Here is a 138151-nt window from a genome sequence, read left to right on the forward strand (position 1 = left end):
AGGAATTAGATCCCAGAACGCCTAGTCATCCTGGATCCAACCACAGACTATTTGCCTGGTGTCACGGTTAATAAGGACCCACAATTTCCACAGAAGTGATTTAATTTCTAACTTAAAGATTTCTTCACAAATCTTAAAAATGACAGCTAAAAACGTATTATGTTTTACTGAGTTCACAGATCACAGCCATTTACTCATCATTTTAAACTCAGTCCCTGTTGGTTCACCCGACAGCGCCCCTTAGTGCCCACAACTTCCCTCAGGGCTTCAGTCTTCTCTCCAAGTCAGATGGTGGGTCTGCTCCGAAAGGCTAGCAAGCAGAGAAGCTGTGGTCAGCCACACCCTAACCCACCCCAAACACCAGGGCCTTTATTTAACTCAGAATTCGGCAGCAAGAAGCATCTGTAAGGCCAGGATGGTCGGGGGCGCTGAAATAAAAAACACTGAAGGGAATTTCGTGACTGGTACTCCAGGTGCTCTGATACAACTGGCTAAATATGTATTTGATGTGCACAAGACACAGAATATTGTATGAAGGTGTTCAGGGCTTATTAAAACGTGCTTATATGCTGGGTATGGTGGCGCACACTTCTAATCTCAGCACATAAGAGGCTGAGGCTGGAGGATCGCGCAGGATCAAAGCCAGCCTCAGCTACTTAGTGAGGCTCTCAATAACTTAGTGAGGCCCTGTTTTCAAATAAATAATAATAATAAAACGTGCTTATATATATACAAGCTGAGGACAGCATCTTAGTTATTCTGTTTTTTTTTTTTTTTTTTTTTTTTTTGCCAGGCATCTATGGACATGAGCCATCCAGAACCATCTTAATTCCATTTCAGGGATCGAGATCTTTCGGACACAAAGATCAGGGCCTCTCATACTTTAACATGTCTACACATCACCTGCTGATCATGCTAAAGTGAAAATTCTGATTTAGCAGACCCAGAACAAGCCCCGAGACTCCTCATTTTTAACAAATGATGTCCAAGTTGTTCTGTATAAACAATCATGTTGTCTGAAAATAAAGACAGTTTCATTCCTCCTGACCTTATTGCACTAGCGTGGGCCTCTACTACAATATCAGAGATGGTCATAGTAAGCATCCATGCTTCCTGCCTGATTGTAAGAAGGCACCCAGTAAATTTCATGATGGTCATGTTCACCAGAAGATTCTGTGCACAAGATGATCCCCATTCTACAACGATTTGACTTACAATGTCTCAACCTTATGACGGAGCAAGAGCAATATGCATTTGGCAGAAAGAAAGCCGACTTCAAATTTTGAATGAACATTTTTAAAATTTTTATTGTGTACCATATATGTGGTACAATTCTCTCTTGAGATGCCAGACAGTCCCAATAAGCCACAGGTCCGGTTCAGCCACAATATCACCAGGAGAAGCAACCGCTACCCTACAGCGTACATACACAGGGCAATGTTTCTGGCATCATGTTTTGTGACATTATTTCTACAAAATGCCCATCTGTGTTTGTACATGAGATTTTCAACACTTTACTATAAAAAAGGCATTTTGTTAGAAGGTTTTGCCCAAGTGTCAGCCGATGTGTTTTGAGCACATTTAAGGTAGGTCAGGCTAAGCTGTGAAGTTCATTCGGTAGGTTAGGCATATTAATTACATTTGCAACTTGTATGATGGATTTATCAGGATCTACCCCGTTGTAAGCCAGGGACCCTTGTACACATTATCAGATTAAGAATGTTTCTTCTATTCTTAGCATGCTAAGAGGTTTGAGGCTTTTAAAATAGCGAATAGGTATTAAGATTTATCAAGTGCTTTTTACATTTATTTTTACATATTTTGTTGATGTAGAAAATTACATTGGTGGGTTTTCAACCATTAAACCAACTTTGTTTTTCTTGGAATAAACCAAAATTGGCCATCTACTACTATCTTTGTATGCAGTGCTGGATTTGGTTTGCTAATATTTTGCTTAGGATTTGTATTAAAGATTAGTCCATAATTTTCCTTATTTTAACATCCTTTTCATTTTGATATTACATTAGTCTGTGCTCTCTAGAGAAGCAGAATCAAGTGTGTGTGTGTGTGTGTGTGTGTGTGTGTGTGTGTGTGTGTAGAAAGAGAGAGAAAAAAATTTAACTAAGGAATTGACTTACATGGTTATGGATGCTGAGAGGTCCCATGATCTGCAGGCAGCAAGATAGAGACCTAAGGGAACCACTGATGGCATCACTCCAGTCGAAGCCTGAAGGCCTGACTAGGAAAGCCAAGGGTATAAGTTCTACTCCAAGTCCAAATTTTAAGGCAGAAAAAGACCAACTTTCCACCTCAAAGATAGTTGGGTAGAGTAAATTCCCCTGACCCTGCCTTCTGTTCCATTCAGGCGTCCAATGGCTTGGATGAGGCTCACCCACACTGGGGTGCACTCCGCTTTCTACTCAGTCTACCCACTCAAATATTAATCTCATCTGGGAACACCATCACAGACACACACAGGGAAATATTAAACCACATATCCAGGCACCCAATGGCCTAGTCAAGTTGACACAGGAAATTAACCATCACAGATACCAAAGTTATGCTGATTCATATGAGTTGAGAAGTAGTCTGCATTTTCTGTTCTCTGGAAGAATCTAAGATTGGTGTTATTTCTTTCTTAGTTTGTAAAACTCACTGGTGTATTATCTGAGCCTGGAATTCTCACTGTGAGAAGTCATATCAGGCCGGGCGTGGTGGCGCACGCTTGTAATCCCCGCGCTTGGGAGGCAGAGACAGGAGGATCGTGCAGGTTCGAAGCCAGCCACGCGCGCTGGCTTAGGAGACCCTGTTTCCAAATAAAAATGTAAAAATAGGTCTGGGAGTGTAGCCCGGAGGTAGAAGGGCTTCCAGGAACCCCAGTACCACCAAAAAAAAAAAAAAAAAAAAGAAGTCATATCAGTCAGAACTTAATCAGAGAATCAGAACTGCTAGAATATACAGGAGGGCGTATTACAGAGACTTGGCCTTACGCAATCGTATGCAGGTCAGGTAGTTTCTGTAAGGCCGTTGTCTTTAGGCTAATGCTGGAGCGTGAAGTCTGCAAGGTGGGCTGTGGAAAGAGGAAGGTGGGTGGAAAGTGAGGAGAGGGAGGACACGCGAGCGTACAGGGGTGAGTGGGGTGCATGAGAGGAGGCCGGAAGTCGTGTTAGATTTTCTTGCCCCGACTTTGATGGCATGGCTCATGAGTGTTGTTTTGTTTGTGTAACTATGAAGTCTATTCCTAGGTTTCCTATTTCTTCTTGCATCCATTGTGGTAAGTTATATTTTTGAGGCAAATTAGTTGTTATGAAATTGCTTATAAATTCTCTTATTTATAATGTTTGTAAGAACTACAGATCTCTCTACTTTTTATTCCTGTGCTGGTCATGTTTGCCTTCTTGGTTTCCATCTTTCTTGATAAGTCCTACCAAAGAGTTTTCAACTTTATTAGCTTACCAGCTTTGGGTTCTGTTGATTTTTATCCACTGTAATTGTGTTTCCTATTTCATTAAGTTCAGCTCTTATCTTTATTACTTTTAATGCACTCTCTTAAATTTTCTGCTACCTTTCATGCTTCTCCTGATGGGTGCTTAGGAAACTGACTTTCAGCCTTTCTTCTTTCCAGTCTTTGTGTTTAAGGCTATACATTTTCCTCAAAACACAAAACTGCATAACTTTTGATACATTATATTTTCATTACCATTTAGTTCCAAATATTTTCCATTATGATCTCTTCTTTTACTCATAGGTTACTGAGTTTATTGTTCTGTTTCTAATATTTAGGAATTTCTTGACATCTTTTTGTTATTTGTTTCTAGCTTGGTTTTATTGTTACCAGAAAATATTACCAACATTAATTCAGAATTTTGACACTTGTTGAGTCTTGGTTTAGGTCAGTTTGGGTAAGTGTTCTTCATACACTTGAATGAGTAATTCAAATTTACGTGGAGGCACTGTTCTATGTGTGTACTCAGGTTAAGTTTAATTGTATGGTTCAAACTTTTTTCTTGTGTTATCATTTACTGAGCAATATAATGAAATCTCTCATTTGAATGAGACATTTGACATAGATGAGGTCCCAAGGGCCTAATGAGTAAATAGGAGACAAAGAACAGGAGATAATTAATCTGATTTGCATTAGAATTTTAACAGAAAATTGGAGACGGTGTGAAAAACCACAGAAAAGGGAAATTAACAGAATTTGGAGGTGTGGAAAACCACTATATCATATGGAAGAGACAAAAGATTTGTAAAAAAGAGAATAATTATTCTATTTGGAAATGTGTTAAGTTTCTATAATGTGAACCCCTCTCTATCTTTTCCCAATACAAGCCTTCAGTAAAAGATGTGACTTTTTAAACCATACAGTGTTTTGTTTTACTTTGTTTTGAGGAAGTCAAGGGCTGAGTTCTGTTTGCTTGCCATTCCTCCTCCTCCTCCTCCTCCTCCTCCTCCTCCTCCTCCTCCTCCTCCTCCTCCTTCTCCTCCTCCTCCTCCTCCTCTTCTTCCTCCTCCTCCTTCTTCTGTATTAGGGATGGAACCCAGGAGCATTTGAAACAGGGTCTCTCTGAGTTGCAAAGGGCCTAAGTAGCTGAGGCTGCCCATGAACCAAGATCCTCCTGTTTCAGCCTCCCAAATTATGGGATTACAAGTGTGCGCCACCACATCCAGCTTGCTCTTCTTTTTATCTTACATACTTTGTTCCTTAGATTGACAGCCACCCAGTCAATGACTTCTCATTCTAAATAGTTCAAAATAAGTATATGGGAGTATTCATATGAAGATGATGATTGTTTTCATAATGTGCACTTCCTTGTAAGAGCCAAATCTAAAAAGGAAACAACTGACATTATTAATTGACTATATTAAAAAGCAGTTCTTACTGCCTGTCTGTAGATCTGCTTCCCAAGAACTTTGAGAAAGATGGACTATGTGTATTAAACACATTCTATTGTTGCATTTACCTTGAATGGCAACATAATTTAGGTGTCAAACATGCAAGGAGACCACGTCTGAACTGAAATCTGACAGTGGATGATCAGTGAGGGAAGTGGCTATTAGAACGTGAGTCTTATCCTTCACCTCCCTCAAGTCACAGGGGTCTTGGGGAAGACACTGCCTTTCAGAGGGAGTGGAATGGGAATTCTATCTTATCAAGAACTGAAAGGTAGAAAGAGCCCAGTTGCTCTCTGGGTTTATACCTTGCAATATTATTGTCAGGAGTCAATACTGGCAAAGCACATAACTCAACAGAAGGTCAATTACCAGTGGTTACTGTTCAAGCTGTCTTTGTGACTTTTGTCTCCCACACGTGGTGTTTAGAGGAATGTCCTTTTCAGGTAAGTGATGCCTCCCACCATGACCCCGTGCTTGGCACTGCACAATGAATGCAGTAGACATCAGGTCATGTATGCTTGTTGCTAGGTTCTCAAAGTTTCTCAAACATGAGTAGATACTTTATGTTAATGCTTTCCAAACAGCTCCAAATACTGACTATCTAGTTTTGGTTTTGGTTTTTGTGGGGAAGGGGTTGTTTTGTTTTTGTGTTTGTTTTGTTTTTGTTTTTGTTTCTGCTGGGGTTCTGGGCTACACTCCCAGACCTATTTTATACTTTTATTTGGAAACAGGGTCTCTTAAGCCAGCAAGGCTGGCTTCAAACCCTGAGCCATCCTCCTGTCTCCACCTTTCAAGCATAGGGATTACAAGTGTGCACCATCACGCCCGGCCCTCTTTTAAGACTTGGGAGTGGCTAAGCTAGAGAGCCACCAGATAGCCAGATGGTTGGCACTCAGGGTATTTCCTGAAATTGCAATCAAGATATCAGCTGAGACTTTTCACCAAAATGGCACCAAAAGCAACGAAGGAAGCTCTTGCCCTTCCCAAATCCAAAGTTAAAGCAAAGGCTTAGAAGGCTAAGAAGGCAGTGGTAAAAGATGTCCACAGCCACCAAAAGAAGATCTGCACATCACCCACCTTCCATCAGCCCAGGACACTGCAGCTTCAGCGCCAGCACCAATATCCTCAGAAGAGCAGCCCTCGGGAGAAACAAGCTTGACTGCACTCCATCACCAAGTCCCCCCGACCACTGAGCCAGCCAGGAAGAAGAGAAGACAACAACACACCTGTGCTCACTGTGAATGTCAAGGCCAACAGGCCCCAGCTCCAACAGGCTGTGAAGAAGCTCTGTGACCCTAATGTCACCAAGGTCAACACCCTGGTCAGGCCTGGTGCAGAGAAGGTGTGTGTTCCACTGGCTCCTGATGATGAGGCTTTGAAGTTGCCAAAAAAAAAAAAAAAACCTGGGATCATCCATGCAGAGTCCAGCTGGCTAATTCTAAATACATGGATTTTTTTTAATATATTTAGAAAATATATAGAAAATAAGAACAAGAAAATAGATACTAGCTGGGGTTGATCATCTATGATGTGCCCAGCTGGGGAGCAGCCCCTCACCACTGTTCCACAGAGTTGCTCACCTAACTAAGGCCAGCCGTCCTCTCACTTAAGACTTGGGAGTGGCTAAGCTAGATAGCCACCAGATAGCCAAATGGTTGGCACTCAGGGTATTCCATGAAATTGCAATCAAGACATCAGCTGAGACTTTTTACCAAGATGGCACCAAAAAGCAATGAAAGAAGCTCTTGCCCTTCCAAATCCAAAACCAAAGCTTTGGAAAGAAAGCTTCTCCCAAAAAGTGAGATAAGGACAGAACCCAGGCTGAGTCCCACACCTTCTCTTCCATTTTATTCTTTCCATTAGAAGGGAGTTTCTAAGTCTCTTCCACAATCAAAGACAAGTAAATCAGGCTCCACCTTGGATGGAAGTGCCCAGTCATTTGTAGGCCTCCACCCCTCCCGCGCACCTCCTGCCCTGTGATACTGGGAAATGAACCCAGGGGCTTTCTATATCTGAGCTACAGCACAGCCCTTTTTTATTTTTAAAACAAGATCTCACTAAGTTGCTGAAGCTGACCTCAAACCTGCGATCCTCCTGTCTCAGCCTCCCAAGTCCTGGGAATACAGGTGTGTGCCACTCTGCTTTACTCATTTGTGGACACATTTTAAAAGCTCCCACAGAGACAGCATTTGGCATACAGTGGTATGTAAATAGATCCAGAGTGATCTCTTAAAGGGTAATATGAAACCTTTGGAAATTCTCTTCTGATTTTCATCTCTTCCCCAAAAGATAAGACAAATTTGGGGTCCTTTGCAGTTCTAAGACCTTATAATTTTATGGCCAGCACTCAATTAAAAATGCCGCTGAAGGCGGGCATGGTGGCGCACTCTTGTAATCCCCGCACTTGGGAGGCGGAGACAGGAGGATCTCAGTGGTTCAGAGCCAGCCTCGCTGGCTTAAGAGACCCTGTTTCCAAATTAAAAAGTATAAAATAGGTCTGGGAGTGTAGCCCGGAGGTAGAAGGGCTTCCAGGAACCCCAGTACCACCAAAAAAAAATGCTGCTGAAAATAGGGTTATTGGGGCAACCCCCCCCCAATTACCTACCCGTTTTGTTCTTAAAAAAAAAGAAAGAAAGAAAATTGACTCTGTGGGAGCCTGCTGTGGATTAAAAAACCCTCCCTGAGAGCCTGGCAGCCTGACTAGTTGGAGACATCAACACAGTGTGTTCTGTCCAGTCAAGGAGTGGCATAGGCCTGGGAGGAAGACAGCTGGTTCCATCACAGCTCGGAAGGATGCTGGCAGGGCGCTGTGGAGGCTGGGCAGTAGCAGTCACTTGCACACACTATTCTTCTAACAGTTACACTTAGCCTGTAAACGCCTATTCCCTCCTTTGTCCCAAGAAGAACTTAAGACTGCTTGGTTTTTGTTTTGCTTTTTATTTTTGTTTTGATACTAGGGATTGAACCCAGGAGTGTTCTACCTCCAAGCTCTACCCCAGTCCCCGTTATCGTTTATTTTGCGACAAGGTCTCACTAAGTTGCTGAGAGTCTTGCTAAATTGCTGAGGCTGTCCTCAAGCCTGCAATACTCCTGTCTCAGTCTCCTAAGTATTGGGATTACAGGAGTGTTCCGAACATCGCACCTGGCCACTGCTTTGTTTTTTAAGTCCTCCTTCCAGTTAATGAATAATTCAATTTTCAATTTTGAAGTATTAAGAAGGTAAGCCAAGCTGGGGGTGATGGTGCACATTTGTAATTCCTGTACTGGGAGCCTGAGACAGGAGGACCACAGCTTCGAGGCCAACCTTAGCAACTTACTGAGGCCCTCAGCTACTTAGTGAGACTCTGTTTCAAAATAAAATAGAGTTGGGAGTATAGCTCAGAGATAGAGCGCTCCTTGGTTCAATTCTTAGTGCCAAAAAGAAAAAGGAGGAGGAGGAGGAGATGGGGAAATGGGGAAGGAGGAGGAGGAAATAGAAAAGGAGGTTTGTCACTTTTAAATTATTTTAGCTCAAATAATAAGAATTTTGCATTATTACCTCTATTCTCTTTTTTAAGATTTTAAGATGATAACATTAAAATGATTTGAAGAAATGCTTTTGTTTTTAACATTTATTTATTTATTTTGTGGTACTCGGGGTGGAACCAGGGGCATTCTACCTTTGAGCTACAGCCCCAGCCCTATTTTTTTTCTTTATTTTGAACCAGGGTCTCACTGAGTTGTAAAGGTTCTCACTAAGTAGCTGAGGCTGGCCATGAACAGTGATCCTCCTGTCTTAGCCTCCCAAATGCTGGGATTACAAGCATGCACCTCGGTTCAAGAAATGCTTTTATTAAATAACACGGTTACAAGTTGTAGAATTTTCCATTGCATAATTCCATGCTTTTAAAAAACAGCTTCTTCATGTGTTTTCTCACTTTCATTAAACTCTTCTCTTTATCTTATATCGTTTGTTCCTTAGACTTGCCCAGCCAATGACTCATTTTAAACAGTTCATAAAAAGTACTTAGGAGTATTCATATGAAAATGATGATTGTTTTCACGATTGTGTCCTTTTTTGTAGGATCCAAACCTAAAAAAGAAATAATTGACATATAAAAGCTGTTCAGAAAGGTATGTTCCTTTGTAAAATTTTAACCATAATTTATTGTAATTTTACTTATCTATCAGAACACCATGATTGATGTGATCAATTTATACACTAGCAAGTGAAGAAATAAAACAAAAAAGATTCATGGATATGGGAAAGGCAGACTAAAATTTTAACATCCAAAGTCCTCTTTCCATGGTTACATATCATTCCCAAAGTGACGCGTTTAATGATGATTGGCTGCCATCATTACCGAAGAATCAGTCTGGGTTCTCTCTCTGGTCCTGCGTGTGAATAACACTCACCTCACAGGCAAAGTGTCATGAAGCCTGAATGTTATTTGTGTCACATTAGTACATGTATAAAATCTGTCTGGGCACAACTTCTAAATCTCCTATGTGAGCTTGAAATGAGTCTCTACTTTGCTAAATAGCCACAGCTCCATTTGGTATGATGAAGCACAAGAGGCCCTGGGTAGGAAGCGAGGACCCTGCAAGGGAAGCCACTGCCTTTCTGATCTTCAGCAGAGCAGACAGGAACATTATTTACTCTGTCATCTCAAGGTGATAATGATGAGACCATTGACCTCTATTCCCCATCTAGAACCAGATCCTATGGAAGTAATGAAGAATATAATAATAGATATGAGATGATAAGAGTAATATAATAATAATAATAATAATAATAATAATAATAATAAGAAGAAGAAGAAGAAGAAGAAGAAGAAGAAGAAGAACAACAACAACAACAACAACAACAACAACAACAACAACAACAAATATATAATAAGGGTGCCCAGGAGACTTATAATAATGAAAGGATAAATGTACCAAAAAACCCCTAAATCAGTGAACTAACATTTAGAATTTTCATACAATGGAACATTATATAATCAGTTAAAATATTTTGAGTAGAATACTTTATTATAAAAAGAACTAGCCAGGCATGGTGGCGCACACTTGTAATCCCAGCATTTGGGAGTTGAGACAGAAGGATGGTGATTCGCAGACAGCCTCAGCTACTTAGTGAGGTCCTGCTTCAAAATAAAGAATAAAACAATTAGGACTAGAGGTGTAGCTCAGAGATAGAATGCCCCTGGGCTCCATTCCCAGTATCATAAAAAAAGAAAAGAAAAGAAAGATCTGCATAACATACAATTTGGATGAAAAAAATAGTTCACAAATAGAATGAATGTACACATACATACATACATATATGTGTCACACATCGATAAAGTTGGGATTACTATGAAATATAAAGACATAAGCAGGAGAGAAGTCAGAAAGACGGCAGAAAGGGACTTCTCAGCACTTGTTTCCTCACAAAAACATCGGCATAACAATTATCTATGCATGAAAACACCTTCATAAGAGCTAAGGGATTCAGGTGAGAGATTATAGCATCTGTGTGTAGCACAGCAAGAAGAGACTTTGTGGAGAGGAAAGGAAGGCAATCTCATTGACCTGCTCACCCTGCCTTAAGCCCCGACAGCACAGTAGGGGAGAGACACAAGCCTGTGGGGATTAAATAACATGGCCATGAGTGGCAAACAAGTCAAAGAATTCAAAAGGGGAAATCTTTTTAAATGTTGATACAAGCCGGACGTGGTGGTGCACACTTGTAATCACCGAGCTTGGGAGGCTGAGACAGGAGGATCGCACAGGTTTGAAGCCAGCCTCAGCTGCTTAGTGAGGCTCTCAGCAACTTAGTGAGACCCTGTTTCCAAATGAAATATAAAATGGGGCTGGGAGTATAGCCAGGAGGTAGAAAGCCTCTGGGTTCCACCCCCAGTACCACCAATAAATAAATAAATAAAATAAAATAAATGTTGATACAAATGAACATGGTAATATAATGGACCAACACTTATGGGATACAGAAAGAGCAGTTCAAAGAGGGAAATTTACAGCAACAAATGGCTGCATTGAGAAAAGAGAAAGATCTCAATCAACTCAACAGCTCAAGGATCTAGAAAAAGACCAAAATAAACCCAAAGTAAAAAGAAAAAAGGAAACAATGATTAGCTCAGAAATAGTAAGAGGATAGAAAAACAACAAAACAGATCAATGAAATTGAAATGGTTTTCTGAAAAGAAAACAATCAGCAAACCTTTAGCTATACTTTACCAAGAAAAGAAGAGAATCTGAAATAAATACGATTACATGAGCAATATGGATCTTATAAGCGATGGTACACCAACAAATTGGATAACCTAGAAGAAAGGGAAAAATGGTTCATCGAAGCATACACTCTACCAAGACTGAATCATGAAAACATAAAATCTCAACAACCCAGAAAAGAATGAGGAGATTGAATCAGTCATTAAAAACTTCCCAACAACAACAAAAACCCAAGATCTGAAGGCTTCACTGGTGAATTCCATTTCACATTCAAAGAAAAGGTAATGCCAGTCCTTCTCAGACTTTTCCAAAACACCAAAGAAGAGGGAACACATGAAAATTCATTTTACAAGGCCAGCATAAAGAAAGAACCTGAAGAGAAATTTCCCAAAAGAAGATATCCAAATGGCCAAGAGGTGTATTCAGCAATTGGAAAATGACTCAGGGAAATGCAAATTAAAATATGAGGTGAAATATCACCTCACACCTATTAGAATGACTGTTAGCAAAAACGCAAAAAGATAACGAGTATTGGCAAAGATGTAGAGAAAAAGGCACTCTTCTGCACTTTTTTTTCTAGCAGTCCTAGGGGTTTAACTCAGAACCTCAAGCACACTACGCAAATGCTCTACCATTGAACTACACCTCCAATCTCTCTCCCCCCTCTCTCTCTGTCTGTCTCTGTCTCCCTCTCTCTCTCTCTCTGTCTCTCTCTCTCTCTTTCGGTGTCTCTCTCTCTGTGTATCTCTCTCTCTGTCTCTCACTCTCTCTCTCCGCCTCTCTCTCCGCCTCTCTCTCTCTCTCTCTCTCTCTCTCTCTCTCTCTCTCTCTCTCTGGTGGTACTGGGGTTCCTGGAAACCCTTCTACCTTCGGGCTACACTCCCAGACCTATTTTATATTTTTTATTTTGAAACAGGGTCAAACCAGCATGATCCTCCTTTCTCCACCTCCCAAGCGCGGGGATTACAAGTGTGCGCCACCACGCCCAGCCCCAATCTCTCTCTTTTTTTTGCGGGTCTGAGGATGAAACCCAGGGGCATTCGACCTCCGAGCTACACCCCCTGTGCTCTATTTTTTATTTTTTATTTTGAAACCGGGTCTCACTGAGTTGCAGAGGGCCTCACTAAGTAGCTGAGGCTGTCCATGAACTGCGATCCTCATGTCTCAGCCTCCTGAATGCTGGGATTACAAGCGTGCTCCACCACCGGCTTCCCAATCTCTTTTTAAAGTGAATTTTGAGACAGGTCTCACTAAGTTGCCCGGGTTGGCTTTGAATTTGTAATCCTCTTGCCTCAGCCTCCTGGATCACTGGGATTACAGGTGTGTACCACTACTCCTGGCTAAAAAGAAACCCTTATACACTACTGTGAAAATATAAATTAGTATAGCCATTATGTAAAACACCATTATATGATCCAGCAAATGTGCTTCTTGGTATACATACAAAGTAAATGAAGTTACTGGGCATGGTGGCACACAGTTGTAATTCTAGTACCTGGGAGGAGGCTGACACAAGAGGATCACAGGTTTTAGGACAGCCTCAGCAAGACTCTGACAACTTAGAAAGACCCTATTTCAAAACAAGACAAAAAAAAATTTTTTTAATTGGCCGGAGGTGTATCTTGGAGGTAGAACACCACTGGGTTCAATTCCCAGTACCACACACATGCACAAAGTAAATGAAATGAATATTCAAGAAAAATTTGCACTGCCATGTTTACTGTAGGATTAGTCACAGTAGCCAAGATATGGGATCAACCTGTTTCCATCAGCAGATGAATAGATTTTTAAAAATTGTGTCATACACATAAATGTGTGCCCAGATACACACACAATAGAATACTATTCATCCTTTAGAAAGAAGGAAATTCCTGTCATTTGCAGCAACTGGGACGAACCCAGAGGACATGCTGAGTGAAATAACCCAGGCACAGAAAGTCAAATTCTGCATGAGCTTGCATGTGGGATCTAAAAAAGCTAGCTGGGCCAGGCGTGGGGGCGCACGCTTGTAATCCCCACGCTTGGAAGGTGGAAACACGAGGATCGTGCAGGTTCGAAGCCAGCCATGCTGGCTTAAGAGACCCTGTTTCCAAAATTTAAAAATAGGTCTGGGAGTGTAGCCTGGAGGTAGACGGGTTTCCAGGAACCCCAGTACCACACACACACACACACACACACACACACACACACACACACACACAAAACAGGTTAAAAAAAAAAAGCTAGTCGGGTATGGTGGCTCACGCTTGTAATTCCAGCATTCAAGAGGCTGAGACAGGAGGATTGGGGTTCACGGACAGCCTCAGCTACTTAGGCCCTTTGCAACTCAGTGAGACCCTGTTTCAAAATAAAGAATAAAAAATGGGGCTGGGGGTGTAGCTTGGAGGTAGAATGTCCCTGGGTTCCATCCCTAGTACCACAAAAAATTTTTTTTTAATTTTTAAATTCTTAAAATTAAAAAGGTAAACTCTTAGAAACAGAGTATAAGAGTATAAGAGTATAAGAGAAACAGAGTATAAGGGAGGTTGCCAGGGGCTATTTAAAAAGCCACTCTGGGAACCCTTCCCATTTGGGGAGCTTTTCTCTCTCTCGCAGGTTGCGTGAGCCTTGAGAGAAGGTGGAGTGCAACTGACGGTAGTGACCTGAAGGCCTCCACTGGACATCAAGGGCGACCAGGGCCCCTAGGGGTGACCTGCACTTCCTTTCTGGCAGATTGTGTGGACTCTGGGAGAAAACAGCCTGCAACTGAAGGGATTTGGCTTGGGTTACCCTCAAGTATTGTGCTGAAGGCAGCTGCTGGACTTTAGAGTTCCGATAGCCCCTTAAGGGGTGTTCGGCCACTTTTCCCTATTCCCTGCTGCTTCCAATAAACCTTTTACTCCCCCCGAAAAAATAAAAATAAAAATAAAAAAATAAAAATAAAAATAAAGTAAAAAGCCAACTAAACACTATATCGTAGACAGGGTAGAATATCTGCGGTGTAAATGAACTATCCACACTCGTAGTCTCACTCCTAACTGCACATTAGAATAATGTGGAAAGAAACATGAAAATCCCCAAACCCACAGGTACTGCCCCAGGAAGACCTGATGAGTTGGTCTGGGGTGGGGCGCAAGCGATGGCATTTTTAAGGCTCTCCAAGTGGATCTAATGTGTTACCAGAGCTGAGAACCACAGCAACCCCACGATGCTAACAGGCTTGCTTTCTTCCTAACAGCTCTGTCGCTGACTGGCCACATAATTCTTTATTTTGGGTACTAGGGTTTGAACACAGGGGCATTCTAACTCCTAGCTATACCCCAACCCTGTTTATTTTTTATTTTGAAACAAGGTCTCACTAAGGTGCTGAGGCTAGCCTCGAACCTGCAATCCTACTGTATCAGTCTCCCAAGTACTAGATTATAAGCCTGTACCACCACTCCTGGCTGACCACATAATTCTAATGAAGTTATTTCACATTCCTAGGCCTGAACTTCCTTATTAATAAAATGTGGATAACATCAGTACCAACCCAATGGAGGTAAATTGAGATAATTCCCAAAGAACCCGGGAAAGGATCTGAGACGCAGGAACACTCAAATATTCACTTTCATGATGGTGTTGATGGTGACAGGAGCTTTTTTACCTGAGGTTGGAACTATGACATGTTTCTGCATTCCAGAAAGCAGGGATCATAATTTTAACCCAAGCAGAATTTTATCTTTACCATGGATTCCCTTGCCTGGAACAAACCTCTAGAACTCAATACAATTTCTAGCTCATGTTGGGTTAGTATTTTAAGTTTTCTGGAGTGGATGTGCTAACTGCTACCTACAGCATAAAGGAATAGTCTACAACATAAAGGAATCCACTCACCTGGGATTGAAATGAATTTTCTTGGGAACGTCTCTGTGGTCTATGACCACTTTCTGATTGTCCCTATAATTAATGGGGTCATCAGGGATCCTAAATTTGGCCATCTGGATTTCAGAATCACTCAGTTCAGCATGAGAAATTCTTGCATAACCCAACCTGTAGTAGATATAGGAATGATATGTAAAGGTTCTATTATCATATTAATATTTGATGAATAAAGCACATATTTAGAATGCATGAGACTCTGGAGTCAGTCTTCAGCACCCTCCCCTCAAAAATTCTGGTAAGATCTAGTAGATAGCACCTTTTGTATTAAGCTAATTTCCCATTTCTAAGTTGACTGTATAAGAACTAGAATTAACTTGATGTACTAAACATTAACAAAAATATTTACTTTATGATACAGTTAGCGAATAAGGAATATGTACATAGGTTTAATTAGCTAAATATACTTAGCTACTTTACTTTTTTAAACTAATGAATATTCTGTCTAAACAAATTGCTTCCCCTATAATTATGTTTTGCGTTAATAACAGGATTTCTTCCGATGACAAGACTGTATACCTAGATTCTTTCTTACGTTTAAAATTCCAAATACCACATGCATATTTTCAGCCATATTTACAAGTCTCAAATGAGAGATTTTATATGTTACAAAAAAATTCCACATCCTGTTTTGGCTGAGTGCTTTCAGTTCTCCCGGAAATTCAGGGCACTTTATAAATGATATTCAAGTACTTCTTATTGAAGAGCTCAGATGGAAAAAATGGGAGAATCAAATAGCAAAGAATTCCTTTTATTTATTTGTATTTTGCCTCTTCCAAAAAAAAGGAAAAAAAAGTTGCATCCGTTTCGGTCATTCATATGCAATGAAGTAACTCCAGCTCTTGAGTCCCCATGGCAGGCAGCCCCATCTTAGGCACTGGGACATGCAATGAGCAAAATGAAGTCCTTGCTCTCCTGGATGTCTTATTCTTGTTGGGGAGAACAAAATAAACAAGTCTCTGTGTATACAATCTATCAAGTGGTGATTCGTAAACACCACTGGGGAGGGGGAGCAGGGCAAGGCATTGCTGGGGGCAGTGATTGCTATTTTATAGTGCACAGGTAGGACACACCTCCCCTATAAAGCAACAGTGGAACAAATAACAGAATGAACTGAGGGAGCAAGACATATGGATTGGGGAAGAAGGGTGCTTTAGGGAAAGGGACCCGTGAATGCACAGGTCCTGAGGTAGGAATGGGCTTGGTGTCTGGGGGAACCAACTCCACCGAATGGGGTGGACTGTGTAAGAGGGAATGTGGAAGCAGACAAGCTTGGGCCCGGGGTTGGGGCAGATGATGCGAGTCCTGTCCTGCAGCTCACTGTGAGGACTTCAGATTTCTGTTTGAAATGAGAATCCATGAGAGGGGTTTGGAGCAGAGATCTGTCGAGTGTAGCCTTCAGGGAAGCAGCCATTGCAATAATTTAGGCTGAAGACATTGGAAACTTTAGCCAGAGTGGTGGCCGGAGGAGCACTTAAACCACAGCCTGTAGCTACACACAAAAAAAGAAAGCAGAGCCGGGCGTGGTGGCGAACGCTTGTAATCCCCGCGCTTGGGAGGCAGAGACAGGAGGATCGCGTAGGTTCGAAGCCAGCCGCGCGCGTTGGCTTAGGAGACCCTGTTTCCAAATAAAAATGTAAAAAAATAGGTCTGGGAGTGTAGCCCGAAGATAGAAGTGCTTCCAGGAACCCCAGTACCACCAAAAAAAAAAAAAAAAAAAAAGAAAGCAGAGCCAGGCAGAGGCAGCAGGCCGACTGCCATGAGGGCAGAAGAGCTGCGCCTGCGTGACAAGTGCGGTGCTGAGCTGTCAGACGGTTAGTGTATCTCTCTACGCTTGGGAATTGAAGTTACTTATCATTCTAAGCCCCAGTCTCTGATAAATCTAGGTAATTTATATCCCAAATCCCTAAGATTCAAGTTCAAACCCGTTTCATAGGCATCGCCTGGATTGATACTCCAAAAGCCCTTGTACATGAGAAACCTGATGATACAAAACTTCACTAAGACTGGGAATCTCCCATTGTTGTCCAAGTGCAATACATTGGATTAGGAGATTGAAAGAGAGCTCTCTGCAGGCACAGGCCAAGGAACAGCCTTGTGACATGCAGCACCAAGGCGGCCCAAAGGGAGAGCACACCACACACCAGCCCTGCCGGCGCCTTAATCCCAGATGCACGGACCCCAGAACTTTAAAGAAAGAAATTTGTTTTAGCTATGCAGTCTATGATACTTTGTTTGACAGCCAGAATTGATGGATATACAATCTTTGACTATATATGTATATATATATATAGTGTGTATAATTAATATATATTTTTACATATTTGTATATATATTTACATATTTATATATATTTACATATTTGTATGCTAAATGCTCTCTCTTACACACACACACACACACACACACACACACACACACACATGCACTGTTTACTACACACACCAGCATTTCTTACCCCATCTACCATTTGTGACCTGCCACAGCCATGCCCAGCATTCCCTCTCCTTCTTGCCTGGCCTGATTCTTTTCTTTCCAGCATACTTGTCTCCACCTGTCATAGTCTATCATTCCATATTTGATGTCTCCTTCCAGCAGAATGTAAGTTCTATGATACTTAAAGATTGTGTCTTGTGCCTGTTATATCCCCACCACCTAGAACAATGCCTGACACAGAATATGTATTTAATAAGTACTTATAAATGAGTGGATGAATGACTAGCTTCTCTCTTTCTGGTATCAAACTGCCCTTTGTTTTATTTAAAGAAATACTGAAAGCTGGGCTTGGTGGTGCACACTTGTAATTCCAGCATTTGGTAGGCTGAGACAGAAGGACTGTAGTTTGCAGACAACCTCAGCTACGTAGTGAGGCCCTCTGCAACTCTGTGAGACCCTGTACCAAAATAAAGAATTAAAAAAATAGGGCTGCGGTATAGCTCAGAGGGAAAATGCCCATGAGTTCCATCCCCAGTACCTAAAAAAAAAAAAAAAAGATTTACGCCGGGCGTGGTGGCGCACACTTGTAATCCCCGCGCTTGGGAGGCAGAGACAGGAGGATCGCACTGGTTCAGAGCCAGCCTCGCTGGCTTAAGAGACCCTGTTTCCACATAAAGTTAAAAAATAGATCTGGGAGTGTAGCCCATGGGAGTGTAGCCCGGAGGTAGAAGGGCTTCCAGGAACCCCAGTACCACCAAAAAAGAAAGAAAGAAAGAAAGAAAGAAAGAAAGAAAGAAAGAAAGAAAGAAAGAAAGAAAGACTGATAGTGTGGCACATAGAATAAAATAGCAATAAAATTACCTAAGTAACTAGAAAATAAATACTGCTTTCAAAAATAATTTACACAGTTACACTTTTGAATTTTAAGACCTTTCATCTATGCTAATTTGAATCTCATACATCCAAATATATATTATCCAAGAAGTTGTATATGCATATAGACATACTATTTGTGCATATATGCATATATGCATATATATGCATGTACACACATATATCCTTGGATAGCATTTTTATATGGAATTATTTTTTTAAAATATATAATTTAGCTGGGCGTGGTGGTGCATGCTTGTAATCCCAGCATTTGGGAGGCTGAGACTGGTGGATCACGGTTTGCAGACAGCTTCAGTTACTAAGGCCCTCCGCAACTTAGTGAGACCCTGTTTCAAAATAAAGAATAAAAAACAGGGCAGGAGGTGTAGCTCGGAGGTCAAATGCCCCTGGGTTCCATCCCCAGACCCACCCACAATATATATATATATATATATATATATATATATATATATATATTTTTTTTTTTTTTTTTTTTTTTTTTACTGGAGATCCCACCATAGTATAGTGGTGGCTCCAAGTTACCTTACCCAAGAGTACATGATTAGAAGTTGGCAGAGCTGGAATTCAAGCCCCTGACAATCCATGCCATAGAGTTACAAATGGTGCCAGGTATTAACAGTTACATACTTATGTTGTTTATCAGTTTACACTGTATCCTCATTCTATCATTAAGCTTAATTTACTTAGCTATTTATTTCTTAAGTCATTAGGACGTGCCTTAAAAAATATCAGAGTAACTAAACAAATCAGGATTTGTAAAAAGCAACAAAAATTAACTGCTTCCATCAAGTTTTTCCTTCTAGGAGAGGCCCAAAACATGACAGTAATAATAGATTTTTTAAAAACAAAAATCAAACACCTGTGCTCACCTGATCAGCCCCCGATACATTATGTATTCACACCATCTGTCCTTATCTGTGCTGTCGATATCCTATTAAAGAACAGAAAGTAGAATGTTTAAAGCATAAAAAACAATGTTCTGGTCCAAATTGGCAAAAAAAAAAAAAAAAAGTGGAGTTATAGTGCTAAATATGCCTTTGTGCATGGTATTTTCTTTTCCTATTTCTCACTGGTTCCTTAAGGTTCAAATTATTTGTTCATTCTATAAATGTGTTTTGAGCATCTACAACATGCCCGTCTATCTCTGGACCAGATGCTGGGAATGCCGATGAAGGTGGTCTGGAGAGGGAGTTAGGTGGATCGGTGACTATGATATGGTCCCCAGCCTCCTGCGGCTGATCCAGGTCTCATTTCGAGCACAAGTGAATTCATCTTCACCTCTCATCCTCTGTGGTACTGCACAGGCACCAGCTACGCCTTGGTGCAGTTGTTTGAGCCTTTCCTGAACACAGATACTCTGAGTCACTTTTGGCTACCTGGTACTTAGCATGGGACCTGGCGTTTAGCAGGTGCTCAGCAGTGTTTGTTAAATTGAATCAGGGAGATAAACACATTTGGGGAGCAATCATGAGTCTTTTTGATGTTGAAAGCTTGAAACTCGGGTCATTTTTCACCAGCGAAAAACAGAAACACATTTTTCTATAATGTGTGGAGAAGACAATAAATATAGGGCTTTTATGCTGAAGGAAGAACTCTCCGTTTTTAAAAAATATCCTGTAAATAAAAGTAAGTCTGACTTTTTCACCACCTTTAGCTTTACTATTAATATTTAATTAAAATATATTTTTAACTCACTAAAAGAATAATCACAATTTATTGTCTACTTCTTAATTTTCTTTCTGTGATATTGAGAATTGAACCCAGGGACACTACCTCTGAGCTACACCCTCAGCCCTATTTTATTTTTCATTTTGAAATAGTGTCTCACTAAATTGCAGAGGATCTCACTAAGTTGCTGAGGCTGGCTTTGAACCTGCAATCTTTCTCAGCCTCCCCCGTACTGAGTTAAAAGTGTGTGCCACTATGCCCGGCTACTTCTTATATGCCCGGCTACTTATACTTATTAATTTTCTTTAACTTGCTGTTGGACACATGAATTCCTGCTACTTAATTCTTTCTCTCTCTCTCTCTCTCTCTCTCTCTCTCTCTCTCTCTCTCTCTCTTTACCTCCTGTAAACATAAAAAGATGTAATAACTCAAAAAATTTAAAATTTAACAATTAAAAATCAAATAAGTAGCCAGGCGTGGTGGCGCACGCTTGTAATCCCCGCACTTGGGAGGCTGAGACAGGAGGATCGCACGGGTTCGAAGCCAGCCTCGGCTACTTAGTGAGGCTCTCAGCAACCTAGTGAGAGCCTGTTTCCAAATAAAATATAAAAAAGGTCTGGGAGTATAGCCCAGAGGTAGAAAGCTTCTGGGTTCCACCCCAAGTACCACACACACCAAAAAAAAAATCAAATAAGTAAGCTGGGCATGGTGGCACATGCTTGTAATACCAGCATTTGGGAGGCTGAGACAGGAGGATCGCAGTTCACTTACAGCCTCAGCTACTTAGTGAGGCACTTTGCAATTCATTGAGACCCTGTTTCAAAGTAAAGAATTAAAAGTAGTGCTAGGAGTATAGGTTGGAGGTAGAATGCCCCTGGGTTCCATCCCCAGTACTGCAAAATCATCATCATCATCATCATCATCATCATCATCATCATCATCATTATCATCATCATCAAATAAATAAAAGCAGCACTGTTTTGGTTTGCCTTGAGAAAAGATAAAAGTTTAGTCATTCACCTATATATACTGGGAATAATAAACTTTGAATCTGTGCAACTATTATTTTGTTTTATTGGGGTTTAAAAAGATGCTATCAAATTTTAAGACTGCAGAATTTAAATACTCATTTCTTAAGGAGGAAAATCTGTTCATTCCATCATTTATGATTAAATTCCTCCCTACACTAATAAACTTCCTAATAGGAAAAAAGTGGTATCAGAATCCACTACCAATCTTGCCAGAGCTTTTGACCATGACAGTGGAAAACAACAGAGAATTAAATAAAAATCAAATAAAACTCTTCCCTAACACTATGCATATCCCTTTGCACACACACAGAGACACACACACACACACAGACACACACACACACACACACACACACACAGTAGAAATGTCCTTCCTCATTGCGAAGCAGTTTTTCCCAACATATTCTCTCTCTCTCTCTCTCTCTCTCTCTCTCTCTCTCTCTCTCTCTCTCTCTCTCTCTCTCTCTCTCACACACACACACACACACACACACACACACACATGGCTGAGAAGGTTTTACAAACATGATCTTATATTTCACCCTGTGATACAATGGATATCACTAACACCACTCTACCAAGGAGGAAAGTAAGACCCAGAAAGTTTGAGCAACTTGCTCCTGGGTCATGCAGCTGGTCAATGTAGCAAGAACAAGACCAGTAATAATGAGAGACCAGGGGTAGACAGCAGCCCAGAACCAAGGCCCCAGGCTCGAGTGGGGAGTCCTTGGCCCCTCCAGCCACAGCGGAGCCACCAGCTAGCGGCATGAGTGAGCCCAGGCAAGAACAGCAAGCCAACCATTCAGCCCACAGAATCACAAAGATGTCCACATATTTGAAGCTGCTGCAGTTTTGAGATGACTTGTTACACAGTGATTCCTGAGACAGCTTTGATTCTATGCTCTCTGCCTTTTCCTTTGACTCTTCTGGGCTCTCCTTAATTACTCCCTGTGCTATTCTGCTTCTCTTCCTCATCCTGCCACCCTGATGATAATCACATTCAATGTGGCTTTGCTGGTATACCATGGCTTGGATTTTGTTTGAGTGTGTTGCCCAGTGGTTCATGTGCTGGGAGCTTGGTCTCTGATGTGGTTATATCAAGGTAGTGGAGACCTTAGGAGATAGGGCCTAATGGAAATGATTAAATCATGGAGCCCCACCTCAGAAGGGATTAATGGTAGTCTTGCAGAGGGAATTACACCTTGCTGGGGCAGGTTGTAATAAAGGAAGGCCATCCTGTGCACTTGGCCCCTTCCCTTTCCTTCTCTTCCCTTCCCTTTCCTTTTCTTTCTTCTCCTTTCCTTTCTCACCTCTTCTCCATCATGTTGTAATGCAGCAAGGAGGGCCTTCACCAGAAGATGAACAGATAGGGCCACCCAATCTTAGACATTCAGCCTTTTAAACTGAGTTAAATAAACCTCTTTTCTTTACAAGGTACCCCAAAATCAAGTGTTTTGTTATAGCAACAGAAAACAGACTAATAGATGAGATTTTCTCTGATCTTCTTTTCACACTAACTCACTTCCATGGTTTCAGTGATCACTTATATGGGGGCAACCACTTGGTCCATAACTCTCGTCCTGATCATCCTCCTGAATTCCAGATCCATATATCCACCTGCCCATTGGACAATTCCATTAATGTCCCATAGATGCCTCAAACTCAGCCCAAAGCTGAACTCATCATCCTCTATGCAAAACTGTTTGTTCTTCCACATTCTCTACAATAAGTGTCACCATCATAAATGCTCTGACCAGAGCCAAAAATCATAAATTCATCATGACTCCACTTCTTACCTTGCCTATAAATGCAGACTAAACTCATCTTCCCAACATCTGCCCTTCTTCCAAAATTATGGTATTTTAACTGAGTATTATGGCCATCAAGTCTTCTGTAACTTTCAGCTGTCGGTACAACAAAGTGTGACCATCTGACAGAATTCTAGTCAATGAAATGTAAGCAGTAGTGCCAGCAGTGCATTTTACCTAATCACACTGAAACCCTATTCAGATTATGTTACCTTCACGTTGCCATGTTCAGTGAGTTGTAGGTAATCTCGGGAACCAGGTGCTGAAGTGATGTATCCCAGAAATACCACTTGATTAGAGCAATTCTTCAGTAGTTTTGAAACAGCAATAGCCTGCAGTTTCCTGTCCAGATCATCCCTACAATAATGCAAAAAAAAAAAAAAAATACCTGTTGCTTGTGCTTGAAGAAATGTTTTTAAAATGCTTAGGTAAATTAAGTTTCCAAAGAATGTGCTTAAACAGAGTACAAACCTAGAGCAATTCTCATTTGGGTAAATGCAAATAAACACAGGCAACAGTGCTTCGACTGGGTAGGCTGACAAACTTTTAACTAACAACAGCATGTTTTTTCTTCACAAGTAACTTGGATTCAAGTTGACTTAAGTACTATTCTATTATTTATTTATTTATTTATTTATTTAGCAGTACTGGGGATGAAACCCAGTGATATTCTACCATTGAGCTACACCCCAAGCCCTATTTTTTATTATTTATTTTGAAACAGGGTCTCAGTGAGTTGCAAAGGGCCTCACTAAGTAGCTAAGGCTGTTGGAGAACCACGATCCTCCTGTTTTAGCCTCCCAAATGTTGGGATTACAAGTGTGCACCACCATGCCCAGCCATTAAGTGCCCATTCTAAATACAACATTTGTAGCTGGGCACTGTGGCACATGCCCATAATCCCAGTATTTGGGAGGCTGATACAGAAGGATCACAGGTTCCAGGCTAGCCTTGGCAACTTATTGAGGTCCTGTTTCAAAATTAAAAATATAATATAGAGCTACGGGTGTAACTCAGATAATGCACCCCTGAGTTCAATCTCCAGTACCACAATAAATAAGTGCAGTATTTGTTCAACTTTTCATCAGATGACATAGCAGTCACTTGGGACCTGGCCATCAGTATTACAGCTAAAGAACTGGTAGTCAAATAAGAGAGACAGAAATACCAGAAAGAACTAGGCATGGTGGCGCATGCTTTTAATCTCCGCGCTTGGGAGGCGGAGACAGGAGGATCGTGCAGGTTCGAAGCCAGCCTCGCTGGCTTAAGAGGCCCTGTTTCCAAAACAAAAAAATATATAAAATAGGTCTAGGAGTATAGCCCGGAGGTAGAAGGGTTTCCAGGAACCCTAGTACCACCAAAAAAAAACCCCAAAAACAGTAAAAGAAATACCAGAAAGAAGGAAAATAATAACATTCACAGAGCACACCAGGCTTATGTAACCTGCAACAGCTCCTTCAACTGAACACTTTGTGAAAGCCACCTCAGCTCTCCTGCTTAAGTACTAGCTGGACATATTGCTTCTATTAGGCTAATCACTGTAGACATAAAATGGATAATTAGGCAGGTATATCAAGCTTTCAGAGGGTTTGTTGTCAGTCTGAGGAAAACCACCACATCATGCATGATCCAGTTGGAAAAACTGAAACACTCCAGGTGTCTCAACCAAAGTGAATTTAATTTAAGAAATTGGTTATCTAAGTAATAGGAAGCCAAACAGGGGTCAGAGAGGGAACCCAGGGTTAGCAACAATGAACAACCAGCACCACCCCTATAACTAGCAGAGGGGCAAGAGGAGGAGGTATTACAGCATACAGAAACCAGCACCGGCTGACGGGAGGACTATGGTGGAGGCTGCCCCACAGAACTGGAACCATCCACTGAGAAGTGTACCCAGAGAAGACATTTAGCTATCGCTGGAGAAAAAGGCAGCAGGAGAGGATGAGAAATATTCTGGCTTCTCTACTTCACTTACCCTCTGACCTTGCACTAATGCCATTGGATAACCCACCCAGAAGCCAGAAGGCAAGGAACTTTGGGAAACCTGGTTCCCTGCAATGGATAACCAAGAACAAGAAATGGATCCAAGAGCAAGTAGGTAGTAGGCTAACACAGGCATCTACGCTGGAAGATACCTAACAACTGAGTGTTAAGAAGAAAGTGGCAAAGGAAGATGGAGGGAGACCACCAAGGACTGAGAAGACTGCAGAAACCTCAGTGATGTAGGATATGAGGACAGGGTTGAGTTAGTACATGCAAACTGCTGAGTGCTATAACAAAAGGCCTGGAGAAATAGGATAATGAAAAGAATGACCATTTGTTAGGCACCTTTGAGAGCGTAGTCTCATAATCACTGGAGGCAGATGATTGTTCTATTTTTTTTTTTTTTTTTTTTTTTGGTGGTGGTACTGGGGTTCCAGGAAGACCTTCTACCTCCGGGCTACATTCCCAGACCTATTTTTACATTTTTATTTGGAAACAGGGTCTCCTCAGCCAGCGCACGTGGCTGGCTTCGAACCTGCGGGATCCTCCTGTCTCTGCCTCCCAAGCGTAGGGATTACAAGCGTGTGCCACCACGCCCGGCCCTGATTGTTCTATTCTTAAGTGAGGTTCAGTCATAGTCCATGGTTATTCTCCATCTCCCCTGCCCAGACCCATTCTCTGCCTTTCTCTATGTCCTAGATAGCCAACTTTTACAGGTTTCATCTTCTGGGCTCCTTTGTCTGCTGATTTTCAGTGGGTTTGGCAAAGTGGAGACATCAGCAGATAAAAGGTGGGAAGGAGAGGTGCCAGGCATGGTGGAGCACCCTTGTAATCCCAGTACTTGGGGGGGGGGGGCTGAGACAGGAGGATCGCAGGTTTGCAGCCAGCCTCAGCAGCTCAGTGAGGCCCTCCATAACTTAGCGAGACCCTCTTTCAAAATAAAACATAAGTCGGGCGTGGTGGCAAACACTTTTAATCCCAGCATTCGGGAGGCTGAGACAGGAGGTTCGCGGACAGCCTCAGCTAATACTTAGTGAGGCCCTTTGCAACTCAGTGAGACCCTGTTTCAAAATAAAGACTAAAAAATAGGGCTGGAGGTGTTGCTCAGAGGTAGAATGCCCCTGGGTTCAATCCCTAGTACTGAAAAATAAAAAGTGGGGAGGAGAGTGAAATTGGCTATTTTTTCCCCAGTCCTCTGGCTAGCTAACTCTTCATGCCAAGTGGCCCTCTTCCTGGTCCCAGATCTCACAGGGCTTGAAGAACACTATTTCTTCTGCCTGTCCCTTTGCTTAAGTCTGGGAATGATTCCCCACAGTGACCAGCATCTGAGGGCCTCAGCAGGTATCCCCATGGACCCTTCCATCATCTTGGAAAGCAGTCCTTCCATCAGACCTGCAGTGAATTCTGTTCCTTCGGATCCATACTAGGGAGCAAATCCAGGTTTAGAACATTCCAAATCCTCTGCACAGATAGTGTTCACATCCAAATAAATTTTAGAAATATATTACTAGAAAATAATCTGTGAATTTGGCTTCATATTATATTTTGTTATCTAGTGATAACAATAAAAAATTTAAAGTACATTATGTGTAAAAGGAAAGGAGACAGACACAGAGCGCATGTTTCATGTTTTCTATCTGTTGATATCTGATCTGCCCAACAGCCCCATAATGTAAGCTGGAAAAGAGAATTTTATCTGATTTTCAGAGACAGGAGACTGGAACTCACCAAGGAGACCCTTCAACAGAACCAAAGCTAGCACGCAAGTCTCCAGACTGTCGGTTCTGTGTTCTTTTCCCCTTGCACATGATGCGGGTCATAGATGTAGAAAAACACACACAGTGATGGTTAACTGGTGGCTCAGCTAATATGGTGTTTATCTAAATGACTTCTAAGAAAAGCTGTCCTTTCCTATGTATTTATTATAAGACAGATATGTGCATAGTCAATAAATTAAACACTCGAAATGTGCACAAGCATTCCATAATTCATTCCTAATAGGATTTTCACATTTGCATGCAGCAATCACTGGAAAGTGAAAGCTCCCAATATTTATTTGCAGTAAGACTTTTTGTACCTAGTGTTGTAGAAGACAGTGCAAATACAAGTCCAGCTTTGCAAACCATTCAAGTTGTTACGTTTCCTCTGTCACCTGTGAGAGGCCACAGTGTACATGGACAGAGCACCACGAAGTCACAAGAGCGGTGGCTCCTGAGAACAAAGGCTGCATCTAGCCCCATTCTTGGGACATGACAGGCCTTGATTCATGTCTGAGGGATATTTTTTAAGCCACCCGATACAGCTTCGTTTAGAGATGTCTGCTTTGACTTACTAGCAGCCAGGATAGACTGAGCGCTTACTACACTCGTGTACTTGATGTGAGATGATCTATCTCATTCACTTCTCACAGGAACCCCATGAGATAGGCAGCACTATCGCCCCTGACCTACAAACGAGGAAACTAAGGTTCAACAAAGTTAAATAACTCAGTAAAAGATGCCAGGTGTGGTAGTCCATGTCTGTAAACCCAGTACTCGCGAGGCTGAGATAGGAAGGTTGCGGGTTCAAGGCCAGCATCAGTAACTTACAGAGATCCTCAGCTACTTCGTGAGACCCTGTTTCAAAGTAAATAAAATAAAAGGAAAAGGGCTGAGGTTGTAATGTTGAGGTAGAATTTCTCTGGGTTCAACCTACAGCAAAAATAGGGGGGGGGGGAGTATAGTTTAGTGAAGGAACTCAGGAAGCTCAGGTAGTAAAGAAATTAGGATTCAACTCAGACTATCTGATATCCCAAGCGCCAGAATCCCATGCTCCTAAGCATTAAATACACTGCCCCCCTACCTGAAATTACATCTCCTATTCCTAAGAAAGCTGGGAATAGATCCACCATATGATCCAGCTCTACCACTCCTTGGTATTTTTCCAAAGGGGTTGAAATCAGAGAACTACAGTAACATATGCATACCTATGTTCATAGCAGCACAATTCGTAATAGCCAAAATATGGAACCAACCCAGGTCCCCATCAACAGATGAACGGATTGCAAAATTTTGGGAAATACACACAATGGAATTCTATTCAATCATAAAGAAGAATAAAATCATATCATTTGCAAGAAGATGAAAAGTCCTGGAGAACATTATGTTAAGTGAGATCAGCCAAGCACAGAAGGAGAAGGGACATATGTTTCCTCTAATATGCCCAAACTAGGAAACACAGAGGATACCAGTGGGACTCCAGATAATGGAGGGGAAATACCAGCAAAGTTTGAATGGAAAGATAGGAGAGGAGGAAGGCTGAACTTGATTAATGAGGGTCTACATCCAAATATGTGTAAAAGTATGAATATGGCATGGTTACCCTGGACAATCATTGGTGGGAGGGGGGAAGGGAAAATGAGGATGGGGGGGAGAGGGCACCAAGTATAGTTTAAATGTATACCATTTATGTTCAATAAAAATTTTGTTTTTTTAAAAAAAAGAAATTACATCTCCTCAAAAAATAATAGTCATTATTGTTACACTATCATTGTCATTATTATTAAATCAGATCTGTAAGACAGCAAGTAAATGAATGGTATAATCAGAGAGCTTTAAGCAGGGGTTAATGGAAAGTCAGCAAAGATGATCCTTCTCTTTTTTTTTTTTTTTTTTTTTTTTTGCGGTACTGAGGATTGAACCCAGGGGTATTCTACTTCTGAGCTACACCCCTTCCCTATTTTTAACTCTTTATTTTGAAACAGGGTCTCACCAAGTTGCAGAGGGCCTCACTAAGTAGGTGAGGGAGGCTGAGAAACCGCGATCCTCACGTCTCAGCCTCCCATGTACTGGGACTACAAGCGTGTGCCACCACACCCAGCTTCCTTCCCTCTTCTATTCCAGCTACATTCCCAGGGATATCTTTGAGGTTTTTTCTTTCTTTTCAAATCTATTCTTTACATTTACAAGAAATCCAGGGCTGTTAAAGAGGACAGAGGGAAAAAGCAAAGGGAAAAAATATAAAAGGAAAGAAGCAAACTGGCCTGGACTGTTTCTTGGATTGGTGTCTTGTAACTTTCAAACATGAAAGTGGATGGGTGTGGTGGTGCATGCTTGTCACCTCAGTACTTAGGAGACTGAGACAGGAGGATCACAGGTTGTCGGCCAGCCTCAGTTACTCCCCAACTTAGAGAGACTCTGTTTCAAAATAAAGATTAAAAAAATTGGGCTAGGGGTGTAGCTCAGAGATAGAATGCCCCTGGATTCAATCCGAGGATTAAAAAATATGAAAATTTTTAAAAATTAAAAAAAAATTTAAAGAAAAACCCAATTCAAGTTCAATGAAAGGTCAGGAAAATGGTTCTGAGAATCTACACTTGCTATGTGAAAATTACTGAGAGGAAAAGATGTATTTCTTCAAACAGCTGTTTAAAGACAGAAGGACGACCTATAGCATCTGCCTTCCAAACACCCTTATTTTGAAGAAAGCAAGAGTCTGATAGTAAACGGTTCATATTTAAACGCTGCATTTACAGTTCTAGTGTTCTGACTTATTTCAGAAAATATTCAAATGTGCTTTTACAGATCCACATATTAATGCGAGCAAAAATCTAGGTAATAAAAAATAAGAAGAGCAAGCACATTGGTTTTATCTAGGTGAAACTTAGAACAACGATGTTGTTCATCTAATGTTCGGTATATAACCTTACAGTTCTGGGGCCTCCTGTATCTCACCATCCTTGCATGCTTATATCATAGAACGGGTACTTTACATTTGTGTTTTAAGTAATTATGTTTTACTGTGTGAGTGTATAAACTCTATGCCTTTTGCTTTTACAGCATGTTGTTGGCATTCTTCATGACTTACCCAGTACTAAGTTCCTGCCTGTGAATGTTATTCTTTGAGGCTAAAACTCATTCTCCACTCATACTTCCTTGAGGAAGGACTGACTTAGAAAACCATCACTGGCCTCGCTCCTCCCAGCCCTTCACTTTTGGAGAGGCCATTTTTATTTAAGTTGGAAAAGTTAACTGGGCGTGCTTGCTTCAAACCTTTTCTCCTGGAATCTGTCTGTTTGTCAAAGGGTGCTTTCTCTCCTATTGTTTCCACCAAAGGGAGAGCTTGACAGGAAAGGCCCTGACCCTACTGGGTAAGCTTACTGTTTGGGGGAAGTCTGCTCCACCTATTAGCTAAGCTATATGGGCACTTAAGCCATGTTATCCAAATAGACTAATCAGTTTTTGTTTGTTTGTTTGTTTGTTTTGATTTGTTTTGTGGTACTGGGGATTGAACCCAGAGGCATTCTACCTCTGACTACACCCCCAGCCCTATTTTATTTCTTATTTGGAAAGAAGGTCTCACTAAGTTGCTAAGGGTCTAAGTTGATGAGGCTGGCCATGAACCTGCAATCCTCCTGTCTCAGCCTCTTAAGTACTGGGATTACAAGCATGCACCAGCATGCCTGACTGGCTAATTTGTATTAAAAAGTAGTGTTTTATCTCCATCAGCCAGATTCCTCTGCCTACCTATCAGCTGTTTGTGAATACATGGAAGAAGAAGGAACGTCATGAAGTACCCTTGGATTGCAACAGTCCTGCTATTTGTACCAATAATCCTGTGGGCGAGGGGGAGTATATTTTCTCTAGTCTGGGTTACTTTGTGGTTCCACAAACTGTGGGCTCTGAGTTTTGGTCTGTCCACTTCCTAGCTGTGTTACCCTGGCTGGACAAGTCAGCTAACCTCTCTTTGCCTGGTGTCTTTGTAACACAGGCTATAATGCTACTTAGCTCACAGGAAGTAGAGATTAAATATGACAACACACTTACTACCCCACCAGCACAGTTACTGCATATTTCAGTAATTACGGGCTGACATGGCCCATCACTCTACCATCTCAAAGGACTCCTGAGATCTCAAATGCTTCTATGAATGACTGTTACAGCCAGCAACACTGGGAAAAATACTCTGAGGGGTGAAAAAAAGAAGGAAGCAAAGAAGGCAGTTTTATAGAAATCAAAGCAATATGTTAATAATATTTCCCTGCATTTGTATAATATTAAGCACACCCACTCGTGGTTCCCAAAGTGTGTCACAACGAAGTCCACCAGTTTGTCTGAGATATTCACAGTCAGGCTTATGGCTGGTGCAATCTCGCCCTCTGGTGACGGAAGCAGGTGATGCTCCGATCTCACAATTGGGTACCTTGACAACACCATAATCCTGGATTGCAATGAAAAGAAACAGGTGCATCAACATCGATCCCCCATAGCATGCAGACAAGACAAAAAAAATGCATTAAAAAGGGAAATGTCACACTACAAGCAACCCAGTGGGGGGGCATTCAGAGCAATCATGTGATGGGCTTATGCGGCAGTGCACTGTGGGCTCACCAAAGCTCACTGTTTAGTATCCCTGGCTGTGCACAGGGATAAAAAGCACAGCCCCAAGTCTGTTTTAGTAAGTGGGACAGAGTCACAAAAAGGGTAACCACCTTCTCTGCATTGTTACTCTGACAATACATTTGCATAAACAATTTTAATATTAATCAATCCATGTGAGGATGTATCTTTCCAGCAAGGACACAGAGGAACAACTTATAAAACTACAAATTTAAACCTGTTTTTATGAAGAGATATTCTATCTCACTCAAAATCAAAGCACTACACATAAAAAGGGGAGCTGAGCTCAGACCTCAGCCCCCTTCCCTTCCCTGGATGCACACACAACCTTTGTGGATCCCGAGCGGCATCCATTAGACGGGTCCATCTCTGTGGTGATCTCTCAAGGGCCATCTCCAGCCCCACCCATCTCGCCCAGCCCTCCAGGCTACACACAAGGCATCTCTTTCTTTTTGACACAGGGGATTGAACCTAGGGGCATTCTACCTTTAAGCTATACCCCCAGCCCTTTTTGTATTTTATTTTTTATTTTGAAACGGCCTTGCTAAGTCGCTGAGGCTGGACTCAAACCTATTAATCTGTCTCAGCCTGCTAAATACTGGGATTCTTGGCATGTGCCATCACACCCAACTCACACTGGACATCTCTTGATAGGGCATTTCAAGCTTAGCACATCTCAAGCTTGCTCTTCTTGATTAAAGAGCATCAACTCCGATCGGGTGTTCAGGTCACAAACTTGAGACTGTCACCGATTCCTCACCCACTAGCATAGATGTCAGTTCTCCTCTAAACCATTGCTTGGCTCCGCCATCTTCTCCTGTCTCCACGGCTCTCACTATCCCCTCTCACCTGTGCCGCCCCACCTACATCCTCCCTGCCTCTCAGCTCCCACTCCTATCCTTCCCAGAATGGCCAGAGTGAGCTTTTAGAATGTAAATCAAACCAGATCGCCGCCCTGTTTAAAAACCCTTCGATGGCATCATCAGAACTGGGTGAAAGGGGCCCCCTCTGGTCAGGCGCCCTCCCTCAGCTTCCTATCTTGCCAGTTCCCCCCAAGATCTCCCCTACTGCAGGCTTTCAAGCTCTTCCCTCAGCCTTTCCTAACTGGTTGTGAGTGTTCAGAGAGACCTTCCTGACCATCCCCATGGCCACTGCCCACCTGGTCCCCTCTCTCTCTCTCTCTCTCTCTCTCTCTCTCTCTCTCTCTCTCTCTCTCTCTCTCTGAGTTGCAGAGGGTCTCACCAAGTAGTAGCTGAGGCTGTCTTAAAACCACGATCCTCCTGTCTCAGCCTCCCAAATGCTGGGATTACAAGCATGCGCCACCATGCCCGGCATCTTATTTATTTTTTTATGTGTCAGTTTACAGTTATTCCTCAGTATCTGTGGAAGACTGATTCCAGAGTACCCCACCATGAATCCATGAATGCTCAAGTGCCTTATATAAAATGACATATTTGCATATAACCTATATACATCCTTCTGAGCACTTTTTATCATCTCTAGATTCCTTATAATGCCTAGTACAATACCTACACATCACTGTATTCACATGTCCTCCATGCGGTACTTGGTACATGGCAAATGCAAGTTTCGCTTTGGGGAATTTTTCAAGTATTTTCAATCTAAGGTCAATTGAACCTGACAATGAAATAAATCTGCAGATACAGAGAGCCAACTGTCTTGCCTTTTTCCACTTAAACATAAGCTTCCTAAAAATGTATCCAGGTCAGACAGACCAGGTCCTGTAATATCAACCCGACTGAAAATAGCCAACAACAGGGAAAACGATGTAAAAACTAAGCGGTATGCATATCTTCAGCACCTCCCACCCCTAACGAAGCACTGGGTCATGTTCACAGGACAGAGTTGATCATCTCAACCCTTCGCTCTAAGCCCAAGCTGACTAGTCTTTCAGCGCTGTGGTCATTCCTGAGGAGTACTCACCCCCAGGTGTGATCCCTTGTGCTTGGACCAAAATCTGTATAGAAACCTAACTTCTCTCCCAGCCACATGGTTAAGTCATTGTTCCCCATATAGGGTTTAGAAGCATCGCTCTCCAAAATCGTTATGAAATCTGCACCTATGTCAAAAGAGAAAAGGCACTCATAAGGAGTCACAGTGATGCGGAAAGCGAGCAGCAGATCCAGTCTGGACCTGTGCCCTTGCCTTGGCTTTACTCATAACCTCCCTCCCCGAACAACAACGCAATCCTTAGGACTCACCAAAGGGAAGTGGCTCAAATCTCAACTACAATAGGAAAGTTGCCCGTGTTCGGGACATAATAAAAACGTGGAACACCTTGGGGAAATACTGGGAAAGGTAAAAAACATAACTTTTCTACACTTTCAAATATTCTTAACACCTTTCTCCAAATCCCAAATAATCTTAAAGCCTTTCACCAATACCCAGTTTACATGCAGAAACAACAGAAGGTGTGCGAAAGCGCGTGGCTCCAGGGCACACTCTCCTGCCACACAGAAGTGCATTGGCGGATTTCGACGTTAGCCAGGTGTGCTTCAGAGGCCTGCAAACGAGACTAAATACGGACTAAGAGCCGGAGAGATTTTCTGCGGTACTGCAGTCATACAGACGCTCACAAGTCTCTCAGGAGGCATGCCCGCCATTAAGAACAACCTGCTTAGCTCTTATTTTGCACATATTCTATGCCACCAATCTAAGGAGCAAATTCCCACATATTTTACAGGGTGCCTGTAAAATACAAAGATCATCACTCTAGGACACTGAAACAAAGTTGGCCCTGGGGTCCTTGAAAGCAAGCTTCTTCATAACTGAACCTTACTCTTGATTCAGTCTCATTTTTTGTTTTGGTTTGGTTTTGGTTTTGGTTTTGGTACTGGGGATTGAACCCAGGGGTGTTTTGCCTCTGAGATACCTTCCCTGCCCTATTTTATTTTGAAACAGGGTCTCACTAGATTACAGAGGGCCTTGCTAGTTGCTGAGGCTGGCCTCAAGCCTGCGATCCTCCTGTCTCAGTCTCCCAAATACTGGGATTATAGGAATGATCCAGCGTGCTCTGCTCCATTCTGCCTTTCTTGTTTTTATTTTTATTTGTATGTTTTATTTTTATTTATTTATATATATTGTGTGTATGTGTGTGTGTGTATTGAACCCAGAGGCATTCTACCCCTGAGCTACACCTCCAGCCCTTTTTCATTTTTTTATTTTGAAATAGGGTCTTGCTAAGTTGCTGAGGGCCTGCTAAATTGCTGAGGCTGGCCTTGATCCATTCTGCTTTTTAATCCAACAGTTTTCTGGTCCCCAGTGGTGAGTCCCCAGATGATAAAAGCTCCCAGTAGGGGCATCTCTAACAATAAGGACATTGCAAGAATCTCCTGTAGAGACCCGGCCTCAGGTATTGATCAGAACCCTTGTATTGCTCTCAAAGACAGATGTGATCTCAAAAGCTTAAATCCTGCAGCTGCCCATCAAAGCAATGCCTTTTTAAGAGATTAGTGTATGACCCAGAAAGCCTTCCTTCTGTGACTTATGGTCTTGCTGAAGATAAAAGTGACAGCAGTAGTTTCTCCCAACCTGGAACGAAGTCCAGGAAGTCTTACCTGTCTGGTTGAGCAATTGAGCTGCTCTTTCTAGACTGGACCATCCTTGATTGTCGTATCCAAACCTGAAAGGCCAGATGGCGGCAGAGAAGTCTTTGGCTGGTGCCTGAGGAATTGTTTTAATGGTATTTAGGATAATGGAACAATAGCGGTTTCAGCAAACCTATTTTTCTCCCCCCACCCAATTCGTATTTCCGCAAAGGAATTTCCTTACACATGTGCCCACATTTAACTCATAAAAATAAGGAGATATTTGATATTCTCATAATAAGTCTTCTGTGAACTTGTAGCTTAAGCTTAGAAGTCAGAAGGAATGTCTGGAAAACATTTTCAATAAGCCTTACTTATAAATTCTGAAATATTAGAAACAGGCTGGCTGAAGCCGGGCGTGGTGGCGCACGCTTGTAATCCCAGCATTCGGGAGGCTGAGACCAGAAGATCGCAGTTCACGGACAGCCTCGGCTACTTAGTGAGGCCCTGAGCAACTTAGTGAGACCCTGTTTCAAAATAAAAGAATAAAAAAATGGGGCAGAGGGTGTAGCTCGGAGGTCAAATGCCCCTGGGTTCCATTCCCAAACCCGCCAAAAAAAAAAAAAAGAAAAAGAAAAAAGAAACAGGCTGGCTGTTCATCAACAGGAAAAGAAATAAAAAATTATGTTATAATAATAGAACACTGCACAGCCCAATAAATGAATTAGGGTGACATACTTCCATGTGGATGAATCTCACAAAGATCATTTTAAGTAAAAAGGTAAGTTGCAAAATACACATGAGATGTAACTTAGAAATAGTTAAAAACGTGGAAACAACAATAGTGTCTGGGGATATACTATATGTAGTAACAATATAAATAAATGCATGAAAATTGCTGTTTTAAACCCCACCATACTTAGGATAGTTGTTGCCCTTGCAGAAGAGAAGAACCATATAGAGGGATACCTAGAGGCCTTTACCATATTTATACAGGGACCACCTATTCTGTCCTAGACGTGAATGTGAATGTGGACTGGTGAGGTCCGGGGCAGAGCTCCTCTCTCAGGTTCATTGGATTCATGAGATAATCAGGGAACGCACTATTCAGTCTTAACCATCTAGCTCAAGCAACTGCCTCCTGATCTACATCAGGGCTCCTGTGAAAGAGAATGACTGGTTTAGAACAAACCCATGGTTGCAACTGAAAAAAGCAACAATTCAAATTGGCCCTTACAAGTTGGGGCCAGGAGAAGGAAATAGTAACATCTTTGCAAAGGAAGGCCACTGCTTAGGGACAGGTCAGTGCATGTGTTCTATCGGCTGGCGTTTCATCTTTACATGAGAAGGATCATTGAGTTTAGTGAATGTCATGAAAAGAGAATGCAGCAGAAATTTTCCATTTCCATGAAACAGAGACTCCACGGAGATCTCCAGAGGCACGATTATATTCATCGAGCTAACCTTTTCCACACAACCATACATCTGTAGTAAATTCTGGAGTCTAGCACTCCAAGACCTGCTATTCCTTCCATCTTCCCATATCAGTAGATGCCATCTCTGTCCATCCAGGAGCTCAAGCCAAAAACATAGATGTCATCCTTGGTTCCTTCCTGTTTCTTATCCAGCAACATCCAGACCATCAGCCAATCCTATCAACTCTACTTTCAAAAGATAATCTAAGTCTTTCCACTTCTTCTACCTCCCCTGCCCTAGACCCATTGAAACCACCATCATCTCTCTCCTGGACGACTGAGAAAGCTCCAGACTCACCTCCCTGCCTCCACTTGCATCCACCTACAACTCGTCCTTCCCGTGGCAACCAAATCGACTTACATCATTTTCTCCACTTGTGCTTGAGATACTTCGCCGTGGCTTCCATTGCAAGTAAAATGGGGTCAGAACTCTCCCTGGGGTCTCTGAGGCCCTATGTGACATGGCCATCCTTGGTCTCTCCAGTTTCATCTTGTACCACTCCCCCAGGCATCTGCCATGTGGCTCACCCTGACATTCCTTAAGCGCACCAGGGTGGCTCCCCCTTAGCCCATTGTCCAAGTTTCTTCTGCCTGACTGAGCCCAACTGTCTGAACACCGAGTTTTTCTCGGCTTTCAAGTTTCATCTTAAATGCTCCATCCTGAAACCACTTTTCTCTGACTCTCCAAACTGCTACTCTCCACTTCATATCTCCTTCAGAACAGGCTGATCCTAAAATGATAAGTCTTAAGCTGGGCGTGGTGGCGCACGCTTGTAATCCCTGCGCTTGGGAGGCTGAGACAGGAGGATCACACAGGTTCGAAGCCAGCCTCAGCTACTTAGTGAGGCTCTCCGCAACTTAGTGAGACCCTGTTTCCAAATAAAATATAAAAAAAAAATAGGTCTGGGAGTATAGCCCGGAGGTAGAAAGCCCCTGGGATCCACCCCCAGTACCACCAAAAAATAAACAAACAAACAAATAAATAAATAAAATGCTAAGTCTTAGCCGGCCATGGTGGTGCTTGCCTGTAATCCCAAGATTTGGGGGACTGAGACAGGAGGATCACAGGCTCGAGGATAGCCTCAGTGGTGACAGCAAGAATCTCAGCAACTCAGCAAGATCCTGTTTCTAAAACAAAAATAAATAAATAAAATAAAATAAAAAAGAGCTGGGGGTGTAACTTGAAGATAAAACGCCCTTGAGTTCAATCCGCAGCACCACAATCAATCAATAATAAGTAAATAAAATTACAATCTTTATTTGTTCCTCTGAATACCAACTTTCTCTACCAGGATGCAAATTCTGGGAGGGCAAGGACCTTGTCCAGCTCATTTGTCTTTATATCCCTGGCACCAGGCACCTCATGAGACACTCAATACAGCCAGGCATGGTGGCACACGCTTGGGAGGCTGAGACAGGAGGACTGCAGGTCAAGGACAGCCTCAGGAAGTAGTAAGACTCAGCGACCTAGCAAGACCCATTTTCTTTTGTTGTTGTTGTTTATTTGTTTTGTTTTGTTTTGTTTTTTGTTTTGTTTTGTTTTTTGGTGGTACTGGGGTAAAACCAGGGGCTATCTACCTCCGGGCTATACTCCCAGACCTATTTTTATATTTTATTTGGAAACAGGGTCTCACTAAGTTGCTGAGAGCCTCACTAAGTAGCTGAGGCTGGCTTTGAACCTGTGCGATCCTCCTGCCTCAGCCTCCCAAGCGCAGGGATTATAAGCATGTGCCACCACGCCCGGCTAAGACCTTGTTTCAAAATAAAAATAAGAGGGCTGGGTAGCTTGGAGTTAGAATGCCCCTGGATTCAATCCCTAGTACCACACACACACACACACACACACACACACACACACACACACACACAAGAGAAACAATAAAGATTTATCAAATTAATTAATTAAAAGGTAGTAAATCTAAATCAAATTACTTTTTTTTTTTTCTGTACTGGGGATGGAACCCAGGGATATTCTGCCTTGGAGTTACACCTCCATCCCTATTTTTTTTTTAATTCTTTATTTTGAAACAGGGTCTCACTAAGTAACTGAAGCTGGCCATGAACCTGTGATCCTCCTGTCTCAGTCTCCCAAGTGCTGGGATTACAAGCATGCACCACCACGCCCAACTCACACGACTTCTTTCAAAAAAAAGTATTCCTGGCTGATATCAGGTGTCCTCTAATGACAGACACTGGATGTTATGTAGCAATAATAAAAGCTAACAACTAAAGAGCACAAGAAAGAGCTCAGGGAGTGATGGCCTGTGTAATGGTTTGGATTTAGAAGGTTTTCCCAGCCCTGATGGAAACAAGGCAGCAATGTTGGCAGCTGGGCTCGGTTGCTAAGGAGGGGTCCCTGGGGAATGGCCTTGGGGACTGTAGGTCCTTCCTCCTGCCCCTGGGCCTCCAGCTCTCTCTAAAGCGCCTCTTTCTCTCTCTCTTTCTCTCCCTCTCCCCCCCCCTCCTTTCTGCCTCTATGAGAAGCAGAGTCTAAGTGCCCTCCCTCCCTCTCTTCACTTCCTTCCACCATTCTCTGAGCTCTGCAGACATCTCCAAAGAGCTGTGGGCAAATAAATCTTTCTTCTTCAGGGTTTTTTTTTTTTTTTTTTTTTTGATTATAGCAGTGAGAATGTTGTAGCAGTGAGACAGCCTACTACTATCTACTTATTAGAAAGTAGTCACTGGGCAAGGCTCTGGATTTGATCCCCAGAAAGAGAGGAAGGAAGGAAGGAAGGAAGGAAGGAAGGAAGGAAGGAAGGAAGGAAGGAAGGAAGGGAGGGAGGGAGGGAGGGAGGGAGAGAGAAGGGAGGAGGGAATGAGGGAAAGGAAGGAGAAATGAATGAAAAGAAAACGAAAGAAAAAGAAAGGAAAGAAAAGGGAAATACTTGAGAATATGCACCGAGCTCTCAGTAAGGTGCTGATAATAGAGATGAACAAGAGAAACACGGTTGCCATCCTCAGTACAGCTTTTATTTAATATGAACATTGTTCCTGACAGTACAGATCACTGAAATGTAAAGTTAACCATACAATTCCATCTTAGCCCAAACTGTAACTCTGACTGCATTATGAAATACAATGGAATTTTAATCAGAGTAGATAGAAAGCACCACTCTGCAATAAGTTATTCTCAGTTCTGCTCACCTTTACAGAAGGCGGTATTTAACCTATAGATAGCATCAGGAAAAAGAAAGACCCAAGAAAACGTCCACAACTCATCAACACACAAGCTATCCATAATCTGAAAATCAAGAATTGTAAGATTTTTTTAAAGCCAAAGAATCTCACATTGCTCTCTTCAGAATATCTACCAATTATAAGATAATTCCTTATCTCATAGGCTAGATATATTAAATAACTAAGAGTAAAAATGACACCATACAACAAAAGTCAGGAGAAATTTGCCTCTCATTTATCCTCTCACAAGAACCAGCTTCATAAAATAATTTCATAAAATTATCAGCATGTAACCCCAGGGGCTAAGGACCCCAAAGCCATACTTTAGGATATGTAAAACTCAGGCATAGCATCAATCAGAATAGTAAAGAGAAAAAATACATCTATATACATACATCATATAAGACTCTATCCTAAAATATCCTAAAATATATAATATAAAATATATATATAAATATATATAAATATATTTATATATATAAATATATATATATATAATAATATATAATATAAAATATATTATATATATTATATATAATATAATATAAAATAAAATAAAATATAATATAATATATTTATATATATAATTTATATATATATAAAATATAATATAAAATATATAATATAAAATATATAATATAAAATATCCTAAAATATTTATTTACTTACCCCTTTGCCCAATTTTCTCTCGTAGGTTTTATATCGTAGTCCTAATCCCAACAACCCCACACCAACAAGCAGCCACAGAACTAAAGAGGGAAAAGAAAAACTTCTTTAAATGAAACTGAATTTATTGTCTTCAAAATAATGTTTTCAGGTGGACGTGGTGGCGCACGCTTGTAATCCCCGCGCTTGGGAGGCAGAGACAGGAGGATTGAGCAGGTTCGAAGCCAGCCTCGCTGGCTTAAGAGACCCTGTTTCCAAATAAAAATATAAAAAATATGTGTCTGGGAGTGTAGCCCGGAGATAGAAGGGTTTCCAGGAACCCCAGTACCAACAACAACAACAACAATAACAACAACAACAACAACAACAACAACAACAATAATAATAATAATAATTTTTTTTAAATCAAGTGCTGTGCCAGGCGTGGTGGCGCACACTTGTAATCCCAGCTTTCAGGAGGATGAGACTGGAGGATCGCTGTACGCAGACAGCCTCAGCTACTTAGTGAGGCCCTCTGCAACTCACTGAGACCGGGTTTCAAAATAAAGAATAAAAAATAGGGCAGGGGGTGTAGCTCGAAGGTCGAATGCCCCTGGGTTCCATCCCCAGACCTGAAAAAAATTAAAAAATCAGGTGCTGTGGCAAACGCCTATAATCCCAGTACTGGAAAGCTGAGACAGGAGGACCGCAGGTTTGAGGACAGCCTCAGCAACCTAACAAGATCCTTTTTTAAAATAAAGTAAAATAAAATAAGGCCCAGAGTGTAATGCCAAGGTAAAATTAAAATGCCCCTGGGCTCAGTGCCCAGTACAGTAATAATAATAATAATAATAATAATAATAATAATAATAATAATTCTATTGGCCAAGGAGTTTGTGTGAATGTTTAATTCTTGGGTTAATTTAATGTGCAATATGCATACATAAACCATACTTTAAACATAAGTTTTAAAAAATATTTTAAAAAGCGTTCCAAGGAACACAAGCTTAAAGTAAAAATAAATTATAAAATATACAAGAAAACAAGTCTCCATGAGCAGGAACCAGCAGAAAAAGAGAGGTTGAAGAACCAAGCCCACAAAGACTTCAGATATTGGAATGTTAAGAATCCAAACACAAAGCAAATATGCTTAACATGCAGAGAAAATAAAAGAAGGCATTCAGCAGTATGACTATGGAATAGGAGACTAAAACAAGCAGTCAGGAAAATTTGTAAAAACAAACTCTACAAATAAAAATATGCAATTATATAATTAAAATCAGGGGGTTCCATGAACAAGGGAAAGAGCAGACTAGACAAAGCTGAGTAGAGAATTTGTGTGAATGGCAAGCATAAAAGCCGAGGTAGAAAAAATGAAAGTGTTCGTGAAGAGAATGGAGAACAAAGTTAGAAGGTCCAACACAAGCAATCGGAGTCGAAAAGAACCAAGGAAAAAGAACTAGGAAGTGATGATACTTACAGAAGTGATGTTGAGGAATTTCTAGAATTAATAAAAGACATGGCTCTTCAGATTCATAAAGCCCAGATGCCCAAGCAAGATGGGAAGAAATATCCATATCCAACACAGCATAATGATATTGCAAAAGACTGAAACAAAGAGAAGGGCTGCCAGAGAGAAAAGACCAAACATCTTCAAAGATGCAAGAGTTCCAACAGCTCCCTTCTCGACAGCAAATATGGAAGCCAGAAGGCAGGAAAATAGCATCTTCAATGTGCTGAAACAAAAGTAGGCAACCACTGAAAAATCAAAATTGAAGGTATAATTTCTTTTCTTTTTTTTTTTTTTTTTTTTTGGTGGTACTAGGATTCCTGGAAGCCCTTCTACTTCCGGGCTACACTCCCAGACCTATTTTATATTTTTATTTGGAAACAGGGTCTCTTAAGTCAGCACGGCTGGCTTCGAACCTGCGCGATCCTCCTGCCTCAGCCTCCCAAGCGCGGGGATTACAAGCGTGCGCCACCACGCCCGGCTAAAGGTATAATTTCTAAAAAAGAAAGGAAAGGAGGAAGGCGAGGTGGTGGTGGTGGGGAGAAAACCTAATTAGTGCAAAAGAAATCCATAAGGAAAAATATACCTAGAGAAAATGGAAAATGAAAAAGGAAGGTAAGGTGGTAGACCTAAATCATAGTCTATCAGAAAAAAGTACAATAGAAAATTAGACTAAACCCCCAAAATAAAGTTGGTATTCTGGAAAAAGGCAAAACAATGAAAACAGTCAAATGATCATAAGCTGCCAGGGTTTGGAGGAAGGAGGAATGAGGAAGCGGAGCACGAGGAATACTTGGGACAGCAAAACTACTCTGCATGATATTAAAACAGTGAATGCATGCCATTATATATTTTTCAAAAGCTACAGAATGAACAATACCAAGGGTGAACCCTAATCTGGATTATGGACTTTGGGTGATGGAGATGTTTCAGTGAATCACTGGTTATGACAAATGTATCACTCCAGTTAGTGACTTTAATAGTCCGAATGGCTTACGTATGTGGGGGCAGAAGGTATATGGGCATCCTCTGCACCTTCCATTTAGTTTTTCTGTGAGCCTAAAACTTCTCTAAAAAATGAGCTCCATTTTTTTTTTTTTTTTTTTTTTTTTGGTGGTGGTGGTACTGGGGTTCCTGGAAACCCTTCTACTTCTGGGCTATGCTCCCAGACCTATTTTTATAGGTTTTTATTTGGAAACAGGGTCTCTTAAGCCAGCGCGCGTGGCTGGCTTCGAACCTGCGCGATCCTCCTGTCTCCGCCTCCTAAGCACGGGGATTACAAGCGTGCACCACCATGCCTGGCGAGCTCCATTTTTGAAAAGTTCTGTATATAAGTTTTTCCAAATGCCTCAATTGATGAACAAATTAAAGAATTATGAAAAAAAGTTGCAAGAATTTAAAAACAAAAGCCAGCCAGATCCTGGTTTCAAGAAACTTACCAAAATCTGAGGAAGCCCAAAAAACTCACCTCCATAAATTTGAATATAGTCTTTTCAAATTATGATGAAATGTATGATAGTTTTTATCCAATAGTCTTACTGCTCTGTGACATGCCTTTTAGAAATATTTTGAAAAAGTACATAGTGTATTGTTTTCAATCTTTTATACTCAATTATTTTGTGTCCTTAGTAAACTCTCCAGTCCTTGAGGGTAGAGAACATTGTTTATATGTCTTTGTATCCTACATGACTTAATCTGAATACTACATATATTCAATAAATATTTACATTTAATTCAGTCCATTTTATTTATTTTTTTTACTTTTTATTTATTTATTTTTGGTGGTACTAGGGTTCCTGGAAGCCCTTCTACCTCCAGTGTACACTCCCAGACCTATTTTATATTTTATTTGGAAACAGGGTCTCTTAAGCCAGCGAGGCTGGCTTCGAACCAGCGCAATCCTCCTGTCTCCGCCTCTCAAGCGCGGGGATTACAAGCGTGCGCCACCACACCCGGCTAATTCAGTCCATTTTAAATGAATCAAATTTTGGAGTAGTAAACTAATTTCATGTTTGAGTCTCTAGTTTTGTAACATTCCTAATGTTAACATATTTAATTTCCCCCATTAAAAAAAAAACCAAGAAGGCCGGGCATGGTGGCACACGCTTGTAATCCCCACGCTTGGGAGGCAGAGACAGGAGGATCGCGCAGGTTTGAAGCCAGCCGCGCGCGCTGGCTTAGGAGACCCTGTTTCCAAATAAAAATGTAAAAATAGGTCTGGGAGTGTAGCCCGGAGGTAGAAGGGCTTCCAGGAACCCCAGTACCACCAAAAAAAAACCAAGATATGGAGTAGTCATAATTATTAAAACAAGGCATTTTAGAAATTGTACCTGTTAAATAATCTTATCTATGTTAGAAGTGAAATAAAACTAATACATAGTATTTATTGTTGAAATGATAGATGATATCAGAGACTTGGTTTAAAATACTTAAACAGCTGGGCATGGTGGCGCACGCTTGTAATCCCCGCGCTTGGGAGGCTAAGATAGGAGGATCGCACAGGTTCAAAGCCAGCCTCAGCTACTTAGTGAGGCTCTCAGCAACTTAGTGACACCCTGTTTCTAAATAAAATATAAAATAGGTCTGGGAGTATAGCCCGGAGGTAGAAAGCCACAGGGTTCCACCCCTAGTACCACCAAAAAAAAAATTAAAAATTAAAAATTAGCCGTGCGTGGTGGTGCACGCTTGTAATCCCTGCACTTGGGAGGCTGAGACAGGAGGATCACAAAGGTTCGAAGCCAGCCTCAGCTACTTAGTGAGACCCTGTTTCCAAATAAGGTATAAAATAGGACTGGGAGTATAGCCCGGAGGTAGAAAGCCTCTGGGTTCCACCCCAGTACCACCCAAAAAAAAATTAAAAATTAAATACTTAAACAAACCCAGGAGCGGTGGTGCGCTCTAATAATTCCAGTACTTGGGAGGCTGAAACAGGAGGATCGTAATGACCAGTCTCAGCAATTTACTAAGGTCATGTTTCAAAATAAAAAATAAAATAGGGCTGTGGTGTAGCTAAGAGGTAGACTGCCCCTGGATTCAATCCCCAGTACTCCAACATAAAATAAACCATTTAAACAAACAGAAAGGAAAGTAGTTGTTAACAACATTGCAAACTGTTGACAACTGACCCTGTTTCAAAACAAAAATAAGAGGTGGGCTTGGGCGTGATAACAGACACTTGTAATTCCAGTATTTAGGTGGCTGAGACAGGAAGATCACATGTTTAAAGGCAGGCTTGGCAACTTAGGCTCTCAGCAACATAGTGAGACATTATTATACACTTTAATTTCGTGTTTGAGAATTTATATGATAAACATTTTTTAAAAAGAAAGCAAAACTATACTTACAAAGTTTCATGTACTTTTCACTCTTTTTGAAAAGCATTTTAGAACTGGCTTTTGTTTGAAGAAGAAAGTCAAGGCTTTTCTTAGGACCAAATAGCATATTCAGCCCAATAATGAGCATCATGGTACCTGTTTAAAAGAGAGAAAAAGAATATATTAAAGTTTAATCTGAAAATCCTTCCAATCGTAAATTTCAGGAGCCAAGATTCATTTTGTTTTGTTTTGTTTGTTGCTTGGTTGGTTGGTTGGTGCTACTGGAGATGGAACCCAGGGGTATTTTACCTCCGAGCTACACCTCCAGTCCTTTTTTTTTTTTTTTTTTTACCGGTCTCGGGCTGGAACTTGGGGGAATTCGACCTTTGAACTACACCTCCTGCCCTATTTTTATTCTTTATTTTGAAACAGGGTCTCACTAAGTTGCAGAGGGCCTCACTAAGTAGTTCAGGCTGTCTGCAACCGTGATCCTCCGGTCTCAGCCTCCCAAATGCTGGGATTCCAAGCATGCGCCACCACGCCTGACTCCTAGCCCTATTTGTTATTCTTTATTTTGAAACAGGGTCTCACTGAGTTGCAAAGGGCCTCACTAAGTAGCTGAGGCTGTCTGCGAACCGCCATCCTCCTGTCTCAGCCTCCCAAATGCTGGGATTACAAGCCTTTGCCACCATGCCCAGCCCAAGATTCCTTTTAAAAGAACATACCCTGGAAATTCAGTTACTGAGTTAATTTATCTCAGCACCTAAGCAATTACACTAGCAGTGCTTTTATAGATAGGGTTGATCTCAATAAGTCAGGTAGGATTCTAGGAATCAAGCTCTAAATGAGAGGACCCCAGGCTTTTTCCCGATGAGGGATACCTTTAAATTTCCTCTTTCCAAGTTGTTGGGTTTCGGCTGGTGTTTGACACTGAGTGTTGATTGGGCAGGGAGCAGTGGGGCACTGTAGAAAGGACTGACTGGGCTTCTGTAAAGATTCAGTCCCTCCCCTGGAGGGCTTCTGCATGCACCAAACTGAGGAACATAATGGATCAAGTGTAGGTTATTAATAGGGCCATGCTTGTGGCAGTGATCGTGCCCCGGGATGTGGGCGCTCTGGACACAGGGTCCTTCAGAGGCCAGAACTCAGTGTGCCAAAAGAAGAAGCCAGTAAAGTTGAGCCAAGTGGGGATGCATTGCGAAGTAGTTTACACATGAAGTGTGCACACTCCTAAAATCATATGTGAGTCTTAGATAATAGAAGGATAACATAATCCATAAAGTAGGAAATGTTAAGTAAAAGTTAAGCGTAGGTAGGAGGCCAGCATAAAAAGGTATGTGTGATTTTCGAGGAAACAGCAAGTCAAATCTAGGAAATAAATTTATACTCTTTCTGATATGACGCAGATTCTTTCTAATTTAGTTGTAGTAAAAGCTACTCTGAACATTACCAGCGTTTCTTGGTTTTTGAGCCCTAACCAATTGTCACTCTTACTGAAAGGTGCTTGATTGAATGAAGCTGTAATAATGTATGTTTTCTGCAATCCCATGCATGAGAAGGAACTCAAAAAGCTCATCAGTCATAATATTCTAAAGAAACAAATTCACACACAGAATTGCTCTTACTTTCTCATTTTCTTCACCTTGACAGATCCCTAAACAAGCTGGAGTAAGAAAAAAAGCAAGGCATTGGAAAAGAAAAGGAGCAGGACAGAGGACGCCCACCTAGAAGAAACCAGAGAGACACAAAGTTCACAAAGCCAAGGTCAAGCCAGGAAATGCAGCAATGTATTTCTCTACTAGATGGGGCCTTGGGCATCAACCAGAAGTAACAAATTCTCAAACGTTGTTTCTAAAATATTACATGCAATTTAATAATGCAGCTTCCAAAGCAGCCTGTCCTGAAAGATATCTAGTTCATGAGGCAGGAGGTTGTGGGAAGACAAGTGGCGACAGAACACGGAAGCCACCCCTCGCCCACATGACACTCGCCCTGCAGAACCATCACAAGGATTTGTCTCCTCTGTCTATGTGTCTCCCCAGTAGACCAAAGCTCCAGGTGGGCAGACACAGATGTTTTTCATCTCCCATGGCAGCTGCATGGATGCTGCTTTTTTTTTTTTTTTCGTACTGGGGATTGAGCCCAGGGGCCTTCTACCTCCAAACTATACACCCCAGCCATATTTTTTTTAAATTCTTGTTTATTTTGAAACAGGGCCTCACTAAGTTGCAGAGGGCCTCACTAATCAACTAAGGCTGGCTGTGAACCTGGATCCTCCTGTCTCTGCCTCTCAAGTGCTGGGATTACAAGCGTGTGCCACCATGTCCAGCTATGAATTCATCTTTTAATGAAGAAATGAACAAATGGAAACATGAATGCATGAGCAGATAGGACCTGGACCCCTAACGCCTTATTTGCTAAGGTTTAATCATGAAATGACTTGGCATGCTTTATTTACATTTTAAAATAATAAATAAAAATAAAATGATTGGCAACATTTGATTTGTGTATACCTGGTATAAATCAGTAATTTTATTACTGTCAGAGACCATTTTAAAACATGAAGCTAAGTTTATGAAATTTTAATTTGGGTTTGTCAGTTCATCACCATAGAAATGGGAATTGCATTTATTCTATGATTTGGGAATTTATCATTTATAATAAGAAATATGTATGTATATATGTATATATATGGTAAATAAAGATCATTGATAAAATTTAAGACAACCAAAAAGAAATCACAATCCCTGGGTATATTTATGCTAGTTATGAGCCTATTACTGAGGTAGCAACATGAGAGTCATACTCATGTCCTTTCCTATATATTATCTAATTACAAGCATTGCACAGCTTATACTTTATAAAGGGTTAAATGTTTTTCACAACTAATTCTTTTAAAAGGCCTTTGGAATGATACATATTGCTGAAATGCACTGATGAATTAAGTTTTTTGGGTCCCCCCCCACCCCGTACTGAGGATGGAACCCAGGGGCATTCTACCTCCAAGATATACCCCCAGCCCTATTTTTTATTCTTTATTTTGAAACAGAGTCTCACTGAGTTGCAAAAGGCCTCACTAAGTAGCTGAGGCTGTCCAGGAACCTTGATCCTCCTGTCTCAGCCTCCCATATGCTGGGATTACAAACATGTGCCACCATGCCCTGCCCTTGTAAATATTTTTGAGCAATTCCTGTAATCCAGAACTTTTAACTTACTCACCCAAAAGCACATCAAATCTTTCTCTAGTATAGAAGCCTCCTGGAACAAACTTAAAAGCTGTGCACCATGCACAGAAGAACATGTCTAGAATATAAACGAGCATAGCAGCAGCCATGGTCATCCCAGGGCTCGTCCCAGCGCTCACAAGGCGTCCAATCACTTGAGGCCACAGGGAGCCCGTGAAGACAGCCAGCAGGCAGCCGGAAATGGCCGCCTTCCACGTGTGCAGGTAAAGCAGACCCGCAGTTGAGGCCGCTCCTGTTGGGGAGAGAGAAAGGGGAAGAGCGTGAGCCATAGGAAAGCAGTGCCACTTAGAGGATGACCGATTTGGAGCCATTTGGAGCCAGAAGGAACCTTCAGGGGATACTGGTTCAGTCTCCAGACAAATGAAAAAGAAGAACCAGCAAGATTCCTGTGATAGGCTCAAATCACACAGCCATTCACTGGTAGGACTGGGAATGGAACGCAGGTCTAATAAACTTCAGTTCCATGCTATTTCTTTGGGAAGGTTTAGGGAAGGAAAGAAGACATTTCAGATGACTGGCGTTAAGATCCTAACACCAATAAAACTGAAAGTATCTACAATACCAAAAACCTGTTCTTAAAATTCTTGTTTTACTTTTTGTGTACTTGTGTGCTGCTGGGTATTGAACCCAAATACATTCTACCACTGAGCTACACCCCCAGTCCTTTTTTTATTTTGAAACAGGGTTTTGCTAAATTGCTTAGGCTGGTCTCAAACCTGAAATCCTCCTGTTTCAGCCTCCCACGTACTGGGATTATGAGTGTGTGCCAGCACACTCTGCTGCCTATGTCTTACTACAAAGAATTATTAAATTTCCTGTTACCACTATTATTTTTAATTTAGTTTCTATTCTAAAATAGGTTCTATATCTTTCAATCAATTATATGTATAATATATATTATATATATATATATATATATATATATATATATATATATATATATATATGAATTGACGTTAATTTTTTTTTTGGGTGGTACTGGGGTTCCTGGAAGCCCTTCTACCTCCGGGCTACACTCCCAGACCTATTTTTACATTTTACATTTTGGAAACAGGGTCTCCTAAGCCAGCGCATGCGGCTGGCTTCGAACCTGCGCGATCCTCCTGTCTCTACCTCCCAAGCACGGGGATTACAAGCGTGCGCCACCACACCCGGCGACATGTTAATTTTTAATAGACCAATTTTTTTTGCGGTACTGGGGATAGAATCCAGGGGCATTCTACCTCCAAGCTATACCTCTAGCCCTTTTTTTTATTCTTTATTTTGAAACAGGGTCTCACTAAGTTGCAAAGGGCCTCACTAACTAGCTGAGACTGCCGCAAACCAAGATCCTCTTGTATCAGCCTCCCAAATGCTGGGATTATAAACTTGCATGACTACACCCAGCTCCAATTTTACATACAGTAAAATCACATAAGACTGGGGCCCTATCATTGTGCTAACTACAGCTATACCTCTTTTCTAGTATAACACTGATTTTACTAACTTAATTACTATCAAAGCTGAAAGCTCCTGTGTCTTTGCCTCTGTGAAATTCTTTGGCCACCACCATAATGAATTTCATGCCAAGTTCTCAGTTGCGATCGTAGACTGCAATGTATGGTAGGAAAGTGTGATTACTTGTGGTTTACTCTGCTTCATCATGTGGGTTTTGGAGATGAATCACAATGGAAAGTGGGTGCTATCTCCCGAAAATTCAGTGTAATCTCCAGCTTATTTCAGGTGAGCAGGCAATGAGAAAGGGAGAGGAAACTCAGGAATTATGGCCCTGATTTGCTCATTATTAGAAGCCTTGAATCGGCTTGCCTTGAGTTTTTACTACGTGATACTGCAGAGAGACTACAAAACTAGGTTAGGTTTGATCCTCAAGGATATGACTTACGTATCTGGGGAAATCAGTGTAAGACTGTAAGTTCACAGCTCTTCTGTTCTTGAACAGTCTGATCCTTAGTTTTCTCTGGCTTAAAAATGAAGCTGCCGATTACCTGCCCAATGACCACTTTGTTAATATTCTATTAGAAAATTCATGCTGCCAGGCATGGTGGCACATGTCCATGATCCCATTTGCAATCCCATGTCAGATAAAAAACAAAATAAGACTGGGGGTGTAGCTCAGAGGTAGAATGTCCCTGGATTCAAGCCCTAGTATTAGTGTGAGAGAGGGAGGAAGGGAGGGAGGGGGGAGAGAGGAAGAAGGAGAAGGAGGAGGAGGAGGAGGAGGAGGAGGAGGAGGAGGAGGAGGAGGAGGAGGAGACAACAAAAGAGAGGAAGAGGAGAAAGGGTTTTTTTGTACTGAGATTGAACCCGGGTGCGTCTTACTTCTACGCTACACCCTCGGCTCTTTTTTAAATTTCTGATGTTGAAACAGGGTCTCACTAAGTTGCTGAGGTTTTCATTCAGTTGCCCAGGATGCTTTCGAACCTGTGATCCTCCTGTTGTCTCAGCCTCCTGAGATTACAGGCATTTGCCTGGACTGGGATTACAGGCATTTGCCACCACACCTGATTCGAATAAACTTTTGAGGCATTTCATTTTTATTTTCCAAACTGCATACAAATTAAGAAGCTAAATATGTTTCTAGCAAGCTCAGCACTAACAAAGTTAGCTGGCTCTTCTCCTCAGGAATCTCATGAAGCAGCTCTCTGATGAAAAGAAAGGTTACTCCTATACACACACATCAATTTCCAGGCTCCTGCTGGAACGCCTACCAGAAACTACATGAGCAAGTAAAAGCAGCTCAAAGTGACTGCAGCCATTTGCTCAGACATCTCCAGAAAGAAGACCCGGCCAACCTCATTAACTTAGCAGCCTGTTTGATTACACATTCATTTCCATGCACGGCTGATGACACTGATAGGTGTGCAGAAATTTATTATTATCTGTTGATGAACACCTAGGTCGGTTTCATAATTTTGCTATTGTGAATTGTGCTGCAACAAACTTGAATATGCATGGATATCACTATAGTATTCTGACATCAATTCTGGAAAGATATGGAGGAGAGATGTAGCTGGGTCATATGGTGGTTCCATTCTTAATATTTTGAGGAACCTACATACTCTTGTCCATGGTGGTTGTACTAATATACAGTGGATATTGTACTCATATATATACTGTTATTGTACTAATAACTAAAAGTGTATAATAGTACAATATTGTACTGATAGCAGTGTATAAGAATTCCTATTTCCCACATCCTCAATGGCATTTATCCTCAATTCATTTATATCCTCGATAATTGCCCTTCTACTTGAAGTTAGGTGGAATCCCAGTGTAGTAGGGAAATACACCAAGTGACGTATGCCTTTATGTTTGTATCCCTTTGAATCTCGCTTTGACGTATAATCACAATGCACCAATAAAATTATTAAAAAATAAAGAAAAGAAATTTAGCTATTATTGTTTTTCATCCCACATCTTCTTTTACTGATAAACAAAGCCTTTAACATCTAGGGGAACGTGCTCAATCACCTGCTTAATTAATATGTGTATAAGGATATCTCTTCTCACAGAAAGCAAATAGAATGTTTGCTCTGCAGAAGAGTGGTGGTTTTTATTTGATGCCAACAATGACTGTTGTACAACCACTTGTGTTTTTCAAGGGGATGGAGGAGGAGTGGCATGATTCAGTCACAGGAAAATAATACCACGCTCCCTCATGCTCACAAAGACTAATGGGATGGGAGAAGGGACACCAGAAATCCAACAGCCTTCACTGATTTCTGGGACCCTAAAGGGTGTGACTGGAAAAAAACGGACCACATCTTTGCAAAAGCAAACACAGACCCCCAACATGGGTAGAAGAGTGGGGAGCAACATAGTAAGAGAGAAAGGAATTGGAGCTTCATCATGGAATCTAAAAAAGGGGAATTTCTGGGGGGGGGGGGGACAACAGAGAAGCAAGGAATCTTGAAGAGGTAAAGGGGTCTAGCTACCAGCCACTGGTGATATGTAACCCTCAGAAAAATGTGCTAGTTACACATGTACCTCGTATAGGCTTATTTTGGGGGAAGGTGGCATTATGGCAGTGTGAGCTGAGAGAAAAGGGACAGCACAGAAGGTGAGGGAGATTGAAGTAGGAGGCTGCAAAGATCTGGTCCAGGCAGGCACCGGGAACCTGGGAGACATCTGAGCTATACTCTCTGCAGCTGATTGTAATAGCCCATCCGACCATAGTGCATATCGGATGTCTGCATCTTCCTCCCGTCGAGCTGCATATGCTTGCAAGCAAACGGGATAGCCAAGCTCAGTGAGGGCATATCCAAAGGTAGATCGCACATACCTGCCACCCACCAGATTAAACTGGCATCCGGAAACCAGGAATAGGTTGAAAGTCTCAATCCACTTGCCAAGCCCAGCAAGATCACACCTCTAAAAAGTAAAAATGAACATGCCATGGCATTCAAAGTCGTAGAGAGCCATTGTTGCAAAAATAAAATGGAAATAAACCTCCTGCCTCTAGGCACATCCAAGAGATAACACAAGGAACCAATGGATGACAAGAGCCCACTGGGAACTAATATTATACATATACTGAACATTGGAGGAATAAAAACCCTGGATTCAGAGAAGTGGTATCTGCAGTCTTTCATGGTTAAGGTAAACACAAAAACTGAGTTTCTTCGCTCTTAAATTATAGCTCATACTGGTCGTGTGATATTCTAAAGGACTCTGCCAAACACCAAAAGAAAAAGTCATTTTCAAGAGTTTCTATGTAGTTTGATTTATTCTTTCATTTCTCTACCTCATTCCTGCTTTTATCAGTAGTTTGTGCCTTTCTGAGACCAGTGTCACTGAAATCAGTAATTGACAATTATGTATTTTCTTTATTTTTTGTGGTACTGGGATTGAACCCAGAGGCTTCTACCTTCAAGCTACACCCCCAGCCCAATATTATTTCTTACTTGGAAACAGGCTCTTGCTAGGTGTATAAGAGTCTCACTACTTGCTGAGGCTGTCCTCAAACCTGAGATTCTCTTGTTTCAGCCTCCCGAGTACTGATATTACAGGTATGCATCATCACTCCTGGACAATTATGTGGGGTTTCTTTAAATAACTTTGAGGCCAAGCATAGCTGTGCATGCCTGCAATCCCAGTTTGGGGAGGTTGAGACAGGAAGATTGCAGGTTCGAGGACAGCCTTAGCAACTTAGAGAGACCCTATTTCAACATAAAAAAAAATTTTTTTTAAAGGGCTGAGGGTATGGCTCAGAGGGAGACTATCCCAGCACCAAAACACAAAATAAAGTAAAACAACTACAAACTATCTCATGTTTTTGCCATGTTGGCAAAAAATTTAAAAAAACTTTTAAGGAGGAAAGGAAAAAAGAATTTAACTAAACCATAGGGGAAAAATCCAGCAGCATTAATAGCGATAATATAGCACTCAATTAAGAAGCTATAATACAAATTAGGCTATAAAAATACATAGTACGTATACTCGGCACTATTTCAAGATTTTTACCTGTGCAATTATTCACTTAACCCCCACAAAGTCTGTAAGGTAAATGCTATTACCATGCCCATCTGGCAGGTCTGTCTACCACATGCCTGCCATTGCAACAGGAGAGTCTGCAGGAAGCAGCCAGTGAGTGCAGTTCCCTCCCTGGCACAGAGAAGGCTCTCTGGGGAGGGGACTCTTTTGGGAACCCTCAGTTCCCTTCATCTAGTTTTCAGCAATCCTTCAGCACAGGGACAAACACCCTTCTGTCTCCTCATCTCCAGGGTTCACAACATTTCTGATATCTACGGAGAACAGACATGAATGTCTGGCTAGCAGAGGTCTGCCCAGCATGTTATGTCTTCTGCCAATCAGAATTGCCAATTCCTTGATCTGCTTCCAAACCCAAACTCACCCAAATGGGTTGGGGTCTGGCCCAGAATGGGGATGACCACTCACTGCCCATCTGGAGACAAGGGAGACCTCGCCGAAGATCCACTGGGTGAGGAATACCAGGCTGCCGAAGGCGGCGCCCGCCCGGAGCCAGGCCAGCCGAGGGCACAAGCCCCTAGCTGCCTCGCCAGAATTCTTCCTCTCGGGCTCCCTGCAGTCGCCATCTAGAGTTTTAATGGAAAAGTGTCAGTTACGCACACATTCGCCCTCTCTGTTGAACAGACTGTCAACAAGTAGGAAATGGTACCTGGCTTCAAGGGGCTTACTCCAGAGGGGAAATAAGACAAGCAACTATGACACAAAGCAGACTGTGCTACAGGCCATTCCAGCAGATTATTTCTGGCAGGAGAGATAAGGAATGGTTTCAGGGAGACCAAATATTTTGGAATTTGACAAGTAAAGCTACTGACTTCGTGTGAAATTAACAGAATGAGCAAAAACAGATGCTAAGGAAAGAAAATGACCTGCTCAGAAAACAAGTGTCATCCAACTTCAGTGGAATATTTCTAGGACACCAGACTGCTTCTTCCCAAAAGAAGAGAGGATTCACTGAACTGCACTGGCACTGAGAGGTTACTACGTGCCAACCCCTCTTCCAAGCCCTTTATATTGATTCATTTAATCTTCACAACAACCTTATGAAGTAGGCTCCAAGACTAATCTCATTTGAGAGGTCAGCAAACAGGCTCAACTAACTTGTCCAAGATTACACAGCTTGTTAAGAGAAACGGAGAGGTTGGGGCAGTGCTTGGGCAATGTGGCTTCTTCACTGTATCATATGGGTATAATTCATAGTGCTGTTTAACCAAGAGGTTCCAATCCATCACAGCAAGGACTACACACACACACACACACACACACACACGTGTAACTGAAGAAAAGTCAGCAGGAGAATTTCTTTATAGGAATGCAGAGTCTGTTGGGCAGACACCGTGACCCTGCAGTGCCCCCTACAGGACTGAGGAAGTCTTGGGGTCTGCCTGTGGGGTGGCGGTCTGTTTTCACTGGGAGGAATAAAGCTTTTCTGACAAGAATGGAATCAGGGGGAGGAGGAGCAGGCAGAAACTCTGGGGTCACACTGAAGGCAGAAGAAGGGTCAGTGGCTGGGGAAAAGCAAAGAGTCTTTGGAGGAAAGAGGGATCTATACTGAATTTGCAGTAACTTTGGAGAGGTGACACCATCCCCCCACCCTGCCCAGACCCAACAGATCTTCAAACAAAACAACATTAAAAAGGTCTAGTGTATTCAGATATCCTGGGGAAGCTGGTATGGAATCACAGTTTTGGAAATGGGGGCACAGCACAGAAACAGAGGAAGAGACTGACAAGGAGGCTGTGTATATTTAAAATAGGCAAGACAGGCCAGACATGCTGGCACACACCTGCAACCCCAGTACTTGAGAGGCTGAGACAGGAGGAACACAGGTTCAAGGACAGCCTCAGAAAGTAGTGAGACTCTCATCAACCTAGCAAGATCCTGTCTCAAAATACAAATAAAATAGGACTGGGAATGTAGCTCGGAGATAGAATGCCCCTGGGTTCAAGCCCTACTACAATAAATAAATAAATAAATAAATAAATAAATAAATAAATAAAGGCAAGAAATCAGAAAACTCCAGTTAGGAGATGCACAAAATGACCTGAGTCCAGCTCATTCTTTGGCTGTACCTGAACAATATGTTGCTGAGTCTGCATGCCTACATGAGTTTTTAAAACATAAAGCCTACATGAGGGAACTAGATCCAGCTCAAAGTGTTCTCATATTAAAGTCATATGACTCATTTACTTGCTTAATTTCCCCTTATTTTGTTACCACTGTTTCATGCCAAAAATTGGGCCCAGAAGGGAGTTGTACAAGCACTTTTTGTTCGTGCTGAGCCAGTACCCTTTACACTTCCATTAATCTGTGTGATTCCTCCTTGTGTTTGCAAAAGAACAATGACTCACTGAAAGTTACACACAAAGCCAGAAGCAAGTTAATTAGAAATCCAGGAACACATCTCCCCCCCTTTTTTTTTTAAGAGAGTCTCAGGTGTGAAGCAAACACTCAGGCCACGCGTGTGTGTGTGTGTGTGTGTGTGTGTGTGTGTGTGTGTGTGTGTGTATTCATCTCACAGAAAGTCAGCCTCTGTGAAAAGCAGGTGGTTTGAAAAGCGATGTGAATATGTAAGATTTTGTTTCTCTTAAGATTCAGATTCGGAGCATCAGGTCCCCGGGGTACGGGGGGAAAGGTAGTTGCCTCAACCACCCATAGATCACAGTAACTTTCTGGCCTTACAGCCTTACAGAGGGGTCCAGAGGAAGAAAGAGCAAGACAGAACTGCAAGTCTGAGGCCTGGTTCTAGTCCCCCACAGACATAGGAGGATACCCGCCCCTGATGTTTTGTCAGTTACTATTTTAGAAACGGGTAAGGAGCTGGGCAGGGTGGTATATGCCTGTGATCCCAGTACTTGGGAGGCTGAAACAGGAGGATCTCAGATTCAAGACTGATTCAGCAATTTAGCAAGCTCTCCGCAACTTAGTGCGACCTGTTTCAATTTTTTTAAGAAGGGTAGGGGAGTATAGCTCAGAGGTAGAATGCCCCTGAGTTCAATTCTCAGCATAAAAAAAAGGAAAAAAGAAGGAGGAGGGAGTTGGAAGAGGAGAAACTTTTGCAGCTGAGGATGTAACTCAGTGTTAGAATGCTTGCCTAGCACGCTTGAGGCCCTGAGTTCAATCGCCAGAAGGAAAAGCTGAAATAGAGACACAGTGCAGTAAAACTCCATAAGTTTTTCTCTTCCAGATGTGCTACATTCATATAGAAAACTCTACAAGAGGGAAGATCGTCAAACAAATTGAGTAACTCTTACCTGTGCCAATGCGATCAAGTGTAGCTATGATACTTAATGCCAGTATCACTCTGTTGGACCTCTGATGACTCCAGATTGGGTTTAGTGAAGTGTACCATATGCGGAGGACAACGAGAAGAATCTGTCCTAAAATAAATCCCCAGATTCTGATGTACCTACAAGTGCAAACATATTTTTAAAATATGTTTTAAAAACATATTTTAAAAATATTTAAAAACATATTTTTAAAGACTTTCTCTATGGGTTCAATGTACTACGACTGTTGTGAATTTCTGTTTCATACAATGAGGATCTGAAATTATCTTCTTGGTAATTTGCAATACTGTACTTGACTTTGCCTTTATGTAGCTCACTACTGAGACAACTTATTATAATTCTTTAATTCTCAAAACATTATTGGGGTCAAGGGTATAGCTTGGCAATACAGCCATGTACTTAGCTCACTACTGAGACAACTTAATATAATTCTTTAATTCTCAAAACATTATTGGGGCCAAGGGTATAGCTTGGCAATACAGCACGTACTTAGCATATTCAGGGCCTGGGGTTCAATCCTTAGGACCAAAATAAAACAGATGATTGAGATGGATGACAAGTATTCACATCCTAGTTTTGTGAAAAGAAAAAACAAGAAGACTCTTACTAGGTTCTATAAAAGGTAAAACCTATAACTTGGAACTCATGGCCCCGAGCTTCCCTGTGGTAACTCATTGTACTTATATATCGACAGGTGCATAAGATATGAATCATACCTTTGCAAACCACTTCCTGACCACCAAGTCACAGTTTGCACTATCAGCGAAGAAGACACACCCAGTGCCAGGACCACGAGTCTCAGTTTGGCATTTGGAGCCTGAAACGAGGCTATGCTGCCTACAAAAACAAGGAAGGAAAGCTGAGCATCCCTGACTAGCATGCCTTGTGCTCAGTGATCTGCATTTGGTAAATATTGTGTCTGATGCCATCCTTATACTCAAGAAGACAGAGTTAATATAAAATTATATGCATATCTTCAAAGTTTTTTAAGCTATAATTCACCTAGCATAAAATTTGTCATGTTACATTATGCAACTCCATCGTTTTGGGTGTATTCATAAAGTTTGTACAACTTTTATCACTGTTTAATTCCAGCACATACTCATCATCTCAAAAGGAAACCCCATATCCATTACTCCCACGCCCGTTTGCAAGCACCCGACCCTCCTAGCAATCACTAATCTACTTTCTATCTTTATGGATTTTTCCTATCAGGAATATTTTGTATAAATAGAATCATACACTGTGTGGCCTTGTGTGACTGGCTTCTTGCTCCTAGTGTAACATTTTCAAGGTTCATCCACATGGCTCTTCACTCCTTTTCTTTTTTAAAATGTCTGTGGTACTAGGAGTTGAATTACAGGGTCATTCTACCTCTGAGCTATACCCCAGCCCTATTTTATTTTATTTTATTTTATTTTATTTTGAAATCAGGTCTCACCAGGTTGATGAGAGTCTCACTACTTGTTGAGATTGTCATTGAACCTTTAACCCTCCTGTCTCAGCCTCCCAGGTACTGGGATTGCAAGCATTCGCCACCACACCTGGCTCACTCCTCCACGTTTAATTGTTTGTGTTCACGCCCAGTGAGCAACAAAGAACCACCTTCCTTTTTAGGGGGTCTGGATTTTGGTTTTTTGTTTTCTTAACCCTTATTTTCTGGGAGTCCTCTTCCCTCACTTCTTACCCAATACTAATTCCTCATTGGGTCATATGATAACTCTGCTTAACATTTTGAGACCCGCAAAATGGATTCCCAATACAGCTGTGCCATTTTAGCGGTCTTACATTTCTGACAGCTATGCATGAAGGTTCCAATTTCTCCACATCCTCGTCAGCAGTTGTTATTGCCTGTCTTGTTATCATAGCCCTCCTAGTGGGTCAAAATATTTGTGGCTAAAAATAATCGAAGCCAATGAGTGTGAACAATCTTCATAGTTACTTACATAGTAATAACTTAAAAACTCTGAGGTGCCAGAGACGAGATCGAACATAACACTTCAACCTTCTCTGTGGCTATGTAAGAACCCTTTAGGACTCTTTAAAAAAAAAAAGTTGTTGCCTGTCTTTAAGAAGCATTTAAAAGGAGTCTCAAGGGAAATTGTGGCTAACGGTAGCTTCTGCTTAGCATGAACAGTGCTCAGCGGTCACCTGGATGAGTCCTCGGCAGAGACGGGCCACTTCATCCTCAACAAGTCATGTTCCCTCCCTATCTCTCTCAGACACAGTTCTACCTCTGTTCAGGTCATAGGTTCTCATGGAGGAGGTGGCAAAATAAAAACGAGAAGCATCTTAATCAAATCCATATCCACCCCAGACTTATTTAATATTATATCCCTGATAGCCACTTGTAGTTACCAGACAGAACTGGACTTTTACAATGAAAAATGAGCTGGGTGTGCTGGCCCATGCCTGTAATCCCAGTGCTTGGGAGACTGAGACAGGAGAATCACAAGTTCCAGGCCAGTGTCAACAACTTAGCAAGAATCTTCAGCAACTTAGGAATACCCTGCTTCAAAATAAAAGTAAGAAAATAGGGTCGGGCGTGGTGGCACATGCTTGTAATCCCTGCGCTTGGGAGGCGGAGACAGGAGGATTGCGCAGGTTCGAAACCAGCCATGCTGCCTTAAGAGACCCTGTTTCCAAATAAAAAATATATATATAAAAATAGGTCTGGGAATGTAGCCCAGAGGTAGAAGGGCTTCCAGGAACCCCAGTACCACCAAAAATAAAAATAAGAAAATAGGGCTCGTGTAGAATGCTCCTGGCTTTGCTCTTTAGAACCAAACTACTGATGATGGTGGTGGTGGTGGTGGTGGTGGTGGTGCTGATGGTAATGATGAAAAAGTCCTCAGTAAGGCTCAGTGGGTCTACAGGTGAGTCCGGTACAGGCAGCACTGAGCAAAGATGAAGAAGGGCCACTGGAGAGACCACTCCCTGGAGTGTGGGAAGAAAGTGAATCTTGCAAGGCTGAGACCATATTGACTCATACAAGAGAGCTGTGTATGCCAAGAGCAGTAAAAATCAGTTACTATATACTGAGTAAAGAGGGGAAAGCTTCATTTCTATTATTTCTGAAGCTAAAGGTTTTTTGATCATTTGACATGTCTTTCAGCGCCTGTGGACGCCATCTTTACAAAGGGCATAGTTTTTCAGGAGTCTTTTCCATTATTCTTTCTGAGCCTGAGCTGTTTTAAAAACAAGAGTTCTACACCTCCATGGGGAACAACAGAGCTATCTGCACTCTGTTCTGCAGGAAATGGCAGACAGAAAAGTCAATGGTGAGTTCCTACTGATTCCTGGCACTGTTGCTGAGAAACTCAATGACTGCTTCCAGGCAGAGGAGCTGGAAGGCACGGCTCATGAACAAACGCCAGGTGGAGATGGCAGAGAGACCTACTGGGGTACAGTAGGAGGACAAGAAGTCCAGAGTCTTCAGCTACAGATCCAGCCAGTCTAGAGTCTGGCATTCTTCCTTTTAAAATCTATTTTCCAACTGGCTGATTGGGAGCCAGATTGGGAGGCTGAGACAAAAGGATCACAGGTTCGAGGCCAGCCTCATCAATTTACCGAAACCCTGTTTCAAATTAAAAAATAAAACAGCTTAGTACCATAAAAAATCCAATCATAATTTCATCTTTATCTTTATTCATAACTTCATCTTCCAGTTTTTTTTTTACTACTAGCATTTTCCCAAGGTTTCTCAATATTTATGAATGTTAAAAATCTCAATTCTTAGCTGGGCGTAGTGGCACACGCTTATAATCCCCGCACGTGGGAGGCTGAGACAGGAGGATCGCACAGGTTCGAAGCCAGCCTCAGTTACTTAGTGAGGCTCTCGGCAACTTAGTGAGACCCTGCTTCCAAATAAAATATAAAACAGGTCAGGGGGTATAGCCCAGAGTTAGAAAGCCCCTGGGTTCTACCCCAGTACCATCAAACAAAACCTCAGTTCTTTATGATATTGCATATGCATTTAGAATTTTTGTTATTTTTGGCAATATAACATATTCCAATTTGCCTCTACACACCTGTCTCTCCACCACCACCATCTTGATACTGGAGATTAAACCCAGGGGCATTTTACCTCCAAGCCATACTCCCAGCCCTTTTTATTTTTTATGTGGAAACGGGGTCTATCTAAGTTCTTGAGAGTCTTGCTAAGCTGCTGAGGTTGTACTCCAACCTGTGACCCTCATGTCTCAGCCTCCCAAGTACAAGGATTATAGGTATGCACTTCTGTACCTGGTTTATGCAGTATTACTTTAAAAATCTGTTTTAATGGCTTCTATAACTTGTATTATATTTGGAAAAATATTAAGTTCTCACTAAGTTGCGGAGGGCCAAACTAAGTAGCCAAGGCCGGCCTCAAACCTGTGATCCTCCTATCTCAGCCACCTAAATAACTAGGATTACAAGTGTGCGCCACCACTCTCGGCCCCTCACTTGATTGTTAACTGAAAAGAAAACTCTCAGAGAAACACTTTGAAATCTCACCAACACTGACGATCCGCAGCAGGGTGAGCATCCACTTCTTGTTAGCCAGTTTCCAGAAAGGGATTAGCAGTAGTGGAGAAAGAAAGGCTAGACTGAAACCTTCAAGTCCAGTGAGCTCCAGTGTTTGGAGGGGAAAGTAATAGATCATTGGTCCCAGGTCATGGTAGAGAGACCAAGAAACATAGCCTGCAAAAAAAGGTAAGAAGAGAGAGCCTATAGCCTTGGCATTGTTTGCAACAGTAGCGCTGACACTGCACCCCACTTCCAGCCCCGCCTCTGACACTAACTGAGGGCCACTGGCAGAGTTCTTTCCCTACTCCTCTGGCCCCAGTTGAGAAAGGCTTCCTGCTGTGGGGAGTCCCTCAGTATCCCTGTTTTTTTTTTTTGGGGGGGGGTGTGGTATTGGGGTTCCTGGAAGCCCTTCTACCTCCGGGCTGCACTCCCAGACCTATTTTTTTTTATATATTTTTGAAACAGGGTCTCTTAAACCAGCGCGGCTGGCTACGAACCTGTGAGATCCTCCTGTCTCCACCTCCCAAGCGCGGGGATTACAAGCGTGCGCCACCACGCCCGGCCAGTATCCCTGTTTTGAACCCTTGGTCACTCCACATCCCTCTTGGTCCTTGAGTAAGTTAAATCCTCTTCTGTCCTTACCATCTGAATTGATTCTGGCTTCCTCCCAGGACCCTGATGGATGAAATTCCCTTGCCTTAATTGGCCCATACATATAGAATGTGAAATATCAAGAAAATCAAAAAGAGATGTACACAGCAGGACTCCCTCCTCCCACCCCAAACACACCCGAAAGCTTTGCCTGAGAGAAGACATTTTAAACCCCAGCCCTTAGGAGGCAGTGCGGCAGCATAATTAATGGAACAGCCCACTCTTTGCCAACGACTGTCAGATTTGGTGCAATAATGCTCACTAATGCTAATGAGCCCTTTTCAGGTGCTGGGCTCTGCACTGAGTAATAAGAGAGCTCATTTTTTATTCCTCGTGCAACCCTTTGTCTCAGAAGGAGGATACCAGGACAAGACATAGCAGATGAAATCTCAAGAAGCAGAAGGTTAAACAATTACCCAAGTTGCACATGGCAGAGTGAACTTAAATCCAGTCTGCCTCTAAACATCACCGTCTAGCGCCTGTGCGGGGACTTTCTCCCAGGCCACTTCTCAACCTCCCTCTCTTAGTCAGGAAAATGGGCTTCACAGCACCTCGGAGAGGAGCTGTATTGAATGCGGATTAGTGACTTCGCACCTCACAACTTAGATATGGGGAGAGGCAGAGAAATGGAGTCTGGGGTTCTCCTGAGAACTGCCAGCTCCCAGAAAATCGGATTCTCAAGAGGGTGGCCTCCCTGAGCCCAGAAACTCTGGGTTCACTCATTTCGTAGTGAACCCGAAGATGCTGACGATTTCCCAAACATTATCTGGGAACTCTTGATTTTAATCATACTGCACTGTCAGAATTACACCAATCCATCCTTGGTACCTTTTGTAAAGCTGGTTCGTGAGCACGCAAGACTCCAAACGGAATCTTTCCCCCAAATGCCAGCTGTCCTGCCGCCAGCGAGGCCACCTGCGTGGGCGGAGACCGGGCCAGCAGGTGCCGCCTGGTGCTCACTGAGAGCCCCCGGGGGAAGCGGGTGCCCTTTCCCTCGGGGAAAGTTAAAATTCAGTACCGAATCGGATTAAGTTACACTTAAAGGTCACGGATGGGGACTGGGGGGCGTCCCTCCTGCAAGTCCGAGGGCCTCCGCAGGGGGAGAATTTGCGCCCCGTGGGTGCGCGCCCAGGATGGCTTGGGGAACCCCAGAAACACCATCTCCCGCGGGCACCTCGGCTTCGGAAATTCAATTTAGGTCTTTTCTTTTATTCTCTTTGGGAACCAAAGTTCCCCGGGGCGATAAGCATCTCCATTCTGGGCACGGAACGGACTATTCTCCCTCCCGGAGGTGAGCCAGCCGAGCGCAGCGCCGCAGCTGGGAAAGGGCCGGAGCGGACACCCGCCGGCCAGGGCTTACCCAGGAGGGTCTCCAGCAGGATCTCTCTCCATAGCGAGGGCATCCCCGCGCCGAGCAGCAGCTCCCGCGAAGCCGCCCAGCCGCGCCGCCCTGCGCTCTCCGCTCCGCGCCCGCGGTGTCCGCGCCCCAAGTTCCCTCCTGGAGTCAGTCGACAGACAGCCCGCGGGTCCGCCAGTCTGTGGGCCGGCGCGCCGGGCCGGCGGGGTGGGGCCGGGCCAGTCCGTCCCTTCCCCATCACAGCCCAGCCTCCCGCCGACGCACCTGTGCGCCCTGCGCCCCGCAGCATCCTGTCCCCGAGCCTGCTGTGCAGCGCGTCCAAAACCGGGCTGCCAGGCTCGCCAAGCCTAGGATGGAGAGCTGCCCGGCCCCGCAGAGAGGGAGCAAATGCCACTCCCAGTTTATTTTTTAAATTGAAAATGGTGTACATTTAGACTGTGCTTGGTGCCCCCCCCCACCGTTCTCCTCTCCCTCTCAACAATGAGTGTCCAGGTTAACCATGCTATATTCATACTTTTACAAATATTAGGATGTAGCTCCTCCATTAATCAACCTCAGCCTTCTCTCTCTCTCTTATCCTTCCATTCTAGCTTTGCTGAGGTTTCCCCTCCATTATCTGGAGTCCTTCTGGTATCCCCAATACTCCCTAGTTGGAGCATATTGGAGAAAACATATGTCCCTTCTCTTTCTGTGCTTGGCTGATCTCACCTAACATAATGTTCTCCACGTCTTTCCATCTTCTTGCGAATGGCATGATTTTGTTCTTTATAGCTGAGTAGAATTCCATTATGTGTATGTCCCATAATTTTGCAATCCATTCATCTGTTGATGGAGACCTGAGTTGGTTCCATATTTTGGCTATTAGGAATTGTGCTGTAAACATGGGTATGCATATGTACGAGGCCGGCAGGGGTGCGGCGAGGCGGTGGCAGAGACGACGTCTGGAGCCCCAGATGGGGCAGCCTGAGCTGGGAAGAGGCGGGCACTGTGCCTGGCACCTTGGGCGATTCACGCGGCCAGGAGGTACGAGCCTGACCTCGACGCTCTTCTGCCCTTAGCCTACTTCATCCCTTTCTGGAGGCTGCGCTACTTTTTTCCAGCGTGGAGAGTAAACACGCAATTTATTAACCGCATTCTGGAAGACTGGTTCAAAATCATTACAGGATTTTCTATACTTTTAGAGACACTGCAAAATTTGCTCAGGGGAAGCCAGGCATGGTGGCACACGCTTGTAATGCTAGCATTTGGGAGGCTGAGACAGAAGGGATGGTCGTTTGTGGCCAGCCTCAGCTGCTTAGCGAAGCCCTCTGCAACTCAGTGAAACCCTGTTTAAAATAAAGAATAAAAATCAGGGCTGGGGTCTGAGTATCTACCCAAAAGAAAGTAAACCAAACTACCAAATGAATGCATGTGTATCCATGTTCATAGCTGCACAATTCACCATAGCCAAACTATGGAACCAGCCAAGATGTCCATCAACTGTGGGATATGTACACAATGGAATTTTACTCAGCCATAAAAAGCACAATTACTTCATTTTCAGGGAAATGGATGGAACTGGAGGACATTATGGTAAGAAAGATTAGTCAGTCACAAAAAAATAAGAAATCAGATGCTTTCCCTAATATGTGAAAGCTAAGGAGAAATGGGTCATAGAAGGAACTCTAGATGAAAAAGGAAATCCTATAGAGGAGCAAACAAGACAACCTAAATGAGGGGATGGGAGGGGGAAGAAGGAAATTCCCTAAAGCACACAATGTACTTAAACATATCAAAGTCAACCACTAAGCCAAGCATGGGAAGGAGGGATGGGGAGGGAATGGGGTGGGAATTGAGTAGGGGTTAAATGGGCGATATGTACATGTATGTCCACGCAAGTTTTTACCTTCCCCCAAAGCATTTTGTTTCAATTCACTTTAATTTTTTTTTAAAAAGAGTTTATCATTTAGCACTTTTGATAAGTTTGTTCTGCAATTGTATAAACAATTATGAAACGTCTAAAGAGTATGAAATCACTTTAAAGTGACTATTATTATTGGCCCATAGCAGTTTTGAGCACTGAGTTCCCCATCAGTTATTTGCTAGTACTTGGTCACAAAGATAGCTGTGTAGATCAGCGGAGAGTCCAGAAATGAATCCTCTCATCCAAGGTCAAATAACTTTACAAAAGCTTGCCAAGACAGTTTAGTGGGGAAAAGATTAGCCTTTTTAACAAATGATACTGGGACAACTAACTATCCATAAGCAAAAGAATTAAATGGGACCCCTGTCTCACATCATATGCAAAAGTCAGTTCAAAATGAACCTAAGACCAAAATTTCAGAGATCAAATTATAAAATGCTTAGAATAAACATGGGAGTAAATCTTAATGATTTGAGTTACACAATGGATTTAGACTTAGCACCAAAAGAAAGCACAGTTGACACAAGAAATAATAGAGGAACTGAACTTCATCAAAAACTAAAAGCTTCGCCGGGCGTGGTGGCGCACGCTTGTAATCCCCGCGCTTGGGAGGCAGAGACAGGAGGATCGCGCAGGTTCGAAGCCAGCCGCGCGCGCTGGCTTAGGAGACCCTGTTTCCAAATATAAAATGTAAAAAGAGGTCTGGGAGTGTAGCCCGGAGGTAGAAGGGCTTCCAGGAACCCCAGTACCACCAAAAAAAAAAAAAAAAAAAAAAAACTAAAAGCTTCTAGCCAGATGCGCTGCTGTGCACCTGTGTAGGAAGCAATACACCATCTACAGGAAGCTGAGGCAGGAGGATCACTTGGGTCCAGGAAATGGAGGCCAGCCCGTGCAATATAGAAGACCCCCATCCCAAAATAAAACAAAACCAGACAGGGTGTGTGTGTGGGGGGGGGGGTGTTTGCTTTTTTTTTGCGGGTCTGGGGATGGAACCCAGGGGCATTCAACCTCTGAGCTGCACCCCCTGCCCTATTTTTTTTATTCTTTATAATGAACCAGGTCTCACTGAGTTGCAGGGAGCCTCACTAAATAGCTAAGGCTGTCCGCGAACCGTGATCCTCCGGTCTCAGCCTCCCGAATGCTGGGATTACAAGCGTGCGCCACCACGCCCGGTTGTGTGTGTTTACTTCTAAGGACTCCATCAAGAAAATGAAAAAAGGGCTTGAGGGTAGCTCAGTGGTTGAAGGTGTACTTAGCATACTCCATATCTTTAGTTCAATCCACAGTGTGTGTGCACTCACACCCCTACACACACACACACACACACACACACACACACAGAGTGTGAAAAGATAATGAAGAGAATGGAAGATTTTTGTTTTTGTTTTGTTTTCTTTTATTTTGTTTGCAGCACTGGAGATGGAACCCAGGGGCATTCTACTTCTGAACTACTCTCTCAGCCCTATATTTATTCTTTTATTTTAAAACAGGGTCTCACTGCCAGGCGTGGTGGCACACGCTTGTAATCCCCGCACTTGGGAGGTGGAGATAGGAGGATTGCGCAGGTTCAAAGCCAGCCGTGCTGGCTTAAGAGACCCTATTTCTAAAATAAAAATATAAAAAAATAGGTCTGTGAGTGTAGCCTAGAGGTAGAAGGGTTCCATCCCCAGTACCACCAAAAAAAAAAAAAAAAAAAAGGATTTTACTAAGTTGCAGAGTGTCCTCATTAAGTAGGTAAGGCTAGCCATGAATCTATCATCCTTCTGTCTCAGCCTCCTAAGTCCTGGGGTTACAAGCCTGCGCCACCACACCCGGCTGAAGGAGATATTTTTATACTCATATCTCTGCATTGTAATTATGCCTCATGCTGAGAGGCAAAGTGATACAATCATACATGGCCGTAGCACTCTGGGTCCTACCACTCCCCACTCCCTCCCCATACTTATTAGTGAGACTGGTGGTGATAACTTTATGTACTGATAGAACCATCTCCTTCATCAACTTTTTGCCCATCATTGCCAACCTGCCTCCACCAATCCACTTTCTAAATTTTACGGGTCTCTCTTCTCATGTATCTAAAGTTGCTTTCGTGTCCCAGTTTCTCTCTAGCTCTCTGTGAGAGAAAACTTATGATCCTTGACATCATGAGATTGACTGATCTCACTTGGCATAATGTTCTCTAGTGCCATCCACATTCCTGCAAATAACATAATTTTGTCCTTTTATGGCTGAGTAAAATTCTACTTTGTGCACATATCACATTTTCTTTATACATTTATCTGTTGATAGACACATGGGTTGGTGTTATTACTTGGCTAGTGTGAATTGTTCTGCTATAAACATGGATATGTATATGTCACTATAGTATTCAGATACACTCTGGAGGAAAGATAGCCTTTTCAATGAGTGGTGCTGGGGAAACTAGATATTATATGTAGAAGAATTAAATTAGACCACTCTCTCTCACCCTGCATAAGAATCAACTCAAGATGGACCAAACGCCTAGAAACTAGACTAGAAAGTGCAATTACTTGAAGAAAACACAGGACCAACTCTCCAACACATAGGCACTGGTAGGGACTTAAGACCCTAAAGCTCAAGAAATAAAATTAAGAATAAATGGGATGGCATCAAATTAAAAAGCTTCTGCACAACAAAGGAAATGATCAATAATCTGAAGAGAGAGCCTACAGAAGGGGAGAAAATCTTTGCCAACTGTTCCTGATAGAGGACTAATATCTAGAATATATAAAGAATTTAAAAATATAACACTAAAAAACTGACCCAATAAAAATGGACAATTTAAGTGAATAGACAATTCTCAAAAGAAGAAATTCAAATGGCCAATAACTACATAAAAAATGTTTAACATCATTAGCAATCAGGGAAATGAAAGTCAATACTACACTGAGATTCCATCTAACCCCAGTTAGAATGGCAATCATCAATAATACAAACAATAATAAATGCTGGTGAGGATGTGGGGAAGTAGGAACTCTTCTACACTGTTGGTGGGATTGCAAATTAGTATAAGCACTATAGCAAAAAGCTTAGGAATAGAGCCACCGTATGACTCAGCTATACTACTCCTCAGTGTCCTGTCAAAAGAATTAAAGTGAGAAGATATTTTTAATCATACATATGTCCCAGCACATGTACTTCCATTTCTACTTATAAAAGGACTTTCTCTGCATTCTCTCTTGGTCTATTGTAAAATACCTTCCAGTGTTCAGAAGTCCCTGATTTATATTGTGAAAATAACCAATGTAATTTTAGAAAACCTATTGGTGGATATGGTTACTCGTGTGTGTGTGTGTGGGGGGGGGGTACTGGGGTTGGAACCCAGAGGCTTTCTACCTCTGGGCTATACTCCCAGACCTATTTTATATTTTATTTGGAAACAGGGTCTCACTAAGTTGCTGAGAGCCTCACTAAGTAGCTGAGGCTGGCTTTGAACCAGTGTGATCCTCCTATCTCAGCCTCCCAAGAGCGAGGATTACAAGCGTGCGCCAGCTCATGGTTACTTTTTTTAGCAAGAAAACAAAAAGGGAGGAGCAGGTGATCTCTTTTCACTCTTCCAGCTTTGACTTCTTAGGACCCTGCACATATCCAAAGAAGGTATCTTAGAAAATGTTCTAGCTGGTACGATACTATTTTACTGATTTGTTAGACATCTCAAATTATACTGGATGGTAGTTATGAACGAATCACTTCTCTGTTATAGTTTTGAAAATTTCTGGCACCTGGAAAGTACAAAAGGGCCCTGGATGACACTCCTGGCCCCTGTACCACAAAAAAAAATTATTTTAAATATTGTCCTAAGCAAAAGAAGTCAGTCACAACAAAAATCACATGCTGTATTATTCCATTTATAGGAAATGTTCAGAATAAGCAAATTGATAGTGCTCAAAAGTGGTGGCTTAGGACCATTCAGAGAGGTGGAGGGGGAAAGAGGCCTAACAAGTACAACTTGTTTTGGAATTAGATGAAAATGTCCTGAGATGAGCTTCTGACAATGACTGTGAACTCTGTAAATACAGTAAAACATTGTATTGTTCATGTTAAATGGATGAATCATATGGGGTGTGACGTGCGTCAAAGGGCTGTTTTAAAAAATGCAATTCAGGCTAGTTACTTGTTAGTGCTTTTGATGGGGTTATAGTTATTTAGCATCAGGCAGTCTTTCACAAGTGAATTTCAGTGACTAAAACCATCAGACAGTGCATTTTCCTTCCTTATTGTCCATGTCTGTTTCATTTCCATGCACTCATTAGAAAAATAACAACAACAACAACAAAAACCATCATTCAGTTCAGCACTGTGTGCGCCTGGCAGGTGCTTTTGCAAAGTTTGTTCCTTTTCAAAGCTAAGTCCTGGGGAAAACTTCCACTAAGGATACAGGATGCTTTCTCATCCACCCAGAGCCTAATTTTTTGTTCTCTATTTTTTTGTTTTGTTTTGTTTTTCTTTGACAGTTTGATCACAGCTAACCACAAAGGAATCTGGAAAACGAGTCTAGCTGTGAGTCCAATAAGAGAAAGAAACCCAGTTTTGATGAGAAGCTGCCAATATTTGCTGCAAAAACACCTATTTTCTATGAAATTTGTTTTGAGGATTAAATAGATAATGTATGATGGTGTGCAGCACAGACCTATGATATTCAAAGTATGTGGGAAATGACAACGTGTCTTATTATTTTCATGCCCCAGTCGTGTTTGGCAGATTGACGGATAAGCTGGAATATCCTAAATTATAGGTTTCTCAGAAATATTGTAGTTAACTCTAGGATCTACAGGTTTTCCAGGAATTCTGGGGAGAGTCAGGCCTAGGAAAGAGAACTGGTTTGTGGATTAGAGGCTGAAGCACATCAGCTCCAGGTTCTTATGTTAAAGTTATATTTTACTTTTCCTTCCTGTCTCTCTCCTTTCTACCTACTTATTATTATTTCTTCTATCCTACATCATCACTACTTACTAAGACTGTCTTGGAAGCTGCGATCCTCCTGTCTCAGCCTCCTAAGTACTGGGATCACAGGCGTGCGCCCGCAACCCCACTTGCAATCACGTTTCTGATTTGCCAGTTCATCCTTCAATGTCATACTGTGTTGTGAGAAAGACTGTCAAGACTCCGATGCTTTCCTGCGTAGCTGGTAAGTAAGTGTAGCTTGACTCGTTCATCCCATAGCAATTAATTATGAAATTGTTTTAAATCTCATTCCTAACTACCATAAGTTAAATGGAATGTTCATATGAACTTTTAATTACCTTGTTCTTCACTGAGTTTCATTGTTTGTTTACTTTTGTGGTACTGGGGATTGAGCCCAAGGGCACTTTATCACTAAGCTGCACTCCCAACCACCCCCTTCCCTTTTTACATTTTTCCTTCCTTCCTTCCTTCCTTCCTTCCTTCCTTCCTTCCTTCCTTCCTTCCTTCCTCTCTCTTTCTCTCTCTTTCTTTCTTTCCCTCTTCTTTCTTTCTTTCTTTTGCAATACTGGGGATTGAACCTAGGGACATTTTACCTCTGAGCTACACCCCCAGCCCTATTTTTTATTCTTTACTTTGAAACAGGGTCTCACAAAGTTGTGGACGGCCTCACTCCGTAGCTGAGGCTGGCCACGAACTGTGATCCTCCTGTCTCAGCCCCCCAAGTACTGGGATTATAGGCAGGTGCCACCACCCCTGGCTCGTTGTTATTTAACTAGTGATAGTATTCAACATACAGGACATGAATCTCACATAACTAAGGAAATAACAGCAACATTCAGTTTGATCTGCCCTGTAAATGCCTCTACTCTATGTCTACTGCCTTCAAGTTCATGCTAACAGTCTGCCTGGTTTTAATCTAATTTTGAAGGCTATGGCCTTTCATTTTTGTTGGAATCTCTTCTTTGACCTGCAGTTGCCTTTTGCATTCTTATTTTACCTGGAGCTGAATGAAGTCCCTAATGGCATTATTCATTGCCTCCTCGTCTCCTACTTCTTAGACACATCAATTTCAGACAGAACATATTAAGATCATTTTTTATAAGCAGACAAGAATCTCCACTAAGAGATAAATATTTGATATAATGAAGATCTTCTGGTATCTTAATTAAAAATAGAAATTCTTTCTCTCTCTCTCTCTCTCTCTCTCTCTCTCTCTCTCTCTCTCTTTCTCTCTCTCTCTCTCTTTGTGGTACTGGGGTTCCTGGAAGCCCTTCTAACTCCGGGCTACACTCCCAGACCTATTTTATATTTTTATTTGGAAACAGGGTCTCCTAACCAGCGTGCACGGCTGGCTTCGAACCTGCATGATCCTCCTGTCTCTGCCTCCCAAGTGCGGGGATTACAAGCGTGTGCCACCACGCCTGGCTTTTCTCTTTTTTTTTTTAAACTGGGAATCAAATCCAGTGGCATTCTACCTCCAAACTAAACCTTAAGCCCTTTGTTTATTTTGAAAAAGGTCTCACTGACTTGCTAGGATCTCAATAAGTTGCCAAGGCTAGCCTCAAACCTGTGATCCTCCTGCCTCGCCTCCTGAGTACTGGGATTACAGGTGTGCACCACCTAACCTGGCTAGAAACGCTTTTTTTTTTTTAATTTACATCTCTTTATTTTTTTTTTTGTATTTTCACAAGTACAATTTATTTATTTTTTTAATTTATTTTTATTGGTGCATTGTAATCATACATCACATTGGAATATAAGACTTGAGAGGATATACAAGCACACATCATCCAATTAGCCCTCATCCAGTCCCCATCATATTCCCTCCCCCTCCCTCGATCCCATATTGTTTGGTGATTAACTTTGATACATGTGTTTATGTACCTCCTGCTTTTTAAAGAGGCTCCATCCTCCCCTATTCCATACCCTCTGATTGGTCACCTTAATTGCTTCACTATAGGGCCCTTTCTATAGCTCAACCTCTTCCTGTTGCCTGTTTCCTCCTAGTTATTGCTGATTAGGGGAAGCATCTGGTTTTAATTTTCTGTGATATTTCTCTGTGCATGCCGCGTTGCAAATACCGATCCCACTCTTGACAGCCCCAGTTGTGGCCTGGCTACCCGGTGGACTGATCCAGACCTAGCTGGCTAAAGCAGCGGCCTTGCCTCACGGAAGGCCCTGGTTCTGGCCTCGCTGGCCCCGACACTGGCCTAACCCCTCAACTGGCTCCGATCCCAGCCTTGGAGGCCCCAGCACTGACCTTCCTCATGGCAGGCTCCGATGTTAGCTGTTGGCCCCAGCATCGGCCTAACCCCTCGGCAGGCTCTGATCCAGGCCTCGGAGGCCTCAGTAGCGGCCTTGCCTCACGGAAGGCTCCGATGCTGGCCAGTGGCCCCGGCACCGGCCTAACCCCTCAGCAGGCTCTGATCCCAGCCTCGGAGGCCCCAGCATCGGCCTTGCCTCGTGGCAGGCTCCGATCCCAGCCTCGCTGGCCCCAGCACCGGCCTAACCCCTCAGCAGGCTCTGATCGCGGCCTCGGAGGCCTCAATAATGGCCTTGCCTCACGGAAGGCTCTGATGCCGGCCGTTGGCCCCAGCACCGGCCTAACCCCTTGGCAGGCTCCGATCCCAGCCTCGGAGACCCCAGCACCAGACTTGCCTCACGGCAGGCTCCAATCCCGGTTACGCTTGCCCTGGCACCGACCTGACCCCTCGGCAGGCTCCGATCCCGGCCTCGCAGGCCCCAGCACCGGCCTTGCCTCGCAGCAGGATACGATCCTGGCCTCGCTGGCTCCGGCACCGGCCTAACCCCTCGGTAGGTTCCGATCCCGGCCTCAGAGGCTCCAGCACTGGCCTTGCCTCACGGCAGGCTCCGATCTCAGCTTTGCTGTGTCCGTCGCTGGCCTTACCCCTCGGCAGGCTCTAATCCGAGCACCCTCTTTGCCCAACTATTTGTCGCACGTTCTCGAGGGTGCGTGGTGGTGGTAGCATTCTGCCTCTGGGGTCATTACTTCAAAAGTTCCAGGTGTAATGTATCAGATCTCTGCCTCACCTGAGTACTGGCCACTGCCATTGCCACTGCCTCCACCATTTCAAATCTTTCCCAAGCTCTTTTTCCACTCTGAATGTTGTCCAGTCTTCCTAAGCATGCGCGACGGTAGCATTCAACTTTTGGTGTAATTTCTCCAAAAAAAAAAAATAAGGTTGGTAGACTCCAATTTCTGCTTCTCCTGAATACAATTCTCCACCGCCAACGCGGAGACCGCTTTCAGCACCACCTTTCTCCCTGGTCTCCGCTAAAGTCTCTCTCCTTACAGGTGATGTCCAAGATTCTTAACAATGTAGAGAAGAAGCAGTCCTCCTTAGCGGGGAATTTTTCCAGTAATTCCAGTTCATTTGGATAAGTTTTGTCTACATCTCCAGTATACTGGCATCCGCCACCTCCTTCTCCGATATTTTCCTTTTTTCTTTTTCTTTTCCTTTCTTACAGGGTCCTTCTGGGTGAAGAGGGGTTCGCCTAGGGGTGCCCCACCAGCGCCTGCCCACCCGCCCAGGGTCGGGGGCCCAGGGGCCCGGACCACAGGGTCCTTCCAGGTGGAGAGGGGTTCACCTAGGGGCGCCCCGCCAGCGCCTGCCCACCCGTCCAGGGTTGGGGGCCCAGAGGCCCGGACCAAGGGGTCCTTCCGGGTGGAGGAGAGGAGGGTCGCCTAGGGGCACCCTGCCTGCGCCTGCCCACCCACCCAGGGTTGGAGCCCAGGGGCCCAGACCTAGAAACACTTTTCCTTAAAGAGGGAAAATAAGAAGAAACCCTTTGATGCCATTTGGGGATCCTTATTATGCTCATTAATTATTTTTAAAGCATCGGTGCCACCTTGGGAAGGTGGCATATTTTATAATAACGAAGGTCTATTTCTCCCCAGTATCACATGTCCATCCTGGGTCAGTTGCAACTGCCCCGTCACCAGGAATCTGTAACTTGAGCTGAAGGAGCTGCCTGTACCTGTGAGTCTTATGAAAGAACCACATCATTTCCACTCATACTGTACAAACACAGGGCTGGGGCGTGGCCCATCACAAGGCCGTCGGTTCATTCCAGCCTCAGTAGGGCAGCGCTAAGCTTTGGATAAGTGCCTTCCAAAGGCCATGTGTTAAAGGCTCAGTTCCCAGACTCCCCAGGACCCTGTTGGATGGTGGTGGAATCTTTAAGAGGTAAAACCTAGTGCCAGGTCTTTCGGTCACTGGGGTGTGCCCTTGAAGGGACAGTAGGGCCCCAGCCCCTTCTTCTTGTTCTCTGTCACTTCCAACAGCCATGAGCCAAGCTGTTTGATCTACCTGCCAACACCATGAGGCTAAAAGAATTTCCAAAAGAACAGTGGCTTGAACCAGACTGAAGCTGCATCTCTCAGATATAGATGTTGACACCAGTGATTCACGCAATGGGCAGCTGGTCCCACAGTCATCAGGGGACCCAGGCTTCTCCTATCTTGTCATTCACCACCCTCAACAGGCAGATTCCACTTCATGGTTCAAGACTGCTGCTTCAGCGCCAGCCTTTATATCCTCATTCAGACCAACACGAATAGGGTAAAGTCAGAATACTATAATGATGGCCAGGCATAGTGGCTCATGGTTGTAATCCCAGTACTTGGGAGGCTGAGAAGGATCACAGGTTTGAGGACAGCCTCAGCAAGCAGGAGAATCTCATCAACCTAGCGAGACCCTTTTCCAAATAGAAGTAAAATAGGTCTGGGGATGTGGCTCAGAGGTTGATGCCCACAGGTTTCAATCCTCAGTACCACATTTAAAAAAAGAAGAAGCCGGGCATAGTGGTGCACGCTTGTAATCCCAGCTCTTGGGAGGCTGAGACAGTAGGATCGCACAGGTTCGAAGCCAGCCTCAGCTACTTAGTGAGGTTCTCAACAACTTAGTGAGATCCTGTTTCCAAATAAAATATAAAATAGGTCTGGGAATATAACCTGGAGGTGGAAAAGCCCCTGGGTTCCACTCCCAGTACCAAAAATAAAAAAGAAGAGATACATGCATGCCTATGTTTTAAACAGCACAATTCTCAATAGCCAAGTTATAAAATCAACCTAAATGTCTGTCAACAGATGAACGGACAGAGAGAATGTGGTATATACACACAGTGGAGTTTTATTTAGTCATAAAGGAGAGTGAAATTATGTCATTTGCAGGAAAATGGATGGAACTGGAGAAAACCAGATGGAATGAAACTCAAAATATCAAGGATCATGTGTTTTCCCTCATATGTGGAAGCTAGATACACAAAGAAAAGGGACCTCATGAAAACTAGAAGCGAGACCAGTGGAGTAGTCTACAGAGATTGGGAGAGGGAGAATGGGAGAGAAAGGGGAGGTATGGGGAAGGAAAAGGACCGAATTATGCTATGTGCATATATTACTGTATCACTATGAATCTTACTGTCATGTACAATTAACAAGCCTCAGGAGGATTATTTATTTATTTATTTATTTATTTATTTATTTATGGCACTAGAGGGTGAGCCCAGGGGCATTCTACCTCTGAGCTATACCTTCAGACCTATTTTATTTTTCTTTTGACATAGACTCTCACTGGGTTGATAAAATCTCACAACTTGCTAAGGCTGTCCTCAACCTGTGATCCTCCTACCTCAGCCTCCCAAGTACTGGGATTACGGGTGTGCATCACCACGCCTGGCTCAATGGAACTTTTAAACAAACAAACAAACAAACAAACAAACAAAAGAAGAATAAGGAAAGGGAAGGAGAAGGATAGAGCTCCTCCCTTATAACCAGTCCTTAAATTTGCACGTACTATTTATATCCTCCCAACCAGGACTTAGTCCTGTGATTGTATTAACATCCTATCCTTATTTTGTCCTTGTTTTTAATCTTATTTTCACTATCCCTCTGCAGTTTTTATTGCACCTATATATCTTCACCATTACTATTATTAGATCCTAAGCACATGGTATGAAGTAAGCGTGCCTTTTAGGTTTTGTTGTTTTTACATCTATAACCAGGATGTTGCATAATCGCTAACCTATACTTCCTGTTGTAGGCTACACTAACTCATCACATTCCCCAGAAGAAAATCCACTCCACAAATCATTAATGAGTTTCAGGGCTGGTCTGGTTGTCTTTGTGGGGAACCTGTTCATGTTGGTGTTTGAATCTTCAGAACTACATTTCGCTTCCTTGGAGGGGGGAGAGAAGGCTGCATGATGTAAGCTTGTGGTATAAAACGTGTGCATTCCGCCAGGCTCAGAAAAGTGGTTTGCATCAAGAAAAAAATGAATCCTATGTGAAGAGAAAAACAGAGAATAGAGGAAGAGACTTTGATTCGACTGATTCAGCCTTTCCAAAATTTACACCTATATCTAAACATCAGAGATATAAATATACAGTTTGTAGTGATCCCTTAAATAAATTAAATGAAAAGCGGAGGGAGAAGAGTCTTGGCAGCGCCTGAGCTCCTCATTCTAAGATCCAGCTGCATCTGTGCTCTTCCTGGGGTTGGGTTGTCCCATTTTCATGGATCCCATTAGTCAGCGTTCACCAGAGAAACAGAAGTAACTCGTGTGTGTGTGTGTGTGTGTGTGTGTGTGTGTGTGTGTGTGTTATTATGAAGTACTGGCTTACATGATTATGGAAGCAGAGAGGTCTTTGGATCTACCGCAGCTAGCTGGGAACCCAGAAGAGCGAATAGAACAGGTTCAGTCTGAGAGTCACCAGGCTTAAAACCCAAGAAGACCTGATGTTTCAGGTGAAGTCTAAGGTGGAAAAAGACTGAGTCTTAGCTCAAACTAGTCAGGTAGGAGGGATTCCCTTTTTTTCAGCATTTTTGTTTTATTTGGGTCTTCAACCTATTAGATGAGGCCCACTCACATTACGGACGGCTTTACACAGTGTATTGATTTCAATGTTAATCTAATTCAAAAACACCCTTAGAGATGCGCCCAGAATAATGTACAACTGTATATCTGGGCATCCCGTGGCCCACTCAAGTTAACACGTAATATTAACCATCACAATTAATAAATATTCTCTTTTGTCCAAGACATTATGATTTGGATTTCTGTCATTTGAGAACAAAACCATCCTGACTGTTTCACATTCAGACAAAGTAGCTTTTTGTATTTGCCACAGAGATTCTTCACTGTGCACATGGCTAGCTTCCCTGTGTGTGCCATACTGGGAGGGGAAGGGTAGGATAAGGTTGGAGGGGAGAGGTGAAGAGGGTGGGGGAGTGGTTATAGCTAAAGGAGATGGGTGGATTAAGAGGATGAAAATGATCCAGAATTGGTGGTAGTAATACTTGTGCAACACTGTATACACTAGAAATCATTGCATTGCTATCTTTAAATAGGTGAATTTTATGATATGCAAGTTATATCTCTAATAAGGCTGTTCTTAAAAACTATCATAAGTTAGAGAATTGCCATCTGAACCTATAAAAAAAATAGTTAGCAACTGATCCGCGATTTAAGCCTGTGCTCCTCTAAGAGTGGCAGCCAGAATGATTAATGTCCTTGCAGCAGACAGGCAAGGCCAGTGGGGTTCCTGCAGCCGCGGGGCAGGAGACCCCACAAGACCAACCCTGGCAGCCTAGTCAGGAACGTCTCTCAAAAGCAGGAAAGGGAATCATCACTTTGACTCCCGAAGTAAAGCAGGTGTGCTTGAGGCAATATTTTCCATATACGAAAAGTAGAAAAAGAATTGCAAAAGTCCAGTTCTCATCTTAATATAAACATTAGATTTTCTTTCATTTAGATTTACAAGCTAGAGAACCAAGTTAGCACAGGCCTTTTAGTGTGTGTGTGTGTGTGTGTGTGTGTGTGTGTGTGTCCTTTTGAGTTTTTGTTTATTTTGCTTGAAACTGCAATCCTCCTGTCTCAACCTTCAACCTCCCAAGTGAGCCACCATGCCCAGCCTGATATAGATTTTGTTACTCATTTATTCTCCTAACACTTCCTATGAGCCCTCTGAAGAGTGGGATGGCATTGTCACCCCTGAGTACACAGGACAAGTACACCATAGTCCCAGCAAATTGGAATTCACAGCCTTGGGGTAGAGTCAGGCGCTCAGAGAATCGCTACCCAGCTGTGATAGACCTGCAGGGGGACCCCAGCTGAGGCTCTGTGGACAAGCCTGCTGGGTTGGCCAGGACTGTGATGCTCCATTTACCCTTGGTGTGCTAAGGCACACATTTACCTTCCAAAGCCTCCATTCTCCCACCTGTTAAGTGATGCTAATTATAGAACATGAGAAATTATTGCATCAGCACACAAACCGGTCTGACTTGAAAGAAACGCAGATGAAATGCAACTCACATCATGCATGGAGTCAGCTCCCTCAGAAGACTGCGGCCCAGTACATACATTTCAGGAAGGGGAGACCTGAATGCATAGATTCTATTAGTATCATCCAATTTTTAGTTCATTTATTCATACACTAAATACTTATTGAGCATCTATTACCCAGGTTTCTTCACTTCGCTATGTGGGATACACAAACAGGATGGACACAGCATCTCTAAAGGTTTATAAACTCAGCAGTTCAGCAGTTCACATCTCAAAACACTAAGTTTACTGAGAGCAAGAAGTTTATAAGGGGTGTGTGTGTGTGTGTGTTACTGGGAAATTGAACCTAGGGATATTCTGTTTCTGAGCTGTACCCCCAGCCCTTTTTTATTTTCTAATTTGAAACAGGATCTCCATAAGTTACCAAGTGCTCACCTCAACTCTGCAACCCCTGTCTCAGCATCCTAAGTACTAGGATTATAGGCATGCACCACCAAGCCCAGAAATTCATAAGATTTCAATATTAAAACAATCATGGGCATATTGCAGGGAAGAATACAAAGTGCATATGAACTTTAAAGATAAAACATTTGGGGATTTTAGCAAACTTCTCTGATACACATCTTCCAGAATTGGGATAAACTTGTTCAGTTCTCCTTGGCCAAAAATTGAACATCTGTTGTTCAATAAGCAGTGTGTGTGTGTGTGTGTGTGTGTGTGTGTGTGTGTGTGTGTGAAAGAGAGAGAGAGAGACAGACAGACAGACAGACAGACAGACAGACACTAGGGATTAACTCTGGGGGCATTCTACCTCTGATCTATACCCCAGCCCTATTTGTTTGTTTATTTATTTACTTACTTACTTACTTACTTACTTACTTACTTACTTACTTACTTAGAACCAGAGCCTTTCAAAGTTGATGAGGGTCTTATTGCTTGCTGATGCTGTTCTCAAATCTGCTAATTCTCCGGTCTCAGCCTCTCAAGTATTCAGATTACAGGCAAGTGCCATTACACCCAGCTTCAATAAGCATTTTAAGAAATGCAAAATATAGTCAGGCGTGGTGGTACATGCTTGTAATCCCAGTACTTGGGAGGCTGAGACAGGAGGATCCTGGCTTGTGGCCAGCCTCAGCTACTTAGTGAGGTCCTTTGCAACTCAGTGAAACTGTGTTTTAAAATAAAAAATAAAAGAACAGGGCTGGGAGTGTAGCTCGGAGGTAGAATGCCCCTGGGTTCCATCCCCAGTACCCAAAAAAAAAAAAAAAGGAAACTATAAAGTCTTATGTGGGTGTAAAATCTAAACTTTGACAAGATATATGAAACAATAAATCAAAAATACATCCATACATATGTCTTTTGAGAAGTGTGAGGCTGCTTCTTTGCCTGTAAAGTCATTTTATATTAGATTCCTGCCATGATGGAGCTCTGAAAAAGCAATTCAGAGACCCTGCTAGGGAGAATCTGTGGGAGAAAATAAAATCCGGCAGGATGTTCATTAAGAAAACAGATTAAAAACTGGCAAGGAAAGGTGTGTGTGTGTGTGTGTGTGTGTGTGTGTGTGTGTGTGTGTGTGTGTGTGTTACTGGGGGTTAAACTCAGGGATATTCTACCTCCAAGCTACACCCTATTGGGAACAGGGTCTTGCTAGGTTGTGGAGCGTATGTTGCTGAGGTTGTGCGTGAACTACAGTCTTCCTGTCTCAGCCTCCCAAGTACAGTTGAACATCACCAGGCCCAGCTGGAAGGGTCCTTCTTATGGAGCAAAAGCTCACCTGGGCTCAGGTGATAGGCAGATGGCTGGGAGGGATGGAGCGGATTAGCGAGGGCAAGATGGGGGAAGCCCATTTCAGGTGAATGGAGTGAAACCTAGAAAAAGAACAACATCGGGAAAAGAAAAGTTGTATTTGGGGTTTAGGGAGTAACCACTTGGTCTAATGTAGACATTTCTCCAAGCACGCCAGCACAGCCTAACGTAAGGGACCCTGAAACCAAGGACCATGAATGTGGCATGTGTCTGCCTCCTAGCACCTGCTCAAATGGAGTTTGCTGACTTAACCTACAGGACACTGCAGTGCAGTGGTGAACTGCTCTGCTCCCTGGCAAGTTAGAATGCACTCTGTACCAGGATTTGCAGTTTCTAATCCGCTTGCCTCTTTCCTTCCCTCGCCTCCCTGTTTAGTCCCTCCCATTCCAAAACATCCAAAAAGGAAAAAAAAATTGCAATTCCACCACCCCGTGAGGCTGACTGTGTGTAGTTAAGTCCATGTATGATCCTGAGTGGTGACTCAGAGGGTAGGGTGACTGGAGCTGGGAGATGAAGCGGGTATTACCCTTGGGTATTATCCTTGTAGGGTTATAATCTGTATGACTCTGTAGTTGCTATAGTACCCACTCACACTGGGAACTGACACCCTGGAAATTAACTGTCTTGATTAACTTAGTTCCTTGTGTCTGGAGCTCAATCTCTGAACCAACTGAGAAGTACAAAGGAATTAAGCAGATGGAGATTAAAAAAAAAAATTAGCAGCTTAATTACCAGTAAAAGCCAAATGGGAGCATGTGGCTTAGATATGCAGCAGCACTGGGGTCCTAATAACCAGATCCAAGAATCAGGCAGACTCGCTCACGCAGCCACAGGCAGCCCTGGAAAGCTGCAGGTCTCGCCACAGGCATCAAGTCTGTATTCCTGGCTGGTTACAGAATAGAGCACATGTCTGGCCACTGACACCAAGGATAAGAAGGAGTTGGGCTGAACAAAGGATGTCAACAACGTCTTGCCAAGCCACGAACCCCTCCTGAGGAACAAGAGCAAGGTGATAGGAGAGGCCAGAAGCATCACCCTAATACTTGTTCCTAGGGACCAACATCCCACCCCCAGGTGGCCTCGCTAGTAACCACTGTATTGTCCATACATGGGCAACATAACTAGAGCCAACATCAAAAAGAGGCCCATTGAGAGAAGGTGCTCGGGTGTTCCACCTGGTCCTCTGGAGGCGGAAGCTGTACCTTGTTCAGAGAAAAGTCACAGGCCGGCCCTCCTCAGCTATGAGATGTGCCTCAGTCAACATTCTCACTGCCATAATTCAAAACAACTCAGAGGAAGGAAGATTTGCTCGTAGTTTTGGAGTTTTAGAGGTTCAGTTCATGTCAGGCCAGGTCTGCAGAGCTCAGGGCTTGGCTGCAGAGAGTGGCGGGAGAGCACCGGGCTTCACTCTCACATCACAGAGGCCAGAAGCAGAGAAGGTTGGCAGGGGAGGAGAGAGCCATATAAAATCCCCAAGGCCACGCCCCAGGGACCTCTCCTGAGCAACCAAGCCCCACTTCCAACAGGGCTGCCTTGTTTCCCTGAGGGCTGAGAGGACATTCTAAATCCAAACCACCACAAGTGTCTCAGAGGCACTGAACAGAAGCAAAATGGCATATCAGATCAGCACTATTCCTAGCCTTCACCCCTTCCAAGAAACAATGAAACTTTGTATGTTGAGAATACAGAGTGGAATGTAGCAAAAAGGCATTTACCTTTCATTTATTTATTTACTTACTTATTTATTTATTTTTGCAGTGCTGAGGATGGACCCCAGGGGCATTCTACCTCCTCCGAGCTTTACCCCCGCCCTACTTTTTTTTTTTTTTTTTTTTAATGAGATAGGGTCTCAATGAGTTGCAAAGGACCTCACTAAATAGCTGAGGCTAGCCCTGAATTGAGATCCTCCTGTCTCAGCCTCCCGAATCCTGGGATTACAAGTGTGTGCCACCACTCCCGGCTCCTTTTACTCGTTTTTGAAACAATACTTTTTGAATTGGAATCAGTAGTAGGTGCCTGTAATTCCAGGACTTGGGAAGCTGAGATGGGAGGATTGTAGGTTTGAGGACAGCTTCAGCAACCTAGCAAGGCTTTCAGTAATCTACGAAGACCCTGTTTCAAAACAAGAAAATAAATAAATTGTAAAAAATAAAACAAAAATTGGGCTGGAGGGCTGGGTGTGGTCGTGCACGCTTGTAATCCCCGCGCTTGGGAGGCCGAGACAGGAGGATTGCACAGGTTCGAAGCCAGCCTCAGCTACTGAGTGAGGCTCTCAGCAACTTAGTGAGACCCTGTTTCCAAACAAAATATAAAATAGGTTTGGGAGTGTAGCCCGGAAGTAGAAGAGCCTCTGGGTTCCACCCCCAGTACCACCAAAATTAAATAAATAAATAAATAAATAAATAAATAAATAAATAAAGCTGGAGGTGTAGCTCAGAGGTAGGACATCCCTGGGTTCAATCCACAATAACTAAAAAGACAAAAATGAAAAGTCCAATATTTCCTCCTAGAAGGTAACAGCTTTTTAACAGTAAAAAAAAAGTTTAACAAGAGTGATGCTTTTTTCACACCAATACATATATACCTATCATATTAACTTGATCATATGAAATCAGAGATAATGTCCACAGAGAAGGACTATAAGGAAATTGTATAAATATAATGGAAGAGTATGAGGTTCTAGGTCAATTAATAATATACATGAGGTTGTAAGCATTTAGCTCATTTACTAAAACCAGAACATTTTAGCCTCATCTTAAACATATAAAAATTATTATAATAATTACAAATGATTATTGCAGGTTTATTTTTCTTAAAATTCTGATATGCTTTTTTCTGTAAAACAGCCTACTGTGTGCTCTATGTGTATACCAAGTTCATAGAATTTTAAACTTAAAAGGGGTTTTAGAAATTATTTAGTTGTTAGCCAGGCGTGGTGATGCACATTTGTAATCCCAGTACTTTGGAGGCTGAGACAGAAGGATCTCGGTTCACAGACCGCCTCAGCTACTTAGTGAGGCCCTTTGCAACTCAGGAAGACCTTGTTTTAAAATAAAGAATAAAAAATAGGGCTGGAGGTGTAGCTTGGATGTAGAATGCCCCTGGGTCCATCCCCAGTACCAAGAAAAAAAAAAAGAAATTATTTAGTTGTTTAGCCAGCAGACTCCCCAGTCTCCTTATTTTACAGATAAATAAGGCACTTATCCAAGGTCAAGTTATCACAGGGACAAAACTAGACCAGTCTCCTGTTTTCCATTTTACATCTTAAAATTACTTCTTTCTTTCTTCCTTCCTTCCCTCATTCCTTTCTTCCTTTCTTCTTTCTTTTTTTCTTTTTTGCAATAGTAGAATTTGAACACAGGGGGATTCTGCCTCTGAGCTATACCTCCAGTCCTCTTTTTATTAGTATTATTGTTATTATTATTTTGAAACAGGGTCTTGCTAAGTTGGCCACAAAACTGTTATCATCCTGTCTTAGCCTCCCAAATATTACAAGTGTACACCACCACGCCCAGCTAAAATGTACCTGTGTGTGTGTGTGTGTGTGTGTGTGTGTGTGTGTGTGTGATGCTGAGGATTGAATCCAGGAGCATTCTACCTCGGACCTACACCCCGAGCCTTTTCACTTTTTTGCCGCGCTTTCTTCTCAGTCTAAAACTGAGCAAGGCCCGTTTTAGCAGGAATGCTGCACGGCAGACATTCCCTGGGACAGGTGCGCGGCATCTCCTTCTGGGGAATAGTATTAGGCATGGGGATTTGGGGGTTTTTTTGGAATTAGCCTTGTTACCAAAAAGATACCTGAGACTTATGTTATTAATGGCTTCAAATTGTTTAAAATAATTCAAGATTTACTCCCTGAAACTGTAACATTTATGTATGAGTTGCACCTAAATTTCCAAATGACCGATCTAACAAGAATTCTATAAAGATTCAGACAATAACAAGTAAAATAAGCCTTAAAGGCAACCGATCCTCCCCAGGTTTTTCCAAACAAATATTAACAATAAACCTAAAACAGAGCCAAGACAAGTTGTTCCCACCGTCATGAATTCTAAAAGGCCAGCATGTTTAATCAGAGGTAGGCTATGGTAGAGTGGCTACTGACCCCCCAGTAACCCTACCCCCTTTTGGTTGTACAATGGGTGCGTGGACAGCCGCAGAATAGATGGGTACCAGGCACAGCCTTGGGACATGGGAAAGTATGAAATGTTCCTCACCTTAGTAGTGCCTATTGATTGAAAAACAATGATGTATATTAATCAGAGAGTATAATGCTTAGCATAGGATATTATTTTGATATTAATTAGTAGTTAATAATAAACTCCTGATCTTTTCCATGATTGCTTGTAAGAGGAAATGTTCCCTTAAAAAAGAAACTGGCCGTCTGTCACCTTGCCTTGATGTATTAATTCTTTGTATACTTACTGATGGATTAGTTCTAGAAAAAACTGTAAGAGTAGAGTGTAGCTGAAAAAGAAAGTATAAAATGCTTGCCAAAACCGAAAGTAGAGAGAGCAAAGATGTAAACTAAAGAGAGCAGCTTCACTCTCCATTGCGTCTGTGAGCTGTTTCTCCACCGAACTTCACCGGCCCCTCACTCCACCACTCGCGAACCCCCGACTCTTGCTAGGGCTGGACCCCGGCACTTTTTGTTTGGAAACAGAGTCTTGCTAAGTTGCTGAGAGTGGCTTTGAACCTGCAATCTTCCTATCTCACTCTCCCAAGTACTAGGATATCAGGTGTGTATCACCACACCGGCTAAAATGTACATTTTCAAAAGTTTTCTAACTCTAATTTTTTATTTTTTATTTATTTTTATTTTTATTTTTTGCGGGTCTGGGGATGGGGATGGAACCCGGGAGCATTTGACCTCCGAGTTATACCCCCTGCCCTAGTTTTTTTATTTTTTAATTTGAAACTGGGTCTCACTAAGTTGCGGAGGACCTCACTAAGTACCTGAGGCTGTCCGCAAACCGCGATCCTCCAGTCTCAGCCTCCCAAATGCTGGGATTACAAGTATGTGCCACCATGCCCGGCTATCTTTTTTTCTTTTTTTTAAATGACATTCCATCCATCAGGTCCACATGGAAACAATTTTCTGTGCAGACAGAAACAGCAGAAATACAAGTTTTCCCTAAACCCTGGCACCTCCTGAGGAAGAGTGGAATTAATGCCTCTTTCAGGGGACCCAGCGATTTGCTCAGATGGTCCTGTGTTTATCCCGGATGTTCAAAAGCAAGATACTTTAACCACAATTGCTTCAGACAGCTGTCTCCATCAAGGCTGCCTTCCTGTTTGCAGCATTTCCCTCTTGTCAGGGGCATTAGAGTGACTGCAGGCAGTTTGAGGATTCTGAAAAGGAGAAATCAACTGGAAAAATGGCCTTTTTAGGTACAATTGAGAAAGTTGTTCTTGTTTGTTTGTTGTTTTTCTTGCGCTTTTCTTTTTTCTTTTCTGGAAAAAAAAATCAGAGGGAAAGTAACAGATACCATGTGACTTCCTATGATTTATTTATTTAAATTTTGAAAGAAAAGTCACATAAAAAATCAGTGGAGTGTGAACCAAAAGTGGTTACTATCAGGTTCAAATCAAGAGTGATTAATCTAATATTAAGAAGCAAATTGTACCTGAAAATTTTCAAACCATCCCAAAGGCAATAATTCCTCAAGAAAAAGAATATACTTCAAATATAAGTAATAAATATGGTTTTGGGTTGTTCAATAGTCCAATTAATGAAGAAGAGTAAATACTGTGAACACATTGAAAAACTAAGTTTCTTGCTAATTTGAAATGAAAGTACTACCATCTAAAGAGATAACACGGTATTTCACAACTAGGAGGACATAGACACAGACTGGTTAGTTATCTAGTACTGTGGTTCAAAGAGTATTAAAGAATAAATACTATATATTAAGAAAATGAAGCCAGGCATGGTGGCACATTCTTATAATCCCAGCATTGGGAGGCTGAGACAGGAGGATATGGTTCTCGGACAGCCTCAGTTACTTAGGGAGGCCCTTTGCAACTCTGTGAGACTCTATTTCAAAATAAAGAATAAAAATAGGACTGAAAGTGTAACTCAGAGGTAGAATTCCCTGGGTTTAATCCCTAGTACTGAAAAAATAAATAAATAAAACATCTTAAAATCTTATAGCACATGCAGGAATGATAGAAACCTCCCCAAATTTGACCACAACCTTCAAAATATACATGCTGTCAACAAATTATGAAACTGAGGGAAATTCCCCCCAACAGTAAACAAACTTCAGTGAACCATAGTAGAGGAAAATCTGAATTACCTTTCTATTCTCAACATATAAAATATTGCAATATCGGAATTTATGTGACAGTCAAAGGATATTTAACGAGGGGGAAAGAGTGTTGGAGAGGTGTGTATGACAGTTAATTTATAAAATTATTTCATTTTTCTGTATTCTGTGCTATTTACAGTAGTTATCAACCTTTGAAACTTGTAATCTGTTGTAATTTGTCTTGTTCTTTTTTTATTTTGAAATAGGCTCTCACTAAATTACAGAGCTCTGGCCTCAAACCTGTGATCCTCCTGTCTCAGCATCCCACGTACTGAGATTACAGGCATGCACCACCACGCCCAGCTGTATTTTCTAAGAATCAGGACCAGCTTTTGCAGTTTGGGGGAGGCACTCAGAAGCCACCACTACGCCACGGACATGTGGATTGTCCTGAGCCTCCACCAGCAGGTGGCAGTGAGGTAGAGCAAGTCTAAGCCACAGCCTCCTCTGCCATTGAAAATAGCAGCAGGCTAACAGGTTATTTTTGTATACTGCTTGGTACCAGGTGTTTCACTTTGGTGCTCTGGAATATTTTAGGGGAACAAATTTTTTTAATTTTATTTATTTTATTTTATTATTTTATTTTATATATTTTATTTTTATACAAATTTTTTATTGAAAATAAATGGTATACATTTAAACTGTACTTGGTGACCTCTCCCCCCCACCCCTGTTTTCCCTCCCCCCCTCCCACCAATGATTGTCCAGGGTAACCATGCCATATTCATACTTTTACACATATTTGGATGTAGACCCTCATTAATCAAGTTCAGCCTTCCTCCTTTCCTATCTTTCCATTCAAACTTTGCTGAGATTTCCCCTCCACTATCTGGAGTCCTTCTGGTATCCCCTATGTTCCCTAGTTTGGGCATATTAGGGGAAACATATGTCCCTTCTCCTTCTGTGCTTGGCTGATCTCACTTAACATAACGCTCTCCGGGACTTGGGAGAACAAATTTTTAAGAAAGATATGAACCATAAGTATAGCTTCCCTCCACAGTTAAAATACCATATGCATTTAATAGCATGCAGGTCTTCACCCACATTATAATTATTTGGCTTTACCATTGTGAATGCTGTGCTTCAGAGTTTTACTCTACCAAAACCAGTTTCTCCTAAATGGTGGCTTCTTCCTTCTTACCCTGGAGAAGAGGCCACTCCACCTGAGAACGGTCCCTTCTCATCTTGAAAAGCAAATGCTCATTTGTAGGGCCTGTGACATGCAAAGAGGAAAGCTTCTCATGTTGAAGAGAACAACTAAGAAACACACAGAATCAGCGAGTGGGAAGGTCAGTCAGTTCAACCCCAGGTCTCTCCCAACGCTGATACTGAAATCTTGGAATAACTCTTAAACAATAGCTGATAGGTCCATAGGGCTGGCTCTGTGCCAGACATTGTTCCAAGGTTTTGACATTATTTTATTAATTTGAATAATGTTCCTCAGAGGCAGGCACTTGGGTATCCAGGTATTCCAGTATTTGGGAGGCTGAGGACAAGAGGATGGTAGGTTTTATGCTGGCCTCAGAAGTTTAATGAGACTCTCAGCAAACTAATGACATCCTGTCTTGAAAAAATAAAATAGAACTGGGGGTGTAGCTCAGAGGTAGAATGTCCTGAGTTAAATCCCCAATTCAGAACAAAATGCTCCCCAACAGTCCTATGAAGTGATATTTTCAGATGAAGAAATTGACTACAGAAGCATTAAATAACTTACTGCTACAGCTTGGATCTTAAATTTGCCCCAAACCAGGTGTGGTGATGCATGCTTGTAATCCCACTACTTGGGAGACAGGAAGATTGCAGGTTTGTGGCTAGCCTCAGATACTTGGTGAGGTGCTCTGAAACTTAGTGAGACTCTGTTTCAAAATAAAGAATAAGCTGGGCGTGGTGGCGCACGCTTGTCATCCCCGCACTTGGGAGGCTGAGACAGGAGGATCACACAGGTTAGAAACCAGCCTCAGCTATGTAGTGAGGCTCAGCAACTTAGTGAGACCCTGTTTCCAAACAAAATATAAAATAGGTCTGGGAATATAGCCTGGAGATAGAAAGCCTCTGGGTTCTACCCCCAGTACCACCATAAAAAATAAAAAATAAAGAATAGGGCTCGGAGGTAGAATGCCCGTAGGTTCAATCGCCAGTACTGCAAATAAAGTTACCCCAAAGGTTCACATGGTAAAGAGTTAGTCCTCAATTTATGGCACTTTATGAAGTTGTAGAATCTTGTAGGTCAATGGGGTTATGCCCTCCAAGAGGACAGTGGGTTCCTATCTCCTTCCTCCTTTCTCTTTTCTTTGACTATAACATGAGCAGTTTTTCTCTGCTTCGCCCCCAACCCCATCTCTTCTTCCCCCTGGACATCTAGCGGGTGCCTCTCCCTCTGCCCCATTTCCAGCCTTGACTCCCAGAGCCTCCATGGCCACGGCCACCATCCTAGCTCAGGCTCATCTTAACATATCAGCTCTGTACAATAGCATCTCCTAACTTGTCTACTGACATTAGGTCCTCACACTGTCCCCGCCCCAACTAGCATCCTAAATACAGGCTGATGACATCAATCCCTAACTTTAAGATCTACACACACACACACACACACACACGACAGGGAATTGAACCCAGGGGTGCTCCACTTATGAGCTCCACTAATGAGCTACAACCCCAGTTCTTTTTGTTTTTTTTAATTTTTTCTTAGTGCATTATAGTCATACATCTTAATGGAGTACAAGATAGTAGAGGCAGACATGCACATTTCACTCATTTAGCCCTTCCCCAATTCCCACCCTATTCCCTTCTCCATCCTTCCTGCTCATGTTTGGCTTACTTATTTTTTATTTTGAGACAGGGTCTCACTAAGTTGTGCAGGCTATCCTGAACTTGCCATCTTCTTACCTCAGCCTCCCAAGTACTGGGATTATAGGCATGTGCCACCATGCACAGCTCAACTTTAAGATTTTTTTTTTTGGGGGGGGGGAAGAATACTGGAAATTGATCCCAAGGACATTCTACCTCAGAGCTACACCTCCAACCATTTTTATTTTTTATTTTGACACAGGGTCTCACTAAATTCCTGAGGGTCGTGCTAAATTGCTGAGGCTGGCCTTGAAACTGCAACCCACCTATCTCAGCCTCCCAAGTACTGAGATTACAGGTGTGCACCCAGCATTCACCTTCAAGATCTTAAATGGCTTCCCACAAAGGATAACACGCTCCTTGGTATGTTATTGGGGCTGCTATACTTCTGGTGTTTCTAAGTTCTCCTGACTCAGATGCCCAATCATTTAACCACACCTGAGCACTGTGTCTACAGCTGGGCAGGGGAAAAACGTAAGCTTGTCAGGCAGACCACCTAAGAGTCAATATCTAACCCTACACTTCTAGTAATGTGCCTTAAAACAATTATTTAATCTCTATTATTTAATATCTATGACTCAGTTTCTTTATCTGTAAAATAGCTGTAAGAATCTTTTCCTAACAAGGATGCCCAGTCACTAAACACACATAAGTATCTACAGAACATTGTGCTGGGAAATCAGTCAATATTAGTTTCTTTCTCTATTCCTCTTTCCTTTTTTATTTTTTATTTTTGGTACTGGAGATTAAACCCAGGATCATTCCACCTCTGAGCTACAGCCCCAAATTTTTTATTTTTGGTTTAGAAACAGGGCCTCACTAGGTTGCTGAGAATCTTGAGAAGTTGCTGAGGCCAGTCTCCAACCTGCAGTCGTCCTGTCAACCTCCCAAGTCCTGGGATTACCAGCAGCATGCGTCAGCTGCCTGGCTTCCAGTTCACCTTTGTTAATGCGGTTCTTTCTACTTGAGCAGAACACCCCTACTACCAAAACAGAAAAATTCTTCAAAGGCAAATTCAAAAATTATCCCTCAGTGAAGCCCATCCCAACCCTCAGGGCAAGGCTCGGCAATTCCTCTTCAGCGCTGGGAACCAGTATCAAGCTGTGGATTTCCTCAGCTTGCTAATGAATCTGTTAACCTCCACAGCAGCTTTTTGAAAGTAGGAATATTGCCTTCTGTATTTTACATCTTATGCATCTAAATATGAACATAAAGTTGGTGCACCTATAATCCCAGTACTTGGGAGGCTAAGATGGAAGGATCGCAGGTTCAAGGCCAGCCTCAGCAACTTAGCGAGATTTTTTTTTTTTTTTTTTTTTTTTTGGTGGTACTGGGGTTCCTGGAAGGGCTACACTCCCAGACCTATTTTTACATTCTTATTTGGAAACAGGGTATCCTAAACCAGCGTGCGCGGCTGGCTTCGAACCTGCGCGATCCTCCTGTTTCTGCCTCCCAAGCGTGGGGATTACAAGCGTGCGTCACCACGCCCGGCCAGCGAGATCTTTTTTCCAAAGAAAAAATATCATAGGGTTGGGGATGTAGCTCAGAGGTAGAATACCCCTGGGTTTAATTCCCAGGGCTGCAAAATAAATAAATAAACTAATAAGCAAGAGTGTGGTATCATAGACCTATAAACCTAGTACTTAAGAGGCTGAGATAGGAGGATCAACTTTTCAAGGCTAGCCTCAGTAACCTAAGAGACCGTGTTTCAAAATTTAAAAAAAAAAAAAGGGCTGGTAATGTAGCTAGGATGTAGAACATCCCTGGGTTCAATCCCCAGCACCAAACCAAATATATACATATATGTCTATATATAAATGTACTCGCCAGCCGTGGTGGCGCACGCTTGTAATCCCAGCATTTGGGAGGCTGAGAACGGAGGATCACAGTTCGCAGCCAGCCTCAGCTACTTAGTTGAGGCCCTCTACAACTTAGTGAGACCCTGTTTCAAAATAAAGAATAAAAAATAGGGCAGGGAGTGTAGCTTAGAGGTCAAATGCCCCTGGGTTCCATCCTCAGACCCGCAAAAAATAAAATAAAATAAATAATAAATGTACTTGAGAGAAGAAAATCATAATTCTATATATTGTTACCAAGACTCTGCAGATTAATTATAAATATGCATTGTGGTAAAGTGTTTTGGACATTTTCAAATTTCCTTTCATACTATGTTGAATAAGTGCTCCCTTTGCTGTAACAAAACCTTTTGTGTGTGTGTGTGTGTGGTACTGGGGATGGAGCCTCTACCTCAGAGCTACATCCCCTGCCCTATTTTTTATTCTTTATTTTGAAACAGGGTCTCACTGAGTCGCAAAAGGGCCTCACTAAATAGCTGAGGCTGTCTGCGAACCATGATCCTCCTGTCTCAGCCTCCCAAGTGCTGGGATTACAAGCGTGCGCCACCATGCCCAGTTTAACAAAACCTTTTTAATTGAATTACAGAAAAGGTAGGCTTTGAGTGTACCATGTTTGGTTTTTCTAATATTCATACTAGAAACAAGTGGTGTTCTAGTTAGCTACAGTATATCCATTGTTCATGATGATATGATGATGTATTACTCTGAATAAAGGGGTTTTTTTTGCGATATTGAGGATGGAAACCAGGGGCATTCTACCTCTGAGCTACACCCCCAGCCCTGTTTTTTATTCTTTACTTTGAAACAGGGTCTCACTGAGTTGCAAAGGACCTCCCTAAGTAGCTGAGCCTGGCCGTGAACCGCGATCCTCCTGTCTCAGCCTCCCAAATGCTGGGATTACAAGCGTGCACCACCACACCGGGCTTGAATAAAGTTTTTTTTGTTGTTGTTTTGTTTTGATGGTACTGGGGTTCCTGGAAGCCCTTCTGCCTCTGGGATACACTCCCAGGCCTATTTTATACTTTTTTTTATTTTTGGAAACAGGGTCTCTTAAGCCAGCGCAGCTGGCTTTGAACCTGCGCACCACGCCCGGCTTGAATAAAGTTTTTAATTAATGATGTTCTACTATACTTGTTTCTGCTGATGTTACACATATTTCTGTTACTTTTCTATTTGTCTCCCCTTACAGGGATATAAATGTTCAAAAGGGCATGAATCTCCTCTGACTTAGCCACTGCTTGGTCCCCAGAGACTTCACCAGTGTCTAATAAGATTTGTTGACTAGTTAAGAAGACATTTATGCATGCTCTTTTGATTTTAATAGCCTATAAATTTTGAAAACAAAATATATTAAAATGTCAATACATTTTAAATTTTAATGGAGTTATAAGCTCTACAGCCCAATATTTCTAGTTAGTTTCCGTGACCCACTAGTACCTCAGGCCCTGTGTCTTAACATCGGAGTTCCTAACCCACATCCTGTACCCAAACATTTTACTTGCTCCTTTGGACCCAAATTCTACCTCCACGTCCTCCTTGAAGACAACCTCTCTTCTTGCCTTACTCAGGCAAGCTGACGTCCTCCCTCTGAACTCCCCTCTCTTCTGTTGAAAGCTACCTAATAGTTCACATTACTCCATTCTCTTTCCATGCCTCACGCCATCTCACGTCTGTACAGTTTCTTTTCCTAGAACTCTCTTTCCAGCCCCCGAGGCCTGGGTCCTCTTCATCCTTCACAACCTAGCACAGAAACCACAAGGCTTCTTGAACTTGCCTTTCCTCAACACCATACTCCACTTCCTCTAGGGTATCCCCATGAAATAAAGCCGACTGGGTGTAAAGTGTCGTGGGCAAGGTCAACAGAACACGGTTCCAGCCCTAGAGGAATTTACTCTCTAGAAGGATAGCCCAATAAACAACCGTGAAGAATACCGTGCAAGAATGTTCTGGATCCCTTCTTAGAATATAAGCCACTAAGGCAAGGTTATTATTTTTTTCCTTATGTCCCACAGAACACCCTACAGTTCTATAGTTCCATGACTGAGTAAATGAATGTTTCAAGGTTGTTTTAGAACATTCTGGTTTTCTGCACAAAAAGTGCTTACCCGCCCTTCACATAACATTGGCCAAAAAGGAAGTCCTCCACTGTCATTTCCAGAATAAGGTAAGATTCCCTATGACCAGTCAGCAGATACTGATGAGAAAGCTGCCTGCTAAAAAAAGGGATTGTTCCTCCTTGTTTTTTTTAAATTAGCCTGGAAGAAACGAGGACTGGAGCAGAAAGGGGAAAAGAGGCGAAAGACATGACAGTGGAGGTGTGCTGAGATCTGCAGAGTGCTGAGCAGGCAGCGGTTGTTTTCCAGAAGGTGGTGGGGAGGGAGAGGGAGAGGGAGAGAGAGAGGAAGGAGGGAGAGGAGGGAGAGGAGGAAGGAAGGACAGGGCAGGGCAGAGAAGGGAAGAGGGGAGAAATGGTAGGCCAGTCACCCACACACCAACGCTGACATCAGCCACCTTTCTGGGAAGAAAGCATTGCTGCTGTGCCAGTCAGAATTTAACTAAAAGTTATTGTTCTTGGTTTTGGGTTTTGTTTTTTGGGGGTTTTTTTCCCCCCAAATGGCACATTCCTATAAACCTAGTATTTGTCAGGCTGAGACAGGAGGATTGCAGGTTTGAAGCCAGCCTCAGCAATTTAGCAAAACCCTGTTTCACAATAAAATAAACTGGGGGTGGAGCTCAAAGGTAGAATGCCCTTGGCTCAATCCCAAGTACCAAAATAATAATAATAATAATAATAATAATAATAAGAAGAAGAAGAAGAAGAAGAAGAAGAAGAAGAAGAAGAAGACAATAAGACCTTCCTAATACTATATGCCATAGTAAGGACACACCTAGAATACATGTCAGTAAGTGAAAGAAGGCAGTCACAAAAGGCCACATGTCATAGGATTCTGTGTACAGGACATGAAGCCGCCCAAAGAGGCAGATCCATAGAGATGAGAAGCACATCAGTGACCGGTGCAGGGAGAGGAAATGGGGAGCGACTGCTGTTGGGTGTGTGGTTTCTTCCTGGAGTGATGAAAATGTTCTAGAAATAGTATTGATGGTTGCAGTACTTCACAAATATACTTTAAGCCTCTTTTTCCGGCAGGAACCATGGAGGTCGCCAAAGAGAAGAAGAAGAAGGTTCCTGCGGTGCCAGAAACCCTTAAGAAAAAGCGCAAGAATTTCGCAGAGCTAAAGGTAAAGCGCCTGAGGAAGAAGTTTGCTCAGAAGATGCTTCGAAAGGCAAGAAGGAAGCTTATCTATGAAAAGGCTAAGCACTACCACAAGGAATATAGGCAGATGTACCGTACTGAGATTCGAATGGCTAGGATGGCAAGAAAAGCTGGCAACTTCTATGTCCCTGCAGAGCCCAAACTGGCATTTGTCATCAGAATCAGAGACATCAATGGTTGAGCCCAAAAGTCCGCAAGGTGTTGCAGCTTCTCCGCCTTCGCCAGATCTTCAATGGCACCTTTGTTAAGCTCAATAAGGCTTCAATTGACATGCTGAGAATTGTGGAGCCATACATTGCACGGGGGTACCCAAACCTTAAGTCAGTAAATGAACTAATCTACAAGCGTGGCTATGGCAAAATCAATAAGAAACGAATTGCCTTGACAGACAACGCTTTGATTGCTCGATCTCTTGGTAAATACGGCATCATCTGCATGGAGGATCTGATTCATGAGATCTTTACCGTTGGAAAGCGTTTCAAAGAAGCAAATAACTTCCTGTGGCCCTTTAAGTTATCTTCTCCACGAGGTGGGATGAAGAAAAAGACAACCCATTTTGTAGAAGGTAGAGATGCTGGCAACAGGGAAGACCAGATCAACAGGCTCATTAGGAGGATGAACTAAGGTATCTACCATGGTACTTTTGTAATTTGGTCAGTTAATAAACAGCCTGTTTTCAAATTGAAAAAAAAAAAACGAAAAAAAAAAACCCAAATATACTTTAAAAAAACTTCGCCGGGCGTGGTGGCGCACGCTTGTAATCCCTACGCTTGGGAGGTGGAGACAGGAGGATTGCTCAGGTTCGAAGCCAGCAGCGCTGGCTTCAGAGACCCTGTTTCCAAATTTAAAAAAAAAAAGTATAAAATAGGTCTGGGAATGTAGCCCAGAGGTAGAAGGGTTTCCAGGAACCCCAGTACCACCAAAAAAAAAAAAACTGAATTGTGCACTTTAAGGTCAATTATATAGTATGGAAATTATATCTCAATAGAGTTGTACTTTTTTTTTGGCGCACTGTATTCATACATCATAGTGGGATATAAACTTTTGTAGACATACATGCACACATCACCCAGTCAGCCCCCACCCGATCCCCACCCCATTCTTTCCCCATCCCTCCTTCCCATGCTTGGCTTAGTGGTTGACATCTAGTATTATAGCAATTTATCCAAACTTAAAAATGATAATCTCACATAACAGTTTCATTTGTCTGATACCAAGCTTTTGATGACTTAAAGATAACATTTCATTATTTCTTTTTGCTTTCTTTCTTACCAGAGAATATTTTTTTCTATTTTTTAGGTGAAACTATCATATATTTATATATTTATTTTTCAGAAAAAAATCTATCCTAATATGGAATATTGATTCTAGATACCCAAAGCGATCTTGAAAAAGAACAAAGCTAGAAGATATATATTTTCTGATTTCAAACCATATAAAGCTACAATAATTGAAACAGTGTAGTACTGTTCTAAAGGCAGATATATAAACCATTGGAGTTAAGTACAAGCCTAGAGCTAAATTCTTCCCTATATTGTCAAGTTATTTTTGACAAGGTTTCCACGAACATTTGGTGGTGGAAATAATAATCTTTTAACTAAATATTGTTGAAACATAATAATTACATGGAAAAGAATAAAGTTGGACCCTTACCTAATCCCATATACAAATATTAACTCAAAATAGATAAAAGACCTAAATACAAATCTTAAGACTATAAACTTTTAGAAGAAACTCTGGGTCATAAAACCTCACAACATTGAAATTGGCAGTGATTTCTTGGATATGATTTCAATGGCACAGGCAACAGAAGAGTATACAAACTCCCTAAAAAATAAAAAAATATTGTATATCCAAAGACAATGTAAACAGAGTTAAAAGTTACTAATAGAATGGGATAAAATATTTCCAAATGCTATATCTGAAGGTATATTAATATTCGAACTAGACATCCTAAAAATTAACAACAATAAAGGCAAACAATACAATTTAGAGATAGGTAAAAGACTAACATAAACAATGAATCTCCACAGATAACCAATCTTAGTTGTCTGTTGGATGGAAAATCTTGTTTCTCTGGTTCTGGTGTGTGTTACCTATTTCTTCTTTGTAGTTAATCTCTTTGAGTATTTTCTCTAGCACTGGTTTTGAAGACATAAATTCCTTCAGTTTCTGTTTGTCATGGAAGCTTCTTATTTTTCCATCTAATTTGATAGAAAGTTTTGCTGGGTAGGAAATTTTTGGCTGGAAGTTGTTTTCTTTCAGAGTTTGGAATATGTTACTCCAAGCCCTTCTGGCTCTCATGACTTGGTTTGGGAAGTCTGGAGTGATTCTAACTGGTTTGCCTCTGAATGTCAGTTGGCCCTTTGTTTTTGTTGCCTTTAAGATTCTCTGCTTGGCTTCCACATTGGTCATTTTGACAATTATGTGCCATGGGGATCCTCTTCTCCGATCCTGTCTAAAGGGAGTTCTATAAGTTTCCTAGACCTGTGTATCAACCTCTTGCTCTATGTTTGGAAAATTTTCTGCTATTACTTCCTTGAAGAGATTGTTGATCCCTGTGGTTTCACTTTCTTTTCCCTCCTCTATTCCAATTATTCTTAGGTTAGCTCTCTTAAAATGGGCCCATATTTCTTCAATGTCAGATTCCTGCTGTTGGATATTTTTTTCTAGGTTAGAAACTATGCGTCCATTTTTGGAATGATCATCTTCTAAGAGCGAGATTCTGTTCTCCATGTGGTCTAATCGGTTGTTCATGCTTTGAATTGAGGCCTTTACTTCATTAATTGCATCCTTTATCTCTTTTTGGCTCTCTCTGAGTTCTTTTCGAAGCACCTCTATTATTTCTATAGTTATTTTCCTGATTTGATCTTCTAGAAATCTCTGATTTTCTGTTTTATCGGGTTCTGATGTTGTGGGGTTGGGGGCATTCATTGCTCCAGTGTTATTCCTCTTTCCCATGATTTCGGAAGTTTGTGCCTTCTCTGGGTTCTTCCCTGGGTCACTACGGCTTCACTTAAGGTGCTCTGGATCTCGATTCTGTACTATATCAGACCCCACTACTCCTTTACTAGGTTGTATCACAGAGTCTCCGACCCAGGGAGTCGATAGAGGCTGCTTTAAACTATGGGGGGGTGCCAGGTTGCACGTTCTCCTATGGTGTGATATCTCTGCCACCGCCACTCCCCCACTGGGTCAAGTCCCAGGGAGTACAGTACTGGGATTTCTCCTCTGGGGCCCGCAATTTGACTCACTGTTCTTGAGTACGCAGATGTAGCTGTACTGGACTCGGTGAATTCACTACTGCTGCTGCCCGTGGCAATATGGCGCCGCTGCCACGCCGTCGGCTGTGAGGCTGACGTATTTTTTCTTCTCTGGTTTTGAGTTCCATTCTGAGTCCCTGCAGCGTGTATTGAGCTCAGCCACTGGGAGCTTTAGATGCTTCCTGCGCTGAAAGATCCCACCTCCTGTTCCGCAGCGGCTCACCTTGTTTTGCTGTAGCTGTCCGGTGAATTCGCCGTTGCCGCCAGCAGTATGGCACTGCTACTGCGTCCTCGGGCATGAGGCCGGTGTATCTCCTTTGTGGCTCTGAGCTCTGTTCTCAGTCCGCTTTCTCTCTGGAGCCTGGTGATTTTTTTGTTTCTCTGGTGATGGTGTTTTCTGGCTATGAAAGGCGCTGATTTTGTGGTAGTGGAGATTGGTTGTTAGTGGGGCTCTTAAGCCTCGCTTTTCTCGGTCGCCATCTTCCCGGAAGTCGAGTTGTACTTTTTGAAAGAAAAAAAATCTGTTCCTGACAATAAGAACTGTAATATCTTGGCAAAGAGGTATCTCTCCAACCCACTACAGCTTAGTTAAACTTCCAAATGCAGTAATGATTTGGCCATATTAAATGCTAATAAGCCACACTTTTTTTCTTTTGCTTGAAAAATCATGCTTTAAGTCATGGAGATTCATTGATGTATTTGTTTGTTAGTGTGTTTGTGTTTAATTGAACCGTTAAGTAGTTTGTGGTGATCTGCTAGGTGGTCTTTTAAAATATTGTATAATTTTTTTTCAGAAGAAATGTACAATCTAATTAGATAATAAATAATTCATTCATATGTCAAATGGAATAACATGTGAGTCAAACAGTACAGATGATAATAAAATGTTCCATGGAAATGCCCCTATTCATGAAGAGGTTATTTCTGACAACTTTATTGTCTTTCCAAACAAATGAATACAACTTAAAAGTCTAATATTAGAAAGGGTTCAATTATAGCATATTCTCCAACTGTAAAAAAAAAAAATTGAGGAATATGGAATAATGTGGGAAATTGCTCAACAAATTACTATAGTCAAGGATAATACAAAACAATTTATAAAGTATGATCTCAACTTTATCAAATATATGCATGTATAAGTAGTATTTAGTCAGATTTTTTGGTTACCTCTGTGACCAAAATACCCAACAAGAACAACTTAGAGGTGGAAAGATTATTGGGGCTCAGAGGTCATAGACAGGGCAGGCTCTGAAGCAGGAACTATGGCCATGGTGACAGGGAGCTTCACAGAAGGACAGTGATCTCACATCTCTGAGGCCAAAAGCAGGGAGAGAGGAGGGGGCCCGCCCACCTCCCTAAGACCACGCCCACAGTGATGCTCCTCCTCCTCCTCCAGCCAGCCCCCACCTATAGTCCCTAAGACCACGCCCCCAATGATGATCCTCCTCCATCCAACCCCCACTTCTGAACCTCCCTGCACCGGAGATGGGCTTTGAACACATGAGCTTTTGAGGGGAACATTTTAAATCAAGACTGTAACGCGTAGAGAGAAGACTAGAAGGTAATACTCAAAATATTAACAGAAGTGGAATTGTAGGCTTGGGAAAGTTTTAGAAGTGAGCCTGTTAACTTTGAGTTCATTTTTTAAAATTTATATTTTGAATAGAAAATACACTTTCATAAATGCATTTCATAAAGAATTTAAGAGGGATAAATGGAAATAGTGAAAAAGATCCCTTTTCCATGACTGTCCATTTGTTCTTGGTTTCTCTGGCCCGGGGACATCCAGGGTGGGTTTCTTGTATGCACCTGTGGAGTCTACACATACACAGGCATGTATGACCTCGGGCTGTCACTGGGCTGGGACAGTTTCCTGGTGAGCAGTTACTCCCAGGCAGAAAACAATGAAAACTATTCCTTCTAACCACTTTCTTTCCTCACAAATTTACTCTAAAGGACAGTGACATTTGTTTACCCGTAGTCAAAAGCCTACCCTAATATTTTGGGACTACTTTGATCTCCTAAGTTTTCTAAACATTTATTATCTAAAGCTTAAAATTTCTAGCTGAAATAGCTTTTCATGCACCATTGAAGATAAAAGGCTAAAAAAGTCAACACTGAGTGAGCTGAATCTTGCAAACTTGTCAGAATACAGGACCAGACTGGTTATGATCTAGCTGACTGCACAGAGTTGGGTCCAGTGGCTACAGACAGTGACATCTTCCTCTCATCTCTTGTTCCTCTGGCTCAGTGATCCTCAGACTTCAGCCTTTTGCATGCCAACTTCAGAGTTTTTCTTTACTCATCTATTCTGTTAGGGTTTTTTCTTCTTCTTCTTCTTTAACTCACTTTTTTTCTTAAATACATGTGTTTTTTTTTTTTCAGTACTGGGGGTGGAACCGGCAGGGTGGGGTGGGGTTCTACCTCTGAGCGACACCCCCAGTCCCATTTTTTATTCTTTATTTTGAAACAGATCTCACTGAGTTGCAAAGGGCCTCACTAAGTAGCTGAGGATGGCTGCGAAACGCAATCTTCCTGTCTTAGCCTCACAAATGCTGGGATTACACTGACCCTCTCCAGGCATTCTATATGCCACCAGTAGTGCCCTTACTCTATTTTAGGAATACTTCTGGAATCCACTTTGACTTTTATTGCTAAATTAGTCCTCCTAAAATACAAATCTGATGTTACTTTCCTAATAAAAAAAATTTTTTTCAATGCCCACTGTACCATATTGCTTACAGCAAAAAGTCCAAACTCCTTAATTTGGCATCCAATTTTTCCATAATACAACTCGAGCCCATCTTTAATCTATTTATTAAATGGATATTGATTTATTGAACACTTGTTATGCGTCTTTCCAGCTTCATGTTCCCCTGCTGCCTAGAACATACCTCAAACCTTGGCCACCCCTAAATCCCAGAACATGTCCTCTTCTTTCCTGTCTCTGTTAACTTTGCTCATATCATTCTTTTCCTCTCTGCTATAGCACCCTTCCACCTCCAGCCACCCCATATGTCAAAATCCTATACTTTTGCTGGGCGTGGTGGTGCACGCTTGTAATCCCCGCACTTGGGAGGCGGAGACAGGAGGATCGCGCAGGTTCGAAGCCAGCCTCACTGACTTAAAAGACCCTGTTTCCAAATAAAAATATAAAATAGGTCTGGGAGTGTAGCCCAGAGGTAGAAGTCTCCTCAGTTCTACCTCCAGTACCACCAAAAAAAAAAAAAAAAATCCTACACTTTTCAAGATTCAAATACCTTCTCCCTGTAGCATTTCCACGTCCCTCTGGACCACAGATAGTCTCTCCTTACTCCCTCCCACAGTCTTTGGCCATCTACAGAATATTAAAGCGTATCACAGTTAAATTCATGCCTGATTTCACTCCCTTGCAAAATGAGTATGTTCCCAAAAGTGATCTTGCCTGAACAACCTCCAACCCTATCCAATGTCTAACTCAATCTCTTGCATCATTTATAATAATTGTTCTTGGACTTAATGTGCAAACTGTCTCTTAGCAACAGCCCTACCTATCCTGCAATAGCTCATGCTTCAAAAATGCAAATTATCCTCAGGCATGTGCATGTAAATGTATGTAACTTGCCCAGGGACACCTGTATTGGGGAGTTTTCCAAATCTCTGCACTTACAAGTCAACCCTTTTGTGCTGTTCTCTAGGGTCACATTTGGAAACCTGGATGGATCATTTCAAAAGCCATGGAAAGGAAAGTCTGGGGAACTGAATGAGGCATAAATCTCATCTGTGCCAACAAGCTACAACTCTCACTCCTCATAAAAGATGCCAAGAGGGAGAGGCCCATGTGAGTCAGCCCTGGTGCCCATGAAAACAGGGGAAAACATTTCCAGATGCTTGGCACCTGGAAAACTGCACAGTCATCCTCCTTTAATCCTTGGTATAGCTGGAAAGGCTAAAGAGTGCTTTGCATACTTATTTCTTGGGCTTTCAGCCATGTCGAACTTTTACCCTTTGTGAGTTTTTTTTTTTTCTTGTTGTTGTTGTTGTTTAAAACTATAAAACTCAGCTTCAATTAGGCCTCGATAAAAATGGCATGACATTTATTCAGAACTTCTTGGATATACACCTGTCTCATAGTGGAAAAAAATCCAAAATACTTATGGGAAAGAACAACATAAGTAAAACAAGCATTCCTTCTTAACATGCCATACTCTTCAAAGACGTTGTCTAAACGAGCTTCTTGTGAGCTTTGTTTCCCCCTTAGGATTCTGTTGATTTGGTCCTATTACCTCCACAAACCCCAGTAACTTCCAAGGTTCACCTTCTCCTCTTGTAAGGACCTTATCCATGCATATCAGAGAAACATTTCCTTACCTCTCAGCACAGTTGAGAAAAAATAGAATTTCCAAAAAGGTTTCACATAATGCCAAAAGGCACACAAAGGCGTTAGATACAGAAAACATAAGGAAGAGTTTAGTTCAGCTTTTCTTAACCTTGGCCCTGCTAGAGAACATTTGTCAATATTTGGAGACATTTCTGATTGTCGCAACTAGGGCGGTGCTACAGGTCTACAGAATAGAGCATTCCATTCCTCCCTGTACAGACCCTATAGTGACCAGGCCAGTCCCCTTGCCAAAAAGAATTATCTGGTCCAAAATTTCAATAGTGATAGATATAGTTGAGAATCCTTGTTCAGCTAACTCAATTCCTCATGCAAGGTGGCCACATTCTCTGGGGCCCGGCCCTGTCCTATTCTACTGGTGATCTGAGAGCACTATACTCTGGATCCAAAGGACATTTTCTTTCTTGACTCTTAACTTGCACCCACATGGAGGGTGATATTTAAAGATCTCCTTTCCACAATCTCTTCCCTAGTCATCTTCATATCTCTTTGGTAAAAGTCCAAGAAAAAGGGAGATTCCCAATGCATTACCCACCTATACTTCTTCCACCCAATTCTAGAATAGAGGTCTTTTTCCTGGTTGATGACACAATGTATTATCTCACCCTTGGGTACCTCCTTGCTCCTCACACACCTCTCAGTGGCTTTACCCTTATATCCAACAGCATAAACAAACATTATGTAAAACAATCTCCAAGGTATCTATAGAACATAAGTTCTCTATACGAGTCTCAAGCCAGTCATCCAGGTAGGAGTAGCATCTAACACTGACAGTTCTAGGAACCGAGAAAACAGTGGCCCAACTATTGGCACAGATGGGAAGAGTCAGTCAAGCAACAAGCCCTGGTGCCAGGCCCTGGGCTCTGCACCAGGAATAGCCCATGGAGCACGATAGGAAGAGATATGCAAAAGAATAGATAAACTGGCAATTATAATGAACTATGCGCCAGGCACACCACTGCCTGATTCATGTACACAACCTTAAATGTTTATACAATTATCCCAATGGTTGGGTGCTTTAAAATTGAGAAAAAAGGACTAGCAACATTAAGACAACTTTTCTATAGCCATAGCTGTCTTAAGTTGAGGAAGCGAGATTCAAATCCAGATCTGTTTTCCTCCTCCTGGAATATGTCAAGAGGCACTTTTAGAGCCCAAGTGCCATATTGTCTTCTCCCTTACCCTCCTTGCTCTGTTTAACAAACTTAATATCCCTTCAAAAGCGAGGATCAAAAGGAAAATGAGAGTGGGAGAGAGGGCTGACTCATGTTTCTTGTTCCTCCAGCAGAGGCACTGGTTCATTTGCATTGAGCACAGATTTATTTTTTTGCATCCAAAAGAGTATCAAGAGAGAAGGACTGGAGGTCTTCTCCCACTCAAACTCACATCTGCTATCCTGCTGTGAGCAGATATCATGTTCTGCTGGAAGATCAGACCATAAGAAATTAAAATGTCTTTAAATTGTAATTAGACTCAGACAAGAGAAGACATTAAAATGTCAGACAGAGAAAATGAAAGAATATAGAATGGAATCCATCAGCAAATAAATTTGTTATATGCAACTCAAATTTACAAAACTGCAGCTTCATGAATGTTATATAAATGGTCTAACATGGAGCCCACAGGTCTGGGTCCTGTTCTAGATCCCAATGAAATCATGTCATGGGAGTTTGGCCCTGCCTTCTAGACCCATCAGAGATGGTACATTGAGTAAATGCCTCTCCAACTCTGGAAAAGATTAGAGTTGAATAGAAATAAATAAGGAAATCAAAGCCAAAGAACCAAAGCCTTCATATTCACCTTAGGAATCAGTTTTCTAATCATTAGGACAATCTGTGGGCTTATTTAAATGACTATGGAATATGGCAAATCAGAAAATCTGCCAGCATGGTAGTGCATGCCTGTTATCATAGATACCGTCTAAGGTAGGAGTACTTGAAGTTCAAGGACAGCCTGGCAAGCTTATTGAGACTGTTAGCTTTTTGTCTCTGGGACCAAATAACCAGAAAGAACGACTGTGAGAAGGAAACATTTCTTTTGGCTCACAATTTCAGAAGTTTCTGTCCATAGTAAGCCAACTCCATTGCTCTAGACCTAAGGAGAGAAAACGTCATGTCAGAAAGGGCATGGTGAAGGGAAGTTGCTCAGCTCATGGCAGCTGGGAAGGGGAGGAGAGAGAGAGAGAGGGATCGCACAATGAATAGCTGGTTGTAATGGTTTGGATTTAGAAGCCATGAAAGTGAAGCTAACACTGTAGTAGGGACCCCAAGAAGTTAGAGATACCAGAAACATGGAACGTCTTCTGAGAAAAGCTACAGGCAGCAAGCAAAGCCAGCCCAAGAGAGAGATCATATGAACAGAAGCCAGCAAGGCCATAAGGATTGGGCTCCTCAAGCCCTTTGGGGCCCACATCTCACCACCATGTGCCCTGCATGCTAGATGGGGGCATGCCCCAGGGGCACTACATCTTGTCCCTGTCTCCTACTTTTGTTTTGTGGTTTCCAGTTGCCATGAGCTTTTATCTACCACATCCTCTGCCAAGATTTTCTGCTTCATGTCAGGCCCGGGGGTCATGGAGCCAGCCAACCATGGACTGAACCTCTGAAACTATGAGCCAAAATGAACCTTTCCTCCTCTATTGGGTGTTTTGGTCACAGCAATGAAAAGCTGACTAACATAAAGACCTTGTCTCGAAACAAAAAACAAAAAGGGATGGGGATGTGTGGTTCCTTGGTAGAGTGCTCCTAGGTACATTCCCCAGCATAGAAAGAGAGAGAGAGAGAGAGAGAGAGAGAGAGAGAGAGAGAGACAGAGACAGAGACAGAGACAGAGAGAGACAGAGAGAAGAAAATAATCTGATTCTTATAACATTAGTTTGAAAGGTATAACTGGGTTTTGACCTGTAATTTTAAGTTGAAAAGCATAAGAAACCTTAAACAAATGTTTAACCAGTACTGAAATATTTAAGAGGACAAAAGGATAACTATATAAATTTAATTTATTGAATGTAGCGTATCTGAATATTTGGAAAGGTTTTGCTTTTAGGTCATAAATTTGCCTTGTAAAGCATTTGAAGCACTTAAGAAAATTAAATATGTTATGTGTATAAACATAGTTCAAAATGTTTAAGGGAATTTAATTAAATTTGTAAGTGGGACCGATATTTAGGGGAATTTAATCTGTTCAAATAGAGTTACCCTAACATTAATCCAGGAACAAATTAAGGTGATTGCTCTTGTTTTGTTAAGTTAGTAAAAAGTCTAACAAGGTTCCTGAATAAAGGCTTAAAATATCAGCTTAGTGTTTATAACCATTTGTAATTTTAAATATAAAAACCCTGTAAACAGTTATTTTCAAATAAAAAGACTCCTAAGCATTAAAAATATTCAGATGACATCCTGATGTGACTAGAGTACATCCAGACTTACCAAGGACTCTGAAAGGATGGGTGCGAGTCCAAGTGGCCAACTGGAAACCCTCATCTTAGATATTATCTTCTTTTTGGGAAGGATGAGGGTGCTGGGGGTGAAACTCTGGGCTTCAGGCATGCCAGGCAAGTCAAGCGTTCTACCACTGAGGTATACTTAGAACTCACTGAGATATTATCTTTAAAAGTCAATTGTACGCTCCATTTCACAATACATTTTGAATATGGAAATATTTTCTTTAAAAACCTTCTAGGAAAATTGGCAGCCCAAGAAGATGCATCATGCTTATCTTGTGGTTTGCTACATTTCCTGGAACGTAGCAGGTTGCTGCTACCACGGATACTGCTGATGTTAGAAGTGCTCTTGAATGAATGACACGAAGTCAAAATAACTGGAGAAGCAGGGCAGCTGGGGGAGAGAGAGATCTCCTCCATCTCATCCAACCAGCACCTTCTTTTTATTGGTAGCTTTTAACCCAAACATTAGAGAACGATTAATCGCAGGAGTCAGTAAATCAATCATAGGGTGAATGAAGGATAAACAGGAAGATAATCAAGATGATTCAGGGAAAGACAGTGGGACAATCATCGCTGAGTCATGGAACAAAAGAATAAACAATATTGAGAAAGAGGTGATGGTCAGAGTCCCTTCTTATTGGTCAGGATCTCAGCTTATCGGTCTCATTTTGGTCCTTGGAAACTTGCTTGCATGCAAACAATCTCCCCTTGGGTGGCAGTTTGTGCACCTCCCAAGCTGGGTGAGGTAAGAAGGCCTCCATCACTGGAACTCTTCTATGCCCTTGCAGCATCCAAGTAACCTTGTTGGAGAAGCAAAACTTGGTCCATCAGCCCGACTCAGGTGGAGAATGTCATCCCTATAAATAGGCACTAACAGGTACTTTCACCCTCCATTCCTCTACTCCGCCCCAGAGAAGCTTCCCCTTCCAGATGACCTGAGGTCTTACATCTTTCCATCAAGTAGGAGGGGAGTTGATAATAAGCCACCTCCCCACTTCCTACCCCCACCGCCATCTTAGAGTCCTGCAAGGAAGCTCGAGCTCCTCTAACCTGGACTGGAAGCCATCTGTGCTGGTTATTAGGACATTAATTTCTCAATTCCGATGTCACTTTTATAGACAGCCTGTGACACTGTGGCTGGACTCTGCAACTTTTTTTCTCTTACCTGCTTGCCTCCACATTGGTCCAGCCAGCAGAGGATGAGAAAGACTGCCAGGCCAGCAGCAGCAGTCACCCAATTCGGCTTTTATCAACATGCCCAGAACCACTCTCCTTTTATTCCCTCAGTGGTGCCAGGACCTTCAGACATGGCTTCCTCCTCAAGGATCTGAACTCTAAAAGGTCCCTCCTCCAAATCTCTGATGTCTGATCATCCCAACTCCTTGCTTTTATTTCTGCAGCCCTGGGGAGCAGTAGCTACTTCCTTCACTTAACTATCTTTGTTTATACCAGTGTTGCCCTTTTTCCTTTAACCCTCCAATACCTGTTCCCTACATTATATTCTCTCTATTCCTTACATTATATTCTCTCTACATTATATTCTCTCTATTGTAATTAAACTCGTTAATCATGTTGACCATTCTCTTGTTTCCCATGAACAAGGTTTTGTTCCAGCTCTATACGGGAGAAGGAAGAGGAGTCCCAGATTCAGAGTTTACCCAGTGAGTAGCTTGGTACCCCATCCTTTGTTTCAGTACTTCAATACAGAAGTACTTTTTTGCGGTACTGGAAATGGAACCCAGGCATTCTATTTCTGAGCTGCACCCCCAGCCCTATTTTTTATTCTTTATTTTGAAACAGGGTCTCACTGAGTTGCAAAGAGCCTCACTAAGCAGCTGAGTCTGTCTGTGAACTGTGATCCTTCTGTCTCAGCCTCCCAAATGCTGGGATTACAAGCATGCACCCAGCAGAAGTACTTTATATGTCTCTTCAGGTTTATGAGAAATTTCTCGTCCAAATGCCTATATATTCTATTTGGAAGAATCCCTATGAACAGTTCCTTGAGTCTAGAACTCACATTGTAATGATTCTGCTCTTTCTTACATTCACACCTCATTTCAACCCCCCAGCGATCTCATGAGGGAAGAAAGTGAGCACATCACCTTCATTTACCAGGGAGAACTAGGAGGGACCCCACTCCTGCCAGGTTGCCTGGACCAACTAGTGGCAGAACCAAATCTCTTATGTATTTCTTCTCTGTTTTGCCTTCAGGATTTGCTTAATATGATGTGGGGATTTTTGAGTTTGGTTTGGTTTTTACAAATTTTCTACTGATAAATAACAAATACCTTAAACTTTTTTTTTTTGGTACTGGAGATGGAACCCAGGAGCATTCTATCTCCAAGCCACACCCTAGCCCTATTTTTTATTTCTTATTTTAAAACAGGGTCTCACTGAGTTGCAAAGGGCATCACTAAGTAGCTGAGGCTGGCTGCGAACCATGATCCTCTTGTCTCAGCCTCCCGAATGCTGGGATTACAAGCATGCACCACCACACCCAGCTAAATACCTCAAATTTAGTGGCTTAAAACAACACCATTTATTCGGCCACAGCTCTACTGACAAAATATTCAGAACAGAATGGCTGAGATCTCTCCTCTGGGCATCACAGGAATGAAATTGAGATATTAGCTGAACTAATACTGAGAAAAATTCATTTCCAAGATTATTCATGTCATTTACAGAATTCAGTTCCTCAGCCAGGTGTGGTGGCACACGCTTGTAATCCTGGCGCTTAGGAGGCGGAGACAGGAGGATCGCTCAGGTTAGTAGTCAGCCTCGCTGGCTTAAGAGACCCTGTTTCCAAATAAATAAAAAATATAAAAAATAGGTCTGGAAGTGTAGCCCAGAGGTAGAAGGGCTTCCAGGAACCCCAGTATTACCAAAAAAAGAATTCAGTTCCTCACAGTCTTGGACCTGAGGTCTCTGCCTCCTTGCCACCTGTCCCAGGGGCTAGACACCTGTCCTAGCGGCCTTCTGAATGCCCTCGTCATCTTCAATTCAGTAATGCTCACTGAGCTATTGTTCCTGAAGCAGAATTCATGAAATCCAGCCTTATGATATAAGTGCAGTTTGGGAGTGACTATTATTAAGGGAGAAAAAAATGTTCTCTGGGTAGTCAGAGTGATTCAGACTCCAAAAGTATCAGATGATTTATAAGTAGTAATTTGCCAGCCTTGGCAAATTTTTTCTTCAAGGCTGAAAAATTCTTGAGGATTTATATAAAACCAATGCCAAAAAGTGCATGACATCATCATGAACTTAATAGCAAAAGTTGGAGATCATTAAAAAGGAATCCTATCCATTGACTAGGTCATATTTATGACATATGGAGAATGAAATCGTACTCTTATTTACTAAACATCCATGTGAACAGAGAATCCTCCCCAGGTATTATAGCAAGTCACAAAGTAACGAGCATCACAAACACACGTCTTCATGCCACATAGATCTAGTTATTTCTGCCTAGATGCCAACATTAGATTGAAAACCATTTAAATTTATTAGAACCAATAGCCAGGGAAGAAATTGAAAACATTTTCAGAGAATTGCCTTTATGTCTGGGCTTTGGCACCAAGCCGTCATGCTGCCCACTCACACTTTCAGGAACCAACTATTTCCAGTGAAATAGAAAGTGTTCTAGAAAATAAAATAGGGAGAAGCTACTCAATTTATTTTATAAATCTAACATAACTGATAGAAAACCCTGACATAACTAGCACACAGAAAGAAAGGGGGGAGAGAGGGGGGAGGAAAGAAAAGAAAAGAAAAGAAAAGAAAGAAAGAAAGAAAGAAAGAAAGAAAGAAAGAAAGAAAGAAAGAAAAGCTATGAAAACATCTCCTCCAGAGAACATTTTGACATTACTTAGGCAGATTAAGTAGGCAGGTGCCCTCTGACTCAGAAATTCCACTGCTGAGCACATATCCTGGGGACATTCCTGCACAAGTCCAGACGGGAAATGGCCACAGCAAATTATCCCAGCGTGGTGGCAGCAGGGAACTGGAGTCCTGGTCGTGCATCACTGGGAGAGTGAGTGTGGAGAACATGGTGCAGGCACAGTATTCTACAGCGGACAGAAGCAATGAGTTGGACACACTTATAGCAGCATAAGTCTATTTTTTGTGTGTGTGGTACTGGTGATAGAATCCAGGGGCTTTTCTACCTCTGGGCTATACTCCCAGATCTATTTTACATTTTATTTGGAGACAGAGTCTCACTAAATTGCTGAGAGCCTCCTCTCTCTGCCTCCCAAGTACTGGGATTGCAGGCATGCACCAGCACACCTGGTCCCCAACCCTGTTTAGTATGTCTGTTTGTTTGTTGTCTTTGTTATTGTTTGTGGTACTGGGGATGGAACCCAGGGGCATTCTACCTCTGAGCTACACCCCCAGCCCTATTTTTTTATTCTTTATTTTGAAACAGGGTCTCACTGAGTTGCTGTGGGCCTCACTAAACTGCTGAGACTGTCCTTGGATCTTCAATCCTCCTGTCTCAGCTTCCCAAGTACCAGGATTATAGACATGCACCACCACTCTGCTAAGACAAACATGTTAATATTATGTATTAAATATCTTTGACTTTAATGAATATTTTTACTTTGGGATAAAGACTAATTGAATCTTCATGGGCCTCTGAAAGTATCAGGGTCTCAAAGCAGTGTTCTTATTGTGCATAATGAGTAAATCCCCTCTCAACAAGTAAATAAAGCTGGGCGTGGTGGCACACACTTGTAATCCCAGCACTTGGGAGGCTGAGACAGGAGGATCGCGGTTCACGGACAGCCTCAGCTACTTAGTGAAGCCTTTTGCAACAGAGTGAGACCCCGTTTCAAAATAAAAAAATAGGGCTGGCAGTGTAGCTTGGAGGTAGAATACCCCTGGGTTCCATCTCTAGTACCACACACACACAAAAGTAAATGAATGAATTTGAGAGATGCCTATGTGAACCAAAAATAATTATGTGCCATGAACTGAGGGGTGTGAGTCATTCAGTTCTCTGCAAATGACACTCAAGAACTCATCACAAAGCAGCAATTCCTTAGGTGTGCTGGAGAACTCTCGGGTTCTACTAAAGCTTACAGCTCGTAGATATGTGGTCCATGGACTTTCATTTTTACTTGCGCCCTGTGGCCCTCAGAAGTGAGGACACCATGCCCTGATGTTTCTTCTAGGATGAATGATCCTCCTGCTTCTATGATGTCACATCAAAACTACCCTTTTATCATCAAAATGGTGGTCAACAGACTCCCAACACACTCAATTGCCAGTCAGTCCCAGAAATGCCCAAGCAGGACAGAGTTGGGTATCCATTGCCTAGAGGACTTGAACCCATCACGGTGTGTGAATTCATAGCCCCTGAGAGGAAGGGACAGAGTTGTCTAGACTGAGCATGGAACAACCTAACAAGGACTGGGTTCTTGGTGTTTCATAGGGAGCTTATTTGAGACTGAATAACCCACCTTTCGGGAATGTTCTTACATCGGGCCTTCGTATGATTATCTTACTGAGGCCACAAGGCCAGACTCTTCCCCCGTGTAGTCTCCGCTGCAGAAAGGGTTGTCTCCAACACTCAGTCACTCAGGTAGGAGGTCGTCTAGAGCAAATAGGTCAAATTCATAGTGAGGAACAAACTCCCTCTTCTCTCCAGGGCTGGGGAAATCTGCACACACCAAGGAACATTTTTTTAGAACCTTCCAGGAAGCTAGCTGCAGCGTGGTGAAGGAAATCTGGGGTGAAGCAGGGACTTGGACTTGGGAAAGCACCTGAGTGCTGGTCTGGGATTTCTCTCTACACCCTTTTCGACATCCTCAAAAATTCAGAAAAACATTCTTAAAACTTATAGGTACAGGGACTTATGGTACAGGAGTGTAAGCAGTGTCCCCTTCGCCTATGCACAGTGATGGCAGTGTTATGGGTTAGCAGTAGAGGACAGCCTCACACAAAGGGGAGGATCCCATGAGTGTGGGCACTGATAGGGCCACAGCAAGAGGACCAGGAGGAAAGATGGGAAGATATATGAAGGACACTCTGGGGACCATTCAGAAATCAGGACAACAGCCGGACGTGGTGGCGCACACTTGTAATCCCAGCATTGGGAGGCTGAGACAGGAGGATTGTGGTTCAAGGACAGCCTCAGCTACTTAGTGAGGCCCTTTGCAACTCAGTGAGACTCTGTTTCAAAATAAATAATAAAAAAAAAATAGGGCTGGGGGAGTAGCTCGGAGGTAAAATGTCCCTGTATTCCATTCCCAGTGCCAGAAAGAAAGAAAGAGAAGGGGGGCAGAAATCAGAGACAGCATCATGAGAGGGCTGCCAGTAACAATAATTTGAGTTAAAGGTTATATATTTGTCTATTTTATGTTGCTGTAACGAATTACCTAGGGCTGGGGGAAAATGAAAAAAATAGGTTTTGCCGGGCGTGGTGGTGCACGCTTGTAATCCCCGCGCTCGGGAGACGGAGACAGGAGGATGGCGCAGGTTCGAAGCCAGCCGTGCTGGCTTAAGAGACCCTGTTTCCAAATAAAAATATAAAATAGGTCTGGGAGTGTAGCCCTAAGGTAGAAGGGCTTCCAGGAACCCCAGTACCACCAAAAATTAAAAAAAAAAATAGGTTTATTTGGTTCACAATTTTGGAGGCCAATAGTTCAAATCAGACAACCCCTTGTTCTGCGTCTGGTGAAGGTGACATGGCGAATGGCATCACGGCTACAGTGCAGGTTAGAATAGGAGAAATCACGTGGCCAGACGGGAAGCCAGAGAGCAACTCAGGAACCAGCCTCAGTCTCCTGGAGTTAACTAGGGTCCCAAGACAACAAGTTCATCTCTTCTGAGGGCGGGGTCCCAGTGACCTAAGCACCGCTCACTGGGCCCCACCTCTTAGGACTGAGGGTCACTTCTCCAACACATGAACCCCTGCAGGACAGCCACACCCAACACACAAAGGTGGGGCTCATTGATTTGGTCATTGATTCAGAGAGACATGTCGATTATATCTAAACTTAAGATACTAAATTTTAGAAATGCAACTTAAAAATGACTGTATATCACATATAGTCATTTGCATTCAAAGCTTATTTGGTGCAATTCTAAAATAGGCGATGGCTGGGGCATGGAGGCACATGCCTGTAATCCCAGTACTTGGGAGGCTGAGACAGAAGGATTGCAAGTTTGAGGCTAGCTTCAGCAATTTAGTGAGACTCTGTTTCAAAATAAGAAATAAAATAGAGCTGGAGGTATATCTTAGAGGTAGAATGCCCCTAGATGCAATCCCTAGTATCACCAAAGAATAATCAATAATAATGGGAAGGAGGAGAAGGAGGAGGAGGAGGAGGAGGAGGAGGAGGAGGAGGAGGAAGAGGAGGAGGAGGAGGGAGAAAGAGGAAAATAGAGGAGAAGAAGAAATAAAGTAAAACAATTGGGTGGGCACTTAATAATTCTGTCCTAGCTGGGCGCGGTGGCTCATGCTTGTAATCCCAGCATTCAGGAGGCTGAGCCCGAAGGATCACGGTTCGCGGACAGCTTCTGCTACCTAGTGAGGCCCTCTGCAACTTAGTAAGACCCTGTTTCAAAATTAAAAATAAGCTGGGTGTGGTGGTGCACCCTTGTAATCCCAGCATATGGGAGGCTGAGACCTGGAGGATCACGGCTCGCGGACAGCCTCATCTACTTAGTGAGGCCCTCTGCAACTCAGTGAGACCCGGTTTCAAAATAAAGAATAAAAAGTAGGGCAGGGGGTGTTGCTTAGAGGTCCAATGCCCCTGGGTTCCATCCCCAGACCCGCAAAAAATAATAAATAAATAAATAAATAGAAAATAATAAATAAATAAATAGGGCAGGGGGTGTAGCTCAGAGGTCGAATGCCCCTGGGTTTCATCTCCAGACCTGCAATAAATAAATAAATAAATATAAAAATTCTGTTCCTATATTTAAAAAATGGAACAACTTTATACTCGCCAGAGCTAATTTGACTTGAAGCTATAAATAGGTGACAGTCATTCCAACAGGTGTCTCTGTGAACCTCTCGTGCTCCTGAGACACTAAGAGTCAAGTGAGATTGTGCGGTGCTGGATCAGTGGTCTTTGTTCATAATGCCCCTTTCAAAGTACATTCAGGCCAGCTGTGAATACCAGGCTCATGAATCATATATCCACACAGAAGACTAGGCAAGAGGTAATTATATCAGGTAATAAAAGTGAGAAATAGCCAGCCTTCAGACTTAGAAAGCTATTTTCGTACAAAGTACAGGCTCTAACTACAGGAACTGCATGACATATTCAGGCCAGAGTCATGGAGGTAGGAAAATCCAATCCCAAAGAAAATGATTCTACCATGTGAAGCCAAGGAGGACTTAACGTTCAAAGCCAGCCCCGGATGGGGGCAGGGCCCGGGAACAGACACGCCAGGCGCAGCAATGGTGACTTGATGGGTGTCCCCAGCAAGTCACTTTACATCTCTGGAACTCAGAATTCTCTGGAATTCCCAGCTCCAAATTTCTCGTTCTAATGGATGCAGAATCCATTCAACTGTTGAGAACCAAAGACACCCATCTTGAAGTTGTAGGCTCTGAGGTAAGGCTGTTCTGATGCTCAGTATCCATTCAAGCTTGCTAGATGTGCACCAGCCCCAGCCCTGGCCCTGGTCATTCTGATCGTCTAGTTCTGAGCCGAGCACCAGGCAGTGGTATATTCCACAAGTCCCTCCGGTGACTCTGGTGGGCTCTGAAGTGTGAGAACTTGGAGGGCTGATTAGTCTAAGTCATCAGAAATGATAACCAATTCTTGAAAGAGATTAACAAAAGAAGCAATATATAAGCTGAGTGTAGTTGTGAATGCCTGTCGTTCCAGTACGGCTGAGACAGGAGGATCGCAGTTTCAAAGCCAGCCTCAGCAACTTAGTGAGGTCCTCAGCAACTTAATAAGACCCTGTTTCAAAATAAAAATAAAGCCAGGCGTGGTGGCGCACGCTTGTAATCCCTGCGCTTGGGAGGCAGAGAGAGGAGGAATGTGCTGGTTCGAAGCCAGCCGCGCTGGCTTAAGAAACCCTGTTTCCAAATAAAAATATATATATAAAAAATAGGTCTGGGAGTGTAGCCTGGAGGTAGAAGGGCTTTCCAGGAACACCAGTACCACCAAAAAGTAAAAAAAATAAAAAATAAAATAAATAAATAAATAAATAAAATTAAAAGGGCTAGAGTGTACCTCAGAGATGGAATGCCCCTGAGTTCAATACATAGTACCAGAAAGAAAGAAAGAAAGAAAGAAAGAAAGAAAGAAAGAAAGAAAGAAAGAAGAAAGAAAGAAAGAAAGAAAGAAAGAAAGAAGAAAGAAAGGAAAGAAAGCAACATATTTAATACTGGTCTACACCATTACTTAACACATATCTCTTAATCTTCATAACAGCTTTTGGTTCAAAAATAAATCATAAAGCATTGTCCATAATCCCATTAAATTTACCATAATTAACTCCATTGACTCTTGCCCAGCTAAATAAATAACTAACCTAATTGTATGTATTTTGCATATTTTCTTTCTTATTGGGTGGTACTCTTAAAGGATGGTTAGATTCAAATTGATGTCCTTTTACTACAGTTATTATGCAAATTATTATATTTTATTGGGTCAGTTTTTAAAATAAGATTATAAATAAAAGAAATAAATTTAATAAACTCAACTACGTGCATAAACATAGTATAAAAGCTTCAAATGTAAACTAATTTAAAAAAAATAATAAAAATCAACAGTATGAATTAAGACCTTCTATGGGTAAATAAACTTGTCAAGCCATAACTCAATTTTACAGTTCATTTTGTATATGCCAACTAACATACCAGACAAAAGTTTACTCAGCTGCAATGGAAAATTAAAGCTTTTGTGCCTAACATCTTACACATAATATCTCAATTAAATGATACTTTTTCCCCCTAGATGTGCCACATACAAGGGGAATTTTATTTTATTTTATTTTATTTTATTTTATTTTATTTTATTTTGTAGTAATGGGGATTGAACCCAGGGACATTCTGCCACTGAGCAACACCCCCAGATGTATTTTTATTTTTATTTTTTATTTTTTATTTAATTTTTGCAGTATGGGGGATGGAACCCAGGGTCATTCTACCTCTGAGCTATACCCCCGGCCCTATTTTTTATTCTTTATTTTGTAGCAGGGTGTCACTGAGTTGCAAAAGACCTCAGTGAGTAGTAGCTGAGGCTGTCCTTGAACTGCAATCCTCCTGTCTCAGCCTCCCAAGTGCTGGGATTTCAAGTGTGAGCCACCATGCCCAGATTTATTTTTATTTTTGAAACAGGATCTCACTATATTGATGAGAGTCTCACTACTTGCTAAGGCTGTCCTAAAACCTGCACTCCTCCTGTCTCAACTTCCCAAATACTGGGATTACAGGCATGTACCACCATGCCTGGCTAAGGGAATACTTTTTAGAAAGTTTAAAATTTCAGGTTTCTAGGACACATTATCCATTAAAAGTACAACTCATCATTCTTGCTCGTGCTGAGATAAATTACCATTACTAAGAAATCTTTAGAAATACAGGCAGTTATCGAAGTGCTTTTCCCAGAATAGCTATTCAAATACCACAGCCCTAGTGAGATCCCAGGTTCTTTCTTCCTAGCAACTTGAGATGGCGCATTGGCAGACGTCCTGTGACTTAGCATTTGTGAGACATTTACACACCCTGGTAGTTCAGCCACCAAAGAGAGGAGATTTATGAATATTTTGAAACATAAGAGAAAAAATAAAATTTGATCTCTGGAAGGGTGGAAAGTATATCCAAATAGAGCTAGTATTTGTTTTAAGCATCTTTTTATATCTCAAGACATTTTGTTCAAAAGCATAAAAACTAAAATATGATTCGTTTAACTGACTTACCAGATTATCATATGTGAAGCCATATACTTTAAAGTCTAATTTACATTTAGATATTTACAAATAGCTTAGCTGGGTGTTTTCAATATGCAAAAATGTTCTCTCGAGTGGAGCTATTTATCGACGAACTTTAAGAAACCCGGCACCTTTAGCTTTTGCTAAAAGCAGACAAAAAATCTGTGAGGTGGAAAGAGAGGAAATATGCATTTTGGAGCACTCACTGTATGTGCACCTGGCACATGTATTATCTCATGTATCACCCCAGAATCTCTGCCAGTTGGGGACTGTCGGCTCACGCTGGAGATGAGGAAGGTGGTACTTAGGGATGTCTAGCAGTCACTCAGTAGAGTGTCATAGCAGTAGAGCTGGATGGGACCCAGTCTAATGGAGTCTAGAGACTGTTCTTCTTCTTTTACATCATTCAAATGACCATGGGAGGTCACCACGCTACCGGAAGTAGCAAAGAGTCTGTTTTGTCCACTCCCCACACACCTCATCTGGAGCATCAAAGTGCCATTGAGCAATAAACAGATGCATTCATTTTCTGCCAGGTGATTCTTCCTCTGTGAGCCTCTAATACAGAAGACTCCTCAACACAGCAAAATTATTCCACCTGAAGAGGGTGAGTTCCTTTGCCAAAGAGCTTGTGAGTGAAATCTCCAAAGGCAGCCCTGCAAAGCCAGGGATAAAAGCCCTCACAGACCCAGCTCCTTCCAGAAGTCAGGTGCCAGGTGTAGCATTCAGACAGCGTCAGGACTTCAGCAATGCAAGGGATGAGGTCCCGGAAGAGTGATCTAATTTCAAGATTACAAGAGTAGGACGGTTACACCGGCCTGGCCAATCATGGCGCCCTTTCCCCTGGACCAGGCGGGCGGTCCAGGAGTAAGTAATAGCTCTAGTGGAGGAAAATGGAGATCCTTCTGGAACCTGAGGTATGGATAGTGGGAAAGAGAAGTTGTAAGTTGGGAGCATGTGTCATTTGACTCTCAGCTGCCATCTTTCCTACCACGGCCAGGTAGAGAAAGCCTGTCCCCAAATGAAGGCAGAAATGAGGAATGGGGCTAGAACAGGTGGGTTTGGGGGGTTCCCAGTCGCAGGAATGGGCCCTGGAGCAGCTCCCTCTCAAGTCTCCAGCATTACCTCTTTGTTTTTAAACCTTTTAGTTTTAAGTCAACTAGATTTCTGGCCCCGGTGTCAATAAAGCTTTGATAAACACACTTGCTTATCTTTGCCAGGAATTGAGCGTTTCCTTGGGCTTCAACTCTGTGCCCGGTTCAACTTCCAGCTTCCCACCATGAACTCTTTGAACTTGAACCATATTGCTACTCATATACTCATCTCTTGATTGAAGAAACAATTTCCAGGGTAAAATATACAAGGATAGTGATTAAATCTATAAAGAGACAGTGATGCCCCACACTCATAGCACACGCCGTGACTACAGGCTGTCGACCTGCACAGCAGGCTGGCCCCAGGATTAGTGAGTGGGAGGCCTGTGTGGTGCTCATTGCTTCCACGTCAGTTTGGGGTCTGTCGTCCTGGGATTTCAGCCTTATCGTCTGGTTTCATCTTAGAATGGCACTCTTTGTACCTGCACTGTCTGCTGGCTTTCTGGGTGAGTCTACACCACACCTTCTCAACAGCAGCACTACTGACCTTGTAGGCCGGATGCGTCTTTGGGAGATTGCCCTACACTTCATAAGATGCTTAACTGGCCTCCATCTATGAGATACCAGCAGCACCACTCTTTATTTGTGATAATCCAAAATGTCCCAGGCACTGCTAATATTATTCCCTGGGGGACAAAATTGCCTCTGGGTGAAAATGTCTGGTTTAGACAGATCACAGAGTTTGGGCTTTTGGTCTTTAGAAGCTACTTTTGAGTTAGGCGTGGTGATGCATACCTATCATCCTAGTACTTGGGAGGCTGAGACAGGAGGGCTACAGGTCCTCAGCAACTTAATGACACCCTATTTCAAAATAAAATATAAAATAGGGCTGGGGATATAGCTCAGATGCAGAATGCTCCTGTGTTCAATCCCTAGTAACACACACACACACACACACACACACACACACACACACACACACCAAAAAAGAAAAAAGCTGGGTGTGGTGGTGCACACCTGTAAACCCAGTACTTGAGAAGCCGAGATCAAAAAATCATAGTTTCAAGACCACCCTTAGCAACTTAGCGAGAATCTGTCTCAAAATAAAAATAAAATAGGGCTGGAGATATAGCTCAGAGGTAGAATGCTTCTGCATTCAATCCCCAGTGCCACACACACACACACACACACACACACACACACACACACACAGGGATTTTTTTCTTCCAATTGGCATTGTCCATTGAAAGACAGTCTTCAAAATGTCCTCGTTGTTCTCAACAAACATACATTAGTTCACAGTCTTTAGAATCCCAAATAATGAATAATAATATTTCTCTATCAACTGCTGAACTAGGGGCCATTATTTCACATACGTTTCAGTAACTCATTTATGCATATATACACGCTCACACGTGCACACACACACACACACACACACACACACACACACACACACACTCTGATGCACAGGCATCTCTCTGGGCCTGTACTCACAATTCCTCTCATAGGACTAATCTATGTTTCAAAATTGCCTCAGTTACAATCAATAAGTCTAATCTATAATAAAGTCACCGATCAAGATCTGATTCCAATGCCAAATCCCCCCCCCAAAAAAAAACCCGGCTCTGCCTGCCCCCACATTTATACTGCACAGTTCAGCACTGGAGGCAGCTTTCAAAAGGAACTCATTCTCTCTGAAGGTTGCCAGATTTAGCAAATAAAAATGCAAGACACCCAGTTCAACTCGAGTTTTAGAAAAATAATTAATAATCTGTAAATATGTCCCAAATATTGGTAAACATCCTAGGATGGATACACAAGACAGCCCCAACAACAAGAATTCCCTGGTGCACGCATTCCATGAGACATCCTACCTTTTTATCTGGCAATCCTGTCTATCCATCTGCCTTGAGACCTGAGGATTTGTGAGGTTTCACCAGAATTCTTTCTCACCTATTGCTTAAAACCACAAGGACATTCCCTTGTCCAGAGTTGCTTTTGTAGGCAATTTTCTTGTCAGACTCTGTTAATCAGTATTTCAGTCAGGGTCTAACCAGAAAACCAGAGAACAATTGGAATTTTATTTTTATTTATTTATTTATTTATTTATTTATTTATTTATTTATTTATTTTGGTGGTACTGGGGTTCCTGGAAACCCTTCTATCTCCGAGTTACACTCCCAGACTTATTTTATATTTTATTTGAAAACAGGGTCTCTTAAGACAGCAAGGCTGGCTTTGAACCTGCGCGATCCTCCTGTCTCTGCCTCCCAAGTGCTGGGATTACAAGCGTGCGCCACCACGCCCAGCGAACAGTTGGAATTTTAAAGTAGATGATGAAAGAATTAAAAAAAAAAAAAACAGCCGAAAAGTAACTCCCAGACTAGCAAAAGCATCACGTGATTCCCATCTCTTAATTGGAGGGACAAAGACAGAAGAGGTACTGGAGCTCAGGGCTCAGCGTCACCTGGCAGAAAAAGCAATTTTAAAATATGCCAACTGTCTGGCAGGGTGGCGCACCCCTGTAATCCCAGTACTAGGAGAGGCTGAGACAGGAGGATCACAGGCTCAAGACCAGCCTCAGCAACTTTGTGAGACCCCCCACCATTTAGCAACACTCTGTTTCAAAATAAAAGAATAAAAGTGTAGCCGGGTGTGGTGGCGCACGCTTGTAATCCCAGCATTTGGGAGGCTGAGACCAGAGGATCGCGGTTCGCATACAGCCTCAGCTACTTGGTGAGGTCCTCTGCGACTCAGTGAGACCTGGTTTCAAACTAAAAAAAAAAAAAATTAAAAATAGGGCAGGGGCTGTAGCTCGGAGGTCGAATGCCCCTGAGTTCCATCCCCAGACCGAAAAAAAAAAAAAAAAAAAAAGAATAAAAGTGTATGGGTGGCTGGGGATGTAGCCCAGATGCAGAATGCCCCTGAGTTTGATCCCTAGTGCTTAAATTTAAAAAAAAAGGGAAATAAATAAATAAATAGTCAAGGTGTCAACAAGGTTGGTTCCTTTAAGAGGTTTCAGGGGAGCGTTAAATTCCTTGCCTTTTTGGTTCCTGCAGGCTAGCTTGGTTGGCGGCTGCTTCCTCAAATCAATCCCGTCTCTTACCTCTGTGGTCGCATCTCCTTCTGTTGCCTTTGACTACCTGGTCTCCCTCTTTCATGAGTCCCTGTGATAACATTGCACCCACCCGGATAATCCAAGACACTCTCCAGACCCGCAACTATCACATGAGCACGAGCTTTTTGCTACTTAGGGCAGCATAGTCACAGCTTTCCAGAGTTAGGCACAGCTCCCTTTCGTCGCACAGAACCGAGAGATTTTCAGAAGGCAGAGAGGTCCACCAGCCATGCCGCATCGCAGGGACGGTGTGAACGGAAGACAGATGCTTTGTGGCATGGATTCCCCAGGTTAAGGGGACTGTTACTGTTGTCCAATTTAGCCCACAGTACTAACGTTCCCTTTCTGTCTCCTGTCTATATTTTTCAGTATTTAAAAATAACTTAAGAGCCGGGCGTGGTGGCGCACCACCGTGCACGCTTGTAATTCCCCGCGCTTGGGAGGCGGAGACAGGAGGATTGTGCAGGTTCAAAGCCAGCAGCGTGCCCTGGCTTAGGAGACCCTGTTTCCAAATAAAAATGTAAAAATAGGTCTGGGAGTGTAGCCTGGAGGTAGAAGGGTTTCCAGGAACCCCAGTACCACCAAATAATAATAATAATCATAATCATAATAACTTGAAGCAGTTGGGCATGGTGATGCACACCTGTGATCCCAGCACTTGGAGGCTGAGGCAGGAGGATCGCAGGTTCGAAGCCAGGCTCAGCAGTTTAGCAAGACCCTGTTTCAAAATTTAAAGGGAGGGGGATGGAGGTGTAGCTCAGAGGTAAAATACCCCTGGGTTCAATCCCCAGTCACACACACACACACACACACACACACACACACACACACACACACACACCACGTACTTTGTACAGAAAAAAAAGCCATATTAATGTTGTAGTTTTTTTTTTTTAACCTGTGTTTGTTGGGGTATGGTTACTAGGGATTGAACCCAGTGACATTTAACCTCTAAGATACACTATCAGCCCTTTTTATTTTTATTTTTTATTTTATATATTTATTTTGCAGAACTGAGGACTGAATTGAGAGGTATTCTACCTCTAAGTTACATCCCCAGCTCTATTTTTTTATTCTTTATTTTGAAACAAGGTCTCACTAAGTTGTGGAGAGCCTCACTAAGTAACTGAGTCTGGCTATGAACCTGCAATCCTCCTATCTCAGCCTCCCAAGTACTGGAATTACAAGAGTGCGCCACCACACCCGGCTGTTATTTTTATTTTGAAATAGGGTCTTGCTAGGTTGTTGAGTGTCTCCTAAAATTTGTGAGGCTGGCCTCAAACCTGTGATCCTCCTGTCTCAGCCTCCCAAGTTCTGGGATACAGGCATGTGCTATCACACCCGACCATAAAGTATACTTTTAAAGTAGTATACTATGAACAATCAATTTATGAGCAAAACAAAGGGTATTTTTGTTACTGAACAAAAGTATAATATATAGACTAAACAATATATTTTACTTATTAAATATCCTAACAAATTTTTTTTTCCTGAGTCTGAAAATGTTCTGATTCCCTTTGTTTCAAAAAGCTAAGAAGTCAGCAATGTGTGTTGGCCAGCTTTGTGTCACTATGGCAAATACTATGGCAAATTCCCAACTTCAGGTGGGAAGGATTATTTTGACTCAGGGTTTCAGTGATTTCAGTCCAAGGTCAGCCAGCTCCACTGAGGCGAAGCAGAATGGCATGGCAGAGATGGCAGAGGAAAGCTGCTTGGTTCATGGCAACTGGGAAGGAGAGGGGGGGGGGAGAAGCCTGGGGTAGATACAACCCCAGAGGGCACATCCCCTATAACCCACCTTCTTCAACCAAGCCCCATGTTCAAAGTTTCCATCACCCCCAACAATATCATCAAATTATGATCCAGTAGCTGGGCATGGTGGTGCACCCCTGAAATCTCAGTACTTGAGAGGCTGAAATAAAAAGGAGGATCAGCGGTTCAAGGCCAGCCTCAGCAACATAGCGAGTCTCTCAGCAACCTAATGAGACCCTGTTTTCATACAAAAAATAAAAAGGACTAGAGATGTAGCTCAAAGGTAGACTGCTCCTGGGTTTGATCCCCGTAACACACACACACACACACACACACACACACACACACACACACTATGAACCAATCAATGAGTTAATTCACTGATGAAGTTAGAGCCCCCATGATCTAAGGCCCCGCATCTGCACACTGCTGCCTTAGGGACCAGGCCTTCAATACAGGAACTGTTGGGGTATATGATAACAAAGAAAACATGGCCTGATAGCAGGAAACAGGCTTTACTTAGGAATAAAACCTGGAAGGAGGCATCTGACCCAGGAGAGCGCCTACGAGAGTCAGAACGCCAGCCTCCCTACAGGCTAGGGGCTCTCTATGAGGAAAGGGGGGGGTGCCGGAATATCTGTGTGAGTCACTGGCTGGTGTGCCAGTGACCAGGTCATCTCAGGACAGGGCAGTGGTCAGGGGGCGTTTCTCTTTCTTTGCTCTTCTGTGTTCGGTCCTCCTCTGGCATGACCTCGTGGCCAGACCTCACAGTCAGACCTCACAGGGCACACATGACCCTGCAGGGAACCCGCTAGATCTAAACCTAACACAATGTTAATTGAGTTAGATGTTGAACGAAGTAAAAGTAAGAGAGAAAACAATGGAAAGATCGTTAAACCGAGTCTTATTTTCCTAGGGATATAGGGAGTGGTGCAGGCAGAGGTAGGTGTCATTTCCTGACAATTGAAATGAAAACTCTCATCTGGATTCCTGAAACTCAGTCTTTTCCTTAATCCATGTAATTATGTCACAGGTCATAAGGAGTTGGGTGATAGATGCTGATAATCTTGAACTGCCGGGTCCAGCCACACTCACAGCTCTTCATAAGTGGGGGGCACCTGGTGTCTGTCTCAGCTCAGAACAGTGGTCATCGGCTTTCTGATTCTGCCCCAATGATTAGTGAGTAAAAAATTTTCAGCACATGCTTCCAATAAGAGTATTTACCAATGTGTTGTGAGCATTATAATACACGGATAAAAGGACACTAAGAAGATTGTATAAAGATTAGATAAATAACATCTATTTTTATTGACATATCACAATGGCACATATTTATGGAGCACAGTGTGATAATATTTTATTATTGTTTGATGGTACTCAGGGTAGAATTCAGGAGCATTCTCCCTCTAAGCTACAACCCATGTTCTTTTTTATTTTTTTCATTTTTTGAAACAGGGTCTCACTAAATTGCTAGGCTGGCCTTAAACCTGTGATCCTCCTGTCTCGGCCTCTTGAGTACTGGGATTTCAGGTGTGTATGCCGCCGTGCCTGGCTCAGTGTGATAATTTGATATAGGTATCAAAAGTGCAATATTCAAATCAGGGTAATGAGCATTTCCATCTCCTTTAGCATTTCTTTATATTGGGAACCTTCAAACTCCTCTGTGTCAGTCCTCTGTGTTTTTGGTCACTGTGACAGAGTTCCTGAGGAAACACAGAGATGGTTGCAGGAGTCTCATCCCATGGTCACTGGGCTTTGTAGATTCTGGGCCTATGGCAGGGAGGGTGGGATGGGGCCCAGATCCTCTGTTCATGGCTGCTGGAAGGAAGTGAAGGAGGAGGAGGAGGAAGAGGAGGAGGAGGAGGAGGAGGAAGGGGGGAGAGGGGAGAGAGAGAAAAAGAAAGAAAATAAGGGTCCATAAATATGATATATCCTTGAGAGTCATGCTCTCAGAGACCTTAAGCCTATTCTAAAAGTTTTCAGCACTCTAGTAACAACACGAGCTGGGGACCAAGCTTTCAACACATGAGCCTTTGGGGATGTCCAGATTTAAATGATAGTATCTTCTCTTCTGGTGTGTATGTGTGTGTGTGTGTGTGTGTGTGTGTGTGTGTGTGTGTGCGTTATACCCAGGGGGTGTTTACCTCCAAACTAAAACCCAGCTATTTTGATTTCTTTTATTTTGAAATAAGTCCTCACTAAATTGCTAAGGGAGGGCCTTGCTAAGTGGCTGAGGTTGACCTTGAACCGGTAATCCTCCTGTCTCAGCCTCCCAAGTACTAGAATTACAAGACTATGCCATCATGCTCAGTTCTCTTCTAGTTTTTCATAAAATATATAATAAATTGTTATGAACTCTAACATTAGAACTTATTCCTTCAACTAACTCTATTTTGGTACCCATTATCCAGCCTTCCCTGTTCCCCTCCCTTCCTAGTCTTCTGTGACCACCATTCTACTATCCATCCATCTGAAATCAGCTTTAAAATAAATGTCATTTTAAAATGCCTTTCAAGTCATGATAGCAAAATACTACATTAGCAAAAAATCAGCCCTAAAAGTGAGATTCCTCATTAATGATAGCAGAAGTCAATGCAAATGGTAAGCCTTATTGGCAATTTTAAATGTTTTCTCACACTTATCAAATCTATTTAATCTTTATTGTTTTTACTTTTTATTTGGGGGGGGCGGGTCTTGTAGGAATTCTGTGAAAGACATCCCCCTCCCTTTATAGAATTAAGTTAGAAAAATCCCTCTCCCCTTATAGATATTAGGATATAGAGTTAAGATATGGAATCAAGTTGGAATAATGTTAATAATGTTGAGTTGTTTTTGAGAATTAAGATGTTTGGATTTAGAATTTAAAATAAACTTATAATTTCCTGCTTATGATAACTGCCTGAGTTCTGGCTTCTGTAAAACTGCTTGCTTATGCCCCATTTACTTTAATGTTAAAAGTTGTTTTAATCTAAAAACCTGGTTTGCTGTTAGAAATTGTCTTAAGGATAGACTTGTCTTTTAAAATTCTTGTTTTGATGTTAGGAGTCGTTTCTTTAAAGTTTGAGATATTTTAAAATATTATAAAGTGGTTTAGAGAGTAAAGCTATTTTTCTTGGAAGTGAGTTCTAAGCCCGCCACAGCCTTATCTAAGAAAATACCTGGCACTCATGGGCCGAGCTAAAGGTTACCATAGTAACCAAGCCTAAGAGAGATAGACATTCCTTGGCGGGCAATGACGTAGACAGGCTGTCTTTTAAAACCATTTGCTGTGATTCAAGTGTGTGTGTGCTTGCTTTTAAAATTATTGGTTGTACTTGTTTATTTCATAATGTGATTGGTCATATTGTAATTTTGGCGGGCAGTGACGTGTGTAGCCATTCCCTTATGGGGCTATAAATTTGGACCCTGAAGTGAGCTCGGGGTTGGCTCCGACCACATCCTGCTGTCAACGGAACTAAGGTGTGACCAGCGCACTCCCTGGTAGTCAGCAGTTTCCCTAACGGCAGTCAGGCTTGTGAAGGCATTTTGACCACTGGCTTGCCAGTAAGAGCTGCAGCACAATAAACCCTGCGTGTGATTTACATCCTTATAGTGTTCTTCGTTATTTGGGTAAGGGGGCGACTCTCGGACCCTAACAGTCTAGGGATGGAACCCAGGGGCATTCAACCTCCGACCTCCGAGCTATACCCCTGCCCTATTTTTTATTCTTTCTTTTAAAACAGGGTTTCACTGAGTTGCAAAGGGCCTCACTAAGTAGCTGAGGCTGTCCGCGAACCACAATCCTCTGGTCTCAGCCTCCTGGATGCCAGGATTATAAGCATGTGCCACCACACCCGGCTAGTAATTTGTTTTATAAGAGTTAATTTATTAGTGAGGCCCTTTGCAACTCAGTGAGACCCTGCTTCAAAATAAAGAATAAAAAATAGAGCCAGGCGTGGTGGCACATGCTTGTAATCCCAGCATTAGAGAGGCTGAGAGAGGAGGATTGCAGTTTGCGGACAGCCTCAGCTACTTAGTGAGGCCCTTTGCAACTCAGTGAGACCCTGTTTCAAAATAAAGAATAAAAGCCAGGCATGGTGGCTCACGCTTGTAATCCCCAGGCTTGGGAGGCAGAGACAGGAGGATCGCGCTGGTTCAGAGCCAGCCGCACTGGCTTAAAAGACCCTGTTTCCAAATTTTAAAAAGTATAAAAATAGGTCTGGGAGTGTAGCCCAGAGGTAGAAGGGCTTCCAGAAACCCCAGTACCACCAAAAAAAAAAATAAATAAATAAAGAATAAAAAAAATAAAGAATAAAAAATAGAGCCAGGACTGGGGGTGTGGCTTGGAGGTAGAATGCCCCTGGGTACCCAAAAAAAGTTAATTTAATCAAAACCAGAGGATAGGCTGGGCGTGGTGGCACACACTTGTAATCCCAGCATTCAGGAGGCTGAGACTGGAGGATCATGGTTCACGGACAGCCTCAGCTACTTAGGCCTTTTGCAACTCAGTGAGACCCTGTTTCAAAGATAAAAAGACTAAAAAATAGAGCTGGGGGTGTAGCTCAGAGGTACAATGCCCCTGGGTTCCATCTCTGGTACAAAAAAAAAAAAAAAAAAAAAAAACGCCGGGCGTGGTAGCGCACGCTTGTAATCCCCGCGCTTGGGAGGCGGAGACAGGAGGATCGCACAGGTTCGAAGCCAGCCGTGCTGGCTTTAAGAGACCCTGTTTCCAAATAAAAATATAAAATAGGTCTGGGAGTGTAGCCCTAAGGTAGAAGGGCTTCCAGAAACCCCAGTACCACCAAAAAAAAAAAAAAAAGAGAGAGAGAATATTACCAAAAGAGAAGTTGTGATAATATATCTGGGCACACATAAATTATAATTGACCATGCTGTGCTGAAGGCAAATCAAAGAGTAAGGAAGCCGCATCCACCCTTCTGTGTTCTGGAGCACTCGGTCTTTTCTCGGGTGCCTCCATGTGCAATTCAAACACCACACAGAGCCATGTGACCATCAGATCAGGAGAGGCGCCAGCATCGATCCTTCTATTTGCTGTGATAATGCTTCTGGAATGCACTGCTGCTCTGTGACTCTAACGAGGTCGGTACTAGGGATTGAAGCCAGGGTCATTCTACCTCTGAGCTATATGCCAACCCTATTTTGGTTTTTATTTTGAAACAAGGTCACTAAATTGCAGAGGGCCTCTGTAAGTTGCCAAGGCTGGCTGTGAACCTGTAATCCCACAGTCTCACCAATCTCAGCCTCCCAGGTACTGGGATGACAGGCATGTGCCACCACACCCAGCTTGAAATGCAAGTTTCTAAACAGCTTTTTTTTTTTTTAATCCAAGACCTTTTTCATTTTCAGCTGGTGCTCTTCCATTGAGCTACACCCTCAGCCCCTCTTAAAACTTTTTTTTTTTACAAGAGTAATGAATTTAGGCATGTGTCAGAAGACCTATAATCTATCCTAATGACACTGCTATTAAAAAACAAATTACAGGAGCCCGGGGAGGCCGATGACTTTCCCCCTAACCCCGCGGAAGATGCTCGGCAATGAGAACCAGAAAGAAGATGCTCTGAGTGTCGGGCCAGCGTGATCCCCACTGCAGCATGAGATTGTGGCCAAGTAAGTTTAGCAATTTCATGGCTGTACTGAGTCCTGCTGGTCTCCTTTCAGCGTAGTGCTACCTCCTGGTGAAGGGGAAAACCAGACCAAGAACAGGGAGAGGAAACCAGGATGCGATGGGATGGAACCAGCCCTGGAAATGAAAGAGGGTTTTTAGCTTTCTGCATAATCAGAGAAAAGAAAGTTTACATTTCTGCTTTATCTCTAGCTGCAGATTTTTAGATAGATTCATTATAGTTTTTTTTTTTTTAAAGAATTCCTTTAGCCAGGCGTGGTGGCACATGCTTGTAATCCCAGCATTTGAGAGGCTGAGACAGGAGGATCCGGGTTCATGACCAGCCTCAGCTACTTAGTGAGGCCCTTTGCAACTCAGTGAAACCCTGTTTCAAAATAAAGAATAAAAAAATATAATAGGGATGGGGGTGTAGCTCAGAGGTAGAATGCCCCTGGTTCCATCCCCAGTACCTCAAAACAAGAAAGAAAGAAAGAAAGAAAGAAAGAAAGAAAGAAAGAAAGAAAGAAAGAAAGAAAGAAAGAAATTCCTTTGCACTTTCCCTTACCAGATACTCAAGGACATTGTGTTCATTGTTATGTGACTATATTGATATATTTTGATTATGTTTGAGGACAGACAGCCAGGAAGGTATCTGGTGAACAATCCATAAGGAATGATGAAATGTAATAAGATGTAATAAGATGAGGATAATTGCATTTCCCTCCTGTGCCAGTAGATTTCAAGTAGGGAAGCAGGAAACTGAGAAGTATGGAGTTCTTTCTTTTTTGTTTGCTTGGTTTGTTTGTTTGGTTTGGTTTGGTTTGGCTTTGGTGGTACTGGGAATGGAACCCTTCTACCTCTGGGCTACATTTCCCAGACCTATTTGATATTTTATTTGGAAACAGGGTCTCTTAAGCCAGCAAGGCTGGCTTCGAACCTGCGGATCGAACCCTCGTGGCTGCTGCTTCATTACATCAGAGCCAGTGTGATAGTGCACACCTATGATCCCCATCCTTGGGAGGCTGAGATAGGAAGATCACAGGTTCAAGACCACCCTCAGCAATGTAGTGAGACTCTCAGCAACCTAGCAAGACCCTGTTTCGACATACATACATACATACATACATACATACATACATACAAGAGGACCTGGGAGTATAACTCAGAATTATAATGCCTCTGGTTCAATCTGCAGTAACACACACACACACACACACACACACACACACACACACAGCCAATGTTCTCTTGGAGCAAACATAACCCTTAACCATACAGAGTAATAGTTTGAATGTCCTTTATTATAACTCATGTTGAAATCAAAGTACCATTGTGACAGTATTAAGAGGTAGGACCTTAGACGGGCGTGGTGGCACACACTTGTATTCCCAGCATTAGGGAGGCCGAGACCGAAGGATCGCAGTTTGCAAACAGTCTCAGCTACCTATTGAGGCCCTTCACAATTCAGTAAGACCCTGTTTCAAAAAATAAAAAGACTCGCAGGGCGTGGTGGCGCACGCTTGTAATCCCCACACTTGGGAGGCGGAGACAGGATTGTGCAGGTTCGAGGCCAGCCGCGCTGGCCTAAGAGACCCTGTTTCCAAATTAAAATATAAAAATAGGTCTGGGAGTGTAGCCCGGAGGTAGAAGGGTTTCCAGGAACCCCAGTACCACCAAAAATTAATTAATTAAAAAGACTAGAAAATAGGGCTAGAAGTGCAGCTTGAAGGTACAGTGCTCCTGATACAGATTCCACCCCCAATACCACAAAATTTTAAAAAATTAAAAATTAAATAAAATAGGGCTGGGGTGGAGCTTGGAGGTCAAATGCCCCAGGGTTCCATTCTCATTACTATAAAAATTTAAAATAAAAAATATATAAGAAGGTAGGACCTTTGGGACTGGGATAAGCAGCCAGTGGTAGGTGATAGGAACCAGAAAAGAGATGCTCTGAGTCTCAAGCCAACACCATTTCCATTGCCCAGTGAGATTACGAACGAGTGAACTCAGCAATGCTGTGACTGCTTAAGTCCTCAGCACAGGGCTATGAGATGAAGGGCCTATTTCCTCTTCCAGCACGGGAAGAAAGAAAGACAGAAATGAAAACGAGGAGGGACCTTTAAGAGGGGATTAGGTATAGGGACACCGCCCTCAGGAGCAGATAAGGCTGTTATCATAAAAGTGGGTTATGGCTGAGAGCAATCCTTTGGTAAGCCTGTGGGGTGGCGGGTGGGGAGTAAGACACCGCAGCCCAGGTGCAGGGAGCACCGCTCTCCCTGTCTTGCTGCCTGTCACAGCCAGGGCGAGCTTGCAGGGCTCCTGCTGTGTGTGTGCACAGCCACACCCGCATCCCTGAGGACCAGGAAGGGGACAGACCTGTGCCTGGCCGCTCTTTTCCACAGCCTTTGCCTGTAGCTGGGCTCAGTTTCTCCAACAAAAAGACTTAGAACAATTTGTAGAACACAAGCTTGGAGATAAATCTGCAATAGCTATAAAAAATATAAACAACGTGCTCTTTGGATCTGCAATCCCACTTTTGCCACTCCATCTTTCCTTATGAGGAGATAGCAATGCATTTTAGGTTGGAATTAGACAGCCTTCCATGTGGTTCTCGGGTCTGTTTAAAATCAGGTCCCATAATAATGGTTCACGCACCAGCCATAAATTTCTATTCCCCTAAGACCACTCAGCTACCCGCAACCAAGCGTGGGGAGGGAGCTCAGACTGGTGCCTGAATCTCTTCCCCAGTTTATCTGGAAAAGAACAGGAGAATTCTCCCAGGCCTTCTGGGATAGTTATTTGTACACCTGTTAATGCATCTAGAGAAAGATTCCCTTCAGCCTGCCCCTGCCCAGCTTCCTAATCTGTCTCATTGGCCCAGGTGATCCCTGAAGCCACCGTGAGGTGTCCCCCTTCCTGACGTTCTCCCCATCCAAGCCTTATCATCGTCCAGTCTCAACGTCTGTGCCCCCTTGCACTGAGCTGCTCTCTAGGGAGTCTTATCCTTCCAGCTCTTTGCCGGAGACGATGAGACAGGAGTGGTCAAGTATGTGGACAGGTGCTGACTGACGGGCGAGTGGGTAGGACTAGGGAGAGGGGATGATATTCTGGCAGTATCAAAGACCTAGCAAAAGTCAGAGGCCAGGAATTCATAGAAGCCCCAGGCTGTCTCGCTATGTAGTTTTTCCCCCAACATTCCTCAGAAGCACAAGATCGGTGAAGACTGCAGACAGACATGGTGGCATGCACCTGTAATCCCAGTGTATAGGAGGCTGAGACAGGAGATCGCAGGTTGGAGGTCGCCCTCAGCAACTTAGCGAGGCCCTCAGCAATTTAGTGAGACCCTGTTTCAAAATTATGAAGGATAATAACAATAACAATAATAAAGCCTGGGGATGTAGCTTGGAGGTAGAATGCCTTTGGGTTTAATCCCCAGTACAAGAAAAGTAGATGAGAGAGAGAAAGAAAGAAAGAAAGAGAGAAAGAAAGAAAGAGAGAAAGGGAGAAAAAGAAAAGGAGAAAAAAAGCCAAAGAGGGAGGGAGAATTGCAGCTCATAATGGCTGAGGTCGGTCCCTGGGATCCAGTCAGATGGAGTCTGACTAAATTCAGATTGCAAGCTTTGGGCACTATGTTATGAAATGTTTGCAAGTGTCCTAGAAGGAGCGACTTGTTTTTCTGCTGCAGTGCACACTGCTGCGTTCTGCACGGATCCCCCTCCCAGGGCTACTGTGCGAGCCTCTGGCTCCTGCCAGCCACTCACAGCTGCCCCTTCTCTTGTGAGCTGCCCTGGGCCAATGGGACCGCCTCCCTGGCCACTCACTGCCAGTGACTGGGGGTACAAAAAGCCAACCAACCCACTTTGCTGGGTGATGCTTGCTCCAGAGCTCCCCTGAGGACCAGGTTGAGCCAGCGGAGGCCCCCTCTTTGTTTAGCACCTTCTACTTTCTTCTGTTTTTCCCCCTGCAAACATCCTCAATAATCACAAGTGTCTAAATTCTTGTCTTAGACTCTGCTTCTAAGGAGGCCCAAATCTCTAGACCACATTCCCTCTCCAGCCACATTGTTGTCATGCAGCTTTACCACTCCCCACTCCTCTTTGTAACAAACCTCAACAGGTTTATTCGCCCATTTTACTGATGAGCAAACTGAGGCACAAAGCGGTTAAGAACTTTCTCAAAGGTATGTGATGGAGCCAGGCTTTGACCTCAGGCTGTCGGGCTCTAGGCACTGTGCCACTACACTGCATTATTACACTAGTTTGTTTCATTTATCTTATCTTTCTATCTGGTTATTTATTTGGGTTACTGTGTATCTCCTCCCACTAAAGGAAAAGCTCCTTAAGGATTCCGATATTGTCCACTCAGTCCACTGCTGTACCCCTGGCTTTTACAGAAGCCTGGGAACCATCCTAGGCACTTGCTCTGGTGTGCATGTGGTTCGTCCCACAGGGCTCAGGTGCTAGAGGCTTGGACTGCAGTGCGGCGGTGCTGAAACAGTGGAATTCTTAAGAGCTAGTCGGGTGAATGGAGCTCCTCCCTTGGGAGAGACTAAGACTGCTCTCATAGGACCCCAGTAAGTTCCCACAGAGTGAGCTTCATAGAACAGTGAGCTGATTCCTGAATTGCTCTGTGGCCTCCTGATTCACCCACGATCTCTCCCTCTCACTTGCACTCCAGCCATGATGCCATCTGCCATGTTATGATGTAGCCAAAGAGATCCTTGCCAGAGGGCAAACAGATGGGGCCCACCTGGCCTCGGACTCTCAGCCACCAAAACTACAAGCTAAATAAAGCTCTTTTCAGCTGGGTATGACAGCATGTAACTGTCGTCCCAGCTACGCAGGAGGCTGAGGCAGGAGGATCACTTTGAGCTCTGAAATTTGAGGTCAGCCCGGGCAACAAACCAAGACCCTGTCTCAAAACAGAAACAAAGCCGGGCGTGGTGGCGCACGCTTGTAATCCCCGCGCTTGGGAGGCGGAGACAGGAGGATCGCGCTGGTTTGGAGCCAGCCTCGCTGGCTTAAGAGACCCTGTTTCCAAATAAAATATAAAATAGGTCTGGGAGTGTAGCCCAGAGGTAGAAGAATTCCATCCCCAATAACACCAAAAAAACAAAAACCCAGAAACTAAAAGGAAAGAGGGGTCCAATTGTCCACTGGGAGATATTGTTGCAAATGGAGCCACAGTCTCACTCCTCCTCTTGTTTGAAGGAACATCCATGGCTCTGATACCCCTAATATCTGTGTTTTTCACTCACTCTTGTGTTGGGGAATACAGTGACTTTTCTCACGTGTGAGTGTAGAAAGCGAAACTGGGTAGAGTGGCCAGCCTTTCCCTCCTGCGTCCTCTTGAGATCTGTTTTACCTGCAGAGAACGTGTATCCACCTCTTCTGTTCCATGCTGGAGGTTTATGTAGTCATGGCCTCACTTGGGAGTACGGGGTTTTATAATCCACAAGTAAGTAGGTGTACTTCTGGGTTTTCATGTTAGGAAATCCAGTTGGCTCCTAAATCTAAACCACATTCTGCACTATCAGCCTTCTTAGTAGTAAACATGGCATTTTGATTTCCTTGTGCCTTACTAAGTGACTTTGGCCACGAACTTTCCACTTAAATTGACACAGGTTTTGTGTGTGACTTAAGCCTTGTCAACACTGCTGCAAATTCTGGCGTTCAGAAAGCCGGGGATCAGTATCATGGTCAGTGATTACTGCACAACATTTATGGTGAGAAATGGAAGCCAAATATTTATACAATGACTCTGTACCATAAGTGTATTGCATCCGATTTCTTACAAAGCTGAATCCATATGGGAAGGGAGAAATTCTTATTCCATCAATCTGAATGTTGGCTGAAATTGGAATAACCAATTCACCTCATTATAATTTGCCCCCCCCACGCCTTGAACCTTTTTTTGTGTGTTTTTGTAGTACTGGGGTGGAACCCAAGGGATTTTCTACCTCCAGACTATACTCCCAGACCTATTTTACATTTTGTTTGGAAACAGGGTCTCATAAGTTGCTGAGATCCTCACTAAGTAGCTGAGGCTGGCTTCTAACCTGTGTGATCCTCCTGTCTCAGCCTCCCAAGTGCTGGGACTACAAACGTGTGCCACCATGCCCGGCTTACCTTGAATCTTGAAAGAGGAAAATTTGGAACTCACAGAAAGTGTATAATGTAAAAAATAGCTGAGGGTTGGTGCCCAATATGGGCGACCTCGACTCTCCTCTCACCAACGCACAAACCTCGACTCTGCTAGGGCTGGACCCGGCAGAGGGTGGTATTAGTTCATTTTTTGCTGTTATAATGAAATATCTGAGGCTAGATCCTTTATGAAGAAAAGAATGAGCCAGGTGTAGTGGCACATATCCGTAATCCCAGTATTTGGGAGGCTGAGATAGGAGGCTTGCTGGTTCAAGACTAGTATCAGCAACTTAGACTCTCAGCAACCTAACAAGACCTTGTTTTAAAACAAAAAATAAAAAGAGATTAGGGGTATAAGGCTCAAAGATAAAATGTAGGATGCCCCAGATTCAATATCCAGTAACACACACACACACACACGTGCGCACACACACACACACACGCACACACACACACCACAGTCTTTTCTTTCTTCTTTTCCTTCCTTTAACCTTCCTTCTTTCTTTATTTCACACCCATGATAACAAGACAGAAGTAAGAAAATGAGGAGTTCCAGAAGATGGAAATGACTTGTATAAATAAAGGGAAGTGAAGACTTCATCAACTTTCACTGACAATTCCCATGGATATTCCCATCAGTCGATGTGCAAGGTGCTATTCTGGCTACATCTCTCTGTTTTAGAAAAATTAGCTTTTTATTCTCGTGAGAGTCAACAGAACTACATAGTTTTCCATATGAATATAAGCTGCAGTAATCTGGTGATAGCTGTGTTAAATTACACATAGCTCAAACCTCCTGGTTCCTTTAAATCCTGCATTACTATGAACGAAGTTGCAGCCTTTTCTCAACAAATGACAGCAGAAGCAGGTATTATCTTCAGCATTTCAGAGGAGAGGGAAATCTCATTTCAAGGTTCATTCACTTTCTGTACTGCAATCTCCATGCATAAAGGCTTTAAATAGGACACATAAATAAAGACCCAGAATTATTAGGTTTGGAAAATTAAGAAATTTATTCAGTATAAATAAATGGCATAATGACGGTAATGATTTTTTATTTTGTATATTCATGGTTACTGCTGAGGTATTGTATTTACTTGTTGATTGCGATGGTTTTTTAATTATGAAAAGCTAGTGCTATGTTTTAAATTAGAGAAAGTTTAGAAACTATCTATGGGAAAATGTCAATTGTTAAAAATCCTTATTGAAGCCAGGCACGGTGGTGTACACTTATGATCCCAATACTTGGGAGGCTGAGACAGGCGGATCACAGGTTTGAGGACAGCCTCTGGAACTTAGTGAGGCCCCACACAACTTAGTGAGACCTTGTTTCAAAATAAAAAATAAAATAGGGCTGGGGGTGTAACTCAGAGGTAGAATGCCCCTGAGTTCAATCCCCAGTACCACAAAAACTAAACAAAATGAAATTCCTTATTGAAAACTACTTGCCTGTGCCACTTAACAAGTAGTAACGTTGAGCCATGGTGTATGGGCTGGATGCTCGCTGCGATGTGTGAAGACCACTTGCCTGCCTGTGCTTGCCTGGGGCTCCCCGCGTAGGACAGGCCGCAGCAGAGGTGATATTCTCTGAGGTGAGAGGGCAAGGTGGTCATGAAGAGACTAAAAGCCAGACCCCACGGGGTGCAGGCATCTTCAGCAAATTCATGAGGCTTTATTATGGAAATACACTATAGTGTCCTTTTTTTCATTGGAATGCATGGAAATTGTTGCAGAGATCTATAACAATATCAAAAAATAGTAGTCCAGTTTGCGTGGCATTCTTGAGTTATAAAGGCATGGTTTTTTATTAATAAAATTTACCTAAAATGGATGAGGGGTGTGTGTGTGTGTGTGTGTGTGTGTGTGTGTGTGTGTGTGTGTGTTACTAGGGGTGGAATCCAGGGGCTTTTCCACCTCCGGGCTATAGTCCCAGACCTATTTTATATACTTTTATTTGGAAACAGGATCTCACTAAGTTGCTGAGAGCCGCACTCAGGAGCTGAGGCTGGCTTTGAACCTGTGTGATCCTCCTGTCTCAGCCTCCCAAGGGCTGGGATTACAAGCGTGCGCCACCACGCCTGGCAATGAATGAGATTTTTAAGCTGTAGAGAAGTCAGATGCCGTGGCACATGCCTGTAATCCCAGTACTTGGAAGGCTGAGATTAGAATAGCAGGTTCGAGGCCAGTGCCCAGGAACTTGGCCAGACTCTGTTTCAAAATATAAAATAAAAGCCGGGCGTGGTGGTGCACGCTTGTAATCCCAGCATTCAGGATTGTGGTTCTCGGACAGCCTCAGCTACTTAGTGAGGCTCTCTGCAACTTAGTGAGACCCTGTTTCAAAATAAAGAATAAAAAATAGGGCAGGGGGTGTAAATTGGAGGTAGAATGCCCCTGGATTCCATCCCCAGACCCGCCAAAAAAAAAAAAATATATATATATATATATATATATATATATATATTTTTTTTTTTTCGTGATGGTACTGGGGTTCCTGGAAGCCCTTCTACCTCCGAGCTACATTCCCAGACCTATTTTACATATTTTTATTTGGAAACAGGGTCTCTTAAACCAGCGAGGCTGGCCTCGAACCGGCACGATCCTCTGTCTCCGCTTCCCAAGCACGGGGATTACAAGCATGCGCCACCACGCCCGGCATATTTTTACTATATATATATAAAATGGCTGGTGGTAGAGCACACCTGAGTTCAATCCAGTACCATCAACATTTTTTTTAATGGAGAGGAAACTGTGTGTGTGTGTGTGTGTGTGTGTGTGTGCGCGTGCGTGTTGTTTGTCTGTCTTAAGTAAATAGCTACTTCAAAGGGTACTTTTTTTTCTGGAGAGTCCAGATTAAGAGTCAGACTTCCACTCTACAGGGACATGTAGGCAGTTTGGGGATCTTTTCCCTTCTAGAAAAACAAATCTGTCTGTAGGGCTAAATTTCTAAGTAGACAGGCTAAACTGCTGCCTAGAAGAAGTTGTTTACAATTCTGTAACCTCACATTCAGAACTGTGTGTCTGTATTTCATAATATTTACATCAAGAATATATCTGTATCCTCATATTCAGAAATGAGCCTAAAACCTAGTAAATTCTCAGTAAATATCAGTTGGTGTAAGACCCCCGCCGAGAGGAGACCCTCAATCAACCTCGGGATAAGCGACGTCAAGAACCACGAGAAACTTTAATCTTGATGCAAAAGCAAAAGGTAAAAATTTATTAAGGAGCCAGTGCACTGGGGCCGACTCGTATAGAAGTTCGGCCCCGAGCCGCTGAAACTGAGGGTATTTATAGGGGAAGACAAGCTACAGACTAGAAAAAAATATTTCCAAAGGACATATGTGATCAAGTACTGTAGTAAATTATACACACACACACACACACACACACACACACACACACACACACACACAGAATTCTTAAAATTCAACAATAATATTATAACTCAATCAAAATGGACCAAAGGCTGGGCTAGGGTCTAGCTCAAGTGGTAGAACGTGTGCCTGGCATGGGGTGGGCCCCGGGTTGGATCGTCAGTACCCCCGCAGAAAAAATGAACCAAATACCTTCACAGAGACATCAAAGAAGACATACAGATGGCAAATACGTGTAAAAAAAGATGCTCAACCTCATATGTAACCAGGGAATTGCAAATTAAAACAAGGAGATACTATTACACCATTAGAAAGACCAAACTCCAGAACACTAACAACAGCCGATGCCTGCGAGGATGTGAAGCAGCGGGAACTTCCATTCGCTGCTGGGGAAATGCCAAATGGTACAACCACTGTAGATGCCAGTTTGGTGAGTGCTTA

The 138151-nt window shown here is 42.7% G+C and overlaps 2 protein-coding genes across 2 annotated transcripts; one reads left to right on the forward strand and one right to left on the reverse strand.

Annotated features, from left to right (window-relative positions):
• Nucleotides 1–8889: 8889 nt before the first annotated feature.
• CWH43 (cell wall biogenesis 43 C-terminal homolog) lies at nt 8890–63457 on the reverse strand (the record flags this gene model as incomplete). Its single annotated transcript, XM_080698164.1, has 16 exons — nt 8890–8968; nt 14962–15117; nt 19206–19267; nt 23056–23200; nt 30875–31024; nt 33148–33283; nt 34782–34887; nt 40073–40152; nt 44903–45028; nt 48092–48349; nt 52400–52488; nt 53972–54173; nt 56859–57013; nt 57611–57731; nt 61392–61577; nt 63415–63457. The coding sequence occupies 16 exons, from the start codon at nt 63455–63457 to the stop codon at nt 8890–8892; spliced, it is 2094 nt and encodes a 697-aa protein (XP_080554290.1).
• Nucleotides 63458–94502: 31045 nt separating this feature from the next.
• On the forward strand, nt 94503–95368 carry LOC308264363 (large ribosomal subunit protein uL30-like). The gene is given in 2 exon segments (XM_080697572.1): nt 94503–94815; nt 94818–95368. Coding segments are annotated over 2 exon segments (744 nt in total). The 5' UTR covers nt 94503–94517; the 3' UTR covers nt 95264–95368.
• Nucleotides 95369–138151: the final 42783 nt, after the last annotated feature.

This window comes from Muscardinus avellanarius (genome assembly GCF_963383645.1).
Source record: "Muscardinus avellanarius genome assembly, chromosome: 6".
NCBI classification, from domain to species: domain Eukaryota; kingdom Metazoa; phylum Chordata; class Mammalia; order Rodentia; family Gliridae; genus Muscardinus; species Muscardinus avellanarius.